The sequence below is a fragment of the Carassius auratus genome, chromosome 23, assembly GCF_003368295.1.
Source record: "Carassius auratus strain Wakin chromosome 23, ASM336829v1, whole genome shotgun sequence".
Taxonomy (NCBI): Eukaryota; Metazoa; Chordata; class Actinopteri; order Cypriniformes; family Cyprinidae; genus Carassius; species Carassius auratus.
The window spans coordinates 11,594,663-11,737,898 of record NC_039265.1 but is presented as its reverse complement, the minus strand read 5'-3'; the positions used below and the strand labels follow the sequence as shown (position 1 = coordinate 11,737,898).

General features: G+C 36.0%; 3 protein-coding genes and 1 pseudogene across 11 annotated transcripts in view; 2 read left to right on the top strand and 2 right to left on the bottom strand.

The window, feature by feature from the left end:
- The first annotated feature begins 3,941 nt into the window (after window positions 1-3,941).
- Window positions 3,942-13,584, top strand: LOC113041308 (specifically androgen-regulated gene protein-like; annotated as a pseudogene).
- A 13,657-nt stretch (window positions 13,585-27,241) lies between these two features.
- Window positions 27,242-120,028, top strand: LOC113041306 (signal peptide, CUB and EGF-like domain-containing protein 3). Of its 7 annotated transcripts, XR_003275377.1 has the most exons (24): window positions 27,242-27,590; window positions 51,739-51,864; window positions 57,764-57,889; window positions 66,773-66,907; window positions 81,011-81,157; window positions 82,768-82,884; window positions 88,232-88,282; window positions 93,506-93,622; window positions 97,596-97,718; window positions 104,939-105,055; window positions 106,966-107,088; window positions 107,288-107,404; window positions 107,497-107,592; window positions 109,402-109,518; window positions 110,747-110,905; window positions 111,008-111,211; window positions 111,994-112,155; window positions 112,282-112,449; window positions 113,066-113,227; window positions 113,454-113,651; window positions 115,245-115,397; window positions 115,535-115,614; window positions 116,220-117,593; window positions 117,642-120,028. XR_003275377.1 is itself a non-coding variant. In XM_026199767.1 (23 exons), the coding sequence occupies exons 1-23, from the start codon at window positions 27,497-27,499 to the stop codon at window positions 116,370-116,372; spliced, it is 3,042 nt and encodes a 1,013-aa protein (XP_026055552.1). In that variant the 5' UTR covers window positions 27,242-27,496; the 3' UTR covers window positions 116,373-120,028. The 7 variants fall into 7 exon arrangements, 6 of the variants coding, with proteins under 6 accessions (XP_026055552.1, XP_026055553.1, XP_026055551.1 ...); XM_026199767.1 differs by having other exon boundaries at window positions 51,742-51,864; window positions 116,220-120,028; XM_026199768.1 differs by having other exon boundaries at window positions 93,518-93,622; window positions 116,220-120,028.
- Window positions 120,029-128,573: 8,545 nt separating this feature from the next.
- Window positions 128,574-137,470, bottom strand: LOC113041310 (complement receptor type 2-like). Of its 2 annotated transcripts, XM_026199774.1 has the most exons (12): window positions 137,287-137,470; window positions 136,379-136,585; window positions 136,191-136,287; window positions 135,896-135,969; window positions 135,395-135,580; window positions 132,738-132,926; window positions 131,897-132,085; window positions 131,620-131,805; window positions 129,855-129,951; window positions 129,324-129,397; window positions 128,981-129,160; window positions 128,574-128,882 (listed from the first exon to the last, which is right to left on the bottom strand). In XM_026199774.1, the coding sequence occupies exons 1-12, from the start codon at window positions 137,336-137,338 to the stop codon at window positions 128,701-128,703; spliced, it is 1,713 nt and encodes a 570-aa protein (XP_026055559.1). In that variant the 5' UTR covers window positions 137,339-137,470; the 3' UTR covers window positions 128,574-128,700. The 2 variants fall into 2 exon arrangements, with proteins under 2 accessions (XP_026055559.1, XP_026055560.1); XM_026199775.1 differs by lacking the exon at window positions 131,897-132,085.
- Window positions 137,471-141,510: 4,040 nt separating this feature from the next.
- The window catches only part of LOC113041311 (6-phosphofructo-2-kinase/fructose-2,6-bisphosphatase 2-like), a 16,998-nt gene continuing 15,272 nt past the window's right edge, over window positions 141,511-143,236 (bottom strand). For both annotated transcript variants that reach the window (XM_026199777.1, XM_026199776.1), the window contains exon 16: window positions 141,511-142,904. In XM_026199777.1, coding sequence (XP_026055562.1) covers window positions 142,851-142,904 — 54 coding nt within the window. In that variant the 3' untranslated portion in view covers window positions 141,511-142,850. The remainder of the gene's footprint in view (window positions 142,905-143,236) is intronic.

Below are 143,236 nucleotides of genomic sequence, written 5' to 3'. Positions count from 1 at the left end.
AACATCTTTTGAAACGAGATGCATTTACTTGGAAGTAACACTGCAAGACATTAAATCATTCAAGTGTTTTTAGGCAGATTTCTTCTGCAAGTTCACAAGTTATAAAAATGCATTTCATCATATCATCAAATTTCATTAAATAAATCTTATTTTTATTCATTTAGTTATTCATTACCAGGGGGAAAAGTTAAAAACTCATTGAGAAGTCTTTTTATGTTTATTGTTAACCATTTCATCTGAATAATTTAAGACACTGACTTTTGTTGTGTACCGTATGCAATGAAAATCAACTTTGTTATTGTTATAAGTGTCTAAATACATAAAAAATTTGTGTTAGCATCTTGTAAAATGTTCACATGATAATTGTTAATCTAAAGAATTGTGTCAGTTGAGCAATTGTTGTGACAAAATATTTTTGAAACATGATATTAAATATTTCTGATACATACTTGCAGTGTTATTGAGTTTTTCTGCCTACTATGCATCTAATCTAATATTTTAAAACTATGATTTACTGAGATATGATTCTTCATGCTGCTTTAATTTTGTTCTTTCATTTCTTTTCCTCTAGATGTCCCTGTTGGGCTCAAAGCTACAAGGATTTGATGACTTCAATGCAAGATCTTTCCCATCCGTCTCAATGGTAGTTGATTTGGGGACAGTGACTAACTTTGACTAATTAGAAACCTATTCGATGGAACTGAAATTTACTGATATTTATGTCTGTGTTTGTGCTTTGGCTTTACATGAATAAGAGTGTGTATAAACCACTAACAAAACACAGCTGTAGTTTTAGCAGGCGTTGGGATTAAGACACAGTGGATTGAGAGAAGTTAATTCAGGCTAAACTTGTGTTGGGGTTAATCATGTTAGGACCAGTCTGACTAGAGATGTGCTCAATGAAAACACAGAAAAACACAGGACCACGAATCACTGGACTGGACTTCCTTTTCTGATTCCAAACTCAATCCAAACACACCAGCTCACATTTTTAAGCAAGATTTTAATCGTGGTTTGTGATTCATATTTGTATACCAGAGGATGGTTTATTCAAGTCATGTCAGCACATAGTATTTTCCATCTTCCACATGTTTCAATAGTACAAAAGGACATTTAAAGGGAACCACCCTTTATTTGTCTGATATTGTCCTTTGCTGTTTACAGTATCTGTGATGAAAACGAGAGCGAGGTCACCTACCGTAACATCTATCGTTGATCTGCCTCTCACTGATCTCAGCTTATGCACATCATATTTGAGTAGTATTTGTGGATCAATTTGTAAAATTTCGTTCAAAAACTGAGGTGAATATGCTCAGATCAATGAGACAAACCAGTGTCTTAATTGAAAGAAAACAAGTTGACATGAAGATTGAATCCAAGATTTGGTTAAAAAAAAAAAAAAACAGCATGGCAATTTTTGTAAACTGGTCAATTCTGACTGGGAACATCACAGGCCTAACAAGGCAGGAAATAATCCAGATCAAAACGTACACAAATTAAAAAAGATTTTCAGAAAGGCAACTTTTGAGTAAAGTCTGTATCAACTGTGATAACATTAACTAACATTTTTGGGGAAAATAGAAGAACAAAATGACCAGAACACATTGTGAGGGTTAAAAACATGATCAGTACAATCAAAGCATTACTAGTGTTGTTTCCCAGCAAAGACAGAACGTTCCCCTAACGTTCCCTTATGCTTCCCATTGGTAATTTTTTTGGGAACCAAACAAGAACCTTCTAGCAACGTTCCCTGTATGTTATTTTTAGGTTTAATTTGATAACCTTAGGAGAATGTTCTGGGAACGTTCCCTGTAGGTTATATTTTATAACTTTAAGGGAACGTTCTATTTACATTAAGAAAACTTTCCTGGATAACCAATAGGGAACGTTTCTGGTAACGTTCTGGAACCAAAAACTAACGTTCCCAGGGATGTAAAATTGTTAGCTGGGTTAATGGTTATTTCCAGCACCTTCACTCAACAAGAACCAGCCAAGAGCTATTTCTGGCTGATATAACCTGAATTGTCATTAAACCCAGAGCTCAGGCAGGTTTACATTGATCACATACCATACAACTGTAACCAAGTCAATGAATGACCAAGTGGAATGCCATCGGTAAACAAAAGGCATGAGCTAATTTTCTCAGGGCTTTTCTTTTGTTTACTTTTGCTAATTAGGTGAAATTGCTAAATATCTGAACCTATGTACCAATGCCCTCAAAGAAAAGTAGGCCTACATTTGTTCACCGAAATGAAATGCATCTATTCTAAATAACATGATGAAACATGAATCACGAATCTGACGATTGAGGGTGTTAGGTTAGAAGTCATCTGGTCTTTTAACATGATTGTGTAGAGGAAATGTACTAAAGAGGTAGTATAACAACAGCTTGTACAAGTTGAGGCTCGTTCACCACAGGAATGATAATTAATGCACGGTTAATTTCTGTTTATTGCGTGCTGCAGTTTTGTCTCCTGCCACGTTAAATGCTTTATGATGCCTGAACATCCCTATTCTCACAGATTAACTCCTGGGTATAGGTTTGATTTTAACGTCGGTGCATTTGACCCATTTCATGTCATCTAAAGTCTTTATTTGAAAAACACATGGATGATATAGTTAAACCATTATATTTGTAGTAACACTGTTATACAAATGGTAAAAACATGCTTACTATGCTATACTTTTAGTAATTTAAAACAAGGTTTATTTTTGTAACGTTACATCTGAATAATGATTCACGATACGTAATCTGATTAGAGTGCTTCAAAACAATGTAGTTTAATTCAAAATTTCTCAAAATGAATGGCTCTTTTGATCTTTTATTTTTTTATTAAGAATTTGTTGCACGTGAATCGAGTTTTGAATTTTAAATCAATCTTGAGCTTGCATCTTAAGCTTTAAAGGGATACTCCACCCCAAAATGTAAATGTTTGAATTAATCACGTATCCCCATGGTGTTCCAAACCCGTTAAACATTTGTTTGTCTTCAGAACACAATTAAGAATTTTTGGATGAAAACTGGGAGGATTGTGACTGTGGTTCAACAGTAACATAATGAAATGCGAGAATACTTTTTGTATGCCAAAAAAAAAACATAAATAGTGACTTTATTCTCCAAAAATAGTGCGGAGAGACACATAGGATACAAATTGTTGAATGAAGTCATTATTTTTGTTTTCTTCTTGTACAAAAGTATTCTCGAATTTCATAAAGTTACTGTTGAACCACTGATGGCAGATGGAGTATTCTGGCGATGATTTTCATACTTTTCGGGTCCTTGACAGTGTAAGTTACTTGGCAGTCCATGGGACAGTCACAAGCCTCCCGGTTTTCATCCAAAATATCTTTAATTGGGTTCCGAAGAACCAAAGAACAAAGCTTTGGAACGACATGGGGGTAAGTGATTAATAACATTTTCATTTTGGGATGAAGTAACTACGATATCAAGCACATCGTAGACACATTGAAACCAATGGAGCTACGATCAATTTAGGCTTATGATGCTTTTGGGAAATGCAGCCCTGCGTGGTTCTAGCATAAATGACAATCAGTTTGTCTGTTCCTGTTGAGCATTAAGGTAAGGTAACTGGTTTTCTGCTAACTAGTGAAACACTGTAATATAGTATGATGAGCTGCACCTCAAAATACATGTTGTTCAGATGTTCACCTGATGACAGTTCAACAGGAAATACCTGATGAGGTTGTGACAGCATTGTATGTTTAATATTGTGGCATTCACAAAAAAATACCCTCATGACTGGTTTTGTGGTCCAGGGTCACATATTATACGTCTACTGTGCAGTAAGGTACTATTTCATTCTGAACTGCAGTGTTTACGGACTGTGATCTGTTGATTACACGCTCTCTCCGGCGTTCAGCCAATCAGATGCGGCTCTGTGTGTAACGCATGCTCTGATTGGCTGAGAGCGCTGCGCTGGTGAAGAGACTCACAGGCTCGGTGTTTTAGTTTAGAGCTGAGAGTCACGCAGGTGAGCGACTGCAATTCCTGACGGACAGGTAAGACTTTTATCTGCCTTTCGATGGATCTTTCACGCGATTTCCAGGCTCTTGTGGCGACATGGTGTTTCATACGCATTAATAATCATATAATAAGGTTGAAATCGTAAAGTAAACATATTTTGTATCGCAAATAGGTAACAGGTTACCTGTACGGTATATGTCTGTAGTTTTTCATGTGTGCTGTCAAGGCAGTAATTTGTGACAGGTGTTAAATCCCTGTTCACATACCCTTTAAACACTGTTATTTCATGCATTTTGTGTTTAATGTACTTTAAATGATTCACTTGAGTGAGGATTTAACATTTTGGTTTAATATTGTGTTTTAAAATATCATTCATCATTCCTTTTAGGTCATTTACATTTTCTTGAAAACCAGCAGCTTTTTTCATGATTCAAAAGTCATTTGCCCAGAATATATATATATATTCAAATATTGTTTAAAAATAAATTTCTATTGGAACTCCTACTAAATAATTGATCTGGAAGAAATTATACTTAACTTTTGCTGAAAAACCATTGCGTATGGAGCAAAACATTGTTCTAGGATTATCAGAAATCATTTTTGTAACACGTTTAATTCATTTGATGAAGCCGAAAGCATGCTTTTTTGTGGTTTTATTTAGTGTTTAGTGCACTTGACACATACACAGCCAAGGGCTGGTCATAAATCTTTCTTTGGCGAAGGGTTCATCATATATTGGTGTTGTGTATGACTGATATATAGAGTATATTGAATATTCAAACAGAGAGGTTTGCTGTTTTAATGTGTACTTTGCAGATGGATGTGGACTGTGTGTTTATTCTCAGTAAATGATTTGCCAGGAGCCGCAGATGACTGCTCTTCACGTCACAGGCCAGATATTTCTAGTAACTAGTGTAGTTGTCTGTGACCATGCTTAGTTATGGTCAGCATCATTACACTAAAATAAACGAGCACAGAATGCTGCTACAGTTCAATCCTAATAGATTATTCCACAGAGCAGTGTAATATAAAGTTATAAAATATTTTATTTATACCTTGAATATTCTGAATGTACATGATCATTTTTTAAACATGTTTATTAGTATTTCTTCCAAGTATCATGATCATTGTTTTAAAATAATGATCAGATGTTAAATCAGAAATAGAAAACCTACTTATACTAAGTAATGCAAGTAAAAAAGTTTTTGACCTCATCGTTGACCTTTAATCAATTTCACATTCTCTGGCATATTTTTCAATAAATAAATGTAAAGAAATGCTGAAATTTGGTGGTTCTACTTAAAAGTACATAATGTATAAAACAAAAAAAAATATTCAGTAAAATAATTTTACTTACGTAATTGAAATGAGGGTCATTATAGTTAACAAAACCCATAAAACAATATTTTGCGATTTGAAATAAATAAACTTTACTCCAAATGAAAAAGTTTGTTCCTTTAATGAATCTCATTACTCAAGCTAAAATATCTTAGTACATGGACGTAAAAAAAAAAGAAAAATGAGAAAAGCAACAAAATTACTAAATCTTTAAGTAAAATAGAAAAATAAAATCTAAATTGAATTAATAATTATTCCTAAATTCAAATTGTAATTATCTAATTATATACTGAAAACCAACAGACAAAATCACATAAAATTAAAAATAGTTTTAATGAATAATAACGCTGTATCATGTATTCTTATGTTAATTTTAAGTCATCATTGAACTTCAGTTCAGTCAGTTTCGGATGCTGATGCTGACGGCACATTTACTTGTTTTTTACGACTATAATTTCTCAAACTTTCAATTAAACGAAACAAGCGCAGATATCTGTTGGCCTCACTTTGACACTGATGTCCTGGTCGTGTTCTGGGTCTATTTTAAGCCTCCACTTCCTCGTGTAAAACGTAAAGACATTCACTTTATGAAAGCAATAGCATGTGTGGGCTCAAGAGCAAGAGCAACGCAGGACCGGATTACTTCATGCTGTTTCAAAGCTTCTTTGAGCTCCGTTGCACATCAAACCGATCAGATTTCACCTGTTTGCATTCTAGTCATAGTTAAAGACGGACCATCCTGAAGTCAAAGGGTGAAGTGACTTTGGTAACACAGGAGACATCATCAGGCGCAGTGGCATTCCTGTGCAAACACAGCCGAATCCATCGCCTTCTTCGCTGTGTTGTTTCTCTCACAGAGTCACGGAGAGGTGTGTGTTTGTGATTACCTCACCTCAGCGAGGCACAGCGCCTGAAATATGCTGAATGACTTGGAAACTTTGGCGGCTAACAATCTCCAGACGTTGCTGTCATCTGTGTTTTTCAGACTCGCTCGATTTGTTCATTTTGTTTTTGCATGTGGGCTCTGAGTTTTTGGGCGTTCACATATTTTCTCATTTAAAAGTTGGGGGTCAGAAAGATTTTCCTTTTTTTAAAGAAAGCACTTTTATTCAGCATGGACACCTTCAGTTGATCAAAAATGGGCATTTATGATGATTTATTTATGTTTATTATGATTTCGGTTTCGGCAGCATAACTTTTCTCAGCATTAATAATGATCAGAAATGTTTCTTGAGCAGCAAATCAACATATCAGAATGATTGCTGAAGGATTTTTTTCATCAAGATCTTTGCAATGCATTCTGGGATTGCCTTCTCCACAAAATAAATACACAGTTCTGCTTCAGAATTTGTCCAAGGCATCTAAGAAGGCAGTATAATCTTCTGTGGTGTGATGATTTCACCCATAGATGATTTCACCTTCAGCAGTTTCATTCTGAAGTCATCCGCTCTTAGTTAGTGATATTAGTAATCTGGGCACATTGTGTTCTCTGGGCGTAGGCTTTGAGCTCTTTCATTTGCTGTGCTTTTATTTTGATTTGCTCATCTCCACAGGTGTGTCAGACAGGCCTCTGTTCTTTCACTTGTCTGAAGGGTGGATGCAGATATTAACTGAACGTCTAGCCATCTGTGCTTAGACATTCATTGAAGAACGAATCAATTTGCAGGTTGTGCAAACCAACATTTTGCGTGCAAACAGTGCTGGGGTCTGTCCTGATGGGGACGAACAATGACCCGAATGCATTTAATCAGAGATGGTTAACAGAGCAAAGAAATAGCTGTGTGTATTTTGCGATAAATTAATCAGTTATTCAGTAATCGATTCAGTTTACATAGATGCATACTAGGGTTATTATATTTAACTACTGTAAAATGAAAATTAATATTACAACTTTTATAATTGATTTAATATAAAAATATAAATATTTTGTTCTAGTCAGTAAACAAAATAAAATACAATTATTTTATTATTTTATTTCAGCTAGGCAACATTTCTTATTGTAATTTAGTTTAATTCGATATATAAACAACTAAAACTGAAATTAAAAAAAAATATATGGACATATTAAAAAACAATAAATAAATATTATAATAATAATAAAACTTAGATATACTTAACATTATTTAATACTTTATTAAAACAAATAAACAAATAATATATATTACATAAAATGCTTAATAATTAATTTAAAAAATAATTTGACCCAATATTTGTCCTATGTATTATGCATTTTATGTTAAGAAATATATGTTTATTATTATTATTTATTTTATTTTATTTATTTTTTGGCTAAAGTTGAATGATTGGAAGTATTTGTATTTGGTATACAAATAACTAAAACAGAATTAACAATGGACATATTAATAAATAAATAAATAAATACTGTAATAAGGTAAACTAATAAATAAACTGGGATATACTTCAAATTAATTCAGTAAATTAATATTGTAATAATGTAAACTAATAAAAATTACACAACAAAATGACTAAATATTTAACACGAAAATAAAACAAATTCAAAATATTAATTAAAACTATAAAAGCATCTCAATGATACTGATACAAACATAGGTTCATCCCCAAAAACCGTGAACAAAACTATGCCAAATGTTCCCATCTCTGAGCCAGACTGCTGTGAGAGTCCGTCTGTGCTGGACTCATATCTCAGACACATCTCCACAGTGTGGCGTCAACAGTGTGACTTCCGTCATTTGTACCAAGATGATTGTGATAGAGACACTTGCTGACAGAGAAACAAATGATGTTATCAGCGCCTCGTGGGTTTTAAAATAGAAGAGGCACGTAATTGTATTGGTCTGGGGATCCCTGCTGGTTTATTATCATTATTATTTATTGTTGTTGTTGTTATTATTATTTGCTTAACCACTTTAAAATGGCTTTTCGGTTGCTTTTAGTCAGAACACCTAAAGAAAATGAGACACATACAGTAAGATAATATAACTTCGCTTACCTGTCCGATCAGCAAACATCCATTCGTTCATAAAAGTCAGTATTAATAGACAGCTGCCTGTTGTGCTATTTAATGTAGCCTATATCCAGCTTAGACGTGTTCTCCCTTTATTTTTATATTTACTGTTTTAATGGCAGATTGGTAAATCTGGTGGCAACCAAATGCTCAATATCGCTACTCAACATAACTAAAAGCGCTGTAATAATTAAAGGGGGGGTGAAATGCTCGTTTTCACTCAATCTCCTGTTAATCTTGAGTACCTATAGAGTAGTACTGCATCCTTCATAACTCCAAAAAGTCTTTAGTTTTATTATATTCATAAGAGAAAGATAGTCTGTACCAATTTTTCCCGGAAAAACACGAGCGGCTGGAGGCGTGACGTGTGGGCGAAGCTAAAGAATCACGAGCGCTTTTGCGTTGAGAGCGTTTGGAAGCTGTGACATTACCATGAGGAAAAAACCATCATCCCAAACAACCATGGCTAACAGTCAGATTCAGCGTATATTTATGATCCAGAATCAGATCCAGAGGCTGAAACTGAACGAGAGCAGCAGCAGCAACGACTCGCTCCGAGCGGGGCTCGAACCCAGGTCTCCGGCATGGGAGGCGGACGCACTAACAAGGAGGCAGAGATATTTGAAGCAGTTTTACTCACCGCCTGCGGTTCCAACACACGATCGTGACCCTTTTTCCTTGGGATTGCATCATCCTTAAGAAATAAACTATACGCAAATCCGTGTCAAACTGGGTCTTGTGAACAAGCATCTTCGAAATGCAGGGAACAAACACAAACACTTGCACAACTCCGTTGATGCTCTGTAAAAATAAACTCCATCCACTGGTCCCTTAATGCTGTTTTTTCTTTGGTAATTTGGTAATGCCTCAGGACCCATATAAGGAAATTCCGCTCCATCTAACGTCACACAGAGCCATACTCGAAAAAAAACTTTCCGAAACTTGTGACAAACCGGAAGGAGTATTTTTGGAACAGAAATACTCCTTCAAACGTACAACTTAATTTTTGAAACTTTGTCCATGTTTAGCATGGGAATCCAACTCTTTAACAGTGTAAAAAACTCAGTATGCATGAAATAGCATTTCACCCCCCCTTTAACAGCGCGGCGCGAGACGTTAAAACTAAAAGCATGTAATTTACATCTCTACGATGATTGGTTGATATACCAGAAGCGAGGTTTAGTCTCCTCAGCACTGAAAGTGAACACTCGATGCTGATTGGCTATTTTTTTTTTTTTTTTTTATCAACGGAATGAACGAGAAATCAGCCCCCCCCCCCCCCCATTCATTACTTAGCGGATGTAATTAGAGCAGATTCAGCACATTAGCGATTGAAAAGCAGAACTCTCCAACATGTTATGGTATTACAGCTGTGAAATTACCAACAAAAATACACTTTCTGAGACATGGACTGAAATTAATTGGCAACATTTGTGAATTTTATTGACATTAAATCGTCCTCCTCCCATTTTCACCTCAAAATTCAGATCAGATGGAGAATACCATTGTACTTTTTTAAATATATACCATGCACTTTATGATTTGCATATTCATATAGGCTAGTACAGGCCTATTATCTAATCACAATCATGTGTGTGTGTGTGTGTGTGTGTGTGTGTGCCCTCTAGAAGCTTGTGTTCTGCAAATGTACGTTTCTGTATGATGCATCCCAAAGAGGCACAAAGTCACTTACATAGACTTTTAAATGAGCTGCTAAATACTTAGCCATCTTCAAAAATCGGCTAAAAACACATCTCTTCCATCGTTATTTGACCATCTAACTCTAGCGATCTCTACTCTAATTATGTTCTTTAAAAAAAGGACCTTTTTAGACTTCAATCTATTAATTTACTAATTGCTTGTTTTTCTTAAAAAAAAAAAAAAAACGCTAGCTTTTCTATTCTTTTTCTATTCTATCTATTCCTGTTCTTTTTTATTTATTATACAATAAACAAAAGCAAAAAAGTCCTTTAACACTAGCTTGCTCTTTTCATTTTCTGTTCTGTCTGTTTTCTTTTTATTCATTATATAATAAAAAATAACCTTGCTACATGTGCTGCGTTAAGCTGAGACGTGTTATAGCACTTGAATATCATTGCTCTTTTGCTGATTTTGATTGCTTTCATTGTCTTTTTTGATAGATCCTCTATTTTCCATTATTATAAGCTCTTTAAAGACCTGCACCAGCAGCTGAACTCCTCTAATGCGCAATGCCAAAAAGTGACACCTGGCCCGGGGGCGTCTCCATTGACTCTGTGTCTGTGATGGACAGTGCAGGAAGCTGTGATAGTGTGCTCAGCAGCAACTCTGGATTTGTGAGTATGACGCCATTCATTCATTTCCCAGAACATTAAAGGAACAGTGCACCTAAAACAAACACTGATTCACAATCATGTAATTCTACACCTGCTATTGCGGTCATTTTTTCCACGGAACATGAGGAAATCTTTAAGAAGATCTTTTCCATGCAAATACAGTTCATAGTCATCCGGTCTGTTAAGCTACAAAAACACTAGAAAAGGTATCATTAAAATTCTCATTTTTGGGTGAACCACGTTTGATTTTTCAAACATGAGGAACTGTCTGTTCTCTTTATGGGGTTGAAAAGTTGCTTTTTAATAAGTACTTCTTAAAAGAGGAACAAGGAAACATGGTGTGATTTTATCTTATATAAAATAACACTTTCAATCAATCACCTTACATTTTTTTATTAAATTAAATAATAAAAAATAATCACATAACATAAAAATACATCATATATAACCAATTCTGGGTTAAAGTATTTTTATTAATTATTTTATATAATATTTTTGTTGGAATGTTTTCTTTTTTATTATTATTGATCAAATTTATTTGGTAAATTTATAAGTATTTCAAAGTTTTTTAAAGCACAGTGCATTCAAATATTCAAATAAATTTGTATAATAAACATTTACAAACATCAATGATAAAATGACTCTCGATTTTTAGTATTTTTGAAAAAAAAGGATCTTCTGCTCACCAAGGCTGCATTTATTTAATAAAAAAAAATTGTGAAAATATTACTTTTTCAAAATGACTGTTTTCTATATAAATATATTGTAAAATGTAATTTATTTTACGTTTATTTTTGTAATTTTATTACATTATTAATCATTCAGTTAGTTACAAATTACATGTAATCAAACCGACGGTGAACACTATCAGTGTCACATGATCTTTAACAAATCTCTAGATGCATTGCTGATTATCAGTGCTGAAAACAGTTGTGCTGCTCCATATTTTTTGGTAAACTTTGATAAATTGTAATTTAAATGACTCTTTAAATTAATAGAAAGTTTAAAACAACAGCACTTATTTGAAGTTGCAGCAATTTATGAGATTATAAATGTACATAATAGTCATTTTTTATTATTATTAATGCAATTTCAACATTCTTTGCTGAATAAAAGTATCAAATTATTTTAAAAAAAAATGAAAAAAACACATTTTTCTTTGTTCGATAGAGTGATGACAGTTACCTTTCTGCTGAGGAGAGAGCCTGTCTCATGTTCCTGGAGGAGACCATTGAGTCTCTGGAGGTAGAAGATGACAGCGGTTTGTCTGACGACGAGTCTGATTGCCCAATTAATGGCCTGAAAGAAAACACTGCTCAGCGAACATCCATGCACAAGAACAGATCTGAGGGTAAGCACTAACAGAATACATGAAAGTACCTTTAAAAATGGTCTGTTTGAGTAATGGCTCATAAATGTTCTCCTTCAGAGCTGTCAGCCCATGAGGATCCAAACAAAGTGACTGGAAAAGACCGTAAACCTTCTCAGAAGTACCTTGTGCCACCTCCATCACTCCTTGCCAGTGGGAATGCCAAGATAGTCAACAAACCAATGGAAACATCGCCCAAGGAAACACCTGTGGCTTTTATTAATGCACCTGATGGGTTTAGATCAAGCCCTGACCTTCACCAACCAAGACGGACCGTTCCAGAAGAAGCTACTTCAAAAGTAGCATCTTCCAAAAAAAAGCACTGGACAGTCAGTTGATGTGGTGGACTTGCCACCCTCATTCACACCCGAACCTCCAGTTCAAACAAGTTTACAAAGCTACTCGAAAGCCAAAGATGGTGCACCTAAGAGTTTGGAGGTCAAGGGAGAAGGTTTCCTCAGAATTGCCGCTTGAATTCATTCCTCCACCCTCAGACTTCATGGATGAACCAGTGGAGAAAATAAGCCTTGCTTATTCGCCACCGCCTCCTGTTTACAACAAGCCACCGGAAAGGGTTCCCGAACTCCCCAAAATAGAGTCTGGTGGATCCATCAAGCCAACAAAGGTGACCAAATCAGATCCAGAATGCACATCAAGTGGACCGTTATCCCACAATGTGATTGGAAACCCATGCAACAAGGCCTCCTTGAAGAAAGCTCCTCACTTGACACCATTGATGGTTGTGCAACAGTCTGCGACGGACAAACCCCTGATGCCTTTGCCATCTTCAGAACACAGTTCTGCTGCGCTGAAAGAGTCCAGCGATCCCAAAAGCCCACCGGCTGTGGCACCCAAACCCAAGAAGCTCCCATCGAATATCGTCTTCAAAAGCCACAAGGACCCGGGCAACACACATTCGTTTACTTCCTCAAACCGAACGAACTCAGATGGATCCAAAGAAAATCCGAATGGAGGCGTTTGAAAAAATTAGGCCTGCTGAAGAACGAAGAGATAGAAACGGGCCACGGCGGGTCTCCTTCTCATTCACCAACATTCAAAGCTAAAACTCGTCCTCAGTCGTTTTGTAACCCAACAGATCCCATTCGGGAACCATCCAGACTTCCCAAAAGCCCCATACCAGATGACGTGCATCTGGGAGACACACTAAAGTACCAAGATAAGAAAAGCAGGGAAGTTTCACTAAAAAACCAAGCAACAAGATCCTACGAGATCAAAACGGCGTCCCTGGAGCGCACAAGATCTCGAATGGCTGCTAACCCTGTGCCAAAGACGACAAACCCTCAAAGGACCCAAGTTGAGTTGTCTCCAGGTCAGTTACGAAAGAGCAGAGCTCGACCTTTTTCTGCAGGGAGTGCCAAGGACTTTGGCATCGCCCATCAAGTTGAAGACTCAACCAAATCACTCAAAGCGGCTGCAGCTCATCCAGGAAACGACGGGCAAAAGTTGCATCGCTCCGGAATAAGTGTGATGATCTCTCCACAAGGTACAAATGGAGAGAACCGAAGGGAAGCCTTGAAGAAACTGGGATTACTGAGGGACTAATGGATGGTACTACTGGCCTTTCGATGTATTCTGGACATTAACATTGAAAGGACAAATGCTGATGATATGGACTTTGACAATGTTTGTTGATGCTTTTTCATCGATTTCGGCTTGATCATCGATTTGCATCTTTAGGTACCTGCTTAAGTAACTGACACTTAAGTAACGTGATATATGCACTTATAGTAAGGCTACGTCCACATGAATCCAGATCATTTTGAAAACAGCATTTTCTGCTCTTTTATCGTCATAAAAACGAACTTGGGGGTAACACATTAAAAGTAACTCAAGTTACGTAATCTGGTTTAATTAGTCAATAAGAAATTGCTTTAAAAATTTACAAAAAAAAATATCCGAGCTGCTTTTTCAAATCAGCAAAAGTTACTTTGATTTCCTATTTATTCGCTGACGTGTGTCTCCATGTTGAGAGGAATTGGGAGCAGGTTTGCTGAGGCACTTTTTTCAGCCTGAGGCTTATTAAATTCACTTTTGGGTGTGAAAAAGGCCCTTACAGTTCACAAAAATAACTAATGCATTCATGTATTACTTTTAATAGAAAGTACCTAAAGAATGCAATCAGTTGAGTAATGCCATATTGTAATGCATTACATTTAAAAGTAAAGTAACACTGCTGATTATGCTACAAATGAAGTTATCATGCTATTCTTCTGGAACCCATCATTTATTAGCAAAATATCCCATCACTCGCTTATTTTATCTTGCTTTACGCTTCATAGTGTTGCAGTATAGTATATTCTTTTAACTGCATCACATGATTATAAAATATGCAAACCTTTATATTTATAAAATATATATTTCAGACATTCGAAGATTTACAAAATATCAAAATATATATCATAAAAGGTTTTAAAATATACTTATGTTAATATATTTTCTTGCCCCTAAAATACATTTTGAAAGTTATTTTAGTATATTTAGAGAAAAAAAAAATGTGATATGGGTAACAGAGCTCTGCTTTTGCCTGGACAAATAGTTTTTTTTTTCAGTGTGGATTTTAAAAGCTGTTTTCAAATTGATCCCAATAAAGTAGATGTAGCCTAAGAAAAGAAATGTTAATGGCTAATATTTTTCCATATCATTAAAATATTTATAGTTTTTGATTGATCACTTTCACTTTTTGTTGTAATGTAAATGTAAATATAATTGCAGTATTTTTCCTCAAAAAAAAAAAAAACATTAATAAATAACAGCAACAAGATTCCACTAGGTGAATATTTTGTTAGCCTTTATAGATTCTGATTATATGTTGGTCTCAAATCTCATCTCATTTCTTTATTGAAAAAAGTGCCATTTCCACGTTTTTAACTACTTAAAAAAGTAGGCTAAACATTATTGTCGTATTTTGTATACTTGTATATTTTAAAAAAAATGTTTTAAAAATATACTAATGTTAATATATATTCTACGATTTCAAAAATAAAAGAATTCTCAATTCATAAAAGTTTGAACGATACGCTGAGGAGTTCAAGCATCTAGATTTTGGAAGCAGTGCTGTGAATATGACTGATATTAATTGACGTCAGCGGATGGAAAATAGGATCTTATTTTGATAGCGATCCATGTTTTTCTTGTCAACAGAGTCTTGCTGAAGTAACATTCTGAGGATTCCTTTCATAACATCAGCTGCTTCTGTCAGACAAGGAAGGACTCGTCCGACCTGATCCCAAGCTTTTCTTTGTCAGCAACCATTTGAGCCTGAAGTGAGCTGCATGGGCTCAGCGTGTTTTTCAGCTCTTGTATCTGAGAATATCATTATATGAACAGGTGCAGGAGTCTGTATGTCGTTCGGCTCATAAAACATCATAACTAGGCTACAATAGCACTAAGAGCGATCAAAAAAGTAAAGGTTTCGGATTTAAAACACCAAGGAACAAATGATAAAAGTTTAGAGTCATCGAACGTGACGTCATGCTCTGGAATGACTGAACGTGCCTTTGAGAGAGAAGCGCGCGTCAGGAATCACGCGCGTCAGTGGATTCTGAATCTCATTAAATAACATGAGAACTGATAAAAACATACCTGAGATGTTTGGGGTTTCAACTAACCCGTGAGACTAGATCTACTTGTGATGCTTTCATTACTCATTTATTCACTCACTCACAGTTTTTATCATTTATCATAACTTTTTATATGATCATAGCCCTTAAAAAATAAAAAGTCTATAATTCAACTTTTCTGTAAATAAGCACACGTGACGCCCCTCTAGTGGAAATGTTTATTAAAATATGTGCACAAAAATGCGGCTACTTGTTAAACTTTCTTAAAGGCAGAACCGTTCTTTTGAAACTTACATTTGTTAAATAATTTGTTAAATAGAGATTAATTTACGTGAATGCTTTTTTTCAGAAATGTGTTTTAGCCCCAGTATGCTTTGCAAGAGGCTTGATCATAAGTATAAATGTGTTATATAAAAACGTTTTTAAGTAAATAAAGACATGTTAAGACTTAAATATTCAGTTTTGTTGTTGGTTTATAAAAGCTTGTGTTGGTGTTTTATGAAAAACTAACATCTGGAGCTTTAATCAATGAATAATATCTGTGGTACACGTCAATGGATTGATGTCACTACAAATATCACAGAAAACATCTTCTCAAAAATGTTGTATTTAGCTTGTTAAGATGCTTAGCTTTAATAACAGCAAGTAAAAATTGTTTGAGATGGTAATAGGATTTAGTTAATTCAGTTAGGACACAGCTGAAGTTTTTCCAGAACACAAAAAGTATATTTTTTACTTACATTTCTGGAAATGTTCCCCTGTCTAATATGTCTTCCATCTAATATTTGTATTTTATTTGAAACTTTATTTTAATTAATGTTTTTTAACAGTTTTAGTATAAGTTTTAGTTGACATTAACTATGTAGGATACAGTATTTTCAGATTTAATTTTAATTTTGAGCTTTTTTTAGGTTTATTTGTTCTGCTTTTGCAGTTTTTATTTAAGTTTTAACAATTTTTGTACATCAGCTTATTAATTTCAGTTAGTTGGCAAAGCAACCTTTTTCATTTTAAAATTTGTAATCTAATTTTTGTTTGTTTGTTTTTTCAAAACATTATTTTGTATAATTTAGTACTTAATGTCGTTATTATTTTGACTTGTTTTTTTTAGTTTAAGTTTTTTATTCATCTCTATTATGCATTTTGTATTTGAACTTTAACTCATTTCATTCTTTTTTTTTTTTTTTTTAAGTTCAACTTTTCATCTAATAGTTTTATTTTATTTAGCATACTGGAATAATATTTCTGCAAGAAAAAAACATACTAATTCATCCTACTTATGGAAAATTTGCATACTTTGTATAATAAACAAACTATGTACAGTGGCGATAAGAATAGTATTGTGCGATATTCCAAACATAATCATTCTGAAAATTCAAATCATTTAATCTGGTGTCCGCAGAGCCTGCAGAGAATGTAAATCAGTGTAAATCACCACAGCGCTGTTATATAGACAAGGATGAGAACCAAAGGTTGTAGGTTCAAACCCCCCAAAGATTGGTTTGTGAGCATTGTGCCCTTGAGCGGGACATCTCAGGTTACTCCAGGGGAACCGTCCTCACAGAGTGAACTGTAAGTCACTTCAGGTAAAAACCTCGGCTAAATGAGTTAGCAGTAATTAAAGAGCTGCAGGAGGTCCAGATGGTCAGTTTCTAGGGTCAGAGCTGTTTGTGGTCTCTTTAATGATGGATGAAGGGAGAGCAGCATGTTTTTTGGGGGGTCTTTGGTGCTCAGTATAAACAGCCAGAAAAGACCATAATCTACCTGGAGAAAGCAGTTAGCAATCCCATTTATCTTAAAAGGTACTGTATGTAGAATTCAGTTACACAATACACAAAAGCGTCTGCTCTGTTTCATACAGCCACAAAACTAGGCACAAATGACCCAAAGTAGCACAATGCAAAATGCATTTTCCATATAGCTTTCCTCACAATGCAAGTTGCATATGGGTCCAGACAATTACACAAGGCTCTTCCTCCTCCTTGTGTCCAAATGGCACGCACTATCAATCTGTTGGATAAAGAGGTAAAATAAGAAAGTGAGCAAGACAACGATAAGTGATGCATTTAAAAAAAGATGATGTTGAAATGACAGTTGCTGCAGTTTGTTGGATTTAATTCAGCAATTTGTGAGCGTTTGAAGACGATATGTGCTGTGTTATTGTGAAACGACTTTCAAGTTGATCAAGACAAAGTACATGGAAACTGTCTATAGTTCTGTTAATCCTAAAACAGTGAAAAACTGCATCTCTATTCCTATGCATCCTTTGAGGTGTACATTTATTTTTTATTTATTTTACCTGTCAAAATTAACCATGGCTTAACCAAAAAACACACACACACACACACATGGTTACCCCCCATCAAATTTGGAATCATCTCACAAAAAAGGATTTTGGGTGAAATTGCAGTTTGCCCTGTAAACTATTTAAAAAAAGAAAAATCATCACCAGTTGCTAAATTCAAATCTGCATTCGCTGGCTTGCATCTACCGGGGTGGCATAGAGTAAATGCCACCCTAAAAGAAAGCCTTGCCACCCCTGCTGCCACCCCAGTGGTGCCACTGCCAATTTGTAAATTTACTAGCGCCAGTCTTTCGTGATTCGTGTCTACTTCTTTCGTGATTCGTGATCCCGCTCTGAACTCCCGAACTGATTCAAATGATTCGCGATCCCGCTCCGAACTCCCAACTGACTTAAATGATTCGCGATCCCGCTCCGAACTCCCAAACTGACTCAAATGATACGCGAACCCGCTACGAACTCCCGAACTGATTCAAATGATTCGCGAACCCGCTACGAACTTCCGAACTGATTCAAATGATTCGCGAACCCGCTACGAACTCCCGAACTGATTCAAATGATTAGCGCACCCGCTTTGAACTCCCGAACTGACTCAAATGATTCGCGAACCCGCTACGAACTCTCGAATTGATTCAAATGATTTGCGATCCCCAAACTGACTCAAGTGATTCGCGAACCCTCTCCGAACTCCCCAACTGACTCAAATGATTCGCGATCCCGCTCCGAACTCCCGAACTGATTCAAATGATCGCGATCCCCAAATGACTCAAATGATTCGCGATCCCGCTCCGAACTCCCAAACTGAATCAAATGATTCGCGATCCCATACTGACCTCAATGATTCGCGATCCCGCTACGAACTCCCGAACTGATTCAAATGCTTCGCGATCCACAAACTGAACTCAAATGGATTGCAAATAATGCTTATTTATTTATTATTATTGTCAGCCTAATAAAACCTATGCTTCAGGGCACCATATTCATATAACATCTAAGGCTAAATGTAGCTCTTGACTGGTTGAGTTTAGGAGTGATTAACACTAAACAGTCTCACTAGCTGAAATGTCATTGGCTGTTAAAATCTTGTGTTTCTGATAATAAATTGACATATTGATAACAACTGAACCTTTTAATGCCTTTTAATAACATGTCGATGCATACTGTATGGCATTAGTGAGTGTGGTGGTGCTTATGGGGTATGGTCACTTATTCCTATTCATTTTCCTTTCAAATGCAAGACATTGATTGCATGAGATTAAGTTTGTAAATGATAACCTGTGTCCTTTTGTAGTGTGCACATATATTTATCATCAATAAGCTGTGATAATAAGCTATTTTGCCCATTATAGATCAACTAACCCTTTCCCCAACACTGTGTATCAAATGTATGTCCTAAGTATGTGGTTTTCTAGCGTACTTTATTTAACTTCTCAGGTAATATCAGTGGTATGACCTATTTTGCTAGGGGTAATTTAGTAGTCCCTGGATATTAGGGACATGTCCCGAGCCATTCCTACTACATTTTATGCACTTGATTTATTGAAATGCTTTAGGTGAGTAGCTTTTTGCATATTTTTGTTCCATTAAAGTAGGCCTAATTAGAAAAAGATGAGAGCAGTCTGCCAAAAGTAAGTACTTCGGCCTGCTTTAATACTCCTCCTTCACATCTGCTGAAAAAGAGGAAGCAACAAATTTGAAGTGAATGCTTTTTATTGCGACATCCTAGAGTGCTTTAACCACAGAGACCCGGGCCACACATCTGGATGAAGATGGTGAATCAGAGCCGCAGGATGGCGCAGGGTTACACGTCCGGCTGCCATCATGATCTCCTCAAACACACATTACTGCGGCTTTCAACAACAAAGTTACGAAACCTTTGAGGTTACCAGCAGCTTCGTTAAAGGCCTCCCAGGAGAGCTTGCGCTAATAGTGACATTTTTCAGATATTTGGACATTTCTACTAAGAGACTGCACAGATTCAGAGCTGATTTATTTGGACTTTTCTGTTTGTTTGTTGATATGGAAAGGGAGACAGTGTCCCAGGGGAATAATAGTTTGCATAGTTTATTCAGAGCCAGTGATAGTCTGCATCAACAAAATTCCAACCAAATACTTTTCATTACAGTGCATGCATTACCTACAAATTTTTATAACCCTGAAATTTCGCAAATAATTTAACATAAATATAATATATATAACTCTAAAGACACTTAAAAAACTGAGTAAATCTTTAAAATTTTTAATGAAAACATATATATATATATATATATATATGTATGATACTTGATTGGCTGTCATCTGCTTGGAGGGCGTGGGTTTGGTGAAAAGGGGTGTGGTTTCATTCAATGGCTTCTTTCTTTGTGAAGTTAGCATTATGGCTAACCCCTCATAGATGTTGTAGTATCTCATAGTTCAAGGCTTGAGGAGAGACGTGTTGGTTTGTAGACTAGAAAAAAACCAGGCGGAATGATGTCATGGGAATATTTTCATATTACGCCCGTATGATCTGTGAAGGACCAAGTGCCTCATGCTGCAGGTAGGCCGAAACCTCATGAGAACCTACTTACACAAGCTGATTACCAGAACAATCAGCACAGATAATCTGCTGAGCTCATATCTTCAGCAATTACCCTCACAGCTACTCCGTATGAACACAGATTACACACAATCAGCACAAAACAGCCCTACACGCCCAACACAGTTACCAGCAGCTTGTTTGGAAATGGTTTCTCTGGTTTAGTGGCTCATTTGAGAGCCTTCAGACACATATCTGTCTCCTATGAGCTCTACTGGAGCTGATTCACTGTGTGTGGTCTTCATATTCAAAGGGAGCATCTCACTGAAATAGAATCTAAGTGATTGTATTTGTATTTTCAATTAGATTTAATTTTTATGTTTTATGTCTTCACTTTAATAAGTGATTGTATTTGTATTTTCAATTAGATTTAATTTTTATGTTTTATGTCTTCACTTTAATGTTTAAGTTTTTGACTAGAGGTTTCCCCAGTAACAACTGTAAACAAAGCAGAGCTACGCTCACAAACGCTGCGTTCGGAGTTCGTAGCAGGTTCGCGAATCATTTGCGTCAGTTCGGGAGTTCAAAGCGGGTTTGTGAATCATTTGATTCAGTTTGGGGAGCGCGAATCATTTGGATCAGTTCGAGAGTTCGTAGCGTGTTTGCGAATCATTTGAGTCAGTTCGGGAGTTCAAAGCGGGTTCGCGAATCATTTGAATCAGTTCGGGAGTTCAAAGCGGGTTCACGAATCATTTGAGTCAGTTCGGGAGTTCATAACGGCTTCGCGAATCATTTGATTTACTTTGGGGATCGCGAATCATTTGAATCAGTTCGAGAGTTCGTAGCGGGTTCGCGAATCATTTGAGTCAGTTCGGAAGTTCAAAGTGGGTTCGCGAATCATTTGAGTCATTTTGGGAGTTTGGAGCGGGATCGCGAATCATTTGAATCAGTTTGGGGATCTCGAATCATTTGAGTCAGTTCGGGAGTTCAGAGCGGGTTCTCGAATCATTTCAGACATGAAAGTCTTCCTTCAGAAATAGTGATATAAAAACACCCCTGCCTCGTTTTGATGTTTAAACATATACATGTAAGGAATTATTATTATTAAACGTGCAATACCTAATGTTACTCATGTTTATTCAACGAACCCTTTTTGAAAATCGATCTGTAAATAAATGTATGGGAATCACATCCCACAGCACATCCACCTGAGCCCAACTTCAGTCTCCTCATCACCTTGACTTTAACTGCGTTTGTAGAAGGCACCGCAGCCAGACCCATATACACAACACAGAGCGGAAGTTAATTTAGGGCCAGGTGCGTGCGGCCGATGAAACCGTTTTAGCTTATTTGGTTATTTGGAAATGTTGCCTTGTGAACTTTTTTTCAGTTACCATTTATATTTTTATTATATATTAACCCTTATTTCTATATTGTTTAAACAATAATAATCATATTTGACTTAAAAATTTACCATTACTATGTTGCATAGCTAATATTGTAGCCTATGTGTTTTAATAATAATACAAATAAATACATCATGCAAAAATTTGCTAAAGTAGTCATTTAGTTATTTATTTTTATATATATATTTTTAAATTTTTATTTACTGAACATGCCACATTGGATTCTGACACAGTTCAGTTTTCATTATTCAATTTTATTAAAAAAAAAAAATATATATATATATATATATATATATACACACACACACACACACACACAATAAATATTGAAAAAAATCTTAAGACAAATTATACAATATGCATAACCTGAATTATTTGGGTTAAAAACCTGACATGCATTTTTTTTCATGTTATCTGTCTCTTGAACTCTCTTCTGTCTTTTAATTCCAGCAGCATTTCAGAGTCTATGATGCATTAAAACTCGGTGTAGGTAGGCGGCCCACCAGATTCTGGAACAGAGCCTTAATCTTGGTCAGATATCGTTTAATTGTGTCCAACAAGGTTTCCACCTGATCTCCTCAGCCCTGATTGTGATAGCAGACCATGTCGTGACTAAACTCCGGCCAAAACACGTCACATCAGCTGATCAAAAAACAAACCCACATCCCTACATCATACCTGCGTCTCCAGCAAACTCTGACCTTCAACTTATTTATAATGCTTTAAACCTTGAATAAATTTTTTAAAAAATCATACGGACATATATACCTGGTGTTTTAATGATGTTTATCTGTGCTTAACGGTATGGTCACTATGATCTGCCACAAAGTTATAAAAATATATAAATAAAACTGATAATTGCAGTATGTTTGGCAAAAAAATACAATTTCAGTTGTTGATTTTATTTTATTTTTTCTGTATAATTATTTGCGAAATACATATATGTATTCAATTACTATTGCTTTAAATGTGTTTATTATTATTATAAATTAATGTTTCTGCAAGAATGTTAAATTGGTGATAAGTCATTCGTAAACACTTGATCTCGATCTGTTTTTTAGCGTCTTTTTCATCAAAGAATCCTAAGAAAAGTATTAAAACTCCAGAAAAATATTAAGCAGCACAACTGTTTCCAACATTGATAAATCAGCATTTAAGAATGATTTCTGAAGATCATGTGACACTGAAGACTGAGTAATGCATCACATTAATAAATTACATTTTAAACTATATTAGAAATCCAGTATTTTAAACTGTTATAATATTACAACGTTTTTAATAAATGCAGGCTTGATGCGTATAAAAGAGACTCGATGCCAATCTTTTAAACGATAGAGTAGCTATCTCTGATCTATAACTTATATAATGTTGTTTTAATCCATGTACATTTTTTTTTTGCTTGAACTGATATGATCACTATTAAGTACGAGCATTGAAACTTTTTTTGCCGAGGACTTGCAAGAATGTGATGCTTTTTAAAGGTAATTTTCAAGTGCCCTCACATTTCCACATGATCATCTGCATGCTGTGCTGCTCCTCTCCACCTCTAGATGTCCCCAGAGCGCACCTGGAGTCTCCATCAGGCCCGAGACTTTCCGCAATCTTCTAAATCTGTTTCTCCTTTGAAAGATTAAAGTCAGATGAGTCAAGCCCTTCAGAAGCCCATCGAGCAGATAAAGAGGGGATTGTGAGATGCAGCGAGACTTTCGTCTGATTGCATGACTCAGACTCTAGTATACTCAAGAACTGTGTGGGCAAATCCAGGTTGATCAAGCTTACAAGACAATCAAAATATCCTGCCTGATGTTGCAAACATCTGTCCGCTGGGTGGTCCAGTCGACTTGTGTGACTAATGGGAAAATATGTGATAGAGACAGAAGTACAGAAGAGTCTGAACATGTGCATTGTTTTCCAATTTATTGTAAAATGTTTATATGATCGGGGAACAATACGAGTTAGAATTTAAATAGAAAGATTTGAGACGTTATAAAAAAGCAACAACAAAAAATGTGTATACAAAGTATAAACAATTTATGTTTTTTTGTTATTATTGTTTTATAAATAAAGAAACTAATACTTTTATTCAGTAAGGGTGCATTACACTGAACATAAGTGAGAGCACAGATATTTATAATGTCACAAAATATTTCTATAAATCTTAATGCTGTTCTTTCATAAAAGTATCCTGGGAAAACACAACAGCAGTTTCCACAAAACATTTTTGAAGCAGCGTAAATATTTTCAACGTTGACAATAATCAGCATCTGAAGGATCACGCGACACTGAAGACTGAAAATTCAGCTTTGAGCACAGGAATAAATTATACTTTAAGATATATTACTGAACAATAGAAAACGGTTATTATAAACCTTAATCATATTTGACATTTGATCAAATTGAGTAAGTGCAGACTTGGAGTACATTAGAGCACATTTCTTCACATTAACTTATTTAGAGGTTTATTTTGGTAAAAAACCTTTTCATTGTTGACTCCTTAAGCATTTTCTTTATCCTATGTATTGCTTAACATATTTGTTAAAAGCTAAACTTGCTATAAAAGTGTTGTATTAGCATCATATCATCAGTTTTCCACGATAGCATGCATAGTAACTAAATTAAGCATGCTTTTACCAAATGTCAAATTAATGTGACCCTGTTGCACAAAACCAGTGTTAAGTCTCTGGGGTTTTTTTCGAAGCAATAGTCAAAAAAACTAACATTATAAGGGTCAAAATTATTAATTTTTCTTTTATGCGAAAAATCATTAGGATATTAAGTAAAGATCATGTTTCATGAAGATATTTTGTAAATTTCCTACTGTAAATATGTCAATTTAATTTTTGATTAGTAACATGCATTGCTAAGAACTTTTTGATTTTCTCAATATTTAGATTTTAGAATAATATCTGATCCTAACAAACCATACAGCAATGGAAAGCTTATTTATTCATGTATAAATCTCAATTTTGGAAAACTGATACTTGAGACTGATTGTGTGGTCAAGGGTCACAAATATGTCATGTGAGGACCAGAATATGGATTCAGTGTTGATGGGAAGGTGTTTGAAGCTTTGTGCCATGACCCAGTTCTCACACCCAGGTTCACAACATGGACAATATTACAGTGCAGAAAGCTGAAGTCATGCAACAAAAAGGCCGAGCATAAAAACTAAACGGTAACTTCGGCGAGTGCTGTATAATGATGGAGCAGGGACAGGCCAAAGCTTGCCTCCGTCTGCCTTTGTTGAACTGTACTGGGGCTTGACAGCAGGATGAAATGTCTGGAGAAGTACTGGAGCTGAATGTTTAATGACTGCATGGAATCTGTTATTCGGAGGACTGACCTCGAGTTATAACATGAGAGCCAGAGGAATGTCCCGAACAATTATCTGGCGATATTGAGTCTATTGTGATTTCATTTCACTTTGTTTGGATGTGTGAATAATGAGGCCGACTTTCTCAGAGACAAAAGCTGCGGTAAATTCCCTCTTATGAAACCAGCAGAAAGGCCAAAGGTAAACGCGAGCTGCAATCGCACCAGATGTCTGAAGTCGTGAAGGACCCTTCAGACGAGGGGTGAATACGTTTCCGAGAAAACCCCATCCTGGAGTTTAACTTTCCATCGTTCTTTTGGAGGTTTAAGCATGAAGTCACACCTCTGGCATGTTTTTTAATTGTTGCAGGGGTTAATTGTCCTCTGTAGAAAACCCTGAATCATTTTAGTGCTTGAACAGGCCTGTTCTGACACGATCTTTCAGTACGTGGGATGCGGTGCGTGAGGAGCTGGAAAGCAAATGCCTTCGGGATGCGAATCTGCGAGACGGATCGACGCAGCCGAAGTATGTAAACCGAGGATCAATTATCAGTTGCTCGACGTGTCTCGGCTGCACATGCTTTCAGGAGTTTGTGGCGAGATGAGAGGGAGTCCATGAATTGCACGTGGCTCCCGGAGCGTCTGACCTCTGTTGCCCCCATGGAAGCCTTTTCTATGGAAACCCCCCACTCACCCGCGCTCCGTCCCGCTGATGATTGCGAATTCCTGCAAGGTCAGAAAGAGAGAAACTCGTCTGTGCACTCGGTGAAGCGAAATGTGTTCATTTGAGAAACTGCAGTGATGTAAAGGAATGGGCTATTCACCCTCAGGCCATCCGAAATGTGGACGAGTTTGTTTCTTCATCAGATTTGGAGCAGAAATGTAGCATTGCATCACATGCTCCTCTGCAGTGAATGGGTGCCGTCAGAATGACAGCTGATTAAAAACATCACAGTAATCCACATCGCTCCAGTCCATCCGTAAATGTCTTGTGGAGAGAAAAGCTGCTGTTAAAACTAAATCCATTATTGCGACATTCTTACTAGTCATGCTGCATTATATGGGTTTTTCCAGTGAAAAGTTGTCTTGTCTGAATCAGCAGAGAAATATGTACAGATCAAGCACCGTTTACAAGCAAAACCAGTACAGAATGGTTCTAAACAATTATGTGGGTGGTTTGTAATGTGACAGGATAAGAGGAGATGGACTTTTTTACTATAGAAAAAGCGTTATCATGGATTATGAACTAATTATATTATAGCCAGAAGCAACCGTTTCAATTTTAAAACGTCTTGTTGCATTTGTTTTTGACTTTTGGCTTTTGACTTCACAAGATGTTAACTGATGGACTGGAGTGGTGTGGCTTACTTCTGGATTATTAATGTTTTATCAGCTTTCATTCTGACGGCACCCATTCACTGCAGAGCATCCATTGCTGAGCAAGTGATGCAATGCATTTCTCCAAATCTGACATTTCTGACAATGACTTTTTATTTATTTTTATTTCTTCAAAGAGACATTTTTGGGTGAACTATTCCTTTAAAATGACGTTTTGCCTCCCAATCTGTTATTAATCACTTGGTGTGTTCAACCATTAAAACTGAACAAATTAAATTCAACTTGAACAGGTGAATCAGCTTGAGATTTGAGATTTGCTTTTGTCTGCAGCCAAATTTGAGGGAAGGACAGTACTAGCATTTTAAACTTAAATTAAAATAACTAAATGTAAGTAAAATTATATAACCTAACTGACGGTATGATTGTAGAAATCAGTGTTCTATTTAACGCTTCTTTAATGCACAAAAACATTCACAGCATGATAATAACTGGATGAATAACAGCCCTATAGAAATAAACATGCAATACTTAGACCATTTATTTACTTAGGCACTTATGCATGCATCTATACGTGTGTTCTTTCATTTTAAATAATTATCAAATAGCCTACATTAACCGCACAATTAATGTATTTGCATGTATATACTTTTCATTTATTTTAAAATTTCCCAATAAAGAACGATTGACTTGCAATGAGAGAAAGAGAGAGAGAGAGCAACGCGCTGTTGTGCATCTCTCCTCCCCCTTCCTCCCTCTCTCTCTCTCTCTCTCTCTCTCTCTCTCTCTCTCTCTGTCTGTGTCTCCTGCAGGACTGAAGATCATGAGCGCTCAACTCGACCGTGTTACTCCTCCTGATCTCCGCGCGCACGATCTCCGCGAGACCAAGAAATAAAACACACGCTCTCTCTCTCTCTCTCTCTCTTTCTCTCACTCTTTCTCTCGTTCATCAGACGCCGGGAATAAAGCTTCGTCCACGCTTGGACTCCAAGTCTCACAATTGCCCGGTTTTCTTGAATTGCCCCTCTCTGTGAAGGTTCAAGGTGTTTAACATGATGCTCATGTTTGGCTTTGGATTATTCAGCGTCGCTCTGATGCTCTTTGTCCAGCAGCCAGCCGGCTCTTCTGCCAGCAGAAACCCGCAAGGTAAGTTTCCCTTTCACCCTCACCATGAGATCTATCTTTTGGCTGAGGAATGACTGCGGGAAAAATGACTGTTTGATGATTTGAGCTCAGTGAGAACAACTTATGAGACGAACAAGCGCTGAAGGAGACTTAAACAGGTCTTTTTGAACTCTTTATACCGTGCAGGTGTGTTTATTATCATATTAGTGATTGATTATTTGCTCATTGATACACCAAACTGTAAAATATACAGCACTTTTATTACTTTTGCTAGATGTTACAGTTAATGTCTGTATTTTTGCTCATTGTGCATGCATGGTGTCAAATGTTTGGAAAACTGTCTAAGATATTTAGCATTAAGGTGTTGTCAGCCATTGGAAAAATCTCTAGAACGGCTCTTAAATGAAATGAAGTGTTCGGTTTGTGGATGTGCTGTAGATGGGTCCCATTTTAAAATGGGGTTTTCACAGAAATGCCATTGAAGAACCATTTTTGGTTACTCTAAGGACTTTTAAGTCAACAATTCTTGACTTTAAAATGTTCTTTACAAGTTTTCTTATGTTCTAAAGAATATTTTGTGCAATTGAAAGATTCTGTGGATGTTAAAGGTTCTTCATCGAACCATCCGTGATAATAAGGGGCCTTAATGGATCATTCTAGAGTGAAAGGGTTGCAACAAACTTATTAAGCTACAGTTATAATGATAAACAAATGACCACTAGGTTTTCTTAACTTAAGGGTTTTGTCACAGTGGTCTGCAGATCTCTCTCAAACACCTGTAGAATAAAGCAGTTTAGAGTTCACCGGGTTGTGCACCACTGAAACACCTCTAGAACGATCCCATCTAGTATAAAAAATGAGGCATCTTTAGAGTTTATATATCTTATATATATATCATTTCTGACTGTTGCATTGAAAACATTATAACGTGCATAGGAATTAAATTACTGTGTTAAAATGTGTTTTCAAAGAACAGAAAGCATTGCGATATACTTGTTTGTAAGTAGGTTAATTATTTAACAATTATGCAACAATTGGCTGTCAGAACATAATACCTTCTTTAAAATAAAGGTTATTTATTGGCATTGATGGTTCCATGAAGAACCTTTAACATCCATGAAGAAGTTGTTTTCCATTCCACAAAAGGTTATTTCTAGTGGGGGAAAAAATATTTTAAAATGCACTTTGTAAAAATAGTTTCCAAAATGTTCATAACTTGGAAGAACCATTTTGGTTCCCCAAAGAACCATTCATTGAACTTTTCTTAAGAACCTTTCCCACTGCAGACTCTTCACTGGCATGTATGGTTCCATAAAGAATCTTTAACATTCATGGAATTTTTCCATTGCACAAAAGGTTCTTTAGATTATTAAAAGGTTCTTCACACAAAGAAAACAATGTTTTTTTTACTTTTAAGAACTGTTCAACCTGAACCTGAAAGGTTCTTAGGAACCCAAAGTGGTTTTATTTTTAAGAGTGCAATAAAAAACTTTTGTCCAATGTAAATATACTTTGAATGTTTAAAGTTATTTGTGGAACCAAATAACCATAATTTTATTTTCTTTAAGAACCATTCACTAAAAGGTTCGAGGAACTAAAATGTTTCTTCCAAAACTTCCTTTTGGAATTCGTACTTTTTAGAAATGATGGATTTTTTTTTTCTTTGTTATTATACTAGAATAAGAAAGAAAAGAAAAATGTTATTTAACTATTCATTGAAAAGTTCTTTAAGGAACCCAAAATGGTTCTTTTAAGGCATTGCTATGCAAATTCCCCTTTGGAGCCTATGTTTTTAAAAGTGTAGAACCAAACCAGCGTCTAAGGGGTGAAGAACAGCTCTGAACTGAGGTGTTTTAGGGCCTCTAGAACCCCTTCTGAATGAAGACATCTCGAGTCCAGAGGGTCGGAGCTCTAGATCCCAGCTGAGCCCTCATTCACCTCCTCTCCCCATCACTCACCGACATGCTCTCCGTACAAACAAACCTCAACAAATGGCAACTCTCGGGGCTCGGTCCATGCCGACCACATGTTGCTCAGCTCCATATGTGGCCGAGAGCTGGAAACCAGTCTCATGGAGGCTATTTAAAGGTATTTAGCACTATAAAGTCAAGTATTTGACGTTCACCTGTGACCAAGCGAAAGTGCGCACTGAACCTCTGGGAATTTCGCAAGCTTTTGCACGAGGACCAGAGGAATAGATGTTACGTTTAGAGGTCACGGCTAATAGATTGTTGCGCAAGCGTGATGCAGCGATGTCAGCGGCCGCTCGTGTACGCATGTGCACGTCTGGTTTGTGTGCATTTACGTCTGGTGATGCTTAAAAGGTTACTTCTCCTGTCGCGCTGACAAGGACAGCCGAGAGAAAGAGACCGAGAAGGGGAGCGAGCGAGCGGGAGGGAGGCAGGGAGGGGGGTTGGGGGTTATTTTGCATCTTGGGTGGTCTGTTTCCCATTGTGGGAAAACTCAATATTTACATTTTGTAATTAGAACTACTTTCACTCTTTCATTTTCCACAACAAGGATTTACGCAGATCTTACAGGGGAAGGTGGCAGCGGCGGGCCTAATGACCTGCACCTGTTCATCACCACGGGACGGTCAGGTCAGCGGCGGATGTGTGTGTGTGTGTGTGTGTTTGAGATGATGTTGTGGACAGAAGGGTGATGCAGGTTTGGTGGTTCTGTGTTTTGGGTCTTGTGCTCCGGGTGTGATGGCATCCTAATCTGAAATCTGTTGTAACAGAGTAGTTTCTTTTACTATTTCTTTGGTCCCTTTTCATTGCATATTTTGTCTTAATTAGTTTTCTTCTTCATTTTTCTTTCTTTCTTTTGCTTTTTTGATCTTTCTTGGTCTTTCCTTACTTTGTTGTCTTGCTTTCTTTCACGTTGATTTTAAGCTGGTCTCTCATTCTCTCCTGTCATTTTTTTTATTGTCTTTTTTAATGTAACTTCTTTTGTCATTCTTGCCTCTCCTTTTTATTATTTTTTTCTGCATGTTAATTCTTTCTTATTTTATCCATTTGCCATTGCCCTTTCATTCCTCCAGTCTTTTTCAGTTGCTTACTCCTCTCTTTCCGTTGCTCTGTCACACTTTCATTCACTTGTTGGTGGTTCTGGCTTCATTTACTATCTTTGTAATTAGTCAATGCAGGATGTATTCGCAGTATTTCTTAATCTTAATTAAAACACAGTTATGCGTTGTTAGTTCATGATAGCTCAGGTCCATTAATTAAAATGAACAGATCTAGCCTTTGCTTTTAATAACGTGTAAGTAAATGTTAAAATGATCTTAATTAGTTCATGTATTTAATGTTAACAAATGGAAAGTGTGTTTCTTTCTATCTAAATTCCAGTGGAGTTTTTCTGTCTGGAGCGTTGTCTGTCAAACGCATCAGTAGCATATAAAACAGACAGTGAGTGGTTAAAGCGTGCCGTTTGTCAGGTCAGTATTTATTATGTTCTCCTTTGTCCTTCATCAACGTCGCCATAATTGCAGGTTACCAGCACCGTGAAATGATCATGATTCATTATAATAATCATAATTCCCAGTAAATGGGTTACGGAGGTCTAAAAACCCATGTGTAATAAATTACTTGGCGAAAGAAAAGAAAAATCCTGATGTTCTCGAGCAGCTCGGTTTAGCTTTTTGCTCTCCTGGCCCCGAACTGCAGGCTAACAGTGCCAAGGCAACCGGCGGTGAGGATGTGACATGCCACAGCGGTGTGTGTGTTGATGTAACCTCTAGTCTGTCTCCCCGTTCACCCCGAGGCAAACCCCTGCCGGGCAGACCCTGCTGGACAACTCCAGTGTGGGAAATACACATTTCCCTTGAATAGCAGGAGCTGGGAAGGAGGGGAGAGCAGCGGAGGCCTGCCGGGGAGGGGTGGCGTGACAGAGGTTTGGGGGTTTGTTTGCTTTGTGTTGCCTTTCACTCAATGAAGTTGGAGTTTTCTTTTGTGAGTCTGGAGCAATGGCCTTGTCAGAGGCGGGGACAGATGATCTCTCTGCTCCTCGATTTAGAGAATATCTAGAATCGAACAACCTTGTAGGAAAGAAAAGCTGTGAATGAGATCTCTTTAGTATGTATATTGCTGCTACAAACATGCCATTACATTTACATTCATCCATTTAGCAGACGCTTTTATACAAAGCAACTTCCACTTTTTTTTTTTTTACCAGTATGTGTGTTCCCTGGGAATTAAACCCACAACCTTTTGCGCCGCTAACCCAATGCTCTACCCCTGAGCCACAGGAACACTAATGAGATTAAAGAGACAAAATAGAGTTTTTGTTTTAGTTTCATGCCTCTCAGAAAGACCCTAGATGTGTCTCCTTAAGATTTTAGAGGATATTTGAATGTCTCAGATTTGCCTAAATGTAATTTCAGTGTAAACTTTGAATTTTATTTTTATTAAATTCTCACAAAACAAATGATCTGAGCATGCATTTGGGCAGAAAGAAAGAAACAAACAAAAATTGAGATCTCGGTAACATTGCAACGTTTTCTTCTAGACTCTCGATATATTACATGGAAAGAAAATAATGACACTTGAGTCTCATGCTTCCTGAGAAAAATACTTTACAAACAAAAGTCTGAGATCTCAGTTTTTCCTCTTTAAAACATCTGCACAGCTGTCATCATTCATATTTATATCTCTTTATTTTTACGACACCAATTTTTACTGCTTTCTTTCAGAAATATCTCAGAAAATGTAATTCTTTTAGTGAATAATAACCATTCCATTAAAATCTACAGCGCAATGACAGAGAAACCTGTCAAAACAAATTCCCACTTGAAGAAATGCGAATTTGGTGGCTATTGTAAGGTCTTTTATATATAGCTGTTGTTTTGTACATTTGGTGAAGTTTTATCGTCTATCGTCTAGATGAATGTTTCTAGTCGTTTTGTTGCTTAAAGGTTTCTCTCTGTTCTTATCTTGGTGCACATCTTTCTCACAAATGTCTCGCTTTCTCTCTATTTAACCCTCAATCCAGAAAATCTCTCACTAGTTTTCCTCTTTTATTTTTGTCCCAAAGTGGAGTGCGCATTTTTGAGGCAGGAGTTGAAGCATTTATAGTCGGCCACATGGCGAAATATGTTTACTGTTCAGTCGGATTCTGAGTGTACAAAACCCATATGAGTTTGCCACTCTGAGAGTCTTGTGAAGTTTTTACATTTAAAATGGATAATGCATGTTATTCCTTAGGGGAAAAAGAGGAAAAAAATACAATGTTTTCTGTCCAGAGTTTGCAATGGTTTTTTTTTTATTTATGTGTAAAATAATGCTCTATAACATAAATTACTAGAATAAAATCCTGGGTTTTGAAGTCAAGACATCCTGACATGGCATTAGGAAAGCAAAGGTTGTAGGTTTGATTCCCAGGGAATGCATGAATTGATAAAATGCTGAATGCAATGCAAGTCACTTGCACAAATGTAAATGTATTTGGATATAGTCCATGGTATAGAATGATTACCATATTCAAAACATGGTATCGCCATCTTAATAAATCTAACGAGAACATAATTCACAATATATTATCTGAAATATCTTTATTCTCTTAATATCTTATGCAGTTTGGTTTTAAAAGATGTTTAGATATTTCTTATTCGTGTTTAAAGAACAGTTTGCCTTAAAATGACTATTTGCTGACAGTACATTCACCTTCAGGCCATCCAAGATGTAGATGACTTTGTTTCTTCATAGGAACAGATTTGTAGAAATTTTGCCTTTCATCTCTTGCTCAGCAATGGATCCTCTGCAGTGAATGGGTGCCGTCAGAATGAGAGTCCAAACAGCTGATAAAAAAATCACAATAATCTACTCCAGTTCATCAATTAATGTCTTGAGAAGTGAAAAGCTGTGTGTTTGTAAGAAACAAATCCATCATTAAGATTTTTTTAAGAGTCTTAATCCATAATATTGCTTTCTCCAGTGAAAAGGTCATCTGATCTGAATCATGAGAGAAATCTGCACCATTTACAAGTAAAAAACAGTCAAAAACCCAAAGGTTTAAAGTTAAAATCTCTTAATGATGGATCTGTTTCTCACAAACATGCATTTTTTTCACTTTACAAGGCATTAATTGATGGACTGGAGTAATGTGTAGATTATTGTGATGTTTTTGCGAGCTCTCATTCTGACGGCACCCATTCACTGCAGAGGATCCATTGGTAAGCCAATTTCTTCAAATCAGATGAAGAAACAAACTCATCTACATATCGGATTGCCTGTTAGTGAGTAGACTGTCAGTAAGTTTTCATTTTTGGGTGAACTGTTCCTTTAAGAAACTATATCATGAAGGGCTAAGAGTTTATATCTGATAATGAAAGGCAGTTGGAGTGGAGCAGCTTTTCTGTATAATTTAATTGTTGGTGACTTTTAGCAGACAAGAGTGGCAGAATGGGCTGATTTTCTCTCTCTCTCTCTCTCTCTCTTTCTCATCCCAGGCATCGTTAGGAGACAGAAGGAAAGCAAACATGCCTCAGCTAATTAGCGGGTTGGGCTGGAGGTATATACATAGCCTGTGTGCGCTTTACGCTCTAACCTACAATTACTAAGCCAGAAGTGACACTGCTGGGTTTAGATCATTAGGAGTTTACACTGATGGTGCGGTCAGCTTCAGAGGAAGTGTGGAGACCACATCTGTAGGTGTTAGCGAGAGCGCGTGAATGCCTTCCTAGTTAAACGTGTGAATGTCACATGACGAGGGAGGAAATACATCTTAATTGAAGGCTTTTATGGGGAAATCAGTGTTGCATTAATGCATTAAATGACCGCGTTTTTGTGTTTTTGGCACTGTGTGTTCTTATTCTTTTACGAATGTTATTTATGAGTTCTGAACGTGTTTAATAAAGCCCATCAGTGTTGTATCTAGTGCTTTCCCAAATCTTCGCATGCATGTGTAAAATCCAGAGCGTCTTAGAGAAGCGTCTATTTTAAGCGTGTCAGTGGCAAGGGTGGAGTTGACACGAGGCATAGGTGAAGGCCTCGTAAACGTATGAAAAACGGAATTCGTATTTATGCTAAATAATGTACACTTGAAGCATGCAATTTCTGTGAAATTGCACACTTAAACTTTCAAAAAACGACTATGGCTGGGTGTCACAAGTGCAGTATAGAGCGCAAAAGAGGTTATGTATTTTTCTAAGCCAAAACACAGAAACAAGCATTTTTTCTTATTGGTTTTTGGTTAAATGCCTGAAATAAAGTCTATGGTGGACACAAGCTTAAGATACTTTAACAGTTTGTTCTATGACATAAAATACATAAAATTCTTCTTAAAGCTTTACTTGTCTTGAAAAACGCATTAGCCGACAAGTGTCTAAAAGGGACTACAGAGGTTGTCAGTGACATTAAACTTAATGTCAAGCAGGTAAACTCATCTTCTCACAAGACGCTTTCACACTTCACAGCCTTGTTTGTCTGCAATCGCACTCTTGCAAACTATTCCAACTCAAACCTGAAGGGAAACTGTTTTTAAATGAAGACTGAAAGAGCCTAATGATGGTGAAGTCATAGTTCGTTTATAGTTCAGCTTTTTACTTCCGCCGATTGTCTTTAGGCTTCAGCTGTGTTGATTTTTGAACATTATCATGATGAATAAAATGTGTAAGAATCATAGTAATAAAGCAGATGGAAAAATCTATTTCAGCCAGGTTGACCCATAACCTACTTGTTGTTTTAAATCGAGACTAATTGCTATTTGAAGCTTTTAAAAGGCTCAGTTTGAGAGTTTGTGAGCTTTCCTCACATGTATGACCCTGGAGGACTTGCAGGTCACCTGGATCCTATACAGTAGGTTTGAGTATTATCAGTGTATTTTATAAGGTTTCAGTTGAAATGGCTTAATAAAGAAAAACTCAGGTGTGGCAGAAAGTTAATTCTGGATCCTTGCTGTAAGACTATCATGACAGATGGCAGAAAGCTAGTCGAGAAACTTGATGTTGAGATGATCTGACCACAGCTGCATTAAAGAAGAGCTTCTAGACTGAAGTGAGTCCGCAGCTGCTCTCTTCACCCAACAGGAGAGATGTTCAAATATAGATATTTTAGTCATGAGGTTGTCTGCCAGCGCTGTTTCCTATTAGGAGGATGAAATCAGACAGTGTGGATCCTTTGATGATAACAGGAGCTGACGTCCAAGCTGACAGTCAAGAGAAATGATGAACCTCTTAAAACATTGTAAAAAGTTCAAGTTTAAAGGTTGATGATACATGTGGCAACTTTTTGAGCAGTTTTGCCAGACAACTTTTTTTGAGCAGTATTGCTTAGGCACTTTCCCACTGAGAATGGGTAACAAATTTAGACCGTGTCTCACTTGGTTGCCCGTTGATTGCAACATTGCTCAGAAAGTTGCCCCGTGCATCATCAGCATAAGTGATGCTGAAGAGAGAATGGACCTGTGTTAAAGTAAAAGTGCATTAAGAATCAATCTGTCCGTCTAGTTATTAGTGATTTGGAGTAATAATGTATAATAAGCGTTTTGTTATTTTTTATTTACTTATTTTGTTTTGCTTTCATCAAACTGCATTATATACTCTACTATTCAAAAGTTTGAGGTCCGATTAAAAAAAGAAAAAAAAAAAAAAATCTCTTACGCTCACCAGGGCTGTGTGTATTTGTTTAAAAATAAAGATATTTTGTGAAATATTTTTTTTATTTAAAATATTTTTTTTCTATTTGAATATATGTTAAAATATATTTTATTCCTGTGATCAAAGCTGAATTTTCTGCATCATTACTCCAGTCTCCAGTGTCACATGATCCTTCAGAAATCATCTAATATGCTGTTTTGCTGCTCATTTCTGATTATCAGTGCTCAAAGCTGCTTCATATTATTGTAAAAACCATGATGTATTTTATTTTTCAGGATTGTCTAATGAATTTAAAGTTCAAAACAATGAAACCGTACACTTTTGTAACATTATCACTGTTGCGTTTGATCAATTGAATGCATCCTTGCAGAATTAATTTATTTATTTGATACCTTACAAACCACATACAATTGACCAGTAGTGTGTGCAACCTTTGATAAAAAAAAAAACACTGCATTGAAACTGAAATGGTGTGCTATTGATTTAAAAGGCTGTCAGTACAATGCATGCTATGTTTCGTCTCTATTCTTAAAAACAAGCAAACTACTGCAAGGTTGAGTAGCATCTACCGTATGTGCATAATATATGCAGATAATACACAGTTCAAAGTAGCAGAAGTGTGGAAAATAATGTGTTTTGGTTGTCAGAATCTTTAAGCCCTGAGCAGAATTCAGAAGGCGGTCACCTTGTCTCAACATCCCGGCCTGATTGGCTTCATTTTGCGGTGTATGTAAACTCTCAGCCGGAACTAGTCACAACCCTGAACGGATTTAAGTGAAAGTGACTGTGGGTAAGAAATCCAACCTCATTCTCTTTAATTAGGCTTTCTTGCCTGCCACGGATGGCCGTGTCCTCAGCCGAGCCGTCAGAGCCGTGCTGAGATCTGAATTGTCGCGGGTGTCCGTCAGGTTTGAGATAATCCGACTCCTGTTAAGAAAACACGAGCAGTGATGTCAGGCACAGGGTGGGATTATACGACAGCAATGTCAGGCATGAGGAGAATCTATATTTAACAGGAATTTCGTATATATCCCAGTTGAGGCTTTATGTTATTCCTTGAACGTCAGCATTTGTTGAAGCGGCAGCACAATGGCTTGTTGTATTCATTTTAATTCGGTTGTAGGTCTGCAACACATTGTTCCAGCTCAAGGGAATTCATTCTTTTCATGAGACTTCCTTCCATTTGTTGTGGCGCGTTTATCGATATCAGGACTCAGACGCCGAGGGCTGAGCAGCCGCAATGTCAGTCTGACTCACATTTTCCTTCGTGACGTTGAATTAATGCCATCTCTGTTCCCAAGAACATGCAAACCATGCACGCACCATGACTGAAGTCCTGCGTCTCTTTTGCATTATTTGTAAGTCACTAATAGTGGTTGGTTGTTCTGCAGCTGAGCACTTGCAATGTTTTATTGAATTAATAAATACATCTTACCAGTTGATTCATTCATGTTGACAGTAAATTGTAATGACTGATAATTTGGGCACATTCAAAAAACACTTTCGAGATGTTTTTGCTTAAATAATTGAAACTATATAGAGCAGCGTATATATATATATTTGTAGACCAACACCCAGGAACAATTTACTGAAGTCATTGGGTTTTTCAAATGAGTTTTTGGTTTTTGTTGAACGCAAGATTAAGATACTTTCATGTTTTATTCTACGACACAAAATGCATACAATTTTTGTTAAAGCTTTATTAGTCAGTGATCATTCAAAATAGAAATGTTGTGTTTTCATAAACAGTAAAGGTAGCAGAAATAAATAAATATATAAACTCGGCTAGTTTAGCATCTTCACTTCGGTACTGCGAATAACGAGTATTAGATTATAAAACAATGCTACTTTCTGACATAGAATACCATAATTAAAGCTATTTTAAACAGTACTTTGTATTATTATTTTATTACCACTATAGGAAGGAGTTGATGCAACTAAATTTGAGTTTAATAAAAAAAAATGCACTTCTAAAAGTATATTAGTCAGTGTTCATTCGAAATAGAGATGTTGTTTTCATAAACAGTCAAGGTAGCAGAAGCACTTTAAAGTCACGATATTCATCCACAATGGCCGACAAGCTCTTTTTGATCTCCTCATTCTCTCCTTTTCACCTCATTTGTCTTCTCAGCATCAGCGGATGCACACAAGAGTCCTGATTCTCCCGCTGACCTCGACCTCTCCGAGAGCACATTTATTTATCGGGTCGTAATATAAACAGCATGCCTTAGATTACGTCTACAATGTAGCTCTTCTGGGATCCAGAAGTCTTTTTGAGTATACCCACTTTTTTTTAAAGGCCAGATGGAGCTGAAAACTGAGACCTTTTGAAAGAGATCCAGTGGTGGCCTGTTGATGGTGCAAAGCATTTTGGGAAGGTCAAAGCTCAAACAGTCTTGTGTTTTGTAATTTTGATTCTATTTGATATTAATTCTTTTGGATATACAGTACATCAGGTATGGTACTTATCCATTTTTTTTAGCTAATGCTGTAGTATGTGAAAAAGGGACAGGAAATGATGCGTGAAAATCATGCATTATCTTTATGGTATGCATTTCTGACTTACAGACGTTTTTACAAGATGTTTGTTTAGAAGACAAATCACCATCATTGATAACGTCATTAAAACTAGTACATCGTCCAAATGCATATCTTATTAGTTCACTAAAAACGGCACAATGCAGACAATGTTGTCGTAGGACAGCAAGATGGATGTGTGTGTTTGTGTGTGTATCTCGGCGAGTGTGTGTTTGTGTGAGTCTGTTTACAGACTGCATGTGTTTACATTCCGGGGAGCCGGTCCAAGCTTCAGAGACTGCAGTAAATGAATGAAAGGAAATGCTTTATTCTGCTCGGTAATGGAAAAACACTCCAAAATGAAGCTGTCGCCTGCCAGCTCGCATCAAGATGGCAAGATGTTCCCCGACGCCATGAGAGGAGATCCTGGGAAAGGCCGGGAAACTCCTACCAATCTAGTTCAATGTCTCCTGTGTTCTGACTCCATGGGAGCGCCGTTTTGAGGCATCATAACAGCTAACAGGGAACTTTTTCAAAGCGTTGTGGTTGGTTTTCTTAAAGTTATGAACCTACAAATTGACTATTTACTAAAGTTCTTCCAGTAACGTTAATAGAACATTAAATGTTAGCATTGTTTATGCATCATTTCTTGGAACATTTATTCCTTAAATGGTTTAGTTGATGTTTTTTAAATGTTACTGCTTGGTTCGGAATGTTTAGAGAACATTCAAAAGTAGCGTTCCCAATGTGCAATATGATTTGAAATAAGATCAAATGGAATGTTCCCTTAACATTCTCAAAACCAAGGAATTTAGAATGTTCAGAAATTACATTTAAATAACTTAAGGGGAACGTTAGTAAAACATTTATTCTTCAGTATCAAAGTTTTTTTTTTTTCGGTTGTATCCAAATTCTAATGATCTCATTAAAAAAGAAATACAAAATGAATTTTGTATTATACAAAAAAATAAGTAAATAAGAATGACTATTTCATCCAATATTGTGTATTATGGGTATAGAGCATTTCGATTTTATCTTAGCGACATCTAAAACAAAAAGTAGAGTTAAAAGAATTAAATATAATTTTTAAGTAAATACTTTTAAATATTTAATGCTATTTTATGCTTATTAGAAAAACAAAATGTAAAAAAAAATGAAGTTTAACATAGTTTAATATGAATTAAAATTTAGTTTTTAACAATGTTTGTGTGTTATATACATTGTTGTTTATTAGAGTACTGCAATTTTACCTTAGCAAAATGTTATGTCAAATTCTCTTGGAATTATTGGAAGTATTTAAATGTGGTAAGTGAATGAATCACTGATTAGACTGAGTTGAATATGTTTAGTTTGCATATGGGCAGAAAAAGTGAAATTGCTTTCGTAGCGTTTCTTACCTGTCAAAATCATATGTTCAGAGCTCATTATGAATATATAACCAACTTAAGATTGCATCTGCATTCTCTTTCACCCTATAAGAATATCTGTTGGTGTTCTGCATGCACTTGTTCACAGATGCATTTATTGTTTCATGGACAATTAGATATATTGTATATTATTTGCATGTCTTTTTGTGCATTTCCACAAAATCAAGTGCAGACTATTTTCTCATTGCATATCCGGTTTCACTCAGAAATCCGTCAGATATGGAAGTGAAATGGTTTGCGGGCAGGGTTCAAGTGTGTCTGAAAGGACTCATACTCTCACCTCGCAATTCTTTCAGATCAAAGACAGTCACGTGACTCTATTCCAGCCAAACGTTTGCACTCTGTGATCCGCTCCGTTTGTCTGGATGCGGTGCTTCACCTCTGATGGAAACATCCTCTGGCTCTTTCAGAGATGTCTGGGTTTTGGCATTGCTCGTCATTGTCTGTCGGATGAGCCTCGAGGCCCGTGAAATAGTGATTGGTGATTTTGCCAAAGATAGTGTTTTTCAGACACTTGGAGATTGTCAAAAGAAAGTCAGACTTTTGTTGTCTGAGCACGCACAAAACATCAAAGGTATGACGAAGTGATAAATGTTGTCAGTTTATGTCATTGGCTTATGAACGAAACTGAAGGAACCACCGGAATTTTATTCTGAACAATAGTATGCAGCCTTACAATACTAAAATTCTATTAAAATTGCTATTGGTTATTAATGTACATTTTTATTTGTTTGTGCATCTAAATCTTAAATGCATAACCTCAATGTGTCTGCAATGCAGAATGCAAACTGTGCAAACTTTATTTTACCCATATTTGCATGTTCTGTTTATTTATTTAATGCTTGTTAATGTCAAATTTCACTGGAATTAATGGATGCAAAGGCAGTATTTAAATATGGTAAATCAATGATTTTAGTGTTGATTATGAAAATTTATCAGTGAATTGTATGCATCAGTCTTCATTCATTAGGAAGCATATTTGTTTGAACAATTTCTTTAATTGCACTCATTAACTTCTAATCATTATGCAACTATAATATAGATTCATGCATCTATAATGCGTAGAATAAATCTTCTCAAATAGAGGTCAATTTACTGGGAAAGCTTGACAGTACTTGGAAATCCTTAAGAGTACAAGAACAACTGTTCAAGAACAAGATACTGTATCATCTTGATTACATCTCAGATTTCAGCAGTCCTTGAAGCCACTGCAGTAACTTTTTAAGAAAAACAAATTCACGTCAGCAGCTCAACATTTCATTTGAGGCAGACTCTGATTTCTGGGATCCTCACACGTTCAGTCTGGATCTTGAAGACACACTGACATTAATATTGCTGTGAATTAGGTCTTCGAGGGACTTTATTGGGAACTCCTAAAAATTAAACATTTAGAAAAAATAAAAAAAATAATAATTAATGATAAAAAAAAACATTTTCATTATTTGAAATAAAAAAAACTGTCATGGTTCATTTTCATTTAGTTTAAATTGATGTACTAAAATAACAAACTGAAATGCAATACAAATATAAACTGGTGACATGTTTCAAAAATAAAATTATAGAATGCAACAAAATTACTAAAACTTTCAAATGAAAATAAAAACCTATGCAAAATATTAATAAAAACTAGTATTTCAAAGTTCAATGCAGGGTTACAGTTGATGAGAACTAAAACCATAAAAAGTGACGTTCATTATTTGAAATAAAACAGTTAAGTAAAATGAGTTTAAAAAACACAAATGATTTTATTTCAGCTAGTTGCCAAGTCCACATTGCTAATTTTCATTCAGTTTAATTTGATGCACAAACTAAACTAAAACTGAAATGCAATAAGATCAATAAAAATACAAATCTCAAAGCGCAACTAAAATGACTAAAACTTACAAATAAAAAAGAATGCAAAATATTATAATAGTATTGCAATGATACTAAACAACATTAGCTCTAAAAATATTTAAACAATTGACAGTATAATAAAAAAAATACGCTGTAAAAAAATATTTAAAAATTTATAATTTATGAAATGTAGTAGCAGTTTAAAAGGGAAACTCTTTTTCAAAGTAAATCCTAACATTTTAATGCAACATGCAAACATCATTATTCTAGATGTTTCACCAGAAACCAGTGGCATGAAATACTGTGTTCTTTATTTAAATAACTAATATAGCAAACCATTTCATGGGATCTTTCATAACTGGATGTTCTTGGAGTTCGACTAGCCGTCGTTTAACAAGTCGAGCTCCGTCTGGAACGCTCTGAGTTATTCCAAAGCGGGCCAATGGCACTGGATGCAGTTTTATGAGGTGTTGAAAAGACGACAACCTTTAGCAGGTCCTCTGCCAGCCCTGAACCTCCACCCGACCGACTCGTCTGTTAGCAGACTGCTTTCATTCTGACAGAAAGCCTTGATCACAGCCTGTGCTGGAGCTTTGCCTGTCTGTGATTGAAGGTTATGAACCGTCTCATCAGCATCACGTCATTCGGGCTTTGCATGCAACGCAACATTTTCTCTGTGCATGTCTTTGATCCAGTCTTCCATTGGCTGCTTTTGGTTTTGTCTACTTAGTCTGTTTAGACTAGTCTTAGATGACTAAACAATATGTGCGCACCCTTTTTGGGTTTCTGTTGCTAAATCTTTATGGAGCATGTCGGTGGAATGATTTTCAGTAACATGTTATTATTAAACAATACAGTTGTGATTGGATATTAAATCTTATAAGGGCTGGAATGAACTGTGACCAATCATAAGTTTTTTTTAATGTTTTATTTAAATTTCACAAATAATTACAAAGAAATGTCATATAACACATGTGAAATTTTGAAATAGTATGTTTTTGTATTTTCATGCCCTTTGGTGGCATTTATTTATTAACTGATTGGTTAATTTTTGTTTGCTTTCAAATATTTTATATATTTAATAACATTTTTGTATTTGTTTTATTTGATTATTTTATTTGTTTTTTTAAAGATAATTTAACTTAATTGTGTATATTATTCTATTTTGTTGTTTTCAAAAAAATATTTTATTTGATAATTTTATTTGTTTGTATATCTGTATATGCTTTTGTTTGTAATATATATTTAATTTTTAAAAAAGATTTTACCTTTTTATTTTTTATTTGATTGTAAAATGAACACTAGTGATCTGTTTTAATTCAACAAGTTATTTTATTAGTTATTTTTTAGTTATTTACCTAAAACAAAGTTATTTTGACAGACATTGAAGTTAAAGCTGTTCCGAACGTATATGAGTTTCTTTCTTCTGTTGAACACAAAAGAAAATACTTTTAAGGATGTTGGTAACTAAACAGTTGACTGTAGCCATTGAATTCCATAATATGGAGAAAATTTACCATGGAAGTCAATGGCTACCTTTACCAACATTCTTCAAAAGATCTTCTTTTGTGTTCAACAGAAGAACAAAAATCATACACCAGTATTTCTAAATGATGACAAATGTTATTTTGTGGTGTACTGTCCCTTTAAGTGAAGGGTCAACTGCACTGCAGTTTGGGCAGTTCATAAACCCTGAGCTTTAAATGAGCGTGGTTGTTGTTTGAAGACCGCCACCATCACTCAGCGCTTACAGTAGCGCTCACTAAGGACGCCGGGCACAAATAGAAGCAGGCGATATTTCCTTTACGAGCTGTTCGCAGGACAAACACTGGGTTCCTTCATTAGACGTAGGCGATCTGGGAAGAGACGGCGGGGGGAGGATGCTAAATTCTGCTCTAATGTTGACGTCTGCATTTCATCAACACCCTTTTCTCTTTCGTCCCGTCTGTGTGTCGCCTAATAGCCCATGAGATGAAGACTTTGTGCTGGCTTTGCATGTGACGGCCTGCCAGCTCTCACAACCAACACCTCTCTCTCTCTCTCTCTCTCTCTCTCAGAAGCGATTAAACATCGCCGGGCCACATGCTAACGGATGTTTGGCCAGAAACGAGAGGTTGTCTCGCTGCTACTGTATCTGGCTTTCCACCAGCTCGTTGGATTGCCTGCCAAACGTGTGAGGGCAAAGTTAGACCCACTTGCTGGAATAATATTGATTTAGTTGGAGGAACTACCTGAGAGTGAGTGTAAAGTGGTCGGGATGCTTTTGGATTTTGCTCTGCAAGATTTGGATCATTTCTTCTGAATACATTACTGCACACTTTAGTACAGTATTGCTGGAAGTTTATCAGGTGTTGTCGAACAGGTTCATTGGTTCACTCCAGCCCAAAGAGCCCTCTGTGGAGAAATGTTGATGCAATACACGTATTCTATTGTTTCATATATATTTAAATTGTATTTGTTTTAATTTAATTTCATAGTTTATTTAAATATAACTGTGTTCCCAATTTTTATTTGATTTTAAAACTTATTTTTAATATTTCATTTTTTATCATGCATGTTAAAATTATACTTTTAATATATATTTAAGAATATATTTTATTTTGCCAGATTTTATATATTTTATTAAAAACATATATATTTCATTTTTATGTAATTTAGTTTTTATTCTTTTTATTTAAAAATGTTTTAACTTATATATTTTTGTATTTTATTTTTATTTGATTGGATTAGATTTTTATATTTTGCTTAATAATTGTTTTATTTATTATTGATTTTGGTTTATATATATATATATATATATATATATATAAAACTCTAAACTTTTCTTTTGCATTTTCTCATACATGTAAGTCAATTTTAATAATTATTATACATTATAAAAATAAAATAATGCACATCAAAAAAAAAAAAAAAAAAAAAAAAAAAAAAAAATATATATATATATATATATATATATATATATATATAATTTTTTTTTTAGTTTTTTTTATTGTGCATTATTTTATTTATTTTTAAGGTTTAAGATTTTTTACATTTTCATTTAATTTTATTTTCTAGTTCAGTATTTATTTATTTACTTGTTTAATCAGGAAGGTCCCATTGAGATACAATATCTCTTCTACCAGGGAGTCCTGTATAAATGTATTAATGTATAATAATTATTTAAATTGATTTAGATGTATGAGAAAATGCAGAGTTTAGAGTTTAAACTTAATATATCATAGGACTCTTATGACATGTAGTTCAAAGTAATCACTTAGCAACCACCTAGAGCACCATAGCAATGCCCTAGCAACCACCCACAACACAACCACAGCATTATTTTGGCAATTTCATTAGTTTGTTTACTGAAAATGACATTTTTGTGACTGAAAATGATATTTTTCGTCCCTTCTGAGATTATTTCTGTGTGAGGTGAGTTGTTTTAAGAGTAAAGCGGGGCCTGGACAAACACTGAGAGTCTCGCTGTGAGCAAACATCGCTCTGTGTTTGAACTGCACACCTTCAGCGCGTCTGTCAGTAAATATACTGAGCAGTGCTGACCCCATCATTAATCAGAGAGGAAACGCTGCTCTCATGTCTGAGCCACATGAGCACAACATTCACAAAATAACAACATGCACAAACCGTGCTTTCAAGAAACGCTCAAAACTTCAAGGCGTCGAGGTTTGGCTCGGTTGCATGACCTTGTTGCTCTCGCTGGTGGATGCCGTTACTACATCTATCACCGTTTTCCATTCACAAACATTATTCTGATAACTGGATTGAGATCCGCATGAATGTAACTAATATAGTAGCTCAAACAGTCAAGCATACAGCTAACAATGCAGAGGTCATGGGTTCAATTCCCAGAGAACTCATAAAGTAAAAAAAAAAAAAAAAGGATTCGCTTGAATGCAACGTTAGTCACTTTGGTGAAAGCAAATGTAAAAGGCAGTATTTTATTGCTTTAGCAATTGTTTTACCAGTGTCCAGTTTTTATAGGCTCATAAATGTGTAAAATGAAAATTTTCCTTCTGAAATATAGTGCATGAGTTATGTGGACCATTTTATTATACGTTAATTGTGCTTTTTTTTTTTAGATCATTTGCAAACACAATACTCTCTCTCTCTCTCTCTCTACAAAATATATATTATTATAATATATTTGAATGAGCTTTTATATTTTTGTTTTTGTTAAATCACCAAGATTCAAACAATATTTTTTGTGCAATATTGTATTTTATTTTTCAGGGTCATTTCAGTTAATGAAAGTTAAATGTGTGCTTTTATAGTAGCCTTCTTTTTTTTTTCATTTTAGTTTTAGTAATTTTAGTTTTTACATTTATTTCACTTATTTTATTTCAACTACTTCCCAATGCAACATTCAAAAAAATAAAAGATATACTTTATATTTCAGTTAACAAAAACAAGGCTCTTATTGTGTGAAATGGAATTTTCCCTTCTGTCTTTAACAATACAGATCCAGATTTCAGGAATGCAAACATGCTAGCACCCTACTAGATATGTTAAAGATACGGGAGAAACACAAGAAGTAACTTGCTAGTATCTTCAGCCAATTAGCATCAGCTTCCTCATGACATCATGCAGCTCCAGAGTGATTGGTCACGTGCTATTTACAGCTCGGGTGATTGGCTAATGAGAGCCAGCTGAGAAACTGCTAGTGAGAATGCTAATGTTAACGGTTAAACAAAGAAAAGAAACACGAGTCGGTCGAGTCCTCAGATGGGCTGCTAGTGGAAACAGACGCTCACAAACAGAGTGTTGAGTTACATAGAAAGATTACAGCAGCCGTGAATACTTTATTGGGGATTCGTAAAGGTTTATGTTTCTAGGTCAACAGGCAGGAAAGTATTCATGAAGTCAGTTTCATGCTAGCCAAAGTAATAAAGGCATTTTATGTTCTGCTGGAGCACATAAATCTCTCTGAAGTGTGGGGAGATAATGTGGATCCTCATAATGTTTGACATGTTTGGAGATGTTTTTGACATTGAGTTTGGTTTTCTTGTGATGGAGAGGCTGAATTTGAACATGCAAAAAAAAAAAAAAATCAGCAAATATTATTTGAACATGTTGGGCTCTTTAAAGGGATAGTTCACCCCAAAGATGAAAATTCTGCCGTTATTTATTCTGTTTGACTGACTGACTTTTGTGCAGCTCAAAAACTTCTGATTGCTTTGTGTGAGGATCAGTCTGATTTATTAACAGATCACTCAGTCATGTACCACATTAACTGATTCTGTTAAATAATCAAACTCTAACTAAAACTAAAATCTAACTCATTAACTCCCATGAACATCTAGAAGTGTATGAAGGTTTTTCTCTGAATAATGACTTTAGAAAGTTTAGGAGAAAAATTTTTGAAAACTCTAACTTTTTTTTATCTTCTTTAAAAGTTTTTTTTTGTATTATTATGGTATTTGTTTTTGTTTTTTTTTCAAATGGCTTTTATTTTGATTTAATTGATTTTTAGTTTTCATTTTAATAGTAGTCTTCATTTTTATTTTATTTTTTGATATCATTCTATTTAGATTTGATTTCAGTTTTAGTTTTAGTCATTTTAGTAAAAAAATTTCAGTTTGTGACAAGGCAACAATTACATTTCTCGCTGATTTTTTTACACTCAGGTTTTTCATCTAACATTTATATTTCGGCATTATTTCAATTAACAGAAACAATATTTCATATTTTTGGTTTTAGTTTCAACTTAACAGCACTGCTTGATTTCAGCTTTATTCCAATTTACCAAAATATTTTTAATAGTTTTAGTTTCAGGGTATGTTTACCTGACATTGATGTACTAAAAACTGAAAAGTTTAGCATACAAGGACAATGTTGTGAAAATTATCCCTGTTAAATGTGAATCTGCGAAAACCACTAAAAACGTTGCATTATGCATGCCAGGTCAACAGTTGGCGATACAACTTTGTCAAGAAACACTGTGTATCTATGGACTCAACACGTAATATGCATGTGCAAGATGTCCCTTTTTTTCACAAATTCCACTTTTCGTAGTTTACACAGATATGATAACGTTATTGTTAACTTTGAAACCCTTTTTTAGCAGTTTACATTTTCAAGCCCCCAAATTGCCAATGTTGAACAGCCAAAATGAATAAAAAGTTGAATAAAAAGTCGTGCAAACAACCACTTAACAGCGCTTTAAAATTCTCCTTTTGTGTTCAGTGGAAGCAAGAATAAGTTACACAGGGTTTGGAACAAACACAAATGGCGAGTAAGTAAAGACAAACTTCTCACTATCCCTTTAAAAACCCTCTCAGCCTACATTTTTCCTTCATGTCCATCAGTGCAATCAGTGTCTCTTGTTTTAATTTCAGCCTCAGTGTTGTTTCCTGTTTGGAACACAAAAGAAAGAACAAAACAGCTAGAAAAATAATTTGGCATCTCTTAAAATATGCCTCCCTCCCTTCTCTTCCAGAGCCGTGGACGTTTCTCTAAACTCATAGACAGATTAACAGTGACATGTTTATTTTCTCTGTAAAACAGCATTTGGGTTTAAAACCACCCGAGCACTTTGGGCTCATGGTGATTGATTTAGCAGTAATAAGGAGTCTGTTTCGCCCATTTTATTACATGAGAAATTGTTTTCTTTCTTCTGGGACTGAATAGAGACGCTGATTGATTTTGCCGTGTGAGCGTGATTGCAGCTAATTGGTTTCATTGGTTCTGCTGTGCGACCGTGATTGTAGGTAATGGGTCTGATTGGCTCTGTGGTAGAAGTGCGATTGTGGTCAATGAATCCGATTGATTGTGATTGGCTAGAGTTTTCACAGGGGTCAGGGTTTGCTTATGCTGGTAGAGTTTGTAACTACACCATGTCGGACTAACTTGACCAAGCTAACAACCCGTTATCTCATTAGTTCTGTTGTGTAAAACGACTGATTAATCTGATTGTCTGTATTGCAGAAGCACACTTATGACTAATGAATCTGATTGGTTGTGTTGTGCGGAGATTGGATTGTGGGTAATTGGTTTGCATGTGGAATTTGGTTTCCAGCCTTCCTCCTTTAAACAAATGACTTCTCAACACAGCTATTGCATAGTAAGTTTGAATTGGTCTGATCTTTGTGTTAAAGCCTGCTTTCTCATTTATTAAAGTGTAAAACTCGTCATTATTTCATAACTTTAGCCATGGCTACATGAACATTTCCCAATAAAAAAGCTGTTATTGGCATTCATTTTTATCAAACCAAGTGGTTTTTCCATGTTTCTAAGTGCATTTTAAGATCTGATCCTACATCAGTCCATCTTTAAGTTGGAACAGTTCACCTGAAAACGAAAAAGCAGAAACATGCACTTTTCCAAGCATGACTTTTCCAATGAAAAGACAAAAATTTTGGCTGTTTTACAAAACCTTCTGCAAAACTTGTATTTGCATCAGCATTGAGATGCAAAAAATGGTGTGTCCAAGCGGCTTGCCATATTTGAAGTTGCTAAGCCAAATTACATTGATCCATGCATGTGTCATTACTAAACTCAAAAAAAATATGATATTTCTTAAAAGTTATTATTTCTCAACTTAACATGTTAGCCAGCACCCCCCATTATGAAGGGACATTCAATATAAAACACACTCACACATATATGAAAAATGTTGAAAAATAAAACACGAGCCGTCACGAGAGAGCGTCAGAATTAAAATAAAATCTTCCGCTTTTCTTTCATTTTTTTTTTTTTTTTGGTTAATCGTCTCAATCTGTTTGTGACACTGTATGCTACAAATCCATGCCGTTTTTTTACTACTAAGACGCAGTTTCTGAGTGTCCCTGAAGAACTGAAACCTAAACAAAGGAATTATGATCCATGTTACAACTTTATTGCTTCGTTGGACTAAACGTGCTTCATGAGATGTCGTTAAGTGGACACTTACCTTTCTAATTAAACCGGGATTTACAGCTGTGGATGTGTTTATGACTCATTATTACTACGGATCTGGTATGTACTGCGTTTTTATTCTTCATCTTTTGATGTGTACTGCTTACACAAATGTAGCAAATACATTCTTTATAAGCTTTCCATTGAAAAACAGTGATCTGTCGCCGATGCCTTGAGGCTTAGATCTCTATAATGATATATAGTTTGTCAAGATTCAATTTGTCCTATTTCATTTAATCTATTCGTAAACAATGACACGTGCGAGGTTGAGAGGTGTTGAGGACGCCCGCGTCGGGGTGCAGGTTTTAACTGGCTCATTTATCAAATGGATGCTTTCTCTTCTTCCTCCACAAATTAAGCTACTGTAGGTAGTTCGGTAGCGAGGTGTTTGAATAAATTAGCATTTACGATTGACACCAGTGAAAATAACTGCATGAAGATGCATCCTAGTTTGTCATTTTGTGTTATGTAGAAATTAGAAAGCCATTTGGAATGAGCTCGAGGTTGAGTAAATGATGGCCGAAATAAAATTTCTGGGTCTCCGTGACTGGGCATTCAGACAAATAGGTTTCTGATTTTAAATGTTGTTGAATGCATCATTTTCCTTCCTTTCACTGGCCTCAGCGTGAGATCTGACGAATGGTGTGTTTTATAGTATAAGGGCTCTTCAGAAAAAAGACCAATTCATCTTCTTTTCTCCGCAGCGGGGGCACTTCAGTAATGAACAAGCACTTTGGGTGCCGTGCTAAACTCCTAAAAGCTTTGTACTGTAAACAGCATGTAAGTAATTTAATGGCTAATGCCACCATAAAGAACGTCCAACATTGCACGCAGAGATTCCTGCATTTGTAAAGAAGTGAAGAACGTCTGTGGATTCGAGAGTGAAAACTAAGGTTTCAGCTTCATTAGATGTTGGTTTGAGTGTTGGCCGACAAGTGCTAAAATTAAACGGTTGTCGTTTTTTTACCAGCAGCAGCATTGAGGAGACTCTGTGGAAACTGGGAGCTCGAACCCTGTAATAAGCTGTAGTCTCCTGCTTTGATGGGCATCTGTTTCCTCACAGCATTGAGACAGAAGTGTACTGTGAAGACAGATTTGACTCTTCAAACCGTGTGGAATAACAGTTTTGTAGTTATTTTGATTTTGCACAACACACCCTCAACACATACAGTTCTTTCCAAAGAGCTCTTAGAATTTACTGCATAATTTGATTTATGGCTGGTATGACTTGGGCCTGTAAGAAACCACTTAATAACCATCCAAAGCTTGCTAGCAACCACCTTAACAGCTGCACAGCAACACCTGGCCAACCACCAAAAACTCCTTAACAATTGCATAGCAAAACCCTGTGCAACCATTTAAAACATTTCAGCAACGCTTTAGCAACGCTTTAGCAACCACCCACATCAGCTCAGCATCATGTTGAGTTTTTCATGAACATAACTTTGAAGACCGTCATGGTTTAGAGTCTTATACATTCTGATGAAGAAGAGTATTAGCGGATGGTACTCCTTCGTTGGAGTAACAATGACAACCTCATTGACCTTTATCAGGACAGAATGTGTTTTGCTGTCAGGCTAAAGCGATACGCAACCGCAGGAAATGCCAGAGCGCTGCTGAAGGATCCTAATGTTGAGTTTGGCTTCGCTCCCAGAGGTCACAGCAATATGAGATGCTGAAGGCCTCACAATCATGTCTGTACTGGGATCAGCTCTGCTCATTTGTCATCTCTCTACCTCTGACCAGGTTTTGGGTGGAATTGTGAAATGAGTTTGCTCTGGCATGCTGGATCAGCAGCTTTTCGCTTGACTGTTTCTGTTTACTCGCCCGAGGTGAAAACATGTGTCGGGTTTTCTCCAAATAGCGACTTGAAGACTCTTGATTTCCTTTCTCTCAGCAGATGTGGACGAGTGCGCAGAGGCCCTGGACAGCTGCAGTATGGATGCCATCTGTCAGAACACCCTCAAGTCTTACAAATGCATCTGCAAATCAGGATACAAAGGCGATGGGAAGCACTGTGAAGGTGAGAAACACTTACTAAAAAAAATCCAGGAAAATGAGGTCAGAATGCAAACTCTTGATTCCTGCTACTGAATTACTTCTTATGTTATTGTAATAAATACTGTTTTTGTGTATTTATCTTTGAAATTTAACGTCTAATGCTAAAATCAGGGTTGTAAATTATTGGGGCTTTATGCAAAAATTAGTAAAAATGCCCCACAGGTTTAAAATATAAGATAAAGTGGCAAAAATTACCCTTGATTAATACATTTATTACAGCTGATTCTTAAATCAAGGCACATTTACTTTAGAATTTAAAAAAAAAAAACTTCAGATATTGAGTCTTGTTTTCTGAAAAATGTAGCAAAATTGTGAGTCCATGATTAAAACTAGGGGCAAGGAAAACAAACTTAATTTAAAAGGGAAACCAAGTGTATTTCTGCAGCATTAATATGCAAAAACCAGCAACATGCATTTTAAACTAACAATAGACATTACAAACACTTCCAAGCTACACACTTTAATAATGCATAGATTTAAAATAAGATAAATGTATCTGAGATCGAACTGCATAGCAGCATATATATTTAATATGTTTATCAATTTAAGAAGTTCATTTAGTGCAGTTAAGTATCAAAAGGAAGGCAAAACAAGTCTACTTCAATTAGATTGTTAAACTCAACTCTAGGTTTTGTCTGCCACAATAATGAATGATCCTAATTAATTCATTGAATTAAATGGCATATTGTGTAATTAATTCGAATTTTATAAAATGATTGACAGAACTAATCAAGTATTTTGGATTAAACTTATATTTCTTACCCCACTAGCAAACTGTTTCTCTTTTTTTCCAAGCACAGATCTAGCCAAACTTGTGGGTTTAAACCATAAGAAAACAATTTGCCAGTGGGGAAAGTAAAATAAACGTGATTCAAATCTTAATATCTTATGCTTCCTCAAATATATTTATCTTGTTTAAGAATGGTCAGATATTTTTTCTTGGAAACAAGACAGGATTACTGATTAAGACATGGTTGTTTTTGCCATGTAGTCTATAATAAGATCACTCTGGTCGATACTCTGTGTGTGTGTGTGTGTGTGTGTGTGTGTGCAGACACTTCAAGGTCTTCTTCTCCATGTCTTATTTCTGCAGTTCCTTGGCTTCCTTTTCAGACTTACCTGAGGGAAAGGAAATAGGTGTTCAAATGCAAGATTAAAAAGATGACAGACTCAATTCTTTACCCTTTGGATGTGAAATAGAGCATGAAATATCTTACACGTTACCGATAACTTGAACTTGGACTGTTAATTACAGCACAGTCCCAATCACGTCAATGCAGGGGCAGACATTAGTTTTTCTATTTCAATTTCGGGAATTGATTTCAAGGGGCATTTTTACCTTCAAAAGGGCAATTTTTATAATTACCTCATTAATATGTGTGTATGGATATATATATATATATATATATATATATATATATATATAGACCAAAAGTTTGGAAACATTACTATTTTTTATGTTTTTGAAAGAAGTTTCTTCTGCTCATCAAGCCTGCATTTATTTGATCAAAAATACAGAAAAAACTGTAATATTGTGAAATATTATTACAACTTCAAATAATAGTTTTCTATTTGAATATACTCTAAAAAATAATTTATTCCTGTGATGCAAAGCTGCATTTTCAGCATTATTACTCCAGCCTTCAGTGTCACATGTAACATCAGTCGATCACATGATCATTTAGAAATCATTCTAATATTCTGATTTATTATGAGTGTTGGAAACAGTTCTGCTGTCTAATATATTTGATCAATAAAAGTTTAAAAAGAACTGCATTTATTCAAAAAAAAATATTTATAATAATATATATTCTTTACTATCACTTTTTGTCAATTTAAAACATCCTTGCTGAATAAAAGTATTGCTTTTATAAAAAAAAGAAAGAAAAAAAATTACTGAGCCCAAATTACTGACCAGTAGTGTATATTGTTATTACAAAATATTTATATTTTAAAAACATAGCTTCTTTTTTTTTTTTTTACTTTTTTTTTAGTATCCTAAAAAAGTATCAAATTTTCTGAAAAAACATTAAGCAGCAGAACTGTTTCCAACTTTGATAATGAATCATCATATTAGAATAATTTCTTAAGGATCATGTGATAATGATCCTAAAAATTCAGCTTTGCATCACAGAAATAAATTATAATTTAAAGTATAATAAATTTAAAAACAATTATTTTAAGTTGTAATAATATTTCACAATATTACTGTTTTTTCTGTATTTTTGATCAACTAAATGCAGGCTTGATGAGCAGAAAAAATTTCTTTCAAAAACATTAAAAATAGTAATGTTTCCAAACTTTTGGTCTGTACTGTATATATATTGTTTTTGTCTTTAATGTCAAATATTTACAGGGGTCTTGAACTGAGAAACCAAAATCTTGACATATAAGAGGTCATTCTACTATAAAAATATCCTGTAAGTTTCAGAACTCAAACCTTCTTGTTAGATTAAAACAGTTTATACTGAAGGCAGTCTGCCGAACTATGATTTCATTTGCCATCATCTGTCCTGCATGAGTTTAAGCACAATAAAAAAAAAAAAACCCTTGTTATAATCGCTGAGGCTGTCTACACTGTAGACAAAATGTATCTCTTACATGCATCATACATCCATCATTACATTCATGTAGCATTCATGTTTCTTTAGGACAGTTAATTCTGGTTTCCAGCACACAGAGGCTATTCTAACCTTACTGCACAAAGATGTGGTCATGTCTTGTTTTCTCGTGGCCGTTTGCCTTCAGGGGAAGTTTTTGCAGCTCAATTGTATTTGGAGAGGTGTATGCTGCTCTTGGACCCACTTAGCCAATGTGATCCTTTCTGGATACAAACATCGTAAGCCCAGGCAAAACATTGGAAAGTGAGTGAGTTCTGGAATGTTTGCGCTGCGTTAAAACGTCACTCCTGACTGAACCGGGATCAGTGGCGTAAAGCCCTTGATATGGTGAGGAAACACAAATGTGCGCTGGGGAGATATGAGCATCACTGTTCAAATATACTTCACCACGTGCAAAAAGACAAGCAGCAGAACCGGATCCTAATCCTGTGAAAGCTATTGCAAAACTCTTGATAGCTTTTTGCTACAAATAACGTGGGTTTGGGGTAAATAACAGGCCTGAGCCTTGAGAAAGCAGCGCTTGCCTGTTTGGCTGGTCACACTTCTTAACTAGCTTAACCAGCCAGGGTTTAATGTCTTTACTTCTTCTTATATTTATATTTAGGCACCATTTATAGATCTTCAAAAAGAATTTAATGCATTCATGCATAAAGCTTTAGATCAAAAGGTTTTTAAGATCATGAGGAACATAAATGCGGTCAAATATGTTAACAACGTTTGACTGGTTGTTTTGTATGTAAACAAACATGTAATTAAATGCATCATTCTTATTGCTTTTATTGCTTTTAGCTCATTTGCAGTTTGGTTAAATTGTCATGTGGTGACAAAATTTTCATTTTATAAATATTTGCATTTTGTCTCAATCGAAAATGGTATAAAAGATATCCTATATATGATATTTTTATGATATTAATATTTTAATGGAATATTTTTGCTTACCATTTCCTGCTTTTAGTTTATTTGCATTTTGTTAAAGTTGTTCTGTGGTGTGAAAAACGACTTTTTCACACATATTCATATTCAGTAAACAAATATTTTCTATTTTGTTTAAAGTTTGTATCAAAATTATTTGTATAAATCAAAATATTATGCAAGGTATATATACTATTTTATAATATTAAAATATATATAAAAAAGTATATTTTAAAGTCACAACCACTTGCTTTTTGTTTCTTTTCAGTTTTCTTAAATTAAATAAATGTACATTAACTTATCATACTGCAGGACGATGTACAAATATGAAATTTTGTCCCTTAATAAAATGTAAAAAAAATAAAAGAATAATACTATACATTAAAAATATAAACAAATAAAATGTTATAATATTATTTCTTATTTTGATAGAATACTGTAACGTCATGCTTTTAGCTTATTTGGATTACATATTATACACATATATAATGTATAAATATTGCATTTTGTCTGTCAATAATAAAAACCTGCACAAAGACATTGCATTAAAAGTGCAAATATTGCATTTTATTTTAAAATATTATTACAAAATTATAAATTTCATTGCACTGACAGATTATAAGTTAAATGATGTAAATCCTAAACCAGCCTTTATCAATTGTTGGTCTTTTCAGCAAAGTCCATCCATGCAAGACAGTTCTAGATGTTTGCAGGTTCATTTTTGCATCGTTTAATCAGTATGTACACAGTAAAGTCCATCATCCCAGTCTTAATAGGCTATTTATTATGTCTCTTGGATGCAGAATGAACGTTTTTTTTTCCACATCTGCAATCTCCTCGGCTTGAAACGAATGACCCGTAAACAATACCACCATAATGAACAGTGCAAAACGCTTTTTTCCTCCACTTCTCGAAATTGCCTGTGCCGTAGATCGCTCGGACTCATATGGAGACGCATTAGCCGAGGTAAAATAGCTTGTAATTCGACGGAGTGAAGCTGGTGCAGAGCCGAAATAAAAAGCAAAAGTGCAAAGACTTTGTACTGTGTTGGAGGTGGGATAAAAAGCATTCAGGAATAAAGACAAATAAAGCGCTGTACTCCAGACAGCGAGCGGCTCTCTCCATACTCACTGAGCCCAGACGACTACAAAGCAGAGCAGAGGAGTCTGGGTAATTAGTGCTCAATTGGGCATCAAATGAGAGGGGATGGCCTGCGTCCCCCTCCACAGACATCCACTTCTCTCTCCGGCTCGGAGATGTTTATTCAGCTGCTCTCGCCATCCAAACATGAGGCATAATTCACTATAATCACAGCAGTTACCGGCACACAGAAGCTCGTATTGAGCTAAATAAATTCATTAGGAACAAATAAAAGATGTTTGAGCAGATGTATTTCAAATGGGTGATATTCTGCTCTTTTTGAAATCAAATCAAAATGTTAGTCTAGGTTTTCATAAAAAAATTTAAAAATTAAAATACACAATTCAAGGACCTCAGAAATAAACAGTCTGTTTTGGTACTATACCTTTAAGATGATGTAAATGACCTCTCTTTTTATTGGCTAAAATCCTTGCAAAAGTTGTTGAATACTGATTAGGTGTTGATATGCAAAAGTGCATATCTATCTTTCTGTCCATCTGTCTGTGTACACATTTTTCCCACTGCAGGAAAAACTAAGCAGACTGCAAATAATATAACATATAATAATCTGATTATATTTGTGTATACACATATTTAAATGTATACACGCCAGCATGCAAAAGTTTTTAGTTGGTAAGATTTTCTCAATGTTCAAAACTTGCTATATTTTATTTATTATTTAGTTAAAAAAATTCAGTGAAATCAGTTAAATTGTGACATATTATTACAATTTAAAATAACTGTTTTCTCTGTGAATATATTGTAAAATGTAATTTATTTCTCTGATCAAAGCTGTATTTTCAGCATCATTTCTCTAGTCTTCAGTGTCACATGATCTTTCAGAAATCAGTATAATATAAGGAACATTTCTTTATATAACATAACATTATAACATTTATTATGTTGAAAACAGTTGTACTGCTTTATATATATATATATATATATATATATATATTGGAAACTGTGATGCATTTTACTTTTCAGGATTCTTTGATGAATACAAAGATCAAAAGAACAGCATTTATTTGAAATATGAATGTTTTGTAACATTCTAAACGCCTTTACTGTCACTTTTGATCAATTTATTGCATCCTTCCTAAATAAAAACATGAAGCCCCCAAATCTTTTGGCTTCAAAGAGCTATCTATGATATCAGCGCTTTAATTTGGATTGTGATTGTTCTTGCAGATATCGATGAGTGTGCCAGTGAATATAATGGAGGATGCGTTCACGAGTGCATGAACATCCCCGGAAACTACAGATGCACGTGCTACGACGGCTTCCGCTTGGCCCACGACGGACACAACTGCCTGGGTAAGCCATCGCTGCTTTACGTTTGGGACGAACAGATAAAGCGTCCTCTCAGGACTTCATCCCACTCAAGACAAGCAAAGATTGACACTCAGACATGTCTAATCAAACGCCACACCGACCACGACTGAGGCCCAGAACGTGTGACTCTATCCTCCGTATCAAAACCAAGCGGTTTGTGCGGTTAACCGATAGAAGAGGGGGTGATAAATCCGTCAGATTCGGGCTGTGACTGCTGAGCACACGGTTCTGGGGGATTAATAGTATTTTCAGATCGTGTGAGCTCACGTTTTTGACATTCGGTGGCTCATATTCCCAGCCGTTCCAGGTCAGTTGAAGCAGTCTGAGGGGAATGTGTGTGTACGGTGCGTTTGTGTGGGAGATTTACATCGGGTTACAGTCTTATACTGACCTCGCCGCTTTAACTCAAAACAGATGTCCGGCGCGTCCAACAATCAGCCCAATGAAGATGTGAAATTGCTTGTGTGGGTTATGTGGGTTTTACTCGTGCAGAACACTGATATTTCAGAGCTTCGTAGATGTTTAAAGGTCCTTTCTGCCCTTTTTTTATACAAATTTTCGAATATTGAAGTTTTCTCTGGCAGAGCTCGAAGCAATATGATTGTTATCCGAATGACAACTGAATTTGAGAAACTCACATTTTGCTCTTTTTTTATTATCAAAATGTAAAATGAATGATGCAATTATTTATGTTGTCACAAAATGTGAACTTTTAAAATTGTACAATACAGTAAAAAAAAAAAAAAAAAAAAAAAACAAATTTTTTTTGGGACAATATTAATACGCTAAAGCAACTTTGGGATCATACAGGTCATTAAGGCTCATTAAAATTACTATTCAATGAATGTTACATTTAATTACTTATGAAGAGTTGATTTGCAAAAACCGAAAACTCTTTTATTTTATTTTTCAGAAATCACTTTTTTTTTGGGGGGGGCATTCCAAGTAATATCAATCTAACTGCAGTTGGGTTGTTTTGATTAAGTTATAATAATTTAAACAAATACAGGTAATTTACTTAAGTAAAGTAAACTGAAAGTATGTTTAATAATATATGAACGCAAGGCTGTCTTTTTATTTATATTTTAATTGGCATTTATCGATTTTTTGCAGATGAACTCTTCATATTTGGACAAATATTAAGTGTGTGTGTGCAAAAAAAAAGATGTAATGTAAAAGTCTAATAATATTATTAGAACTATTGAATAAATTATTATAAAGTTCGATTTGGAATAATTTATTTTATTTGTTTTTATTTCATATAAGACCAAATATATGACTTTTTTCTGACAATTCTTGTTCTTTATATGATAGCATGTTTTTTTTTTACTAATTAGTATTAAAATTATATATACTAAAAATAAACATTTCTATGAATGGAATATTCTATTACGAATAGGAATCTTAAAAATAATGTTATACAGTGAAATTAGCAATGCAATATTTTTGTATTTTACATTAGACCACATATAGCTGTATTTTTTTCCCTGAGAGTACCTTATATGTTGTTTATATAATAGCATGCTTTTCCAGTCATTATATTACAATATATATATATATATATATATGTATATATTAAATCCTGGGATTGCTCTGAATTGCTCTTGCTTCATCTTTGTTTCCGACCCATTTAGCTCAAGCCTCATGTTTAGCCGTGGATGATTTGTGTGTACCGCTGTATATCTGCTCACCCCATCCCAGACTCTCTGTTATCTCTCTTACACCCTTCACTAACTCTTTTCTAACTCTGCGTTCTGTTCTTCACAAATGAACGCATTACGCAGGTGAACTGTGGTTAAATAAACAACCCCCTTCTGCAGTATCTTCAGTCTCTCTCCTCCTCCCGAGCTCTCTTTAGGATACTAAGTCACTTTTGCTCCAAGGTTAGTGTGTTTTTTTGTTTGAAGGCTAAAAATAACAGGTTGCTTTGTTTCCATGGTGTTGTGAGTGGGAAGGAAAGTCGAAAATCTTGTGATCTATGCAGAAAAGACACTTTTGTGTGGATTTTGCTTTGGATCTTATCTTCGCTTCCCTGTAGAGCTCAGATTGTTAATGACATTTGAACTTGCTCACATTTCTGATTAGTATTCAATAAAACACTTGTATGGTACAGTACAGTATGTACTTGATTTGAGGATTTGTCTTGTTTTTTAGATTGGTAACGGTGTGATGTTGTGGAGAAAGCTGATGGATGAAGACAGTGCTGATTTTGAGTTTGTGCACAGGTTTAACATTGATTTGAACACACTTTTTTATGCATTTAAAATTAGATATTGGCATATTGAATTGCAGTTGCTCTTCTGTTCATGTATTTTAATATCTTTTTATGTTTTAGCTATCAATTGTTTATTTATTTTGTTAATATTCTTTATTAATTTAGTCAGTATTATTATTTATTAAATATTCTATTGTTAATTTACATTTATTTTGGAGAGAACAATGGGACACAAATTCATAATTGTTCATCGAATGAAAACGGGATAGTATTTGTGTATTTAATTGCAATTAATGTACGGAACAATTTACACATTATAGACTAAAAAAGAGGCATACAAGTGCAAAAGTGCACTTTAAAACTTGAACAATGTAAATTATAATAAAAATAATACTATTTTTAATTATAATATATAAATTGCATTTATATATATTTGCATATTTCTATATTTTAATAATATGCAACTTTGTGTGTATGTATGTAAATATATACACAAACACAAAGCATATTATAGATAGATAGATAGATAGATAGATAGATAGATAGATAGATAGATAGATAGATAGATGGATGGATGGATGGATGGATGGATGGATAGATGGATGGATAGATGGATGGATAGATAGATGGATAGATGGATGGATAGATAGATGTGCTAAAATAACATTCTCCAAAGTATCTTAAATAGAAATCCATTAAAAAAAGTAATGCTGGAAGATTGAGAAGTAACCTCATAATCTCATCTTGAACAGTGAGTCACAGAGAAAGGAAAGAGAGAGAAAAGGGAAGGAATAAAGGATGAGGAATGAGAGGAGGAAAGAGAGAGAGAGAGAGAAGAGAGAGAGAGAAAGAGAGAGACAGACAGAGAGAGAGAGAGAGGGAGAGGTAATTCTTCAGCACAGGAATCCTCTCTGGAGGTTTTTTTAAGAAATGTTTTAAGTGCAAATAGTATGAGCTCTGCTCCGGGTTTCACCAGAATCCTGTTCCTTTTCCAAATATTTGCTTTGGACGCGAGCCGCGATCTGCACAGAACACATGTCACTGACGCCGTCCGCTGACCGGCACAGCTTCACCAAACTCAGCGGCGGCAGGAAACCATGGGTTTGTTTATGCTGCGGGAGCAAGGTGTTTGGGGTTTGAAGCGTGAGGCTCTCGCACAATCACAGATACTAAAGCAAGCTCTGTGCAAACAGACGGCTGTTACCATAAATGCTTTCCAAACGCTTAGAGCCGACTGAAACATTACGTAGCATAGATAGAGTTCAGAAATCTGTCAATACACAATTTATAATACAATGCAAGTGCATATTTTGTTTTCCACATTGGTAAATTGTTGTAAAATTGTCATCTGTGTTCTTTCATGTCAGCTACTGATTTTGTAGAGCATATTTGTTGCCTTAAAAAATAATAACTGAACAGATTTCCTGACACATTAATCTGATGGGACCCCACCAGCATTATTTTAGTGCTACAACAATAAAACCGCACATTATGACATGCATTTTTCCTTTTGTACTTGGAATACATGGAATACATTTCAGGCCTTTGTAACTCTGCTACATTCTGTAGCCACACCCACATGACATCTGATTGGCTCAGAATCCTACACTGCACATATTAAATACCCAGCATTTTATTTTATTTTACTTTATTTATTAAAATATTTAGACCATTTGAAATTTTTAATTCAATTTATTACTAATTAATTACTTAATTGTTGTTTAATTCATGTTTATTTATTTACTATTTATAAAGATGATGATGATTATGATGTTGATTTTATTGCTTCTTATTTCAGTGAATGTATTTATTTGATACATTTATTTATTTGTTATTTTATTAATAACAAATCATTTAAAAGGAAATAATTAGCTCTGATGGTTGAAATGCTCAAACAAATTAATTACATGATATCCTTTTTAATTAATCTATTAATAATTTGTTCATTTGGTATTTATTATGATTTGTTATTAATTTTATATAAATTTATTAGTAGTAGTAGTAGTAGTCATTTGAATTTATTGCATAATTTAATGTATTTATTCACCAGATACACACACACGCACAAATACATACATATTGATATACATCTTGCTCCTCCCTAAAATTCAGTGCTGACGATTTACTGATAAAATTTCCTGTTATGACAATGCACTTTCTTTGCATGCTTGCAATGGAATACATTTCAGGCCTTTGTAATTTTTTACATGTTTGGTAGCCACGCCCAGAATAACATTTGATTAGTTCAGAATCCTGCATGCTTAGATTAACTTTGTCATTTTGTACGGTATTTTCACTTTCTGCAAGGACAGAATTTGATGCTGATAACTTCATGTCACAGTTGTTAAATGGTGGGAATGTGAGTCTGTCTTGTGTGTGTGTGTGTGTGTGTGTGTGTGAGAGAGAGAGAGAGCAGGAGAGAGAGAGAGAGTGAACATGGGTGCTGGGAAATGGTTATATTCCCCCCTCGGCTCGGCTGAAAATGTCCTAGATTGGAAACTTTATCCCAAGGCCTCAGTGCATTGGACAAATAGACAGAAAATGAGTTTCGCATGAGGGTTTATTAAGCGTGAGCTTGTGTATACAGCAGGCTGACTCTAATGAGACGTATCTGAGAGAGAGATCAGGTTGCAGTCTCATCCTCAGAGAAGTAGACAACACACAGAAATGTCTCGAATGAGAACAAACATTCACACGTTTGTCAGTTTGACGGCTTGTGCCCTCATAGGACAGAGTTTTAGTGGTAAGTGGGTTAAACTCGACTCAACACCTGCTGTCATTGATACTAAAGTCTCTCATGCGTTAAACAGAGACAGACAGACATAAACTATAATATGTTTGTTTGTTTTTTGTTTATATTAAGTATTATTATTATTGAATTCATTATTTTTTTATTTATTGGAATAGATCGGCAGAATAAACTTTTGAGAAACAAATTAATATCAGTATTTATAATATTAAAATAATGTTATATTGTATTGTATTACATTTATTTATTATTTGTCTATTATCTTCAAAAAAACAAATTCAATGCAATACTGTACATTCAGTTTATAATTGTGTAAACAGTCATTTACAACAACAACAAAAATTATAAATAAATAACATTGTAACTATAGTTTCCCAAAACACTATATACAGATACTGTTACCAGAATAAGACACCTATAGCCTAGTATTATCCACCAAAGTCATCGGAAAATAAAACAAAATCAAAGGAGGATTCAGCAGAGTCTGACATTATTTAAAGAATATCCAGGATTAATGTATTATGATTTTACAGTAGTAACTCAATATAATATTTTGGTGATATCATAGTAACCACAGTACAGTTTTAAAATAGGCTTAAAATCTGCATCAATCAAAGACAGACTAATCTCTGAATATAAGCAAATAATTCAGACGTCATGTTTATTTAGGATCAGTCTGAGTTCAGGAAAGGCCCTGATGTCACTTAACAGCATACTGCAGGTTAAAATGTATTGGCTTTTAATCAGCCGTTGAACGATCAGTTTGTGTAACGATCCATAAATCCCAAAAGACGATGAGTCTATCAACACAAGCGGCTTTGTTTATCTATCACAGTCAGACTTTGCATTGACTATTTTACTTTTTTTTAAATACTGAACTAATGATATGTTCTGTCCCCTAACCCTCATGCAATGCTCTCTGCATTTTAAGACAATCCTTAGTATGTTTATTAAGCTGTTTCATTGCAAAGCAGAGTTGCCAACAACATCAACACCAACTGAGCTGATGCAAGTTCTCACAAGCAGGTCCACAGTAATTGTAAGCCAGAGCGTACAAAGACAAAACTCACACAGACTGGCAGAATGAGAAACTGCATGAAATCTACAGTATGTGCTGATTAATGATCTAACAGCGTCTGTTTCTGAGGCGAGTCACATATCAACATCACGAATGGACATCAGAGCTGTGATATGAGCAAAAACATGAGAAATGTAGCTGTGGACTGTTTAGACTGAGGAAGAAAACAAACAGCGGGAGCGGGATGTTCAGATTCATGAGATTATGCCCTAAAATTAGGTTTTTATTAAGATTTGAGCACAAAAGTGACAATTTTTCACTCTACCTTCTATATGCAAATGATTGGCTGCTCCTTTTGCATGGGAAAAGATTAACAACACAATCAAATTTGTAGTTGTGATGATTTCTGAACAAGCAATATTTACAGTTTTGTTTCAATAAATGCTTTTAATTGTTATAATTTAAATATTAGTTATAATGTAAAGTTATGTTTTGCGTAAGAAATTCATATTTTTATACACCAAGGATACATTACATTGAACAAAAGTGGCAATGTTACAAATTAATTTCTATTCCATATAAATACTGTTCTTTTGAAGTTTCTTGTGTTGAAAAAATATTGATACAACAAATAAAAAAAAACCTGTTACACCACCGTGGTACTCAATGCACTTTTTCTATTTTGTAAAAAAAAAATGTTTTATCATCAATCAAGTTACGGTTAAACTTAAAAGACTTAACAATGTGTGTACATTATGGAGCGCATCAGAAAGGTGTGCAATTACAGTATATTTATTAAATTTTTTACAAATATATATAAACAACATTACAACATTTACCTTGAATTGCGAGATGTAAAGTCAGAATCGCAAAACATAGTCAGAATTGTGAGATGTAAAGACAAAATTTTTATATAAAGTCATAATTGTTAGATATAAAGACTAAATTATAAGAAAGTCAGAATTGTTTGACATAAGACTAAATTATAAAGTAAAGTCAGAATTGTTAGACATAAAGTCAGAATTGTTAGAAGTAAAGTCAGAATTGTTAGATGTAAAGTCAGAAATGAGAGACTTAAGTTCAGAATTGTTAGATGTAAAGTCACAATTGTTAAATGTAAAGTCAAAATTGTTTGATATAAAGTCAGAAATGAGAGATGTAAAGTCAGAACTGTAAACGTAAAGTCAGAATTGTTAGATGTAAAGTCAGAATTGAGAGACCTTAAGTCAGAATTGTTATATGTAAAGTCAGAGTTGTCATATGTAAAGTCAGAATTGTTAGATGTAAAGTCAGAATTGTGAGATGTAAAGACAAAATTGAGAGACCTAAAGTCAGTATTGTTAGATGTGGTCAGGAATGAGAGATGTAAAGTCAGAAGTGTTAGATGTAAAGTCAGAATTGTTAGATGTAAAGTCAGAACTGTTATAAGTAAAGTCAGAAATTGTAGATGTAAAGTCATAAGTGTTAGATGTAAAGTTAGAAGTGTTAGATGTAAAGTCAGAACTGTTATATGTAAAGTCAGAAATTTTTGATGTAAAGTCAGAAGTGTTAGATGTAAAGTCAGAATTGTTAGATGGAAAGTCAATTTTTAAATGTAAAGTCATAAGTGTTAGATGTAAAGTCAGAATTGTTAGAAGTAAAGACAGAATTGAGAGACCTAAAGTCAGTATTGTTATATGTAAAGTCAGAAGTGATAGATGTAAAGTCAGAAGTATTAGATGTAAAGTCAGAATTGTTAGATGTAAAGTCAAAATTGTAAATATAAAGTCAGAATTGTAATATGTAAAGTCAGAAGTGTTAGATGTAAAGTCAGAATTCTTAGAAGTAAAGACAGAATTGAGAGACCTAGAGTCAGAATTGTTAGATGTAAAGTCAGAAGTGATAGATGTAAAGTCAGAAGTATTAGATGTAAAGTCAGTATTGTTAGATGTAAAGTCAAAATTGTAAATATAAAGTCAGAATTGTAATATGTAAAGTCAGAAGTGTTAGATGTAAAGTCAGAATTCTTAGAAGTAAAGACAGAATTGAGAGACCTAGAGTCAGAATTGTTAGAAGTAAAGTCATAAGTGTTAGATGTAAGTCAAAAGTGTTAGATGTAAAGTCAAAAGTGTTAGATGTAAAGTCAGAATTGTTAGATGTAAAGACAGAATTGAGAGACCTAGAGTCAGAATTGTTAAGAAGTAAAGACAGAATTGAGAGACCTAAAGTCAGAATTGTTTATATGTAAAGTCAGAAATGTTAGATGTAAAGTCAGAATTGTTAGAAGTAAAGTCAGAATTGTTAGAAGTAAAGTCAGAATTGAGAGACCTAAAGTCAGAAGTGTTCGATGTAAAGTCAGAATTGTTATATGTAAAGTCAGAATTGTTATATGTAAAGTCAGAATTGTTAGATGTAAAGTCAGAATTGAGAGACCTAAAGTCAGAATTGTTAGACGTAAAGTCAGAATTGTAAACATAATATCAGAATTGCTAGATGTAAAGTCAGAATTGTAAACATAATATCAGAATTGCTAGATGTAAAGTCAGAATTGTAAACATAATATCAGAATTGCTAGATGTAAAGTCAGAATTGTAAACATAATATCAGAATTGCTAGATGTAAAATCAGAATTGTTAGATGTAAAGTCAGAAATGTGAGAAGTGATTTGAATTGCGAGATGTAAGATATAAATTGCGGAATTGCGAGATGTAAGATATAAAGTCTAAATTAAAATATATAATCAAAATGCAAGTCATTGGGCCCTATTTTAACAATCTACTTGCAAAGTGTAAAGCGCACGGTGTAGGTGCACTCAGGGCGTGTCCTTTTGCTATTTTAACGAGGGAAAAACAATGGCAATATGGCAATATTTTTTACTCATCTGTTTATTTGTGTCTCCATCAGATGTTGACGAGTGCGCAGAAGGAAACGGCGGATGTCAGCAGGTCTGTGTTAACATGATGGGGAGTTACGAATGTCGGTGCCGCGACGGATTTCTCCTGTCCGACAACCAGCACACCTGCATCCAGAGACCCAAATGTGAGAGCCTGATCACTACACACCACTAACACACTACTCTTACTCTCTGCAGGATGTAGTATGTATACTGAGCATGCTGGACACAGTACGTGGATTTTGAATGACATAACAGATTTGTTTACAGTGCAGTATAATTCAGAGAATGTGGAATGTGCCCAACTTTATGAGTGATCTGGAAAGTGTTTAACATCTCTATTTTGATTAATTGATTGGAATATGTAAACTCCAGACCTTAACTTTTATATTATAATTTTACATTTAAAAACAATTTAATATGCCAATGTACAACAACTATTTAATTAGCACTATTAAATGACTGGATTCCAGTCATATTCAATGTAACGAGGTCATGTGACACAACCAGTGTAATTATAATATTTTTTATTTTTTTTAGGGTATTTATTAACATTTTGAGTCAACTTTTATTTTTATGGAAGTTTAACTTTTTCTAATTCTAACGTTTTCATTTTTATGTTTTGTCCTATTTATTATATATTTTTTATATACATATCCAACTTAATTTTTATTTAGGTTTAAGTAATTTTAGAACTTAAAATTACTTTACTTACACTATTAAATATTTGATTGATGATTGATTGATTGATTTGGAAATATGAGATTAATTTTAACTTTTTTTTTAATTAAAGCTTTTTAGGTAATATTAACAACACTGTTGATGACAATATGAAATGCTTTTGTTTTACTTTTGATTATAAGTCTTTATACAGTACATGCTGCATAGGATTCAGTTAATAATAGGAACATATTTCATTCTGAAAGCAGCCGTTATTTTTATGCCGTTTACATCATGATTTAACAATGTCAGCAGTAAAGTGGCGTTCTTCTCAAAGCCCAATCTCAGGAGATGCTTTTGGCCGGCTGAACTCGTCAGTGTTTGCGTTTCATAAGCACACTGTTATTTGAGTCGTGGATCGTATGTTTCAAACACTGCCCCTCTGATTCAAGGCCTTTATTGTTTCTATTCCGTTGGAAAGAGTTTGATAAATACCATCGTAATCCCTCATATTTCATGTTAATATTAGTTTTATTGCTGCCAGATTAAAACCTCTTGGACGGAGAGGTTCAGGCAGCATAAATCCTCAAACGCTTCGATGTGGAAACGCTGTACACTTCTGTTGTGATCGGCTGCAGATCTGTTTGCCATTACGTTATTGTTGCAGCACAATGTGCTTCAGATATCTGTGGTTTAGGAAGAGACGATGTTGGACAAACCGACAGTGAGAGTGACGTAAATCATCGTCCCAGTGCGGATAGCATGTGTAAACGACAACACATGAGATGAGAGGATTTCGGGATTTATTTCGCATTGAAGCAGGGTTTTCCAAACTAGGGCTGGCGAGTTCATAATTGGTGCTCATTCAAAGATATAGTGTCAAAAAGAATTTAAAAGCACCATCATCTCAATTAGATTTTACTATGACATCAAATTGATTCCTATTTGCTTTTGGTCTATTTGTGCACAAGTTTGTTGGTATTTGGCAACATCTAATTATTTTATGATGGGGTTCCTTTAGTCTAATAATGAATTAAATCATAAAAATGTAACATTAAAATTATTTTACCATAAACATGCAATTTTGTTGTTTTAATGTATTAACTATTAATATTACTTAATTAATATGATTATTACTGAATTTTTTATACAATTTAATATTATTTTGTGTATAATATTAATAAAAAAAACTTTAAACTGTTGTGCCCAATAACATTAGTAAATATTATTAATGAAATATGAACTTATATATTAATATTACTTCATTTTAATACTATTTAATATTATTATTTTACATTTCTGATATATTAATAAAAAACTTTAAACTGTTTCATGGCCATTGGCCAACATTAGTGAACTGTAAAACATGTTTTTAATAAAAAAAAATAATAAATGTTAAAAGCAGTGTTGATTTTAAATTGTATTAAAATGAAATTATATTTAAAAGTAAAAATATGTAATTTTTAGTAATATTAAAACTTATAAACCATACTTCATTTTAAAACAATTTATAAATGAACATTGCTTTTATAAATTTTTTTAATATTATTGTATTATTTTTTTATTGTATTATTTTAAACTGTTAAAGGAAACCAAGCAAATAAATAAATCTATCAAAATAAAACTTACTAAAATTATTAATGATTATTGTTTTAATTGTTTAACTGTGTGTCATGAGACCATTTACCAACATTAGATATTAAATTATATCTAATATTAATGCAAAATTAATTTAATATGATTTAATTTAATGTTAATATAGTATTTAATACTATTTTAAGTTGTCTTTTTAATTAAAATTTTAGTTCATTTTGAGCAAATTTGCCTTTATTTTTATATTTATTATAAATATTTTTAGGTTTTTTATTTATATTTATATTTCAGTTTGAGTAATTTGATATTATTTAGACTAAACTAATTTAAGTTAGTTTGTTTATAGTTTCTTTTAACGTTTAAGTTTATTATCTGATATTTTTTTATAGTGTTTGTCCTTGACTGCTAGTTCAAATTCATAATACAAACAATATATATATATATATTTTTAAACAATTGTTTACCTGTGTGTCATAGAAAAAAAAAATTACAGAGCTGTGTACATGTAAATGTGTTTTTTAAAGGATTAAAATATTAATATTTTTGAATACTAATATATTCAATAAATATTATAATTATTTTTATAATTATTTTTAACAAATGTAAATGTTTTAACACTATAATTCCTGCATAAATGTTTGTTTAATTCAAATATATTTTCATTAATTGGTGAATGCTTTAACCTCAGATGTTGGATGGAGAGGTACTGATTTGATATAAATCCATGTCTAGTTTCTCGTTCAAGCTCGTCAGTTGCTTGTTTGTTTTGCCTAGTCACTGTCTGCTTGCCTAGACACTCTCAGATAGACGTGAAGCAGGAGGAAGTCGAGTGGTTTTCTGTCCCAGGCTGAGCACTGTTTTCATGGGAAGCGCTTTCTAATCAGACAGACTAGTTGTGTCACGGACAGCAGGGAAATGCATCCTGGGGTCAAAGGTCATGCGTCCAATCAAACACTGCAGCACTGACTCATCTGAACTCCACCTTCTGACTCACGTCTTGCTCAGCATCCACTGCAAACTCACAAAATACTGCAGAAGTAAAGCTTCTGTTGGGTTGATTTTAATTCCCATCGTTTTTTTATTTGTTGGAAATATTTGTGACAGTCTTCTCAAAGCATTTTCTCATTTAGGGTTGTGAGTTTGATTACTTGATGTACAGTATTTTGTACTAGTATCAGAGGGCATTTGCGTTTATATTTATGACATTTATGCATTTGCTAAAACGAGGCATTTTCTCTGTTGATGTGCGTGGAGTTTCACTGGGAAGCAATCCCATAATAATTACTACTGTTTTTAATTCTTTACCTGCGTGTCATGTGAAAAATCAACCAACGTTAGAGAACTGCAACGTGCAAATAAGTTGTTAAATGATTGAAATATTAATATTATTGAATGTTAAAATATCAGGAATATTATATATTTAATATTATTGTTATTTTTATTTATTTATATTAATCAAAACTAATATTTGAATATTAGTATGATATTAATAAACAACATTTAATTGCAACCTAAATATTGACTGTTTGTTTTTTATTTGTTACTTTAATTCCTAATATATTAATATTTATTTATTACAATTATTTATATATATATTAATTACTGACCTGCATTAGAGGACTATTTAAATGCAAACCTGTTGTTAAATTATTATTATTATTATTGAATATAACCTTTTTTAGATATTAATATTACTTAATAATGCTAACATTTATATATTCGTAAAATATTAATATCAGTTAAAACTATTAACTATTAAATATTAACATTTAATAATAATATTTAAACACAAACTAATTCCTACATAATTTTACTTTAATAAAGAATGTATACTGTTTGAAAGAACACTAGCACACTAATGTAAAATGCTATATTTTATGTTATTTTTTTAAAATATAATAAACAATATGAATTAAAATTAATAATAATTTGTGAGAATATAAATGTTATATATATTTGTTTGTCTGTTTGTTATATGTGAGAAGCATTTATTTTTTTTGTCGTTTTTTACGTTGAATTAAAAGTCTAGTTAGGCTCAACATGTGCCCTTCATCAGTCTGTTCCCAGAGTCTGAGCTGAACAAGGGTTATGTGTAGTGTGTAGTGATGACTAGTGTCACAGTCTGATGGGTTGAGCTAGTAATGCATCACAGTCTAATGTGCTTCCCGTTTCCCCCACTTTCTCACACCTGCACAGTACACATAGCTTTTAAAGTTCATGAATGTCAGCCCATGTGTTTTGTGTTGCAGCACTCTGACAAATGTTTACCTAGTAATAAAAGACTGTTTCCTTCGTCTGAAAGTGTCGTTTGTTTGAGACTCAGGTGACTTACATGGGTATGAACACACACACACACACACACACACACACACACACACTTGACTGCTGTTTAGTGGTTGTGTTTCGTAGCAGGAATGACATTTTGTGCTCAATTTATGCTTTTTTGGAGATTCCATGTTAATGTTAAGTAACATATTTACACACTGGTTAAAATGTCTGTGCATTTTCAATATGAAACAGCATTTGTGGCATATTTAACTTCTGTAATGTGATTTTTTATATATATATATATATATATATTATATATATATAAACTATATTCATTGGTGTTTTGAATGGAGAGGAGAGGACAGGGCTCTCAAATAGTGATGCATTATTAGTCCTGAATCAATTGAACTACACAAAAGATCCTTGTGTCTCGTCGAGAGATGTTCTTTCACCTTTATAAGTAATAAGATTTATGATTTTCACCTAATGGATATTTAACCCAACGGACTTGCATTGGGCCATAAAATAATTACATTTTGACAAAAAATATCTGGTCTTACTGTCCGCAATTTCTGGCTTGAAATGAGAAGGGACAATTAATGCAAAACAAATAACTAGTTTTATTTCATGTTGATGATTCAAGCAATTGTATTTTTTGTAGTAATAATAAATATTATTATCATTATTATTACTGTTATTATTATTATTACAATTAATAAATACGTTCAGTTTAAAAATCAACATAATATTTAACATACATTTTATTATTGTCATTTATTATAATTACATAATTTATATTACATAATCTTAATTAGCAAATTTTCTATATATATATATATATATATATATATATATATATATATATATATATATATATATATATATATATATATATATATATATATATATATATATATATATATATAATATTAATAATTTGCATATTTTCACATTTTCAGCTTCAAATACATTTAAATTATGACATTGATTTCCAACAATAATGATAATTTAGTTTGAATGTCTATAGTGTTGCTTTCTTTTTTCATAGTTTATTCGTTTTCAGTAAATAGTGAAAGTGCACTACAATTTCTTTTTAATTTTAATAATTATAGTAATAAAATTATTTATAATTATAATAATACTTTTAGTAATTATTTTATTACTTATACTACTTATTTATTTATGTTGCTCTTATTTATTTTATATTTATATTTATTTATTTATTTTATATATACAATTTTATTTATTATATTATTCATAAAAAATATTTGTATATTAAAAAAATTATTATATATATATATATATATATATATATATATATATATATATATATATAAAATAAGTCAGGATTTTTTCCAAAGTCAGTTAAAAATATAATTGTGATATCACTATAAACCAAAATTTTGGGCATGTTCAAGCATGTCTGATATGCATGTGCAATGTTAATACACACATCCAATTTGATAGAAACCCCGGAGAGCTCTTGCAAAGAAAAAACTTGTCTAATGATGTCATTCCAATCGCAAGTATCCCAGCGACTCAGACTGGAGTTCACATCATCACGAAACCACGCGAGGACCGTTTCTGGAACGCATTCTGTACATAAATAAATGCATAATTGCTCGGCATCAAAGGTGCTCGTCACATGCAATTACAGCATTTCCAGGATTGTGTGCTGAAGCCCTGCACTGACCTGAACCTCAGTCCAGCCGCTGGAAACCTAAGACTGTTCACGTTCAGCTCCATCCCTGAGGTGTCAAACATCAGATGCTCAGCCTCATCAGACTGAAAGAGCCGTCGCTGTGGGCTGGAAAGATGAGCAGACGCGGCTCTGCCAAAGCTGAGATGCTTTTGATTAAATGCAATTCTATAACGGAGTCTAATCAAACCGAAATGCAAATGAAATATCTGTTTTCTCCTTGGCCTTGTAGAATCAGATCTGGTGGTGTATTTGTGGACCGAACATAATTTGTGCTGTCTGGATAGATTACACTCATCTGAATGTTGTCCGCTCTGTTTCCACTCTTGGCGTTTGTATCAACTTGTTCAGTTGTAAATGCTTGGTTAGAATTGTTTAATTGTCTCGTGGCCTTAAAGCCTGTGGTTCGTGCGCAGATTTTGACCTACGTTCACCTTTTCTGCCAGATTACAACATTTGTTGAGACGAGTGCTTTTGAGCATTTTGCGAATTAACATATTTGTGAAATAAGTTCACTAATTTGTCATTTAGCATAAAACACATGTTCTGCGTTAGCAAAACTTCTCTTCTTTTTTGACAAATGCTCAGTGTAATGAGCTGTTTTTGCTGGTTGTCAACCACAAGTTTTTAGTTTCGAGTATTTCTTTCAGTCAAACATATCTGAACATGTTTAAATGGAGTTTAAAACCCTTGTTTGTGTGATAATGATGCTGATGATTATTATAATTATCATATTTTTTGGCAATTTTTTTCATATTTTATATTTTATCTCATTTGATCAAAAAATATTGTTGTTAAAAGAGTAATAATAATAATATTTAAACACAATATAATACTTAATATAATGTTTATTTTAAAACCTGTCCTTATATATTTTTTATTTTTTTAATATATTATTTTTAATTATTTCTTATTGCTGTATTTTTTTTTGTAATTTCTTTTTCATATTTTATGTTTTATTTCATTATTTTATTTTATACAATTATTTATATTATATAATATCATTGGAGATTATAGATAGATAGATAGATAGATAGATAGATAGATAGATAGATAGATGGATGGATGGATGGATGGATGGATGGATGGATGGATGGATGGATAGATAGATAGAAGACGGATGGATGGATAGAAGATAGATGGATGGATGGATGGATAGATAGATAGAAGACAGATGGATGGATGGATAGATAGATAGAAGACAGATGGATGGATGGATGGATAGATAGATAGAAGACAGATGGATGGATGGATAGAAGATAGATGGATGGATGGATGGATGGATGGATGGATAGATAGATGGATGGATAGAAGATAGATGGATAGATAGATAGATAGATAGATAGATAGATAGATAGATAGATAGATAGATAGATAGATGGATGGATGGATGGATGGATGGATGGATAGATAGATAGATAGAAGACAGATGGATGGATAGAAGATAGATGGATAGATAGATGGATGGATGGATGGATGGATGGATGGATAGATAGATAGAAGATAGATAGATAGATAGATAGATAGATAGATAGATAGATAGATAGATAGATAGAAGACAGATGGATGGATGGATAGAAGATAGATGGATGGATGGATGGATAGATAGATAGATAGAAGATAGATAGATGGATAGATAGATAGATGGATGGATGGATAGATAGATAGATAGATAGATAGATAGATAGATAGATAGATAGATAGATAGATAGATAGATAGATAGATAGATAGATAGATAGATAGATAGAAGACAGATGGATGGATGCATAGAAGATAGATGGATGGATGGATGGATAGATAGATAGATAGATAGAAGATAGATAGATGGATAGATAGATAGATAGATAGATGGATGGATGGATGGATGGATGGATGGATAGAAGATAGATAGATGGATGGATGGATGGATAGATAAAACAATAAAAAATGCAAATTATATTATACATTTTTTAATAATAATGATAATGTTTCATATATAACAGTTTATATGAAGTATATTATTATTACTATAACAAATAACACCAATAACAGTTTTACTATTTCTTACAATAATTTTGATAATAGAATTTAAAGGTTGATCTTGACACATGCCGTCAAAACTACAGTATTTATGTAAAAATTGCTGAATGAGCTCTAATATTGTTTATGATATCTTATATTAGAGAGTAGTTTTGTTGATGAAACCGGTTCCTCTAATGCTTTATAAAGTCCCAGGGAAGCACACGGTCTCTGTTCTTGGAGATCGCAGTAGACTGACCTTAATATAGCAGAGCACTCCATAAATCACATTTGATATGCTTCAGGAGCAAGTGTTGGCTTTAATTGTTCTCAGGTAGCAGTATTTACTTCAAGAGTTAACCAGTGAAGTGAACAGAGGCGGCAGCGGCGATATCTTAGATTTATTTGCTCTTTTCTTTGTGTTCTAGCTGCATAATAGGTCAATCAGACATGAAACATTTTCTGTGCCGTCGAGCGTACGTTTGATATGGCCTTTTATGTTTGATTGAAAACACAACGGAGTTACACAACACACACAGAACGCTCCGCAGGTTTGCTGCTTGTCTTGTGGGAAAGAGCACGTCAGTAAACAAAGACTGTATGGTTCATGGGACGTGAGAGGAGAGTGTTTACACATCAGCCAACGACCAATCAGTGCGGCTTTTCACTGCGCCAACTCTTCCAGAAAGGTGCTAAAAACATGAAGATTACTTGTAAATACAAGGACGTCAGATAGCATCCTTCATGTCAGTTCACTGTTATTGTTGGCAAGCCGATCTGAGAGCGGATTCCTGAAGAAAAAACTTTGATATTACTGTGGGGTTTTTTGCCTTTGCTTTTTATGAAAAAAAGACATGCCTTAGGCGCCTGGTAAAATATTGCAGAGAGTTTCCAAAGGGAAAAACCAAGCTGCTCTGAGATCAGTGAAAAGAAAGGGCATGCATTATTTGTTGAAAAATTATGTATTTTGGATAATATGATGTATGATATCTACCAGTCAGAGCCATTTAACACATTATGGTATCTGTTCACTAGATTTCCTTTCAAATTTCATTAGTCACTCCTGTTTTGCACTTGCTCACCAGTGGATGTGAATGGGTGCCGTCAGAACGAGAGTTCAAACAGCTGATAAAAACATCAGAGTTACATCTACAAGTAATCCACACCACTCCAGTCCGTCAGTCCATGCCTTGTGAAGCCAAAAGCTGTGTGTTTGTAAGAAATGTGTTAAACTGATGATTATCTATTATAGAATGCAATATTTTGGATAGAGGACTCATAGATGGAAGCAACAGTTTGAAGATAAAATGCCTTAATGATGGGTTTGTTTCTTAGAAACACACAGCTTTTCACTTCTTAAGATGGTATATTAAGATGATAATTGATTGGAGCGGTGTGAATTATTGTGATTAGTTGTTTTGTCTCTCATTCTGACGGCACCCATTCACATGCATTGGTGAGCAAGTGATGGAACGCTACATTTATAGAAATCTGATGAAGAAATACACTCCTCTATATCTTGGATGAGCGGAGGGTCAGCAAATGTTCATTTTTTCCCCTTAAGTAGAATAAATGAAAGAGAACGCGGTGCTTGCTTAAAAGTTGCATGTCAGAATTCTGGCAAGACACAAAAATAGACGAGATTTCTGCGTTTTTGCTTTATGATTTTTGCACATCTACTGTGGTTTAATATGGTAAATGTGCTATCCTGAAAAACAATGTCAGGCCTAAGTTCAGTGTTCTTCCATTTCAACCGTTAACGTTTGATGTGTCATTTAATTATCTTTGTTCTTCAAGACTTTAAGTCTTATAATTACGGTAATTCAATCATGACAGCATTTGAGAGTTTTTAATGTTCTTTAATTGGAGCGAGTGCATTAAGATCGTTTGATCTGAGAAAATTGAATTAAATGCTGTTTTTAGTGCTCCACCGCTAATTCCTCTTCCCTTCGTCTCTGGCCGGCTCTCACTGAAGTGTCTCGGTGTATTTCGCCGTGTAGACGGGTTTAACAGGCTTGTGTTTGTTTTAACAGGCCGGGGGTGATAGCGCAGACCCTAATCGCCCACTTTTTCATTCCCTTCAGATGGCTTTCCCATCGTTTTTCCGAACGCATGTGTGAATTTCTTCCTATTTCCGATCATTCAGCTCCATTTTTTCTTAAGCCGGGAGTCTCAGGAGAGATTAGAATAACGCTCGTAATGATAAAAACGGCAGGGAGTTACGGGCCGGCCTCAGAGGGTGGGCTGCACCTCGGCCTGGAAAAAAAGGCTCATTGTATCAGCACTTGAGCAGTTTACTGCTCTTTTGGGTCTGTTTCTTAGCCCGGACCTGACCCGGCCGTGATGAATGGGTCTGCAGTCCTGATGAAGTCGAGAGCTCTCAGACGCTCAGTAAGTGATACGACTCGCTCTCCTAGCACTGCTTTTGAACTCCAACATGATTTACGTCTCACTTTTTGAGGTCTACATCAAGTGAGCTTTGCATTTTATACAGCTTTTCCCAAAGCTTCGTTCTCAGTTTACTCTGATTGCTCCCATGAAGGCCTTTAAAATGACTACAGTACTTGTGGAAAGCGTGGAAGATACAGTCATGAAAAAAGTGGATTTACGAGATTCAAACTGTAAAAATGCACAGAAGTAGTCGTTTTTTTAATGATTAAAAAAAGCCTTTTCTGCTCAGCAAGGCTGCAATTATTTGATTAAAAATGTAGTAGAATTGTGAAATATTAATGCATTTAAAAAAAAGTACAATTTTTTTTTTTGAATGTATTTCAAAATATAATTTAAACCCCCAAACCCTAATCTTTATTATTATTATTATCAATGTTGAAAAATTTGCTAGCCTGTTTTCCATGAAAATAAAAATAATAATAGTTTATACACTATAATAAGGTATTTGATGAGTTTATGTCTTGTAAAAAAAAGGTAATTGTGTCTTTTTCTTCTGCATTTTTTTCTTTTCTCTTTCTTTCTTTTTCTTCTTCACATTTGTGTATTTATATCTTCTGATATATCACAGTTCTGACCCTTTTATCAGAATTGTGAGAAACAAATTAAATTAATTAGATTTTTTATACCATGGCAGAATAAAACTGTTCTTCTACTTCAAATTTTTATGAAAATTGTTATCATTTAAAAAAGATTTTTTGATGATATGACATTTTAGTCAATAGAACATCCTTTATTAAAAAAAAAAAAAAAAAAAAAAAAAAATATATATATATATATATATATATATATATATATATATATATATATATATATATATATATATATATATGTATGTTAGTTTTTTATTTTTATTTTTTTTTTATTGATATCAAACTTACTGAAAAATTTGCATGATTTGGTCATGCCAGACGTTAATTTCAATAATTTAGACTATTCGTGCATAAAAAATAGTACATTATCATTTTAAATAATTTTGCATACCTTAAGTAATATTAATAAGAAAAGCCTTAGTTTGATGATTAATGGGGAAACTTATTGAGTAATTTTGCCGGTCAACTTTTTTGAGCAATAAGGCTTGGGCAGTTTTCCACTGAGAATGGGTACCAAATGTCTTTCTGGCTACATCTCACCTGTTGTCCACTGACAGAAACATTGGTCAAAACGTTGCCCCGTGTATCATCAGCCTTGCTGTATGTGCAAAGTTGGACATTGCCATGCAAACAAACAAAGAACACATGCCACTGGAATGATCCCATATTTGACTGTGCTCTGAAAGGTCAGTAGCAAGCGGTTAAAGTTGAAATGATTCAAGCTCTGACGGGTTAATGCTTCGCAACATTAACGTGAGTCATGTGAAAAGACCTTAAGTATCTGGATTCATGGAGTCAGTGGTTTACCAGTGACAGAAGTTTCCTCATCTGTTTGTTTTTCAGGGAATCGTGCAAATATGCCTCATTCTGAGCCCGAGCCGTTGATTCTTAATGCACAGCGTCAAGACGTCTCTGCAGGCCGATGGCGTTCAAACGCTTGCTGAAACATCATCATTCACGGCCGTGGCCAAGAGATTTAGACCCAGAGAGTGAATTAGAGAAATTGGAAAGTTCCTCACACACATCGGTTCCCAAGAGTGCGAGAAATAAAAAACGGTCCGATGTTGTTTTCTGGCAGTAGAAATGGAAAACAAAAGGTTCTAATTAATCAAAGTGATGCGGGCAGATGTGAAAGGTTGTGAATTACTAATTGAAACCAAAACGCTCAGTCCTGTCGCCCCTCTGTCCACATTTGTCAGCGGTTTTCATCTGTGGAGGGGAAAGGTTTCCTGTAAAGCCTCTTCTAAAATACTGCCCTCGAGGGCTGTGTGTGTGTGCGTCTAAGTTTGTATTTCTGCTCTCAGTGTTGTTATTTGAGGCCTAAACTGCTACATTTTATTAGAAGTATTTTGACCTAACATGTAAAGAGATGGGCTGTTTGAAAAAGTTACTCTTAAAAGCTGACTGAACAAACATTTTGCAGATATGCACATTTAAAATACACTGATTGGCTATTGTTGGGAATAGCATGTTGCTTTACTGTTTTGACTCTTTGTGTAGTATGTAGATATGGCATTTTCTGTATTCAGGGAATACATTGGTCAAATGTGCAGTGTTGTATCCCACAATGCAATGCCATTTATTTGAAATTTCATTTCCATGTGACGAAAAAAATAATAAAAATGTATAAAAATTACATATTCACGAACTAAATTCAATTATAATTGAATGAAAAAAATATATATATAATTTTTTCGTTCAATTATAATTGAATTTAGTTTGTGCATTCATTTGAGCTTTTTATTTTTGAGCATTAATTTGAGCTTTAATTTAATATAATTTAATTTAAGATTTAATTCTTGAGCTTTAATTTAATTTGATTTGTTTATATTTTTATATAAATAATTTATTTAATTTGCACACATACACACACACACACACACACACACACACACACACACACACACACACACACATATATATATATATATATATATATATATATATATAATATTTAATTTATTTTGTGCGTCAATATTTGAGCTTTAATTTAATTTAATTTAATTTAATTTAATTTAATTTAAGCTTTATTGCAATTTATGAAAATGACTTTTTATAGGTTTAGTTTTACTTCACAATAACAGCAAATTGGATGCCAATAACATCATTATAGATGCTCATGATGATGAGGTCATTTGACAACAATATCTCATTTTAACATTTTAAATATTATGACATAATGCATTTTGTTTCACATACGTTACAAAATAGTAATGTAGCAAAGTGACATTTGGAATGTTACTTGCATTTTTTTATTTAATTTTTCATTGCTTTCATGAACAAATCATTTTATGTTTCTTTCTCGAAGTTTGGCTGCGTATATACAGTACATGACCCCTGTCAGATAGATGTGATATAAGCGGTTCTCTCATATAACCTTGGATACAGATGCTCCCTTCAGCTCCCTGCGGCTCTTTCCCAGGGTGCCGTGGGTCTATTGACACAGATGCGTCCTGGGGTCTGAAGTCAGTGGGGTGCTTTCATTCTCCTCTTACTCTTCAAACACTGCTGAACATGAATCTGATCTGGGGTCAGGCAAAGAAAAGCAACACTCACCCGGGTTTGGGCTGGTTCTGGTTCTGAACGACTGCTACTTTTCTCACCGAGCAGAACTAGACGTACGAACGCTCTTACACTGAGTCTTGTATATGCTGCAAACTAAACTAGTGTGTATATTTTAGTATTCTGTATGTTCACAGGAATGTTTGTGTACTGTGTGTGCTTAGGCTCAGATTTGTGGGTAAACTGAAGGAAATCCCAAAGCTGCTGTTCCTGAGAGTAGCTTAAATGTTTCCTAACCAGAAGTGATAAAAGTTTAAAATGTCCCAAGTTTTTGAGAGTGAGAATTTTGAGCCAATGTGTTTCATTTTTTATATGCATACTCTATGCTCCACTGTTCAACAGTTTGAGCCCAGTAATAGTTTTTAGGAAAGGAATTCATACTTTTATTCAGTAAGGGTGCATATTTTGCTCTTTCTTTATTCTGCAGTGCGTTTTAATGGAACTAAGGACGTGCCCACCTGCATGGATAAAAATCATGGCTGTGCCCACATCTGCAGAGAGACGCCCAAAGGAGGCATCGCCTGTGAGTGCAGACCTGGATTTCAGCTCACCAAGAACAACCGAGACTGTAAATGTGAGTCAAATCACAGTTCATCAGTTACACACTCCCCATGGGAATATTAGAGGCATTTGAAAACTAATCTACCTTTTTTTATGGGATGAATGGACAGGACAATGGATGGATGGATAGATAGATGGACAGAATGATGAATTGAGAATCAATCGATGGAAGAGTGAATGGATGGATTGATAGATGGATAGATGTGTGGATGAATGTATGGATGCACAGAATGATGGATGAATGGATAGATAGATAGATAGATAGATAGATAGATAGATAGATAGATAGATAGATAGATAGATAGATAGATAGATAGATAGATAGATGCATACATGGATGGGAAGAATAATCCATCAATGGATGATAGATGGATGGATGGATGCATAGATAGATGGATGGTGGGGCAGAATGATGTATCAATGGATGGATGGATGGATGGATGAATCAATGGATGGACAATGGATTGATGGATAAATGGACAGAATGATGCATGAATGGATGGATGGACAGAAGGACACATGAATTGAGGATCGATGGACGGATGGATGCATGGATAAATGGATAGATGCACAGAATGATGTATGAATGGATGGATGGACAGAACGATACATGAATGGATAGATAGGCAGGTGGACAGACTGATGGATGAATGGATGGATGGACAGAACAACGCATGAATGGATGGATGAATGGATGGATGGACAGAACGATACATGAATGGATAGATAGGCAGGTGGACAGACTGATGGATGAATAGATGGATGGACAGAACAACGCATGAATGGATGGATGGATGGATGGATGGATAAATGGACAGAACGATGGAAGGATGGGCAGAATAATGAATGAATGGCTAGAAAGAACGATGGATGAATAGATAGATGGATAGATGCATAGATGGATGGGCAGAATGATGCATGAGTGAATAGATGAATGATGAATCAATGGATGGACAGAACAATGGTTGGATGGATGGATGGATGTTGGTTGGATGGATGGATGCATAGATAGATGGATAAATGGACAGAAGGATGCATGAATGGATGGATGGATGGATCGATGGATGGATAGATGCATGGATAAATGGATAGATGCACAGAATGATGCATGAATGAATAGATGGATGATGAATCAATGGATGGACAGAACAATGGTTGGATGGATGGATGGATGTATAGATAGATGGATAAATGGACAGAATGATGTATGAATGGATGGATGGACAGAACAATGCATGAATGGATGGATGGATGGATGGATGAATTAACAGAACGATGGCTGGATGGGCAGAATAATGAATGAATGAATGGCTAGACAGAACGATGGATGAATAGATAGATGGATAGATGCATAGATGGATGGGCAGAACAATGGTTGGATGGATGGATGGATGGAGGGATGGATGGATAGACAGAACTCAATGAATGGATGGATTGACAAAATGATAGATGGATAGGCAGAACGTGAATGGATGATGGATGGATGGACAAAAAAATGGATTAATAAATGGAATGATAGTTGGATGGATGGATGGACAGAGGGATTCACGAATATTTATGGATGGACAGAATGACGGATGGAAACGGTTAGTGATCTCTAATCCTGCTGTTGTTGTGATTTAGTGACGTGTAACTATGGTAACGGCGGCTGTCAGCACATCTGTGAGGAGATGGACCACGGGCCGAGGTGTTCGTGTCACATGAAGTTTGCGCTTCACACTGATGGGAAGACCTGTGTAGGTGAGTTCCACCTTCTACACCACCACAGCACTCCACCTGGCCAGCTGCTGCAACTACACTCAACACCTCTGACAGTCTTCACCAGCTTTATCCAGAGGACACTGATTAGACCGGCAAGAGCTGTCACTGGAAGACAAAAAATAGTCAGTCAAACAGAAAATAGTTTCAGAGATTATGATGTTTTGCTGAAACCAATAATGTGCTTAGGGGTTCGTTTAGTGAATAGGGTTGATTTTGATTTCACATTGACTTCCTAGTGAACTCCAGACATTGTTAAAGCAAAGCAATGGCTTTAAGAGACTTCTGATGGAAACTCTGAACTTAATGTTCTGTGAAGTCCAGAGTTTGGCTTGATTTTATGCGGTGGAACCAAATCTCCGAGCTTCACGCGGCGTTCAGAACGTACAGTGAGAAATGACCGTTCTGTGCATCTCTGGTGTTTTACAGTGAGCACATAGTCCTTTAGTTACGCGTCATTTACATGCATATGTTAGTGTTTCCATTAGTGTAGTCACGGATGAGGATTTACAGGCGTTGTGGGAGCTATAAACTGAAAGTTGAGCGCAAAAATACACTTACGCATGAGATATAAACTTGATGTATTTGAGCATATATCAAACTTAGGAAATCAAGATCACTGAATGTGAAGAGTTATGTGCTTTCCTGTTCTAGTTGTCTTTTTTTTTTTGCTTAACCTTGCTCGCTTGACTCACTGAACACATTTCCCGTCAACTTTTAACGTTATTAAAAAGCACTGATTGGTCATAACGTTGTTTAAAGCTGCAGTTTGTGATATATGAGCCGTTAGCATCACCAAATAAATACAGATGGTTTCTTTATAGTTGAATATTTTAGTGTTTTAAGATCCAAAAAAATGACACACAGCAGCTTTACGGCCTGAATAAGTGTGTGTGTGTGTGTGTGTGTGTGTGTGTGTGTCAATAACAGATGTTCTGAGCACCTCTTTACCCAATCGCAGCTTTGCTTTGTATTTCTGCAGCCAATCACAGCAGACCTCTGTATTATCGATCACTGATTTATGAATCTGTAGCGATCCACAGCAGTCTTGCATCTGTTTACACCAGGTCTGAATTACACGTGATGCTAAGTTTGAAGAAAATACCTAAATATCTGAAATATCTAGAGAGCGATTATATGAAGATTCATTATGTATGTTTTATTTAGAGAGTGGGATAGATAGATGTATCTAAATGTATTGTTTATAAATGCATAAGATTTTAAAAAACATTATTAGATCTATTAGCATTTCTATTTAAATGTATACATTTTTTTAAAATGTATTGATATTTTGTTTCTCTATCTTTTTGTACTATGATCTGGACATTTGGTGTGTGGTTCACCCATCATTTTCGTATTTTTGTTCATGCAAAAATAAATCTAATAATATTTAATACTTTGTTGTTTAGTCACGCTGACCTCAAATGCCAGTATTACTGTGAGTGACAGAAACTGATGCTCATAAGAAAGACACTTTTTATCTGTGTTTTTGGAAGCTGAAAATGGATTTTGGGAGCGTCTGCTGAAATAGTTGGAAAAGTCATAAAACAAGCAGACCCACAGACTTCAGGATGGCATTATGAATCCTGAAGCTAGCAACCGGCTTCACATCCAAACAGAAACAAACATGCACACGCTCTGGAAGACAGAGCTTTAAAATCAGCATTTCAGCATGCAGCCTCAACGTCAGGGACCTTGTTTCCTGAGCGAACGGCGGTTAGTTTGGCTTCTGATGCATTTCTTGCACGCCTCTTTTACTCTGGATCCCGCTCTTATGTCAAGGTCTCACTCAGACGCCCTATTATTACCCCTCTGTTCCCCCGAAACCTGCCAGCAGCACCGCAAATGAGACGTCTGGCTTGTCTGTCGGCCCCTGAAGACCAAACCAAGCGCTCTGCTGAGTAAAGCGCAGGCCGCAGAAGCCAGAGGGCCGCGGTGAATCTGTCAGGGTCGCACATTTCCCCCCACAGGAATCCAGATCGAGCCGCTCGCCCAAGGCTGGGCTGCGGTCGCCAGGTCGCTCTCTCACGAGCTCTAATAGGCCAGAAAGCCACAATAAAACAAGCTGAACTTATTAATGAGCCCCTGTTGAGCGATGGGTTGGAGGCACAGAGTAATTGATGTGGCCTACCCACAATCCCCTGAGGAGATGGAAACAGTTCGCATGATAAGGGAAGGTGAGGAGAGAGGCTGGATGGATGTCTCTTCAACGACAGGCACTTCTGTGTCCCGGAGGTCGAGTTTTAGAAAACAGACTTACTGTATGAAAGTCACATTTAAACTTTCTTGGAAACTTTTTATTGCATGCCTTTATTATTTCTTGCAACTTTTTAAATGCAATAGTAAAATATGGTTTTTAAAAAAAGTTGCATTTATTTGATAAAAAAAAATACAGTAAAAACAGCAATATTGTGAAAAATGAAAAAAAAAAAACTTAGTTTAATATATTTTGAGCTTTTCAGCAATTTTCATCTTGTCTTTAGTGTAATAGTAATAGAAATCTTTATAAAAATTACAAATGTCTTTACTGTTACTTTTCAGCAGTTTCATGCTATTTAATTTAATAATATCAAGTTAATAAAATAAAATATTCATATATTTTAAATATTATTGTAATTTTATTTTAGTTTAAATTATATTATTTATATTAGTATTATTATTATTATTATTATTAATTAATACAACTGATTAGAAACAAAAAACAAAAACAAAAAAACAAAGAAGATATTGAAAATAACATTTATGGCCTAATAATAATAATAATTATTATAATATACAAATATATACAATTAATACTGTTTTTTATATAATTTCTCATTAGCTTACTTTTTTAAAATAAAATGTAAAAAAATACTACAACTACTAATAATTATTAAATAATAATCAAATATATATATATAATTAATAATTATTACAATAATGTTATTAAACATCAAAATGTTTTTATATTGTAAATATGTGTAAACAATATAAATATTATGTATTTATTAGATTTTTAAAAATGTATTTTTAGATCTGTTATAATTTTCATTTTAATGTATTATAGCAACAAAATGAATTTGAATTCTTCGTAGTTGTTGTCAGAAAACTGTGTAAGTTGAAGAAACATTCAGCACAAGCTTTCAGTTTGAATTCTTTTAAAGTCTTGCCATCTCACTGGTTTTCCCCCTCGCTTTGTTTACAGCATATTAAGAATGAAACAGTTCAGAGAACCAGACGTAGCATGTGTTAAAGACATTTTAAGATGCCATTGCAGTGATTTGGTCAATGACTGGAGTCTGACCAACACTTCAGCATCTCTGGTTGGATTCGCCCCGACGGCAGAAATAGCTTAGCGTTTACATCAATGAATCAGATCGCCTGTATTTTCGTTAGTCAGACCTCATTAATACAATAGGATCCTTATGAACAATTTAGCTCAGAATAGCTTCTAAGTGATCTCTGCTCATTTTTTAAGTGAACATCCTTTGATTCGCGGCTCTGCGGTATAGCTCTCGGACTTTAATCTCGCAATGGAGTAAATCAATCACTCTGATCTCACTGGGTGGCTTTTGTGTTCCTTGAGCTACTTCATCTATTCTCTTCCCCTCTCTCTTCATCCTTATCGACTGCTTTTCTCCAGTGGTGATGGATTTCGGTCGCTCTGATTACTTTTGCACTTTATATGGCTTTCATCCTTCTCAATCTGTCACTGACATCTCGCTTTGCCAAACAGGTTTGGTTTGAAACCGCACAATGAGTGGAAGGGATGGCAATAAAACACACACTATCACACATCCACAAGTAATGACAAAAAATACCTGAAGAGAGCAATGCGTTAGCATCCCCATTCATCTCAATGGCAGTTTCAGTCATTCGTGCTCTGAAGTGGTGATGAAATTGGGTGCTGGTAAATATGATAATATAATGATATATTTGAGGTTTTAATGTTATTTGCATACAATTTATACAGTCAGAAAGCACAACTACTTTTTAATGGTCCTTAATTGATAATGGTGCTCTTTGTAGACATGATCACATCTGTTGTTGTTTTTTTGTTTTTTTTACTTTTTTGAAATCATTTGAATTTGAACTGCAATCAAAGATTTCGAATCATTTGGAAAGATTTTTAAATGTATTTTTAGTGAAATCTTTTGTGCTCAGCAAAGATGTATTTATTTGTTAAAATAAGACACAGTTAAACAGAAATATTGTGAAAAGTTATTACAATTTCAAAGAACTTTTTAATATTTGAATACATTTTAAAATGTAATTTATTCCTGTGATCAACGCTGAATTTTCAGCATCATGGCTCCAGTCTTCAGTGTCACATGATCGTCCAGAAATCATTTGAATATGCTGATTTGCTGCTCAAGAAACATTTCAGATTTTTTTGCAATGTTGAAAACAGTTTTGTGGCAACAGACATCTATAGTAGTTATGACTTGAACCTTTTTCTTCATAGCAAGTAGTAAGTGATGCTCACTTTCCAGTGGAATTCAATCTTAATATACCCAAAAAGAATGTGAAAACGCTAACAGCTAACACCTAACCGCTAAGTGTTTTTCCACATGGGTCCAGGCATCTTCATGCGATCCTACAATCAAACGACATACCCAAGCCCTCCGCATAAGCCAACGGATTTGCACGAACATTTCCGCAGAAGTAAGACACTTAGCAAACAAAAGGGTTGTGGAGATTCTTAGCCTGAGAGAGATGCTAATCTGAAACAGATGCTCCCAACTGGCTGGTACACACAATTCCAAAGCATCATATTGTTAAGACCATTTGTTTCATAAGCAGTTCAGTTCAATGGGCTTTGATATTTGGTAGTTTTCTGTTAAACTGAGAAGTCACCGCACAGGTAAGTGATTGAATGTCTTAGATGAACAGCAGTGGGAATCATTGAGTTTATCTCTGTATGACACCAATTCACACCTTCGTGCTCATTTCGAATGTTTACCCTGAAGGCTGTAGTCAAACTCTCTTACACTAACTGGTCTGCATCTATCTGCTCTGTGTTGAGAGTGTTGTCTTGTCGATGCATGAGAAGACTAACACTCTGCCTTGTTGCTCTCTGTACGAAAGTCAACGAAACTGATTTAACACCATGTTAAACATCATATTGGACTGCTCAGACTCAACTAGTTTGATGGTTAAAGGGGCTCTAAACCAGCTTAAACCAACTGCAATCAGTACACAACTCTTTATGAACTCAGTTGCTCCGGTAGCCTTATAAAAGGGTCATTTTGAGTACTAGGGCAACTAAAAACTAATTTGACTGGCCAGGGTGTTTTTTTTCTTGGAAGACTAAGCAGTGTTTTGTGTGTGTGTGTGTGTGTGTATGCAGAGGAAAGAAGTACCCCTCATCAGCCACTGCAGCCAGAGCTGTTACCCAATGGTAAATATGACCATTTCTTTAGCTTGATTCCTATTGGCTACTTCTTTCAATAGTGGGCGTGGTTATGCTGGAACTCTTACTAACCTTTATCGCACCAGTTGCACCAATTCTTGGCTAATTTCTCCATTCTGACAAGCCAGGGGATCAGCATAATGCAATTTACCTCCCAATAGTTTACCCTATGGTAAATATGTCAGTTTCTTTAGCTTGTTTCCTTTTGGCTACTTCCCTTAATAATAGGCGTGGATATGCTAGAATGCCTACTAACCTTTATCACAGCAATTTCAACATTTGCACCAATTATTAGCTAACTTCTCATATCTGGCAAGTCAGGAGATCATCACAAAGCAAATTACCCCAATTAATATGGTTATCCAAAGGTGAATAAGTCAGTTTCTCAAGCTTGCTTTATATTGGTTCTTCTTTCAATGGTGTGTGTGGTTATGCTGAAACTGTTGCTAACCGTTATTACACCAATTTCAACATTTTCACCAATTATTGACCAACTTCTTCATTCTTGCAAGTCAGGAGGCCGCCACAATGTCAATTTACCCCCATTAAAGCGGTTTACCCAATGGTGAATAATAATACTTCTCCTGTTTAATTCCTATTAGCTGCGTCTTTTCTTAGTGGATGTGGTTATTCTGGAACCCTTACTAAACTTTATTGGATTAATTCTTGGAGATCACCACAATGCCATTTTCTCCCATTTAAATGGGCATAGTTATCCAGGATGTCTTACTAACTTTTATTGCACCAATTTCAACATTTGCAACAATTCTTGGCAAATTAAAACAAATAAAAAGTAAGGAGATAAACAAAATGCAATTGACCTCCATTAAAATGGTTTAGAAATTTGGAAAATAAGTCAGTTTCCTTAGCTTGCTTTCTATTAGCTACATCTTTTAGTTGTGATTGTGGTCTTGCTAGAAACTTTATTACATCAGTTTCACCAGTTGCACCAATTCTTGCCCAATTTATTTATCCTGACAAGTCAAGAGATTGCTACAATGCAATTTACCCCAATTAAGATGGTTAACCTAATGGTAAATAAGTCATTTTCTTTAGCTTGCTTCATATTGGCTGCTTCTTTCAATAGTGGGTGTGGTTATGCTGAAACTTTTACTAACCATTATTGTACCAATTCTTGGCCAGTCTATCCATTCTGGCAAGTCCGGAGATCATCACAATGCCATTTACTCCCATTAAAATAGTTTACAATTTTGAAAACAAGTCTGTTTCTTTAGCTTGCTTTCTATTGCTTACTTCTTTTAGTCGTGGACGTGGTAATGCTGGAATTCGTACTACTGTAACCTTCATCACACCAAATTCAACATTTGTACCAGTTCTAGGCAAATTTCTTCATTCTGGTAATTCAGGAGATCACCGCAATGCAATTTACTGTACCCCTATTAAAATGGTTTTCCCCTTGAATTGTCTGAATGAAACTTTACTTGCAACATTTTCACTGGAAACCACGCATTCTCTAAGCAAGCAAGTTTAATGATGTTTTAACAATGAAGTCTCTGCTTTGCAAAATGGGTCAGATTTGTCCCAAGACTGTGACCTGGGATAAATTTTTGCAATGGAATTCAATTCGACTTGCTATAACATGTCACTGTACTTTGTTTTTCAAAGTGCCTCACGCATGACTTCAAATTGTGAAAGCGTTTGGTTTTGGGTGCACAGTCTGCACACTTTTGATTGCACAAAGCTCTGAGACTATAAATGAGACTCATCGGTTTGGCACTAAATCTGCATTCTGACTATTGGTAAAATGCACTTGTCTTGGGATTTTGTTTATTCGGCCTGAAATAAGCACACAGCAAATACACCAATGTCCAGCTTTTGTCCCAGTACCAACAACTCGTCTCACTTTGTTTCTCTTTCTGTCAGCTCATACTATTTTCTCACCTTGGAAAGCATTGGTGTTTTTGAAAAACAAGCTTGTTTGCATGTCAACCTGTTAACATCAGAGCAGATTTAATGAGGACCGATGTGTTTGGTTAAGGATTGGGAGAGACCAGTGCCAACAGCTGTCATATTTACCAAATAGCTCTACCTCTGGCGGCATGTTCCCAACTTGTTGCAACCCTTATAGTAACTAATTGTGCCAACATTTACAATTGTGAGTGGATTCCTGAGCACTAGCGGAATGTCGGTGGATGGTTTTGCTTAAGTAAGGTGAAACGTCCAATTACAGTGATGGCGGTACAAACATGCCAGAGGGTCTGGGGTTTACATGTATTATTGGACAAAACACACATGCAAATCAGACTGAGACTTTCTTTTCTTAACAGCTGTCTTTTTTGGTTAAATTTTCAAGGGCAGGCAAGAACAAGGGCAGGTGAGATGATCCAATCTCCTGGGAAGCCATTAGACAACCTAATTGCAGTTAATTGAGAGCAGTCTAGAATTTTGCCTCGGTAGAAAATCCTTCTCCCTGAATTTTCCTTGGAGGTGGTTTTACATTAGCAACGGGCCTGCTGGGTACTAGTTAATGAGTGCATTTTCCCACTCTTAACATTAACTCCTCTCAAAGAGTGTCGCATGGAGAGAGTTTATGGAGATAATGGTTGCATTAAGTGTTGGGATGTGACCAAAGCCGAGTTGTTCACTTGAGTGTTTCTGACACAAGTGCAAAGGGGTTTGAACAGGTCTCGGCATGCACAGGTGCCTCAGAAACCAGCCGCTGCTTCGTCTGTGTTGCCTGAGGACAGTGTTAGATGCTTGATGTTTGAAGTGCATGTTTGAAGTCTGCAGAGAAGGTCTTAACATAGTTTATTTGTAGCTCTCTCCTGCAAGAGGGGCCTGATATCTTTGGCAACAGACATCAGTCTGAAGCTACTGTAAAGATGGAATTATAATTGTATCTCGATGAGGTCTGCTAAATTTTTATTTTTATATTTTATCAAGAGCATTTAGATGGTGCTTATGCATGAAAAACATGCTGTTGTAATGTTTGAGTTGCCCTGAAAACCTTCCCAGTATTTGCTAATCTGCTTCTTAGTGGTTACAAGGCAGTTAAAATAAAAACAGAGTTATTCTGCTTTAAGATAATTTATTGATTATATATATATATATATATATATATATATATATATATATATATATATATATATATATATATATATATATATATATATATATATATATATATAATTTACATTTAATTTAAATATTTTTTTTTATTTGTGTAATATTTTATTTTAATAGTATTAAAATATGAGACCATGAGTTGTGTGTAGTTATTTTATGGAAAACTGATCAAAGTGATTTGATATATTTTTCATATTTTATATTTATTAATGTTTATATTTAAATATTATGTATGTATTGATGGATGGATGTAAAAATATTATATATATTTTTTCAATATTGTGTATATGTTTTTTAGAGCATTAGTGTTCATTAATAATTTCATGGTAAAACTGATTACAGTGATTTACTGCAAGATATTCTGCACAACTCACAAATCTTTATTGTTATTTTTTTATATATATAGTTTTTATATTTCATATTATTTTAATTTTAAAGTATTAACATGTACAGTTGTTTTAATGTAAGCTGTTTTAATTCAGTTGAATCATGTAGTTAAACAGATTAGAGTGATTTACTTTGACTGTTGAACTGATGTCATTCAGCGTACGCTTGACCCGTGAAAGAGGACTCCTTCAGACAGTCGGCTGAATAACGCCAGAGTTTGGTTTGATGGTTAACTCTGCTCACTGCACGGATCATTAGCGTTCAGTGGAAAGCGTGCTTCAGTAAGCTCACAGGTGTCTCCCAGTGAATCAGACACCGCTTATCATCTCCTCTATCAAAAGATTATATTTATATCCACTCACACAGCTGAATCAAATCTTTTCAGATGAGAGAATTTCCCCTCACAAAGGCGAGTGTTTTGTGTGTGAGCGTGTTCCAGCTCTCAAAGCCGTAGTTGTCAAGCATTATAATCAGAGATTGATGCAGTTTGTGAATCTCGAAGCGTGTTGTGACACAGATCTGCACCCTGGCACACACCTCCAACATCTCGCTCACTCTCAGTCTCTTTTAGAAAGTTGTTCTGATGAATGCTAGCAGAGCTCTGTGACAAACCCTTATTCATGACAGTTATTGTGCTTAGATTATTAAGTGAGCAGTATAAGGAAAGAAAACATCTTTTTATTTATAAATATATCACCATACAGTCAATTTAAATGTTTAAGGTTTTTTGCATGTATTGTGACAATGGCAAGCACTAATAAATGAATAATAATAAATATAACAATAAAAAAAACAACATTATGTATGTATTTACTTACTACACTAAATTCTAAAACTACCAAGTAGAATCAGTAATAATAATAATAGTAATAAATAATTATCATTATAACTATTATTAATCTATTTCTATATAAGCATGATATATAATAGATTTTATATAACTATAGATGATTGTTTTAGTTGTCTGTGTATTAATACAATTAATATAAATAAAATAATTCAATAAAATTTAAAAAATAATGTTTAATTATTTATTTATTTATTATTACTAATAATAACGCAATTAAATAAAATAATAATATTATTTAATCATGTTTATTTATTTATCAGCGTCAGTGTATATAATAGGGTTTTTATTGTTGTTCTTCGAGCATTATCTTTGTTGATTACCCCAAACCCTGAAAGTAGCAAATAAATATATGTATTTTTGTTGTTGTCAATGTAATTGTTATAATTAATTGTTATTGTTGTTGTTATTGTTTTTATTAATTATTGTTATTGTTGTTAGCATTTAAAGGGGTCATATATTTGTACAAAGTGACTGAAAGACATTTTTTTTAATGAGAGTTGATGATTTCAGACTTGAAAAGTTTAACAAAGTTTAAGTTTATGTATATTTGAAACGCAGTGTCATGGTCAATGTGTGCTGCTTAACAGATGCTTTAGCTGAACGCTGAACTCTAACCCCACTGTTGGGCAACGCTCATACACTCAATAACAAAGTGTTCGACAGGCGTTTGCTGCTCGCTTGCATGCACTGTGATCCAGACCAAACTAATCAAAGCTGTCCAGAGTGTGCAAGATGAGATGTTCTTTTGGTTTAATATGCACATATGCTGTATGTTAAGCTGTTCCTGTTCTGACTGCTGCTCTGTGTGTTTGTGTGTGTGTGTGTGTGTGTGTGTGTGTGTGTGTGTGTGTGTGTGTGTGTGTGTGTGTGTGTGTGTGTGTTTTCAGAGACGTGTGCAGTTAATAACGGAGGCTGTGACAGCACGTGTCATGATGCCGTGACTGGAGTTCGCTGCAGCTGCCCGGTGGGATTCACCTTACAGCCGGACCGCAAGACCTGCAAAGGTATGATCATCCTCTGATGTCACAGACAAATCTAAATGTCCTAATGAGGAGCGACATGCATTCTTCTGTTCTAGTTAAAAGAGAAAATGATGCATGAAGCGATAAAACCCCAGCAGATTATAAGACAGGTTTTGAGGGGTCGATGAGAAAAATGTAGTTTAACATGAAAGATATCAAGATGGATAGATAGATGGATAGATATGCAGATAGACTGATGAAGGAATGGAGTCAGAAGGATAAATTATGGATGGATGGATGGACACAGATGGATAGATTGAACAATGGATGGAAGAATGGATGATGATGGATGTACAGACATACAAATGGATAGATGGAAGAATGGATGGAGGAATGGAGGAAGGGATGGATAGTCGAATGGATAAATTAATAGATGGACGGATGGACAGATGGATGGATGGATGGATGGACAGACATACATATGGATAGATGGAAGGATGATTAATGAAAGTATGGATGTATAGTCGAATGGACACATGGATGGATGGATGATGGATGGATGGAAGAATTGATGGATAGATGAATGAATGAATGGATGGACATACGAATCGAAAGATGGAATTATAGATTATTGGAGCAATGGATGGATAGTCAAATGGATAAATGGATAGATGGACAGATGGAAGAATGATGGATGGATGGATGGTTGAATTGGCGGATGATGGGTGGAAAGTTGGATGGATGGACGGACAGACAGATGGATAGAAGAATGGATGATGGTTGGATGAGTGGATATATGGGTTGATGGACAGATGGATGGATGGATGTTGGATGTACAGATGGAAGGATGGACAGATGGATGATGGATGATAGAGTAAGGTCATAGATAGAAATGTAGTTTAGGTAGGAATGGAGTCAAAAGGATAAATTAATAGATGGATGGATGGATGGACACAGATGGATAGATTGAACGATGGATGGAATGATGGATGGAAGAATGGATGATGATGGATGTACAGACATACAAATCAATAGATGGAAGAATGGATGGAGGAATGGATGGATAGTCGAATGTATAAATTAATAGATGGATGGATGGACGGATGGACAGATGGATGGATGGATGATGGATGGCTGGACAGACATACAATATGGATAGATGGTACGATGATTAATGGAAGAATGGATGGATAGTCGAATGGACGGATGGATAGATGGATGGATGGAAGAATTGATGATGGATGGATGGTTGGATGAATGAATGGATGGACATACGAATGTATGGATGGAATGATAGTCAAATGGATAGATGGACAGATGGAAGGATGATGGATGGATGGATGGATGGTTGGATTGGCGGATGATGAGTGGAAAGATGGATGATGGATGGATGGATAGATGGATGGACAGACAGACAGACAGACAGATGGATGGATAGAAGAATGGATGATGGATGGATGAGTGGAAATATGGGTTGATGTACAGATGGAAGGATGGACAGATGATAGAGTAAGGTCGATAGATAGATAGATAGATAGATAGATAGATAGATAGATAGATAGATAGATAGATAGATAGATAGATAGAGGAGCAGTGAGGTTCAATGGGCAGAGGAAATATTTCTCATCATATTACTTTGCAGAAATGCCGTTTCACAGCAAGGTTTCATCATCAGTCCTGGAGCTTTCAGCAGATTTTGAATTCACTGACAAGAAATCGGAAAACTCCCACTCAGACTCATTATTGCATGCCGTCATTTCTGAATTACCGTAATTATGAGTTCTCAACTTGTAAACAGCGTTCACGTCTTTGAAGATCTCATAATTACAAGTTGGGAACGTTTCATGAAAGCTCAGAGTTCTCCAATGTGACCATCTGACGTCACGTAAAAACCACCAAACGCTTCGGCGGTTAGCAAACCTACACCTCTATTTCTTGTTTATTTACTGTACAGGATTAATTATTATTTATTTCCTTAAAATAAACAATTCTTAATTCTTCTTTGTTGATATATAGGTATAATATATAGGTTTGTATTTGTACAAATTTAAATAAATTTTATTATTTTTTTCTTTTCTTTTTCTTTTCTGTGTCTACTGTGGGTGATGCAAAATTATCGGTATTTTAGTTACATTTAAGGCACCTATTGCTGCTAGGATTTAAGCAGAGTTTGTTTTTTACAAAATGACATACAGTCTGATCATTTTTACGTTTTTTTTTTTATACGGTTCCTCAATTTCTATAAAAAATTATTTTGTTTTCTTTTTGTTTCTGTAAGTGGTCCTCCAAAATTTTCAGCCACCTCGATGAAATTTCCATAATCGTAGCTTGATCTCGTAGCCCAGAAAAATGTCAGAAAAGTGTATATAAATCAACGACTGTTTTTAAGAAAGTAAAGAAGCATGAAAAATAGACGAGGGAGCACGAAAGGGTTTAACGAAGAATAAAAGTGTTTCCGAAAGGGTGAAGAGCCACTGGAAGTGCAGACTTGTGGGTTCGTGCGGCCAAGACTGGGAGCCTGCGTCGCCTCTAGCGCTCATAACGTTACGCTAACAAGAGCGATAAAAGAACATTGAGTTTTATTAGTTCTGCTGTAGAGGAAACAAAGAAAAACATCCCCAGACAGCACTGGCACGAGAAGACGTGGAGCCTCCTTCGGGCCCAGAGCGAGCGTTTCTTCTGCTCCTAATGCCGTTATTTTCTCCAGATGATGCAGCCTCTCTCTGAGATGAACGCCTCATTTACTCAGATGATTCAGTCGTAATCAGAAACATCCCGTGCAGCTCAATCAAAGCCAGTGGAAAGCAGGACAAGCTGATGATATATTGATCCCTGATTCCGAGAGAACAGGCCTGAGGAGACGTGATCCTGGAAGACTTCCTCCTGACGGAGTCCCACATTCACTCCGTGTGTGTCCGTCACAATCCAGTCGTCCTCTCTCATTTGCTCTTTCTCTTATTCTCTCCTCATTTCTTGTCTGCGTGCCTCAGTTTCTCACTTCTCTTCTTTGATTCCTGTAGCTCAAATGATAAGGGATCTGTGCTAGCAACGCCGAGGTCATGGGTTCAACTCCCAGGGTATACAACAACTGATATAACCCTGATTCAATGGAAATCACTTTGGATAAAAGCATCTGCAAACTGTGTACATGTAATCGTTTTAGATTTTAGAGGAGTGCTTAAGAAATATCACTGTTTAATATCACAGACTTAACATTTGGACTCAAATACGTTGCTTCAGAAAATAAAGGCATTTTCTGGCACCTGAAAGGAAATGAACTATATTTAAGACGCTTAAGGCTCCCAGGATTCAAGCAGAGTCTGCCTTTTTCCAAATGACGAACAGTCTGATTATGTTTAATTAAGTCTGCGGTCGAGGTGGATTCGTAGGTGAAATTAATTGGAAGAAAAGTGTGTTTAATTTTCTGATGACACAAAATTACTTTTAATAGTTGGTTCTTAAATATGAAGAGCTAAATGATGTGATTATGTGAGTAAGTTATTTTATGTAATTTATTATTCTGACTCTACACATTGAAAGCTTTTTTTTTTTTTTAAATCGAAGAAACTAAGAATTATTTGATTTGATTTGTCTTTCATTTGTATGCATTTCTATAGTTTCTATAAAAAAAATTACATTTTATTTTTTTTCTATGAATAACTCCCAAAAAATTAGATTTAAGTCTTTTGTATGCATTCACTATTTTGTTATTTTTTTATGTTTAAACTGACAGTTTTTTTTTTTTTTAGTGAAATGTTTTTAATGTTGTAAGGTTCCCCAAATTGTGTAAAAAAATATTTTTCCACCCTCTCTTGTTCTGATTCGAACAGTAAGCTGATATTTTAAGCCCAGATAAATCTGTCATATTTACGGTCAGTCACCCCTTTTACCTTTTGATTATTTGACGTGAATCCACCGCTGCTGGTTTGAATCACGGTGAGCTGAAGGGAACAGCGCTAATCCAGTGCATGTGTATCTGCTCAAACTCTCTCTCTCTCTCTCTCTTTCGGGACAGACATTGACGAATGCCGCATGAACAACGGCGGGTGTGACCATGTGTGCAGAAACACGGTTGGCAGCTTTGAATGCAGCTGCAAGAAAGGATACAAACTTCTGACCAATGAGAGGACGTGCCAAGGTAAACTAACCAATGACAATATCTTCATGTTAAAGCATGCACCTGTACAGAACATTGACCAATCATATCATTGAAGGATGTTGGAAAACGAGACAAAAATGCAAATGAGGTTGTAGTGTGCTGGACTATTTCTATGGATACTGTGGTCCAGCTGGGTTTATTAGGTTAGTTCAGTCATCCCACCGGGAACATTTAAGGTAACACCAGTGTTAGAAACACACACCTCCAGTCCCTCGCTGGTGTTTGAAATGCTCTCATCGATTGACGCTGTTACACACAACAGGACTGGGAATATTTCTGGAAACATGGATTGATTTTAGTCTATTCGGTTTCTCACTATAGCATCCTGCTGATCTCATTAAAGCATCATTTCAATCACATCTGAACCAAACACTCATGATTAGCTTCCATAATGGGGTGTATTTTAGTTATAAAATATAAAAATGACATATTTTTTTGAGCTATATATATATGAGTGTGGGAATGGTCTGTGCTCAGCACTTTGGCCGAAGCGTGGGCATCTCCTCCTGTCTGCTAAAATGCCATAACCATTGTTGAAAGGAATGTCAAGTGATAAAATAATCCATGACCTTTTGCCCTCGTCTACAATAGACTCCAGAGCTGGAGAAAACAGAATAGTCTGGCTGCTTTATGCTGGAAGTTATTTTTCCTCATACTTAGTTTTAGGAGTTTGTTCAGTTACCTTTAGCAAGTCAAGTCACTTTTATTTATATAGACTTCATACAATACAGATTGTTTCAAAGCAGCTTCATAATGATAACCAGGGGAAAAGCAGAATCAATGATGGAAAGCTCCTCAAATATGAGATCCATTCAAATTCAGCTGTAAAGCAGCGCTAAAAAAAGACAGAAGTGTTATTATTCAGCTTAATTCTCATCCAGTAGTGTCAATGCTATCAAATCCATATTATTACTTAAGTATCTTAGAGTGCATGTGAAATTTTGTGCATTTATTATTCATTTTTACTTACATATTATTGATGAACTTTAAAGCATTTGAGATGTAAGACTCAAGGTCTGATTTGCAATGCAAATGTATTTTTGTATTGTTGTCCAGTACAAATATCTTAACTTTCTTAAATCAAGATATATATTTACTTGAGAAGAGAAAACAAGTACATTTTTCTCATGCCATCGGTTTAAAGCATTTATAGAATATGCATTATAAAAGTAGTTTTGATGAATTAATTGTGCCTTGTAATGCATTTTTAATGTATGATCTCATGAATAATTTTAACCTCACTTATATTATTTCAGAATTCTTATCTATTCGTTTAGAAGGTATAATGCATTAAAACACATGCCAAACAAACCTATAAAAATTATAATGCATTTTAACTACAATTATTTCTGAAAAGATTATGAATACCTTTATAATGCATTAAGCACGAAGGCTTTAATTAAAGTGTTACAGATATTTTTTTCTTGTCATTTTGCTTCTCATGTAAATGTATATTGCTTTAAGAATATTTAGATGTTTACAATAGAAAACAAGACAAAAGCATTTTTGCATTGTGAAAGCTCTCGATGAATGGCAAAGCATACACGGCATGCATAGAAACCCTTTTTGGTGCAGGAAAATGTACGACCTGTTGTGCATTTGCAAAATAATAATTCCTTCAGTCCTATAAATCAGACTGCAGTCGTCATGAGGAAACGAGACGCTGGCGCTGAGTGAGTGCTGAGGCTGAAGCGTGTAAACAGACTGTTTGCACTATCTGAGGATTAACAGCTTCAGTGTTCCCCTGCTGTCATCAGCCCACCGACGGGACGCGTCCTTCAACACCTCTCCCAAAGCCTGGAGACATTCCTGGCTCTCTTAAGAGCTTTCTGAGGTGTATTTAGGGGGAGGTGTTATCAGATCCCCAGTATTCTGGAGGTGGGAGTCACTGATAAAGCCTGTATCTCCACTCTAGAAACAGAGCGGCTGTCATTTCACTCTCACAATGCCATTGTTTTAAACTGTGAGATTAAGTGGGACCTGCATGCCTGGGTCTATAGGGGTGAAAAAGTCAGAATATCTCACTTGTTGTTTTGTTAGGGGCCATTTACTTTTGCTCATACTCAGGGTTGGGAGTTGTCAGCTCGTAACTCTCAAATCATGCCGAGACGTGTGCTATTATTTGTCTAAGTGATTGGACTTACGATTTATGTCAGGGAGATGATAAAACTGATGTAAAAATCCCACAGAATTGCACGGAAAAGAAGGCCCAAACCAAACCAAAATGAGCCAAGACATTTAATAATATCACTGGTTTGAGGCCACTTGCAATGTTGGGCGAAAACAAAACTGAGCTGAATAATGACACTGTTTGTTTTCTGAAGAACTGCTTAAAGCTGAATCGAATGAAGATACAAACAAGACTTGAGAAGCAAAATTACATGGAAAAAAATACATAAAAATAAATTACTTATAAGAAATTAAGGCACTCTACACTTAAAACAAGAAAAATGTTAGTTATTTTTAACAGGAAATAATGCAACAAGCTCGTAATCATGACTATAAGTTGGAAAAAGGATGTTTTCTGATAGCACCTGAAGACAGCAGAGAAATGCTTTCGCTCAACACAGTGGAGTGTATTGTTTTGTTAACTTGGTGGTTTATTATTTTGAGTCGTATGGGACGTGGTAACACGCGGCCCTCTCACAATATATTGCTGTACACATCCGTCTCTTTTGCCGCACAGAAATATTCACACAATCATGCAGCACGTATCAGAAGATCTGCACTCCGGCGCAGTTAGCGCTCACACTAAACGATCTATATATAACCAGGGACTGCTAAATTTACGATCACAGTAGTCAAACGAACCAGGCTTTGGGGGGGGTTTAAGATTGCCTAGTGTGAGCACACCCTAATTATTCTCTCTACCCGCACATCAAGTGTTGTCCCGCGCCGCACTCTGCTGCGATGGGTGCCACGATCATGCAGGTCTCTAATAGGAAGGTGTCTGTTATAATATTAAGATCGAGATTAATTTGTTTTTCTATAACAAACTATAAAATATTTTCTATAAAAATGCAGTGACAAATAGCTTGTTTTATATTTCATTTAATTACATTAATGTTATAAGATTTACAATAAATATTATTTTAATAAATAAATAAACTGCTACTATAAAAAATTAATACTACTGTAAAAAAAAAAAATCACCTTATTTGTTTAAAGTGTTTGCAAACCAAAATGTTATTACACTTTTGTTCGTATAGCAGTAGGCCTACTTTAAATGGAAAAAAGTGCACAATAATAATAATAATAATAATAATTCATTACATTTATATAGTGCTTTTCTAGGCACTCAAAGCGCTTTACAATACACTGCTTTTCAATGCATTATTACTTTTGTGCATAACAATGCGTTTAATCGCAGACAATCATGCGATTAATCACGATTTTAAAATGTAATCGTTAATATATATATACATATATATATATATACATAATATTAACATAGATTAATAAATGTATTGTTCCATGTTCGTTTGTGTACCGCTCGCAAACTTTATACAGATAGTCCAAGTCTTCTTCTCTTCCTTTAGTGTATCTCTGTGGAAGAATAACAGCGCCACATACTGGTCTGGTCATGTTTACTACATCATTTTGTGTCGGTTTTGTGGTTTCGTGTGGATGCAGATATTTGTTGAGACGAAGGGGGGAAAAATGTGGGTTCATGTGGGCCTAAGATACTTAACATTGAATAATATTATTGATTTGACGGCACTGACACTATCGTATGAAAACAAAACTTGATCTGAATTGAGCTGGATGACAATAACCAACGATAAAATGTTATTAAACTTGAACTGAGCTGAAGAACAACACTGTTGCATTCTGCAGAGCTGCTTTATAAATGAACTGAGTTTGTTTCATACCTAATGACCATTGCCTTGACACTGATGAACTAAATTACTGTAAAGCTGCTTTTGAAACAATATGTGTTGTATAAAGTGCTGCATAAATAAATATGACTTCACCCTAGCAACTGCATCATGGCAATGGATTGCATGGACAAGCACCACTCACTTATTCCTTAGAAAATCTTGTTTCTAATATAAATAACCCCTTTGAATTCTGCCCTCTCTGTTACTGTTCCAAGGTTTTTTCCTTTTTTTCTTCTTCACGGTACCCACTTAGCACAGAGAACTGAAATGTGCAATGAAAGAATGAGAGAATGCAGCGCTGCACGTACACACACCTGCTGTCAGAAGCGCATACTAACGCCCAAACACTCTAAAAATACACTTCATTGCATCTTAGCAGCCCAGCCTGACCTTCAAAAGAGTACTTTTTTATATTTAAAACCTGTTGTTTTAAATCTGAGGCAGGGTTATAATTGGCTAGTTGACAAATAACATTTAATTCTGCACTCTATTTAAGGTGCTGAAACTGGTCACAGTTTCTCTTTTCCATTTATTTCCAGTCACCTTTTTGGTGACAACCTATCAAAATTCTGGACACTTTTACAATAAGAAAAAAGCTTAGAATAGCTTTAGATGAAATATAGCATGTCACTCTGACAGCCCAAAAGTCCATGCACTGCAAAAAAAACAGATTTTCCTGTATTTCTGTAACACTCTGCAGTACAAATATTAAACATTCTTAAATCTAGATACATTTACTTGAGAAGCAAAAGTACTTAAAATTATTGTCATTTTTTATTAAAATTATGTCACTTTATAGTTAAATCAAGAATATCTGCCAATGGGGTCAGGAAACATCAATTACATTTTTTGACCTCATTGGCAGATTTTTCAGCATACGGTCACTTAATTTTGACACATTTTTCAGAAAACAACACTGTTCTTTTTTTTGCCTCTCAAGAACTTGTATCTCAGTTTAACCCCTGGTGCTGCTTTTTGAGCACGGACCTGAAAATACAATTTCCAGCTAAAACTGGTCACATCTTGATTCCTAAAAAAAATTTTCAAAAGAAGACACTTGCAATAAAAAAAAAAATATATATATAATATATATATATATATACAAGTGTAAATGAAAAATGCACCAATAGTAGATGATATGAAATATATATATATATATATATTCAACTATAAACACGTTTATTCATACCAAATTTGAGGTAGATAATGCAAATATTGAGCTTTCAGTAAGGTTTTGTTTTGGGCGCAGTACCAAACATTTGGTAGCAATTTTTGCACCAGATTTTTCAAATAGTTATTAGTATCTTGGCAAAATATTGTCCTATCCTAACAAACTGTACATGAATGGAAAGCTTATTTATTTAGCTTTGGTGTCCTATACAAATCTCAATTTTAAAAACTTGACCTTTATGACTGGTTTTATGGTCCAGGGTCACATTTAGCCCACACAACCACATACACACTGCAAGGCATTGATTCAGCGAGGTGGCAGTAGGTTCTCCTGGGTTATATGGTACCATAATGTCCACAGCAGGTCCTCCAGTTCCTGTAAATTATGGGGATTTGGTGATAGCACAAACCTACTTCTCAGTTTGGTGAATTTGGAGGCCAAGGCATTAACAAAAATCCACTATCATGTTCCTCGAACCTCTCCTTGATGATTCTGGCAGCATTATCCTGCTTATAATAGTTATCACCGGCAAGGAACACTGTAGCCGCAAATCGGTGCATCTGGTCTGCAACGTTCGGATGCCTGACAGCTGTCAGGGAGTGTGATGTTGGGATAATGGGGCCTAAAGTGTCCCAAGAAAACATCGCCCACAGAATAACACCACCTGTGTCTGCACCACAGAGCATCCAGGTGCCATAGCCTCTGTTGGTATTCAGTATATCTGTGCTCAGCCATTGATGTGATGCAGCAGGAATCTTGATTCGTCACACCAGGCCACTTTCTTCTAATCATCCACGGCTCAGTCTCAATGATCTTGGGCCCCATAATGGTCGCTTTAAACAATGGCTGCATGACGGTTCGTCGTTTGGCTATTCGTGCACCACTTTTGTCACACACACTACAGCAGCACATAAATAACCTACAAGGTGTGCCATTTCCAAGATCAACGTTTCGAGGTGCCATGCCAACTCAATTTTTCCTTTATTAAACTGATAAATTGTCAGCTTGATTTTTCATTTTATTTTATGTGTGTGTGTAAGTGAGTGTTTTATATAGCAAATGCCAAAAATCTTTAACAAGTTTCAAACCATTTCAATGAATTAAAAAAAAATGTTTAATCAAAAATGAGCAAACAGCACCAGAGGGTTATGAATGTTCAAATGTTTGTACTTGAAAACAAGACGAAAACACTGAGATAGAACATCATTTTTCCAGTCTGCTGGTTGTTTTGCCTTTAGTTACCTTCGGAAAAGAAATGAAATCTGGCTTTTTACACTAAATCCAGGCAGTGTTGAGCCTCATGGGTATCAGAGGATGCATGTTGGGTTATTCATTGTTGTCTCTGGAGTCTAAAAAGTCCTTCAGTGTTATTCTCCTGCTGAGACGTTGAGTGATATCTCCCCCACTGCACTCACATCCAATCCCAGAACTGATGCTCACCAAAGACCAGAAACAGTGCAGACATCAGCAGGGTGATTTGTTAGACTGAACAAGAGTTTCTGGGGCATGTATTGATTGTGTAACCTTCATTTATGGAGCTGCTTCTTGATGCCACACTTGGAGGTAACCCGAGGAAGATGTGGCCTGAACTTATCTACAAAAAGTCTAAAAGCTTGTTAATAAGCTCTTTCACATACAAACTGTGAAAAAAAGTACAATGAGAATCAGTAGGGTCAAAAACGTGAAACAAAAATTAGAAGATGTGGTGAAAAAATTTGAGGCTGAAATACGAGCTGGACATTTTTGTTCCCATGTGATTCCCCGAAACAGAGATGAGGTGTACAGGGAACTTCTGCAGTAATGAGTGAGGTGGCAGTCAACAGAATCCAGAGGCCGACCCGAAACGGTCTTATGTTACGACACATTCCGTAATACGGCAGACGGGGGAGCGTTTAAGGCTAAATCATTTCCATATGTCCCGAGGAAATAAGGATGAGGGGTTTAAATACCTCGGCTCTAGCCAGGTAATGTGTGTTAATGAACAGCAGAAGGTCTATTAAGACCTAATTGGGGTTTCCACTGAAATGCTTGACGTCAGATGAAGCACCACATGGTAATGTTCATTGTGGCTACCGGCTTTCCACACTACAGTGTGAATTCAATAGTTGTCATATGAATAACAGTGTTTGTGTTTCCTGTTTCTGCAGATATAGATGAGTGTTCATTTGACCGGGCATGTGACCACACATGCGTGAACTCACCTGGAAGTTTCCAGTGCTACTGCCACAAAGGTTACGTCCTCTACGGCGTGGCTCACTGTGGAGGTAAGCCATGCATTATGGGAGTTTCTGTGTTACAAGAACAATGTCCATTTCCTCTGCAGTAAAGAAACATCTAATAGAAAACTCATGTTGGTAAACCCACTAGCTCTTCTTGGTAGGACCTTGGGCAAACACATCCAATGAAAACTGAGACTTTCCTATATAAATGCTCTCCAGTTTCCTCTGGCTGCAGTCGGGACCCTAAACAAATCTGTTAAGGTTTTTCTCCACCTTATTTTGCAACCAAGCTCTTTTCTTTGAATGTGCGAGACTTCCGATTCACTATCTGCTATAGAAGCACAGTAAATGATACAAAGCTACTAAAAGTGAATGACAGTGGAAGCCTTGCAGATTTAAGTAACATATGGGCTTATGTTATGATAGATTAGGCACTAGCTGATGTTTCAGGCTTATCTTTGAAATAATGGGTACTTGTTACTTTTGGATGTCCAGGAAAGTCTTATGAAAGTCTTGTAATTATATAAGCAATTTCAGATAAACCCAGTGCTAAAAGTCATGGTTATCTTGTCAGTCAGATGGTTTCTTCCCGTCCAAGCTGCATCAGTGAATCTTGTTTCAGGGCTGATTGAGCAGATGAGGACTCATTTAGTGATGGATGTGTCTAACTATTGTTGAGAGGGCCAGAAATAATGACTGTATCTCTGTGTCCGTTAGCACTAAGATAACACCCAGATTTATGGAGTTCTCTCTTTTGTTTCCAGAGAATGGTCATCGGTTTCCCATTGATAGGTTATCAGCGGGGAAATGGAAGTTAAAAACCCCTGATATACTCAGAGCGATGTATTTTATTTTTTTGTTCTTTGCTCAGGGATAGAAAGAAGTTTGAAATACCTTTGCAGTGGTTAACTTTATAACTTTCATTTCTGCTATAAAGCAGCTCTCCAGCGTGTTCATGTGTTTACTTGTGGCTGACCTCGATGGACTTAACAGAAGAAATGAACCGGAGAAGATTTCCAGAGCACCACATCATCAGCGTGGACCAATGGTGTTTTGATGGCGTTTACCGTTCGCCAAACTGTTTTGAACTCCTTAAACAAACTGATTTTGTTCTAAAATAAGTCACAACAGTTTGTTCTTCAGTTTTGCTTTAAGTATATCAGGGCCTTAAAGCTGCAAAAAGCCTTGGGTTGGAATTGATTGTTGTAGGGTTTACAGTCCAAGAACGTCTAAACTTTTTGGTTTAGGTCTTCCTCTATTCAAGTAGATTGGAGTTATACCTGCACAACTTGAAAGCAGCTGCCTGAGTGTGTCATCAAGTGGACTTGACTATTAAAAGGGACTTTGACCAAAGTCTATAACTACAAGAGGTTAACAGAAGTGTCAATCTAACACTGGTTTTCTCTTCCCCCATCCCCTTCCATGCTCTTTAGATTAATGAAGGCTCGGGATCAGGGAAAGGAAATGTGAAAGTCAAAGGTTTAGCCTGGAGCCGGTTCAAATCTGATGGGGAACAAAAGAACGACAAAGACAAGGAAAACCCGACTAGCCTAGCAAGCGAGCTCTGTATTCCTTAAAGAAACAAAAAAAAACCCTGCTCTCCCACTATTCAGAAAATTTATGTTGAAACACATTTTGTCTTTGTCTCTGTTTTTAATCCACTCGTTTTGTCTCTTGTTTGGCTTTGGTTTTCTGTTTTCTATTTTTTTTCCTCTGCTGGTTTTGTTCCAGTGTTGGGGAGTAACTAACTAAAAGTACTGATGATGCTAACCTGTCTAATTTGTTAACTTAGCTTTTAATCCATGTTAGATTCACTTGTCACAATGGAAATTGAAAGTTGATTTTATGTGAATTGCATTGTTGGACGAAGCGAAGGTTTTCATCAGTTGAATGTCCATATTTATGTCCTTTATAACAAACATAAATCATTTATAATCATCTGCTATGTTTTATAGATATTGATGAGTGCAGCATTAATCGGGGTGGCTGTAAATTCGGATGCGTGAACACTCTGGGCAGTTATGAGTGTACCTGCCCTCCTGGTTACAAACTGCACTGGAACAGGAAGGACTGTGTCGGTATGTGGACAAGAGGGCCACCTAGAGGCCATTCGGATGACACTAAAATATTATGATTCAAACCCAAATGCCAAAAACTGCTTATTTGATAAATTATAGATTTGTATTAGTTGATTTTCTTTTAGATCCAAACACTTTTGATGCATATTAACATAATTCAGTGTACTTTCTTGGAGTTAAACTTACAATTTCTGCACAGAGATCGTGAAATGTACATCCAATCTGGTCGCCCCCAAAGCCACCCTTACTTGCAGTAAGACTGGGAAAAAAGAGAGCTGCTCTCTCACGTGTGCATCCAAAGCACATTACCTATCAGGTACAAACCATTACCCTCCCAATTACTTAATTTAACGAGCTTGTGCAGTCAACTCTAATGCTGGTGATCGATTTTCATTTTACGTTCCACAGAATCAGACAACAGCTATTCTGTCAGCTGTGGAATACCCATCCTACGAGGTAAATCTCAGAGCAGATTAAATGCAAGCAGCGTCCAGAGCTGCATAGGTAAGATCATACATGCGTCCCAACATCTTCCTCATCTCACAGGCAGTAGAATCAAGTTTTTTTAATTTTTATTTTCACAAAAAGGGTATTCAAGTCATAACTGAGGAGTAGGTCAGTCAAGACTTGAATCTTGGCGACTAATGGTGTGCACTTTCCACAAATATGGTAGACCTTGACCATTTTACCATTGCAAGTTTCCTTACAGGTAATCTCATTAGAGGGAATCTCATTTTTGTAGTGAGATATGTTACAGAAACCATTAAGCATATTAACTATAGACTAACATTTGGACATATACTAGCAAGTCTGTTACCCATTTTAGCATAGTGTTTATTATTTATCCTAATTTATTTATCAAAGTTTTAGTATGAAGGATTCCACATATAAACTAATAGAAAATCAAACAGATCATATATTATTAGGGCCCAAGCCACTAAGGAACACAGTCAGAAAACTTGATTTATATCTCACACATACTTGCACATATTCATATGAAACTCGGTACACTCACTGAGTCGAACAACTTTCTCACTTTTCGCATGTTATAGGTTCTGCCCAACAGGAAGTTGGTTATTCAGGGCTGTGTAAAAAGATCATGCTGTGGAGTTTGATATACTTGTCTTTTTATTTATTTTTTTACCCGATTGCCACCCAACTCAGTGAACTTGATCTCAAGTAGAGAAAGAAAACATTTCAGTGGTTTGTTCATGAAGATGAAGACTAAGCTGTAATGCAGGCAAAAATAATTAACCTGCTTAAAGATCAATTAAATAATTTAAAGATGCTTATAAATAATTTAAGGTTTGATAACACTTTACAATAATGGCTCATTTGTTAACTAGTAAATGCATTAACTGACAAGAACTATCAATGAACAGTATAATTTTACAGCATTTATTAATGGTTGCTCATGTTAGATAATCAGAATGCATTAATTTCAATTCACTTTGCATTAATTAATGTTAACAGATAAAATTGTATTACTTAACTTATTACTAACATTAATAAATGCTTTATAATTATTGTTCATATTAATTTATATAGTTAAGTTTAATAACTGAAACCTTATTGTAAAGTATTGCCAAAGTTTTATATTTTGTTGTGTGTGTATGTGTGTGTCTCTTGATGGATTGGATTAACCCTTTCATTGCTGTATTCATTAAAACCATTCTCCAGAAGTTACCTGGGTGGCGTTTGCGCTGATGGCTTGGGCCCGTCATCGCTGCTTGCAGCTATATTTTAATTTGATCTCATGTGGTTAATGATAAACATTTTCTTAGTGCTAAGCCCCTCAATTTCACTGATTATTTGTTGAAAAATACTTAATTTCCTAAGATATTTCAGTCCTTTTTTGTACCCTATTTGCTGAAAGTGCCGTCAAACAGAACCTGGAAATCGATAAGACGTTTCTTTTGAGCAGCTGCAGTCGATGATTCTGAGAAACATAATGGAAGATACATCGCAGCTGTCCAATTACATGATCACTTGATGCGCTTGGCAAATTAGAAACTTATTTACCATGCCTGATGTTTGTTTTGATGTCAAACTTGTTTCACATTAGGATGCCTGTCACGGAACACTATAATCTCAAATTGCTGTTCCTCATAAGTGTTCAGAGTGAGCATAAAGCTAACACGAATCTGCTTTAAATGTTCACAAACAGCCCAGCTGGTTTTGTTTTTTCAATCAAGCGCGTTGCATGTAGCGAGCCAGCAGCTGTGAATGAATGTAGTTAGCAAGTAGTTGTCAGCAAGGACTTTATATGAATCATGTTGAGCTGCATGTCAAGGCCTCTTTGTTTGGTTGTAGAGACTCAGGCTCCTCCAGTGAAGCAGACGGCATCCTTCCGGATCAAGAACGCCAAATGTCACCTGCACCCGAAGCATAAAGGGAGGGCAGAGGACAACGGCAGACAGATCGGGCCAGGTCAGAGGTCATAGGGGCCAGGAAATGAAGGGTACCATGTCATTTCGATGGTCCCTGTTGTGGAATAAGGTCATAGGACTGTTTGTTGAGGGAGCTGCATTCTTATTTTGCTACATAGACAGCAATAATTGGGATAAAATGGATAGTTTACCCAAAAATGAAAATTCTGTTATCATTTACTCACACTAACGTCATCCCAAACCCATAAGACTTTAACATTCAAAATATTCCTAACATTTTTTCGAAGTAGTTCTAATATTCAGTCTTTCTCAACTAGTGCTGAAACTAATGACTATTTTGATAATGATTAGTTGACCAATTAATCTGAAAATGTAATCGGTCAACTAATTATTACCAAAATAGTCGTTTGTTGCAGCACTAGTTGAGAAAGACTGAATATTAGGACTGCTTCGAAAAAATGTTAGGGATATTTTGAATGTTAACCAAAGTCTTATGCAATAATGACTTAAAAAGCCTTTCTTTCTTGTTTTTTTTTGTTGACAAAATACACAATTCCACATGCCGCCTAATGCTGTCCTTCAAACAGATGTGCCAACTAAATGCTATAAACAATACTGTGTGGTGATTTGGTGTATGGAGAGTTTAAATAGACGAATGGACAAAGGACAGTTTAAATCCCTAAACTAAAAACAGAGATCATAAAGGAGATAATAAAGGAAACACACTCAGTGTTAACAGATGAGAGGAATGTTTTGTGTCAACACACAAATTAACTCTGAATACATTAACCTGTTACTGTCCATTGTTTTTTCTGTAAATGTAAGGAACGTCTAAATATATATTCAATTACACACTGTTATCCCTTTACAGTTACTATCATAAAATACTTGAATTACATGATGACTTTTAAACCTAAATTTAACATGCCATAACAGATATTTCAGCAAAATGAATATTTTTTGCACTGCATATTCATTTTCTCCCTCCCTCTACTGCATTCAGTCTGTTTGAAGCACTACTGCTCGTTCAGTTAATCCTGAAGTTTAAAACAGACTGTCAGGATGAGACATAATGCAAAAGAAAAAGACTTTGTTATTGTTTATATGTAAAAAAGGTGAGTAAATAATAACTATTTAAAATTTTGGGTGCCTTTAAATCCCCATTATTGCACAGTTCATGCAGAGTTACTAAGTTGACAATCTAGTAGTCTTTCCAAAAAAAGTACATTGAAGTGCTCTCTTTGTGTGAATAATATCTTGATTTCCAGGTGGCCAACCGTGCAACAACTGCCTGGTCACGTTCGTTAACCTGAAGTGCGATTCGTCTAAGAAGGCCAAAGGTCGTCGGGCACGTAACCCATCAAGCAAAGAGGTCACGCGCATCACTCTGGAGCTGGAGGCTGAGGTCAAGCCAGGAGACGCCACTGGTGAGTCTGACATCATGACACATGAAATAAACCCAGAAAATGCAGGATGAGCGTGGAAATGTGGTGCATGAAGGTCACAATGTTTATCTTGTTCTCCTGTAGGGAACTGTAACATGATGTGTCAAAGGCAGCGCATGGAGCAGCAGATTAAAGCATACATTAAAGCCCTGAAAAAATCCATCAACCAGGATCGTTTCCTCATCCGTGTGGCTGGATTGGAGTACGAGGTGGCACAGAAGGTCCCACAAGCTGGACTGAGGCAGGAGAACTGTGGACCGGGTCGAGAAAAAGACAGCGGCCGCTGTGGTAAGAACGGAAGAGTGAGCGGGGTATGTTTTATATTAACCCCTTCTCCACTGCAACATGATGCAAGAGAGCTATATCTTTTAACAAAGTGGCAAATGTTAAGAATGAATGAGAGCATCTACTAGAGATGGTCTGGGACTTGCACTGTCACAGAACAGTTGACTTGTAGGCCATATAGTAGAGTCTCTAAATTAGCGACTCATGAAATAAAAAGCTTTAGGTCTACAAAGGAGGAAACTTTTTTGAGATCATTATGAGACTGTGAAAATGTGTTAATGTTTGCTTTTTTATATTCCATGGCAGTTTTTCACCAAAAATACCTGGAAATTATACATTTTATATAAATAAAATGTGAAAAAAATTATCAGTTCATAAAACTAACCTGCAGCATATAGAAATATGTTGCTGAAAAAGATTTGGCTTTGAGTCTGATCGACTAAGCTTGTCTGTTTTTCTATGCAGAATTGGCGCAAAATGTGTAAAATGAACAGAAGTTATGCCATTGCTGATTTTTGACAATGATAGTTATCTGAGATTGCTTGCAAACATTTATAAAAAACTAATTGGAAAGTACTGACAACAAATGCAATGGAAACCAACTAAAACAAAGTTCACAATTTTTCAAGTTACGAATTATAGCATTTTACATGGATCACTAAAAACCACAAGGTCTTTAGAGAGTCTAGTTTAAATGTTGCATTTGTCAAAAAAAAGAAAAAAAGAAACAGAGCTCGGAATTTCAGCTTCCTCACTGCTGCCCCCTGCTGGCTGCTCTCTCTTAGTCAGATGTTTGCCGGGGTCATACTACCACGGTGAGCAGGAACGCTGCATCCAGTGCCCACCTGGAACATTCCAGGAACGTGAAGGTCAGCTGGCCTGTGACCTTTGTCCTGGAGGAGACCGCCATGGCCCAACAGGGGCCCGCAACATCACGTCATGTGCAGGTAACTAGTCCTAGTCTATCTGTGTGCATTATAATAGATGTAAATGTTTGCTTCACTAGTCACTTATTCATGTTTCTCCTAAGAGTACATTTTTAACCATTCTTGGCCATTTTTGTCTGTTTATAGGTCAGTGTCCACCTGGTTATTTCTCCAGCGACGGGTTCAAGCCCTGTCAGCTGTGCCCCGTGGGAACGTACCAACCCGACCCAGGACGAACTCTCTGTTTCCCCTGTGGAGGTGGGCTCGGGACCAAAAGAGAGGGCGCCAGCTCCTTTAATGACTGTGAGGTCAAAGGTCAGACATTTTGAGACTACAGTGCAGTGCATTTATATAAACCTAGACAGTGAGGAAAAATAATGTTTGGAGCAAAACACTTTGCACAGTTTGTATGTTGTTTACACCAGTGCCATCATTTTAGGTTTTAGCAATATAAAAAAATTTGTTGCAATTTTTAGTTAACGTTTAACATGTTAAATAAAATATTAGAAATATTATGTGAGGAGAGTAATGAAAATTTAAATAAAGGTTTATTACTAAGGGTTGTGGTTTATTTAACATTATTATTATTTAATGACCAAATAAAGCATGTCTTAACCCATTTTGTGCACGTTTCGTAGATTACTCGCACTTGATTACCATAAGCTAGTTGGCGACCTTAAGCTAATTTGCGTTGCATTTTATAGATTACGTCGATAATTACGGAAATGATCCAGCTGCATCTGTATTCTTTAATTTGCACGTTGATTAACTTCGGTTTATTCCACTTCTATCGCACTTTGAATAAAATTGTTATCTCGCGCTAATTTGTACTGTTTAGTAAATCTGGGCGTCAGACTCTTGTGGTCCATGCGTGCACGAAGGATGCTTCATGGTAAATCAGCCCATGTGATATTGGTGTTTGTGTGTGTAGTGTTGTGTTCTCCAGGTCACTATTATAACACCTCAGTTCATCGTTGCATCCGCTGTCCTCATGGAACCTACCAGGCTGAGTTCAGACAGAACTACTGTATTTCCTGTCCTGGAAACACCACCACAGACTTCGACGGGGCCATCAGTGTGTCTCAATGCAAGAGTGAGTCCATTCATTCTTAAGCACAACTTCTGATCAGTCGAATAATCAGGCTAATTTGAAATCTGAAAATAAAAGCAATATGAGATTGGCAAATTGCATTTCGTGGGAGTTGATGTGTTTTACAGGATAAACCTGTATTTTAGCATTTAAGGAATAAAAAGTTATCCAGGTCTAGAAATGTTCCATTTTACCATAATGTTGTCTTGTTTGTTGGTGGTGTGTTCAGATCGGGAATGTGGGGGTGAAATAGGTGAGTTCATAGGGTACATCGAGTCCCCCAACTATCCAGGAAACTACCCGGCCAATGTAGAGTGCGTCTGGACGATCAACCCTCCACACAAACGCAAGATTCTGATCGTGGTTCCGGAGATCTTCCTCCCATCTGAGGATGAGTGTGGAGATGTGCTAGTAATGAGGAAGAACGGTAAGTTTTTGTTTCTCTGCTAGGCTTAACCTTTAAATCAACTGTCAAAAATGATTTCACACTTTCAGTGCAACATGCTAAAGATGGCCAGCTAACGTTAACGTAGCCTACCGTTCAAAAGTTGCAATAATGTTAAAAATACTGTACAGAAGAATATTATTGCAATTTCAGATAACGGTTTTCTATTTGAATATACTTTAAAACTATTTTTTACTGTAATCAAAGCTGAAATTTCAGCATCATTAATTCAGTCTTCAGTCACATCATCTTTCAGAAATCATTCTAATATGCTGATTTATTATCAGTGATGGAAAATGTTGGTACTCCTTGATATTTTTTTTCAACCTATGATAATTTTTTCAGGATGGTTTGAATTCCAAGTAAAAAAAAAAAAAAACTATATATATATATATATATATATATATATATATATATATATATATATATATATATATAAATTTAAAAATGAAATTGTAAATAAAAAAAGTGTATATATATATATATATATATATATATATATATGCTGTTCAAATGTACCTCTTTTAAATGTTTGGGGTCGGTCATTTTTATTTTATATAAATTAATATTTATTTCCAAGAAAGAATGTGTTAAATAAATAGAAAGTGATGGTTTATACTTTGAATAAATTGTTGTTGTTTTTAACTTTTTATTCATCAAAGAATTATGAAAGAAACTATCACGGCTTCCAAAAAATATTGAGCTGCACAACTGTTTCCAACATTAATAATCAATCAGCATATTGCCGATAAATCAGAAAAGGGTTGTTCGAGCACTCTGAGAAAAAAAAGGTACAAAAGCTGTCACGATACATTTTCAAAAGGCACAACTTTGTACCAAAAGAGTCCATATTGATACCTTAAAGATACATCTAAGGTACAAAAGTGTATCTTTTGAAAAGGTACTGCCCCAGTGACAGCTTTTGTACTTTTTTTTTTTCTGAGCGTGAGATGAACTACACTAGCCTGCTGAAATTAAAAGCAGAGGCATCAAGTTGGACGCATTCTGCTCCCGGAAGTGACGCTCTCACAGTGTTTGCATACTCATTCACAGGGGAAGTGAATTAAACGCAGTATTTGTCAAATACACGTTTCATAAATGTTTTCTTGAGTAACACAAACAATATACTGCTTAATACAGCACCATCTGTATCAACATAAACGTATACTATTTAAATACCAATAAAGGGTGGGTATGCATTGCTTTGTGGTGCCGCAAGAAGTGGAAAAAGCCTAATGATATCTGAATTATCTTGTGACACTGAAAACTGGAGTAAAGAATGATGGCCATTCTGCTTTGCATAACAGGAAAAAAATTATATATTAAACCGTTATTTTAAATTGTATTATTACAGTTGATTGCTGTTTTGCAGCCTTGATGAGCATAAGAAACAACTTTAAAAAAAAAAAAAAACACTTAAAACCCAAACCTTTGGACAGCAGTCTAGGTTTGATATTAGTGTTATAAAATATTGACTTACCAGGGTTTCTGCAGTCTTTCCATGTTAGTGGAAAGTGAAAAGACTCCTCAAAATAGGTAAGCTTTGATTTGAATGCTGACATTTTCTTTCCTTAGGGTCAGCGGCCTCTATCACCACTTACGAAACATGTCAGACGTATGAGAGGCCGATTGCTTTTACAGCACGATCGCGCCGCCTCTGGATCAACTTCAAATCCAACGATGTAAACAGCGCTCGCGGATTTCAGATTCCATACGTCACTTACGATGGTACGGTCTCGAGATCAGCCCTAGTCTGTGTGTGTGTGTGTGTGTGTGTGTGTGTGTGTGTAATGCTACAAATTCTCAGGAGAAAGATTTGTGATGGGTTTCATTGTCACTAAAGTGTTTGATTTTCTTGTATTTAGAAGACTATGAGCAACTGGTTGAAGACATTGTAAGAGACGGAAGACTTTACGCCTCTGAAAACCATCAAGAAATACTTAAGGTCAGTTTTGCATGGAATGCACTGCAAAATGAAATGCATTTTTTTCCCAATACAAATCTAAACATTCTTAAGATAAATTAACATGAGAAGTAAAATGATTTAAAGTGCTTCAAAAGTCTTTGAAACAATGTATCAAAAGCAAGTTTTTGTTTAAAAAAGAAAAGAAAAAGTATCTGCCAATGGGTAAAAAAATTGTTTTCCCCTTTAAAACTAATTTACTTTTCTGTCCCGACTTGCAGATGTATTTCTTGTTTCACTTAATTAAGTGAGCTTTTAAATAAAGCTCACTTAATTTCAATACTGTTGTTTTTAGGAAAAAGCAACTTAGTTTCTTAAATTAACAATGTTTAAATATTTATACTGGAAAACAAGAAAAACCATTTGTAATGAAGTCTAACTTTACAATGCATGTGTTATTTTTTATGTCTCATTTACTATATCTCTTTATGGGAAACCCGTACATTGCTCCAAGTGTGATTTTTGCTTAAACTGTATTTTAAGTAATAAAATGATTGTTTAAACTGCTTGTTTCCATGCAATGACCATACATGATGACACATTTTATTCCAGGTCTCATTCCATTTCACTCTTTTGTTTCTCACCAGGATAAAAAACTGATTAAAACTCTGTTCGACGTGCTGGCTCACCCAAACAATTACTACAAGTACTCAACTCGGGACTCAACAGAGATGCTCCCGCGCTCCTTCATACGCCTCATCCACAGCAAAGTCTCCGCCTTCCTGCGTCCGTACAAATAATCAAAAGCGCCATCCGCCTCCACACACCTCCTGTCACCTGGCCTCGAGTCAATAGGATCCTACACACACATTTAAAGGAAATACACACACACACACACACATTTTCAACGGCACACGCACAACCACACTATGCAGATGTTTCACTTTAACCTTTTTCTTTTCTTTTTCTTGTCAGTCATCTCTGAGGGGAAAAAAAGCTTCTGTGTGGTCTACATGTAACGCAGTCATATCGAGCCAAACCGAAGTGTTTTCTTTCTCTACGTGTCGGTCACCTTTCTGTGATGTGTCGATGTTTTGTTTTTTTAATCGTTCTGTGGTTTGCACGCTCAGTCCTGAGGCATCCCTAAGAGAAAGATGATGTTTGGGTGGTTCCCACACCCCCCGTTAAGAGCGACGTGTGAGTCTAAACACGCCTGATTGTGTTGTACAGACTAAAGAAAGTTGTAGCATGTCAAAGAGAAGAAAAATATTTTGCCGAACTGGAGCTAGCTGTGATTGTGCTTTAAAAGTAGGCTTTTTTTCCCAAGTTCCAGCTCTCGTAAACTCGTAGTTCTCAAGATAAATGTACAATCTTTTGTATATCTGTACTTTTAGTGTGCTCTTGGTAAGATCTAATTCATATCAAGCATTTCACGATGTTAAAGCATTATATTTGAGCTCCTAGAGCATACATTTAATCTCTAAAGGTCATGCTGTTAAAACAGTAATGTTTTATTAAGGTCTAGCTGTTCGGATTGTATTATTTTCAACTGCATATTCTTCAATTTCCTAATATTCAAGTTAATTTAACATAAAGAGGCATAAGAGATATGTGGGTTATTGGAAAGGCTCGGGTGATGAAAAGGTCAGTTGGTATTGTAAAAACTGTTAACACTCAGTTCTGTGAAGGTTTTTTTGCAGGACATGCAATTGCTGCTTCTTCAGAAACGTCACTTTAAGCCTTCGGTTTTACCTAATGCGATTCAATAAGTTTCCTACAGAGAAGAGCAGTCGAGGGGCCCAACTCTTTCACAGGTTGGAAGTAATGTTTTCATAATGCAGACATGAATCACTGATACACTGATGATATGAATCACATAAACCACAGGTTGGATGGACTTGAGTAAAATAAAAATAAAATATGGCTCCGCTCCACATTTCAGGATGAAAGGACAGTGTTTTGAGATTTTGCACAATATGAAAGGACCCAAAGAGAAGCAGCATATGGGTTACAGATGTTGGGTTTCACCAGAACGTGGTGAGAAGTGCCTGAAGTGCAAAAGGTGTCAGGATAAACCTGTGGATGTGGACATTCATGAGTGTTTCTTGTATGAATTATGAACCCGTTTATAGGTAAAGCCCTTCACCTAAAGTTAGAAAAGAACAAGGAGGTCAAACCATACCCAGTTTGATATGTAAACACGAAAGGACTGGTCCAAATGGTCATTTACTTTTCTCTTTTTTTTGTATATTGTAAATATGAAATAAACGTAGACTAATTGGAGCCTGAGAGATAAGTCCAAACACAAGTTGTTCTCCCGACCTTGTATTTACCGTTGTGCTATCCTCATGTCCAAGGCTGACGCAAAAGAACTTTAAACATTATCACCAGATACTTACTCTTTGCAAGTATGCAAACGCTTGGCCAATGTGTTGCAAGCACATTGGTCCCAGTTGTATATAAACATGCACTCTTGCATTCATGCAGTCTTTGGGCCTTAAAGGAATAGTTCACTCAAAAATGAAAATTAGCCCATTATTCACTCACTATCAAGCCATCCCAGTCGTATATGGCTTCCTTTCTTTCAGATGAATCCAATTATAGTTTTATAAAAAGGTGTTGCATGCATCGGTCCAAAAGAAGTGAAATAAAGCGCATCCATGCATAATAAAAAAGTGTCTCACACGGCTCCGGAGAGTGAACGCAGGCCTCCTGTAGCGAATCATTGCATTTTTGTATGAAAAATATCCTTTTTTAAAACGTAATAATCAATTTAATCTAGCTTACACCAACAGTTTTACACAGAAGCAGTTCCGGGAGCATGATGTCAGCATTGTGCATTTGTTTTGATCTCTCTGCTGCATTTCCACATTCGTCACTTCGGAGCGGCACATTCCCAAAGCTAACCTCATACGTCATTCCCCCAGAGTTACTTCCATAAATTAAATAGATTATTATGTTTTAAATACAGATATTTTTCTTACAAAAATGCATCGATTTGCTACAGGAGGCATTTTTTTCACCCCCAGGAGCCATGTGAGGCACTTTTTATTATGGATGGATGCGCTTTTTTTCACTTCTTTTGGACTGATGCATGCAACACCCACTGAAGGCCATTAAACAGCCTGGAAGATCAAAGACCATTTTTAATATATCTACAACTGGATTCATCTGAATGAAGAAAATCATATACACCTAATTTTGTAATTAGGTGTATATGCAAATTTTTTATTTTTGGGTGAACTAACTTTTTGAAATAAAAAAATAAAAAACATAAAGCTTGCTCTATACATCAACTTTGACTTGCTCAATGATATTCTCTTCGCCATCTCAGTAGTTCACCTAAAAGACAAATCTCCCTGTAGTTTACACTAATGAAGTGCTCAGAATGCAACATAGTACTTGCACATTTCAGAAAACGGCAATTAATTAAAACAAGCTTTAAAAAAATGCATTTACATAATTGCGTAGAATGTTTTGGGACCATTTCTGTGCTGAAAAAAAAAGACCGTTTTGTGGTATTGACTTTGCTGGCTCCACATGGGATCAAATGCATTTAACCGTAATCTTTGCGTTTAATCCAAATCTCTTTTAATTAAAGTTAATCCATCTACAGATACACATGGTTGTCCCACCCAGTTTTTTGTTTGTTTGTTTTTTGGTTATGGACAGAAAATGTTAACCCTGAAGACTATATCATAAAATCCAACTAATCCAACAATCCAAACTAAAGAGATTGGAATTTGTGTGATATTTGCAAAGGTTATTTTACGAAGCAGTTATTGACTTTTTAGGTATTTTGTACATTTGTCAGCTATTACATGGGTCACTAATATAATTGTTTAAATGTATAAATATGATAGTATAGAAAGATAGAAATAAAATAAAATCTTGAATTAACCCAAGAAGTGAAATGTCAATACTGCCCCACTCTCAGAAATGAAAACTCAACATCTATTACTAAACATGTCATGTGTGCAGCACTGCGAGTTGGATATTTCAGTCAAAAAAATGGATGGGTCATATGTGAAATAGCCATGAAATGAAAAGTTTGTGGCAAAGTAGTCAATGTTTTGTTGAATGTTCACTAAAAGAAATGCAGAGTATTAGCTACTCTAACTAGTCAATGTCATTGGCGGTCTGTGACTGCTGCTTTATTTTTATAATTTCCCCTCTGTCTTTGCTCTACCAAACCCATTTTAAACCATGTTAAATTTTTCTGATAAATAATCCATGTTGCTGTTTTATTTTTAATTTTTGTGTTGTTGTTGTTTTTTCATTTATCTTTTCTCCATTTTTCTTTTAACCAGTGTCTTTTTGTTAGAGAAAAATATACTTTGCCACAATGTTTCATGGAATGGGAAATGGTATTTGCACTTGAAATTTGTTTATGCTCATGTAAAAATGTCTGGATTTTGTATTGTCTTTTTAAATGAAAGAAATTGGTGTTCCTAAAGTTGTCTGTTTTGATTTCTTTGCATGTATACAGAAAAAAGGTCACTAGAACACAAAAGCAAAAAATATAAGATTTAAATAAAGGTAAACAATAAACAATAATAGTGAATACATAAAAGTATCCACAATGCAGAAGAGTACATAAATATAGTCACTCATAGAGCATCACAGCCACAGCTGGTGCGGGAAGTAAAAATTCAATGCAATTTCTGCATTGACATTTGGGATATAAGCCATAAAAACGTAACCATACATGGTAGACTTAAAACCAGCTACGGCTGTACTAAGCGATAGTATATGCTGATATAAACGCAAAAGGATCATGGGGCACTAACCTTGTTTTGATATAAATGCCTTTTATTCGCGATGTCTTGGCTAAGTACTTCATTACTCACAATCCTGAACAATCCCAAAATCCCACAGTGATGCTTTTGATTGGTGGAGCTCGTGTAACCGTCTGGTTAAACCCCGCGAAGGTCCGTGAAGACTGAAGATCATTAATATAAAAATAAATTTAAAAAAAAACCTGTGTTGCATTTTTGCACGGTAGACTTATCAGTGCAATCATGATCTCCTTGGCTGCCATGAGAGTTTTGCAGGGAAGTTGGTAACTTTAGTTAGCATTATCGTCCACTTTAGCTAGGCTACTGTAGCCTTCATATGGCATGAGTCATATCAAGCATTTTATAATGCCACCGTCAAAACAATATTTAGCCTAGGCATACCTTATTGTGCATTTACTGAACATTTGTGCAATGGCAACGACATGTGTTGACGACTGAGCGGTGATTGCAGTCAGGTGCAAAGCACTGCACCATGTTGCTGACGTTATTGTTAATCACTTTCACACACGCACACAAAATATATAAAATACACGATGGTAAATATAAAAATCAATACACAACCTATATAAAACACTATTTATTTACACGATTAATACTGAAAGAACTGCTATTACTTCACATTCACTGTATAAAATAAAATTCACTGGAGGAAAAAGTTTGCGCGAACTTTATGACTTTTCTTCGCCGTCATCAGATTTGGAAGTCGCTCTAAAGGTTCGTTCGCGGGCTGCATCCGAAAACTGAAAAATGCTGCCTTCGGAGGATGCATTCCAAGGCCGTGAGGCATCAAGGCAAATCCGAATTCAATGTTAGCTTCACTTCCTGTCTCATGAGATGCCTTCATCTGGCCGATTTTTGAAGGCAGCATAGATGTATCCTTCGCTGCCTTTGATATCCCACAATCCTGTGCGTTACATATGGAAGCATATGGGTAGCATTATTCAATTTGGGATGTAATATGCAAAATGACAATGCCATCCATCCATCCATCCATCATCTTCCGCTTATCCGGGGCCGGGTCGCGGGGGCAACAGTCTAAGCAGAGACGCCCAGACTTCCCTCTCCCTAGCCACTTCCTCCAGCTCTTCCGGGGGGACCCCGAGGCGTTCCCAGGCCAGCCGGGAGACATAGTCCCTCCAGCGTGTCCTAGGTCTTCCCCGGGGCCTCCTCCCGGTGAGACGTGCCTGGAACACCTCCCTGGGAAGGCGTCCAGGAGGCATCCGAAATAGATGCCCGAGCCACCTCAGCTGGCTCCTCTCGATGTGGAGGAGCAACGGCTCTACTCTGAGCTCCTCCCGAGTGACCGAGCTTCTCACCCTATCTCTAAGGGAGCGCCCAGCCACCCGACGGAGAAAGCTCATTTCGGCCGCCTGTATCCGGGATCTTGTCCTTTCGGTCATGACCCACAGCTCATGACCATAGGTGAGAGTAGGAACGTAGATTGACCGGTAAATCGAGAGCTTTGCCTTACAGCTCAGCTCCTTCTTCACCACGACAGACCGGTACAGCGACCGCATTACTGCAGAAGCTGCACCGATCCGTCTGTCAATCTCACGTTCCATCCTTCCCTCACTCGTGAACAAGACTCCAAGATACCTGAACTCCTCCACTTGAGGCAGGAACTCTCCACCAACCTGAAGTGGGCAATCCACCCTTTTCCGACTGAGAACCATGGCCTCGGACTTGGAGGTGCTGATTCTCATCCCAGCCGATTCACACTCGGCTGCAAACCGTCCCAATGCACACTGAAGGTCCTGGTCTGAGGATGCCAACACGACAACATCATCCGCAAAAAGCAGCGACGAAATCGTATGGTCCCCAAACCGGACACTCTCCGGCCCTTGGCTGCGCCTAGAAATTCTGTCCATAAAAATTATGAACAGAACCGGTGACAAAGGGCAGCCCTGCCGGAGTCCAACATGCACCGGGAACAGGTCTGACTTACTGCCGGCAATGCGAACCAAGCTCTTGCTCCGGTCGTACAGGGACCGAACAGCCCTAAGTAGGGAGCCGCCGACCCCATACTCCCGGAGCACCCTCCACAGGATGTCGCGAGGAACACGGTCGAATGCCTTCTCCAAGTCCACAAAACACATGTGGACTGGTTGGGCAAACTCCCATGAACCCTCCAGCACCCTGGAAAGGGTATAGAGCTGGTCCAGTGTTCCACGACCGGGACGAAAACCACACTGTTCCTCCTGGATCCGAGGTTCCACTATCGGCCGAATTCTCCTCTCCAGTACCCTGGCATAGACTTTTCCAGGGAGGCTGAGAAGTGTGATCACCCTATAGTTGGAACACACTCTCCGGTCCCCCTTCTTGAAAAGAGGGACCACCACCCCGGTCTGCCAGTCCAGAGGTACTGTCCCCAACCGCCATGCGATGTTGCAGAGGCGTGCCAGCCAAGACAGCCCCACAACATCCAGAGACTTGAGGTACTCGGGGCGGATCTCGTCCACCCCCGGTGCCTTGCCACCGAGGAGCTTTTTAACTACCTCGATGACTTCAGCCCGGGTGATGGATGAGTGCCCCTCCGAGTCCCCAGCCACTGCTTCCTCAACGGAACACAAGTCGGTGGGATTGAGAAGATCCTCGAAGTATTCCTTCCACCGCCCGACGATATCCCCAGTTGAGGTCAACAGGTGCCCATCTCTACTGTAAACAGTGTTGGTAGGGCACTGCTTCCCCCTCCTGAGGCGTCGAACAGTTTGCCAGAATCTCTTCGAGGCCAACCGATAGTCCTTCTCCATGGCCTCACCGAACTCCTCCCAGGCCCGAGTTTTTGCCTCCATGACTACCCGGGCTGCAGTCCGCTTGGCCTGCCGGTACCTGTCAGCTGCCTCCGGAGTCCCACAAGCCATCCAGGCCCGATAGGACTCCTTCTTCAGCTTGACAGCATCCCTTACTTCCGGTGTCCACCACCGGGTTCGGGGATTGCCGCCTCGACAGGCACCGGAGACCTTACGGCCACAGCTCCGAGCAGCCGCAGCGACAATGGAGGTGGAGAACATGGTCCACTCGGACTCAATATCTCCAGACTCCCTCGGGATCCGGTCGAAGCTCTGCCGGAGGTGGGAGTTGAAGATCTCTCTGACAGGGGGCTCGGCCAAACGTTCCCAACAGACCCTCACAGTACGTTTGGGTCTGCCGAGTCTGTCCAGCTTCCTCCCCCGCCATCGGATCCAACTCACCACCAGGTGGTGATCAGTTGACAGCTCCGCCCCTCTCTTCACCCGAGTGTCCAAGACATATGGCCGAAGGTCTGATGACACGACCACAAAGTCGATCATCGACCTCCGGCCAAGGGTGTCCTGGTGCCACGTGCACTGGTGGACACCCTTATGCTTGAACATGGTGTTCGTTATGGACAAACCGTGGTTAGCACAGAAATCCAATAACAGAACACCGCTCGGATTCAGGTCAGGGGGGCCGTTCCTCCCAATCACGCCCCTCCAGGTATCACTGTCACTGCCCACGTGAGCGTTGAAGTCCCCCAGTAGAACGACGGAGTCTCCAGTCGGAGCACTTTCCAGCACCCCTCCCAGAGACTCCAAGAAGGCCGGGTAGTCCGCACTGCCGTTCGGCCCGTAGGCACAAACGACAGTGAGAGACCTATCCCCGACTCGAAGGCGCAGGAAAGCGACCCTCTCGTTCACCGGGGTAAACTCCAACACATGGCGGCTGAGCTGGGGGGCTATTAGCAAACCCACTCCAGCCCTCCGCCTCTCACCATGGGCAACTCCAGAGTGGTAGAGAGTCCAGCCTCTCTCAAGAAGTGTGGTTCCAGAGCCCAAGCTGTGCATTGAGGTGAGCCCGACTATCTCTAGTCGGTACCTCTCGACCTCCCGCACAAGCTCAGGCTCCTTCCCCGCCAACGAGGTGACATTCCACGTCCCTAAAGCCAGATTCCGTGTCCAGAGATCGGGTCGTCGGGGGTCTCGCCTTCGACTGTCGCCCGATCCTCTATGCACCGGCCCCTTACGCTCCCTCCTGCAGGTGGTGAGCCCACAGGAGGGCGGCCCCACGTCACTCCTTCGGGCTAAGCCCGGCCGGACCCCATGGGGGAAGGCCCGGCCACCAGGCGCTCGCATACGAGCCCCAACCCCGGGCCTGGCTCCAGGGTGGGGCCCCGGCTGCGCCATGCCGGGCGACGTCACGGTCCTTGATTTTAATTTTGCCATAAGGGGTTTTATGAACTGTTCTTAGTCTGGCCCGTCACCAAGGACCTGTTTGCCTTGGGAGACCCTACCAGGAGCATATAGCCCCAGACAACATAGCTCCCAGGATCATTCGGGTACTCAAACCTCTCCACCACGATAAGGTGACAGTTCAAGGAGAGGAAAAAAAATGACAATGCAATATGTAAAATGGCAATGCATTTCTGTATTTACATTTACATTTTCCAATACATTTGTGCAACGTTTGGTGCAAAATGAAAATGAAATTACATAATTTTCATTTGCCATTTACTACACCAGTTTTAATTTGTAAAATGAATATTAATTTTAATGCTTTATAAGTTGCAAAATGAAAATGAAAATGTATTACAGAAATGATTAGATATGTCTAACATGTTAAAGCAAAAACTGTGGCAAAATGATCATTTAAATGCTATTTTTCTTAATTGCATTAACACTCACAGTCAAGACACTTACGATTGCATTTTCATTCGGTGTCCCGCAATGAATGTAGCAAAACTCAATGTGCACATTGAAAATGCATTCCGAGCCGATCACGTGTCCCCGCCCTCGCGCCACGTCAATCATTGTGTGAACAAGGCGGGGCTTACAGAAGGTCAGAGACTCAAATCTCAAGAAGAGGATTCAATCAAGTGAGACAACATGGACAAGACAGTTGGTCCGTGTATGTTTTGATCATTTCGGTTTATGGCTTCAATATTTCATTCGGACTTGTGGGCGGAGCTGAAACGCTGCTTTCATCTGATTGGTCGAATCGGATCGGTTTTCATCTGACAGCCTTCAGCTGAAATGTCTGAAACTACACTCACTGTTAATTAGCATAATATTTGAATCAGATGTAGCTGGGCACATAATTCGTGCTGCTGAGACCTGCAAATTATTTCTAGGTTGTAGTATTGTATGAATATTGTCCCACTGATAAAAACAGTGCAAATAGTTCTGTCCCTTTGGATAACAGTAAAGTGGAAATAAATATAGTTAAATTTATGAAATAAAATTAAATAGGATTTTTTGGGAAGGTAAGTCTGGCCAGTTATACAAGCAACACGAGTCGGACGAGTCTAAAGATATGAGCTGAATTGGGTGAAACATTAAAGTTCTAGTCTGTGTCAATTACTCTCATAATAAATAATAATAATAATGTTAACTGTATTTTTCGGTATAAGTTGCATCAGTCCAAAAATACGTCATGACGAGGAAAAAAACATATATAAGTCGCACTGGACTATATGTCACATTTATTCAAGACCAAGAGAAAACATTACCGTCTACAGCCGCGAGAGGGCGCTCTGGGGTAGGCTACAGGAGCACTGAGCAGCATAGAGCTAATTTTACTATTTTTTTTAGAAAATGTAACTATATTCATTTTTACAATTATTTATGAATGTCACACACACACATACCTAGTGCCTTAAGACTTAAAAGATGAGAGTGGTAAATGTTACAGACATGGAACTGTTCAGTCTATTGTTGATTTTTATTTCCACTTCACTGTTATCCAAAGGGACAGAACTATTTGCACTGTATTTATCAGTGGGACAATATTCATACAATACTACAACCTAGAACTAATTTGCAGGTCTCAGCAGCACGAATTATGTGCCCAGCTACATCTGATTCAAATATTATGCTAATTAACAGTGAGTGTAGTAGCAGACATTTCAGTGCTTCACTCGCACTGACTCTTATTCTGCCTGAAAGAATGACAAGACCGAGCTGAAGGCTGTCAGATGAAAACCGATCCGATTCGACCAATCAGATGAAAGCAGCGTTTCAGCTCCGCCCACAAGTCCGAATGAAATATTGAAGCCATAAACCGAAATGATCAAAACATACACGGATCAACTGTCTTGTCCATGTTGTCTCACTTGATTGAATCCTCTTCTTGAGACTTGAGTCTCTGACCTTCTGTAAGCCCCGCCTTGTTCACACAATGATTGACGTGGCGTGAGGGCGGGGACACGTGATCGGCTCGGAATGCATTTTCAATGTGCACATTGAGTTTTGCTACATTCATTGCGGGACACCGAATGAAAATGCAATCGTAAGTGTCTTGACTGTGAGTGTTAATGCAATTAAGAAAAATAGCATTTAAATGATCATTTAGCCACAGTTTTTGCTTGAACATGTTAGACATATCTAATAATTTCTGTAATACATTTTCATTTTAATTTTGCAACTTATAAAGCGTTAAAATTAATATTCATTTTACATTTTAAAACTGGTGTAGTAAATGGCAAATTAAAATTATGTAATTTAATTTTCATTTTCATTTTGCACCAAACGTTGCACAAATGTATTGGAAAATGTAAATGTAAATACAGAAATGCATTGCCATTTTACATATTGCATTGTCATTTTGCATATTACATCCCAAATTGAATAATGCTACCCATATGCTTCCATAGTTACATTCTGTGAGAGTTAAGCAAACAAAATAAAGATGGCGTCTGAAAGTTGTGGTCGGTGGTCAGTTTGTGTGTAAATGTATGTTTCTGATCAACGTTTTCCACTTTTGATGTCATTTCTAGCGAGAAATCAATATTGCAGTTATTAAATATTCACTTTGTTATCACCAAAGCTCTCTATTTTTTGCTGTAGATCATTAAACCATTACACTGCCTCAGAAGCCTGTCCAAAATCAGTTTTGTGAGGTGCCTTCGTGCAAAAACGCTGCCTGCAAAGTCATTGCCTGATAAGACAGCGAGACAGCAAGTCACCTGCCATGTTTTCGGATGCAGCCGCGGTTGTGGCTCCAGTCGAATTCAATGAGGCGCGGTGGTTTATGGGATGAGTAGTTCCAGTGCTCGAAATGAAAATATGTACACAGTCTTGTATTTTTCACTCGAAATGATATGTTATATGCTTATGAGTTCAGCCGTAGCTGGTTATCCTCACACATGCTCTAAAACTCTTTAGATACGGATTTTTCCGAAAGTCAATGGGAGAAATGAATGGGAAATTTACTTCCGGCACCAGAGCGCTCTTGGGCTGTGGACTTACTCCATTAGTTCAGTTTTTTTTTTTTTTTTTTTTTTGCGTTTCTTTTTATCCATATTTATATACCTGGGTAAAATATCCAGAATTAGTTGTTATTTGATGTTATTTGAAATTTGATGTAAAAATGTATTATGATTTAATTTTACAAGGTTGTTGTTATAGGCACAACAGTCTAATCAGCGGTGATTAGCTAAACAGAATAGCACAGCCTCAAGGGTAATCGTAAAAATAATTAATAAAGTAGTTAACAGATTAAAATATTAAGGACGTAAATTAATCCAACTTTTACTATGCAAATTCATTAAGAATAGATGACCCGAAAATCACCTTTCGGTCATAAACTATGGCCGACTTTCTTCGATTGTTTACAATCAATTTGCTTGCCATCGATAGTCATTTTAAATCAACAACTCAATTACATAAGATTAAGCATTAAAACTTAAATTTCATACCTCAAAATAAGCTTTTGTAGAAAATGCCTCAGACGTCCTCTGCTTTTCCCGCTTCTTCCCATAGATATGTTACCGGACTGAACTGCGCGTGCGTGAAGCGTCGATGTGCCCCACCCCCACGTAGTTCGTGTTTTTCTGTTTTCTAACTCTACACATATATGCATATTTTTAAGGATTTGAAATACTTAAACATTCAAACGCTAACCACTTTCCATTTTTATTATAAGACTTTAGGGTAAAGCACATAATTTATCACAGAAGAAATAACCATACAGTACATATGGATTTTTGTTTTCTTTGGTAACATTAGGATAGCTTACTTTTTTTTTCAAATGAATGTTCTTTGTATTTTATTATATATATATATATATATATATATATATATATATATATATATATATATATATATATATATATATATAAACATGAAAACAAGCTGTAATAATATATAATGCTGTAGAGTAACAGAAAATATAAAACATTTAAAATATTAATAAAAAAAATCAAGAGTGCTACATTTTCAACAAAAAATAGTCAGAGTAAATACTAAATAGTTCTCTGCTCCTTTTAATGAAATACAGTGAACAGAAATAAGCTTAATTATGACTTTGAGACAGCCAGGTGTATTGATTCTTTCAGCTGAATATTTGTTTGTTGCATTGCTCCATGTGCAGATTTCTACACACATTGTGGAAGTTTTGGAATCCATTGCCCATCTAAGCCACAGGTGACAAAACTCTGCCCTATAAGCCTTGAACCAGGATTGCAGGCGATTGTCACAGAGTTCCCAAGTCTATAGACCGCCCTATAGCCCCTCATTCTTGATCCACCTGGCACACGTGGGTTAGGACAGATAATGTCTAAAAAACACAACAAATAGTGTGTCAATTCATTTATGCATTCATGTCTGACATATATCTTATGGTCAATATTCAGTGACCACTTTTTATATATGTACCTTTGCACACAGGAGGAGGAGCGCTCCAGGTGCCGCTCTTGGTGCAGTAAATCTCTCTCTCACCGATCAGAGCTCCAGAACGGCAGAGATAGGTCAACACGTGACCGAAGGGAACATGGTCATATATGGGGTCAATCATCTCAGCGCTCTTGACCTCTGGAGGTGGAGGACAGTGCACAGCTGCAAAACACACATGTATCATCCATCTATGAGACTGGTGTAGGCTGCAGCGTCTGTGTACAGCAGTAAGATATATCCATAGGCAATTGGTTTGCAATATTTGAAATCAAGCTATACAGCATCAACAAAAACATGGAAAGAAATATCAAAAAAACATTCATACGTTCACACACAGGTCTCCTTCCGTCCCAGCCTCCATCCCTGCAGGTCTGCACTTTTGAGCCGATCAGCTCATACCTATCGAGAGCCATTATAAAAGATAAAAATAAATAAATAAAATTGGATGAATGTCTAACACCATTACATTTAAAAAAAAAAAAAATAGGGGTTTCACGGTGGTGCCATAGAGGAACCATTTTGGTTCCCCAAATCAAACAACTCCAATCTATCAATTAATATCTTGTGAAGTGAAAAACTGCATGTTTGTAAGAAGCAGATCCCTCAAGACAGAGCTTTTGACTTCTCACGACATTAACTGATGGACTGGAGTGGTGTGGATCACTTGGGATTATTGTGATGTTATTATCAGCTGTTTGGACTCTCATTCTGATGGCACCCATTCACCGCAGAGGATTCATTGGTGAGCAAGTGATGCAATGCTACATTTCTCAAAATCTGATTAAGAAACAAACTTATTTACATCTAAAAACAGAACTGATATTGCACTAGTATTATAACGGCTGCTGTATCTCACCCTTCATCACAGACGGCGGTAGCTGTATCTCCAAATGAAACGCCTGTATACTCAAACTGGCCATTGGAAATCTCTCCAGCAGATCCACATTTCTTTCCTTTTGATATAAATGAAGGGTTAGATTCTTCCAACACAACAGAAAACAGTGTACGGCTTCACATCATCTTGTGCTGTTAATAATAACCTTGAAAACAGATATTCTCTCTTATCTTTAACTCTAGAAGACAAATATCCCTTTAAAACCACAAAATCATAAGGTTAAGCAATAGCACACTTCAAAAATGATTTTTTCTTTCTCAGTACTTGAGGAAGTCTTGTTTTTCAGTACAAATATCTACAGTAAACATTCTTTAATCAAGATACATTTACTTGAGAAGCAAAATAAGTTTATATTAGGTATTTTTCTGAAAAATTTATCAAAACACTTAAAAGAATTAAAAACATTGAATTAAATATTTATTTTTTCTGACCACATTTGTGTGTATATATATATATATATATATATATATATATATATATATATATATATATATATTATATATTTATATATATTTAAGTTTGATCTCTCTCTCTCTCTCTCTCTCTTTGAAAACAAAAGACTTAATATCTCAAGTTTTTTCTCAAGTAAATATATCTTGATTCCAGAATTTTTGGTACTGAAAAACAAGATAGAAATACTGAGAAAGAACTTTTTTTTTTGCAGTGCAAGCATCACAGGAGCAAGGAAAATAACAAGATAAAACCAGGTAATATAATAAAAATTAATCAATGATGAAATTATTTGATTTTTCTTTTATTCCAAAAATCAGTAGGATATCAAGTAAATGTCCATGAAGATGTTTTGTAAATGTTCAACTGTAAATATATCAATACTTAATTTTTGATTAGTAATACACATCGCTAACAACTTCATTTAAACAACTTTAAAGGCAATTTTCTCAATATTTAGATTTTTTTGCATCCACAGATTCCACTATTCAGATTTCAAATAGCTGTATCTCGGCCAAATATTAGTTTTATATTAATATTGTGTTTATGTGTGTTCTCACTTGACACTGTATAGTTATTATTAGAGTGTAATTATGGTTGAGAAGTAGAGAACTATGTTTTTTGGGTTGATAGTATTGATAACTAGCAGTATTAAGGTTGTTCTTTAATTCGATAAGAAGATAATGTGTTACCTGGTATTTTATTTGGTTATTTGATATGTATAAGCAGCTAAAGCTACTTAAAGGGAAATGTATAATAATTACAATTTATTAGCTTTGCTAATTGAATCATGTCAGCACTGTTGTTTAATTGTATGCTGATATTTTCTTTCTTTTATTGTTTATTGTAGAACCACAGACATACTGTACATACATGAAGACAGATAATCCTCTGCTGACTGTTAATAAACCAATCGAAGAGATTTACAGCATCCAATTGCATTCTTACCATGCACCACAGTGGTCACTTGTTCCCAACCAGCTACAGTTACAGTCCTAGCTATCAAGTCGTCATTACACAAACCATACATCAATGGAAACCTTATATATTCAGCTATTTCAAATTTCAATGTAAAAAAATTTACCTTTATGACTGGTTTTGTGGTCCATGGTCACATACGTGATAAATGAATATATTATTCAATGCATTCTATAATTAAATGATTACTAAATAAAAGAAGAAAAAAATTTATTGTTGCTCTCTCCACAACTAATAATCATTTGATTCTTCAGTATAGAAAGTGAGAGCAAACTAAGTTAAAATTCTTATGGCGTACTTTCACATCGGAGCGGCAGGTCTGTCCACTGGCCGTTCTGGCAGCGTATAACGGTCATTCCTCTGACCCGCCCGTATCCTATACTGCATTTGTAGCGAATGCTAGCACCTGACGGATACTCTCTCCGCATGGAGGACCCATCTCTGGGGAAAGCATGAGGGTATGATGGAGGTGGACCACATTTATCTGTGAGAGAACCAAGCTGCATTCAATATGCAAAAGTACCATATTTATTTCTGAGACTATACATACATACACACAGAGACTTTTAACGTACCTGTAATCCTTTTTGGGCGACACTCAGGCAAGGCCTGCCATTGGCTGTCTGGTCCACATGTGACATGCGCTGGGCCAATCAGATCAAATCCCTCACTACAGGTGATATCTACAGTGTCTTTAGGTTTGTACACCCTAGATTCAGGTCTTATCCTCCCGTTTGCCACAGCAGGTGCTGAACAGGTGATCACTGATAATGAACAGGAGTAGAACATGTTCTTTATGCTTTTATTTGTAGTTTTACCAATTTGGAGGGTTCATGAATTTGTTTAGGAACATGGTCTTCTTCATCAGGATGAAATTTTGAAGGTGTTAATGTTACCAGGTTAGCATTACTCAGTATTCACAATATTGAAGATTATCAGCTTTAATGTGATACTACGATTCAGAAAACATCATCTGTACTAACAATCAAACTTTGGCTCCTTTTGGGTGCCATTTTGAGAGATTAAAGTAAAGTGCGTTTAAAAAGATATGTTCAAAGTAGGGATGCACAATATTATGGGGCCGATATTAGAATCGGCCGATAATGGCTTTAAATGTACATATCAGCCCAATATGAAAAAATTATCCCGATATATCTTGCAGATAAGAGGAACATGTTAACTTGTATTTGCTCAGGGTGTTCTAGCTATTATATCACTTCAGTATTGTGGCAGATTCTTGAAGCAAATTTTTGGTGATTGCATTCCTTGTTTTGGATCGCTGCATATTAACTGAAAATGCACATACAGAATGATGCGTTCGGTTTATGATAGAGTAATAGTAATAGCACAGTAATAGCAGGAGCAGTAGGTCCTAATGCTCACTCACTAAGGAGTTTTAATTTACTTTTAACGTACCTGTAATCCTTTTTGGGCGACATTCAGGCAAGGCCTGCCATTGGCAGTCTGGTCCACATGTGACCTGTGCTTGGCCAATCAGATCAAATCCCTCACTACAGGTGATGTCTACAGTGTCTTTGGGTTTGTACACCCTAGATTCAGGTCTTATCCTCCCGTTTGCCACAGCAGGTGCTGAACAGGTGATCACTGATAATGAACAGGAGTAGAACATATTGCTTTTATTTGCAGTGAAAAACACAATTAGCATTCATATGCATGCATGCAAGCATTCCTAGCTTAAGCATGTCTTTATGCGACATTTAAGGTTTAAAAGTTCCAATTTGGATGGTTCATGAATTTGATTGGCAACATGTTCTACTTCATCAGGATGAAATTTTGAAGGTGTTAATGGTATCAGGTTGCAATGACCCGGTATCCACAATATTGAAGAAGATCAACTTTTGTGTGATAAAGATCCGATGAATCCTTCATTGCAGGTGACATATACAGGTGCTTCTCAATGAATTAGAATGTGGAGGAAAAGTTCATTTATTTCAGTAATTCAATTCAAACGGTGAAACTCATGGATTAAATAAATTAAATGCACACAGACTGAAGTAGTGTAAGTCTTTGGTTCTTTTTGTGGGGATTTTGGCTCACATTTAACAAAAACCCACCAATTCACAATCTCAACAAATTAGAATGTGATGACATGCCAATCAGCTAATCAACTCAAAACACCTGCAAAGGCAAAGTCACAGAAGTGTATTGCCAAAAAACTGGCTGTTCACAGAGTGGTGTATCCAAGCATGTTAACAGAAAGTTGAACAAAAAAGTGTGGAAGAGAAAGATGCACAACCAACCGAGAGAACCGAAGACTTATGACGATTGTCAAGCAAAATTGATTCAAGAATTTGAGTGAACTTCACAAGGAATGCACTGAGGCTGGGGTCAAGGCATACAGACGTGTCAAGGAATTTGGATACAGTTGTCGTATTCCTCTTGTTAAGCCACTCCTGAACCACAGACAACGTCAGAGGTGTCTTACCTGGGCTAAGGAGAAGAAGAACTGGACTGTTGCCTAATGGACCAAAGTCCTCTTTTCAGATGGTAGTAGATTTTGTATTTCATTTGGAATCCAAGGTCCCAGAGTCTGGAGGAAGGCTGGAGAAGCTCATAGCCCAAGTTGCTTGAAGTCCAGTGTTAAAGCTGCAGTAGGTAACTTTTGTAAAAATATATTTTTTACATATTTGTTAAACCTGTCATGATGTCCTGACAGTAGAATATGAGACAGATAATCTGTGAAAAAATCAAGCTCCTCTGGCTCCTCCCAGTGTCCTATTGCCATTTGCAGAAACTCCATCGCTCCCGGTAAAAAACAACCAATCAGAGCTGCGGTCCGTAACTTTGTTTGTGTTCAAAATGTAGAAAAATGTATATAATAAGCGAGTAAACCATGAATCCATTTTCCAAACCGTGTTTTTAGCTTGTCATGAATCACTAGGGTGCACCTATAATAAGTGTTTATATTCGGACTATTTTAGATTGCTTCGGGGGTACCGCGGCGGAGTAACCCAGTACCTTTGTGATTCTTCATAGACATAAACAGAGAGAAGTAGTTCCGGCTACGATGTTCTTCCGCAAGACGCAAGCAGTTCTGTTTATTAACCGTTATTAAAAAAGTTACCTACTGCAGCTTTAAGTCTCCACAGTCTGTGATGATTTGGGGTGCAATGTAATCTGTTGGTGTTGTGGTGTCCATTGTGTTTTTTGCAAACCAAAGTCACTGCATCCGTTTACCAAGTAATTTTGGAGCACTTCATGCTTCCTTCTGCTGAGCAGCTTTTTGAAGATGCTGATTTTCAAGCAGGAGTTTGCACCTGCCCACACTGCCAAAAGCACCAAAAGTTGGTTAAATGACCATGGTGTTGGTGTGCTTGACTGGTCAGCAGACTCACCAGACCTGAACCCCAGAGAGAATCTATGGCTATTGTCAAGAGGAAGATGAGAAACATGAGACCAAACAATGCAGATGAGCTGAAGACCACTGTCAAAGAAACCTGGGCTTCCAGACCACCTCAGCAGTGCCACAAACTGATCACCTCCATGCCACGCCGAATTGAGGCAGTAATTAAAGCAAAGGAGCCCCTAGCAAATATTGAGTATTAATAGATTAATATACTTTCCAGAAAGCCAACAATTCACTAAATGTTTTATTTTTATTGGTCTTATGAAGTATTCTTTGGCAATTTTTTTTTTTTTTTATGTGAGCCAAAATCATCACAATTAAAAGAAGGGGGATACCTGTAAAGAGATATGTTTGAAGATGAGTATTTTCGTTGCTTCACAACATTGACTTGGTTGAACCACTGATGGCAGATGGATTATTCTGACGATGTCTTTTATACTTTTCTGGACAATGACAGTGTATTTTACTTGGCAGTCTATGGGACAGTCACAAGCCTGCCGGTTTTCAAACAAAATATCTTAAATTGTGTTCCGAAGGCGAACAAAGATTTTACAGGTTTGGAACGACATGGGGTCATTTTCATTTTGGGGTGGAGTATCCCTTTAACTCTTTGTATCTGTTGAAATGCATCACTGGATGAAGAAGTGCAGCTGAAATCAGGTTCAGACTAAGCATTCAAACCAAGTGTGAAAACAGTATGAAATACCTTTTGAGCACACAGGCAAGTCTTGCCATTGGCCATCTCTTCCACATGTGATCTGTGGCAAGCCAATCAGATCAAATCCCTCACTGCAGATGATGTTTACAGTGTCTTGGGGTGCATACTGTGTCCTTTCTCCAGCTTGTATCTGTCTGTTTGCCACAGCAGGTGCAGAACAGATGATCTTTGACACTAAACCAAAAAAAAAAGATTGTGCCAAAATCATGATTTCTGATGATCAGTTACAAGAATCCAACACGAGAGGGCAACATTTAGCTGCAGAGCCAGTTTGTTTTCAACAAATCTTAGAAAAGTACCTTAAGAGGGATTTACCGCCATCCTTAACATCTAATACACTGTAAGAGTCTGTCGAAACGGCTACTGCATTACACTTTTGCACAGTATTTTGTATTTTGATGAGCATGACCATTACAAACTTTGGAGTGTTATAATAAATCTAAGATAAATCTTTGTGATGATTTTAACATGATAAAGGGTTAAACTCACCCTCACAAATAGGGTCCGTCCCATTCCAACCTTTTTCTGTGCACATACGGACTCTTTCTCCTTTCAAAATATATCTGCATGAGAAAAATAATGGGTAAAAAAGACTTTAATATTGTGAAAGGGACACATTATTGGCATGCTTTAGTAAACAGTTAAGTAGAGATCTACAACAATAAAAGACAAAGACAAGCAACTCTACATTTATTCTTCCTTTTCTATTTATTATCAATGGACAATGTTTGGACCAATTTATGGACTTTAGACAAAAAAAAAAAAGGAAAAATGTTTCAAATACCCTTCATTACACACAGCAATGGCTTTATCACCAAATGATCGCCCTCCTTGATTGTATCGCCCATTTTCTATTTCACCAAGTGCATTGCACTTCTTCTCTGAGAGAATAAATGAGAAAATATGAAAATGTGGAGAATAAAGAACGATTAAAAGAGATATTTTAGAGACAGATAAACAGATGCAGCTTACTTTGGCATTTCATGTTCAAGGTTTGCCATTGTCCTTGCACACAAAAAGATGTTCGACTTCCTGCTGATGTTTCGTAACCCGGGACACATTTATACATCACTCGTTCTCCATCATTGAACTCTACTTTTTGGAGATATTTTTCAAGCACCTGCTTGTCGGGATATTTTTTTGGTTCACCACATCGAAGGAGAACTCGTCTTTGAGACACTGAAATGGAAAGTTTTAAAGCACAGCTCAACAACAAAAATAACGGTGAACAAGAATGCAGTTATATCAATTTCTTCAACAGTTTTGTTCATTAGTATGCATGTTGGCAGTCATACTAAAAATAACATATGCTTGCAATTAACCCACTTCAGTAATTACTGTACCAATATGATGATAGTCTGTAAAAATGTAAACAGTGCAGTATCTTTGACCTGTAACTTCAGGATATTATAAGTTTGACTTCAGGTGGTGGGAAATCTATTTTAAACGTGTGGTTAAAGAAAATAATAATGGTATGAATAAGAAACCTACTCCATCATGTTGGGATATAGCTATGAACTTGATGTTTAACGTTATGCCTATAGTATGAATCCACAGCATGCATCAGCCAGTAGCACTGAATATTGATGGAAAAAAGCTTAGAAATACAGGATTATTAGAATTAAATGATCCAGCCTGGTGCCCATCAAACTAGACATCAGGCTGGTTAAAGCCATTTAAACACATAAACAGTAAAATATATCGTCTTTAATTCAAACATTATGTTTGTAAATAAAATATTTTCACTTGGCTGGAATAGCGGCGCTACGTCAAATGACGAAGTGCCACATCGAGCGTTTGTTGATTATATGCGTCAATAAATCCAGTACGATCCAGTTTTGTCGCGTAGACATTTAATGCTAAATTTAAAAGTTACTCACCGACGAAGTGCACAAACAGAAGTATGAGTATTTTCCTCCAAACAAGCGCCATGTTCACGAACTACTGTCCGTCACCAAAACAAACACTGAGTTTCGCGCAAAATGCTTTTAACAGAAGCCCACTGTGGTCACGAGCTCCGCCTGCCTTCAGTGCGTCTGTACAGGTCTCACACACTCACACACACACACACACACACACACACACACACACACACACAGAATGCATTATATGTTATATAGAGGGTTTCCCAGAAACTGTAAACATAAAAAACAGAAATGTTTAAAGATTTTATTTCTTTTAAATACTTAGTTTTTTCTTTGAAAGCAATTGCTACTGGTAAAGGTTTTGTAACATATCATTAAAGCAAGCCCATACATGCTTCTTTAATGTCTGTATGTGAATTATCGTGCCTTCATTCTCTTAGTCATATCTACATAGACGAGATGTTAAAATAATACTAGGAGAAGATGAGAGCAACTCGATCAAAACTGTCAATATATACGGCTTTATAGCAATTGAGGAAAGTTTTATTTTATTTGCAACAGCCTAAACATTTCTGTTATCGTTTGTCATTGAGACACTTAGGATTCACAGAAGGGATCCTGGCGATACAGAGGACTTTTTCGTTGCAAACAGTTCTTCTAACAGAAGCACAACATATTTCCAGTCTACACAAAACCTCTGATATGATTATTATTTTAACAATAATGTCTTCAATAAAGATAAGACAAGCAGGCATCTGAGGTCAGGCGAGTAAGGACGTGACAAAACACTCTTAAGAAAGGGTTGCTGTGATTTTGCCAAGTAAGACATGTTCCTGGATCAACATTATCGGACTTAACCCAATCCCTACCACTAAACCTAACCTTACCCATCATTTAGTCCTAAAATCTGAGAGAAATCATATCTGATTATCAGGAGTGTACACGCACCTAACCCTAATCATAAGCCTAAAACAGATATTTCCTGAAAAGTTATTCCTCAGTTCTGATTGGTTAATTGGAATGTTGTTCCAGGATAAATTAGGATGCTGATCCAGGAACATGATGTACTTGGTGAAATCATGCTCACCCTTAAGAAAGACAAACGTTTCTCCATCTGTTGCGGGTGGAGTGCCATTTAAAGACATGATGTCACAGTTTCTGTCGTTCATCCCTGACCAATCCTTTCCATCCCCATGTTTTCAGGGATTTACTGTAGAGATGAAATGTGCAACATTTTTTATATGTTTGCAACCTCGTTAAGTCTTGATTGTATCAAATATACAAGAAACGGCAATCTGGTATATTTTTCTCAGGAATTCAACATCCTCTAATCGAGTACAGCCAAAAACTAAATTACAATATTTATTTTCCATCCATTTATCTCTTCTTAAAACAGTATTAAGAATATAAGTGGCTCACTTGATGTTATTTGAGGACAAAAGCGACAAATCTTCTACAAAAAAGGAAACATTAGTTATCTTCTGGAGCTTTGGGAACAAAACTGTCCAGGATTGTGTCTGTGAAGGTCAAACAACCCTCTCTATCCTCATCATGGCAGACCAGTCTGAACCAGAACTGTTTGTGGCCACTACGAAGGAAATTAAAACATAAATCGTTCCACAACGTCAACCAGCCATTGACCACAGCCAAAATAACAACAACAACAACAGCATCAAAATAAAATAAAAATATTAAATTCACTTTCTTTTCAGTGACTTTTCTATTATTTTCACCAAAAATGCTTGGCTATATTAAACAAAAATGAATTAATAATTAGAAAAACATATCTATTTATCGATTTAAAAAAGCTTGTATATAATTACAGGCAATAATTATTATAGGTAACTAAAACCATAAAAAAATGACTTAAAAATATTTATATGAAGAATCTGGTTCCAAAATGTAATCAATTTTGATTAATTTGATTAAAAACATTTCTTTACCAATAAAAGGGGCAAGATGAAAACAAATATTTTCTGTTTCAAACTTTCACATACCATCTTTAGGTTATAATAACATAAAAAATTTTAATCCAGATTTTGATTTTAAAAGATTTATTATAAAAAAATGTTTTTCCTAAAATGCAATAAATCATTGACACTTTTTTTTCTCAAAATGCAATAAATCCATTGAATCAATATGAAAGTAATTTTTCATATTGAAACTGTTGAAAATACATTACAGTGGGTTGATCCACATATGACAGCGTCTGAACTTGGTCAATAGTAATTATATTATATCATAATCAATATATACTGGACTAAAAATACATCCATTAGTCATCGCTTCCAAAATGAATTCAATGGGTCATCTTGTTACACTATAAATTAATTACAGCAATAGAAAAAAATTCATCATGAACAAGAACGTGAACAACATTAATCAGATTAGAGCACAGAAATTCCAAAATGACATTTTCCTTACATTCAACTTGCAAAAGTGCATTCATCTTTGCTATTTTACATTCATTTAGTTGACTAGTGCTATGTGCTGTATCAACAAAAACATAAATAGCACTAATAAAAACACTAACACTGACAAGCTAAACAATATCACGTTCATAATCGAATGTGCTTCATCTAATGTATCAATATAGTGTAGCTTTTCAGTGATCTATGGCTCTGTGTATTAAATGCATCAGAATAAATTGGCTGTTACTTTTTACAGTGGGTGGAATGGTGCGTTGTGATTGGTTGTTACCGTTTACAGTGCATGGAATGGTGTGCTGTGATTGGCTGTTACTGTTTACAGTGCATGGAATGGTGGCTGTGATTGGCTGTTACTGTTTACAGTGCATGGAATGGTGCGTTGTGTTTGGCTGTTACCGTTTACAGTGCATGGAATGGTGCATTGTGATTGGCTGTTACTTTTTACAGTGGGTGGAATGGTGCGTTGTGATTGGCTGTTACCGTTTACAGTGCATGGAAAGGTGGCTGTGATTGGCTGTTACCGTTTACAGTGTATGGAATGGTGCGTTGTGATTGGCTGTTACTTTTTACAGTGGGTGGAATGGTGCGTTGTGATTGGCTGTTACTGTTTACAGTGCATGGAATGGTGCGTTGTGATTGGCTGTTACTTTTTACAGTGGGTGGAATGGTGCGTTGTGATTGGCTGTTACTGTTTACAGTGTATGGAATGGTGCGTTTTGTTTGGCTGTTACTGTTTACAGTGCATGGAATGGTGCATTGTGATTGGCTGTTACTGTTTACAGTGCATGGAATGGTGCGTTGTGATTGGCTGTTCCTGTTTACATTACATGGAATGGTGTGCTGTGATTGGCTGTTACTTTTTACAGTGCGTGGAATGGTGCGTTGTGATTGGCTGTTACTGTTTACAGTGCATGGAATGGTGCATTGTGATTGGCTGTTATTGTTTACAGTGCATGGAATGGTGTGTTGTGATTGGCTGTTACTGTTTACATTACGTGGAATGGTGTGCTGTGATTGGCTGTTACTTTTTACAGTGGGTGGAATGGTGCGTTGTGATTGGCTGTTACCGTTTACAGTGCGTGGAATGGTGCATTGTGATTGGCTGTTACTGTTTACAGTGCATGGAATGGTGCATTGTGATTGGCTGTTACTGTTTACAGTGCATGGAATGGTGCATTGTGATTGGCTGTTACTGTTTACATTACGTGGAATGGTGCGCTGTGATTGGCTGTTACTGTTTACAGTGCGTGGAATGGTGCGCTGTGATTGGCTGTTACTGTTTACAGTGCATGGAATGGTGTGTTGTGATTGGCTGTTACTGTTTACATTACGTGGAATGGTGTGCTGTGATTGGCTGTTACTTTTTACAGTGGGTGGAATGGTGCGTTGTGATTGGCTGTTACCGTTTACAGTGCGTGGAATGGTGCATTGTGATTGGCTGTTACTGTTTACAGTGCATGGAATGGTGCGTTGTGATTGGCTGTTACTGTTTACATTACGTGGAATGGTGTGCTGTGATTGGCTGTTACTTTTTACAGTGCGTGGAATGGTGCGTTGTGATTGGTTGAGCGGATATATTGCACTCTGCAAAGAAGGGAGACTGGTGTTTATCTCAGTTTGAGAAAACATGACCTAATAACTGACAATATTCGATTTTTGCGTAAAATTGCGACTTTTCAATACATATATATTACATATATATACATATATTTATATATATTTGTTGAGGGTATCATATATTAGTGCAGTATATCAATCGTAGTAAAATAACAGTTCAATTGCCATTTAAAAGACAAAAACAAAAATAGTGTACTTGCATCACAGAGTGATTTTATTAGATCACAAAATGTTTCTCAATACATTAGCATGACAGATATATTTATATTTATAACTACAACAGTGCTATAGATACTGTGATGCAATGAAACCAGAACACAAAATGTATTTTCTGTAACACATTACATTAAAATAAAGGACTTGGCTCCGAGGTAAATTAGTTTTTTTTTTTTTATCTGCACACACAGAGATCGGTTGTATTTTTTAGGCTTTGATTTGGTTATACTTTGGTTGCGAAACAAAAGGCACTTACAGACCTGATCATGTCCGATCATATAATCACACTCATCTTTGCATTCAAATGGAATAACCAAGATGCAAGAAGCAAGAGCAATTGAGCCATCATATTCATAACATTCAACATACTATGTGTGTATTAAAGTCAGACGTGTACAAATCTGACAACTTTTACTCAAATTATAGTTACAAAACAATTAAAAATACCCTTTAAAAACATCCTTCCAGATCTGATGCCAGATAAAAGCATGCTTAATAACACTGAATCATTAAACAGTAATCTATAATAGTAATCGGTAATCTATAATTAATGATAACTAATAACAGTATGAGTATCAATAATCTCAGTAGCATTAAACGCTCTTGCAGATCCATTGAAAAACCACTGAAAAGATAACTGTATAATTAATGATTCTGTGTGTGTATTTAAGGAAACAGTGAAAGGATACATTTGTTAAAGACTGAAACGAGTTTCCTCGAACAGCATAACATACCTATGACATCATACGACCGCAAGACATTCATAAAATTTGATATGACATTCTGCACAATCATCAAAACCAGAAGGCAGAATGTTATACATGTAAAATACTTGAGAATATAACGACAGCAAGAACATCACAGAAAATTAACATCTAAAATCATATTTATACAAATATTTACACAATATCCAATCAAATTCAGTCAGTACTGAGGCAGTATGAAGAAAAGAGCACAAAACAGATGCTACGACAATCAAAAATCAAGTCAAAATTCAGTGTGCTGTGTCTTTAAATATTCTAATCAGCTTAACTAGCAAAAGCCACGCCCCTTCCATCAGTCAATCTGTGCTGTAATTGGTCCCATGAGCTTTCAATCTGCAGTCAAACAGTGCGAGTGAATCTTCCCTGCATTAATTGTTGCGTGTTGTGATTTTACCGTACTTCCAAGCGCTTGTAGATGGATGAGGCGTCGCCGGCGCTGTTAATGTTACAAAGCACTGTTCACATGTGCTGATTTTGGGCAGAACATGTGAACAGCGTCAACAACTGAATCATGTCTGGAGAAAACGGGCGTTACACAGCTTTTTTTGTGTCGTCACTCTTGGATGGTGTCTTTCGAGTCTGAAGGGGCGAAGCAGTTCAGTGTTTCCTATAAGACAGAGCACAAAGGTCACTTTGTTGATGTTACAACATAAATAATGCCATCTATCCATCTATCTATCTATCTATCTATCTATCTATCTATCTATCTATCTATCTATCTATCTATCTATCTATCTATCGATCACGGTTTCCAAAAAAGTATTAAGCAGCACAACAATAAACAGTGTAAACCATCTTTGTGGCTTAATATTTTTTGTGGCTATTTTTTCAGGATTCTTTGATGAATAAAAATGTAAAAGAACAGCTTTTATTTGAAATCCAAACCTTTTATAACATTAAACAACTTTATGATTGATCAACTTAAGGCATCCTTGGTGA

Bases quoted from the DNA above. Each gene is read 5' to 3' on its own strand.
- LOC113041306 (XM_026199766.1), top strand. From the start codon at position 27,497: ATGATGCTCATGTTTGGCTTTGGATTATTCAGCGTCGCTCTGATGCTC. The intron at 93,623-97,595 runs GTATGATCATCC...CTTTCGGGACAG, and splicing joins GGACCGCAAGACCTGCAAAG to ACATTGACGAATGCCGCATG. The intron at 115,398-115,534 runs GTACGGTCTCGA...TCTTGTATTTAG, and splicing joins TCCATACGTCACTTACGATG to AAGACTATGAGCAACTGGTT.
- LOC113041310 (XM_026199774.1), bottom strand. From the start codon at position 137,338: ATGGCGCTTGTTTGGAGGAAAATACTCATACTTCTGTTTGTGCACTTC. The intron at 132,086-132,737 runs GTACGTTAAAAG...GTTCATTATCAG, and splicing joins TCGCCCAAAAAGGATTACAG to TGATCACCTGTTCAGCACCT. The intron at 129,161-129,323 runs GTATGAATGTTT...TGTGTTTTGCAG, and splicing joins AAGGAGACCTGTGTGTGAAC to CTGTGCACTGTCCTCCACCT.